This window comes from Apium graveolens, chromosome 10, assembly GCF_009905375.1.
Source record: "Apium graveolens cultivar Ventura chromosome 10, ASM990537v1, whole genome shotgun sequence".
Classification (NCBI taxonomy): domain Eukaryota; kingdom Viridiplantae; phylum Streptophyta; class Magnoliopsida; order Apiales; family Apiaceae; genus Apium; species Apium graveolens.
This window is the reverse complement of record NC_133656.1, coordinates 203,844,398-203,962,315: the sequence shown is the minus strand read 5'-3', so window position 1 is coordinate 203,962,315 and position 117,918 is coordinate 203,844,398. Positions and strand designations below refer to the sequence as shown.

General features: G+C 35.6%; 7 protein-coding genes and 1 long non-coding RNA gene across 15 annotated transcripts; 6 read left to right on the top strand and 2 right to left on the bottom strand.

The window, feature by feature from the left end:
- Nucleotides 1–37,692: 37,692 nt before the first annotated feature.
- LOC141689746 (autophagy-related protein 18a-like) lies at nucleotides 37,693–43,348 on the top strand. The gene is made up of 4 exons (XM_074494121.1): nucleotides 37,693–38,624; nucleotides 39,507–39,714; nucleotides 42,726–42,852; nucleotides 43,097–43,348. The coding sequence occupies exons 1-4, from the start codon at nucleotides 37,827–37,829 to the stop codon at nucleotides 43,185–43,187; spliced, it is 1,224 nt and encodes a 407-aa protein (XP_074350222.1). The 5' UTR covers nucleotides 37,693–37,826; the 3' UTR covers nucleotides 43,188–43,348.
- A 5,263-nt stretch (nucleotides 43,349–48,611) lies between these two features.
- LOC141691688 (uncharacterized) lies at nucleotides 48,612–49,505 on the top strand. The gene has a single exon (XM_074496450.1). The coding sequence runs from the start codon at nucleotides 48,612–48,614 to the stop codon at nucleotides 49,503–49,505; it is 894 nt and encodes a 297-aa protein (XP_074352551.1).
- A 13,476-nt stretch (nucleotides 49,506–62,981) lies between these two features.
- Nucleotides 62,982–66,785, top strand: LOC141691687 (uncharacterized). The gene has a single exon (XM_074496449.1). The coding sequence runs from the start codon at nucleotides 62,982–62,984 to the stop codon at nucleotides 66,783–66,785; it is 3,804 nt and encodes a 1,267-aa protein (XP_074352550.1).
- Nucleotides 66,786–73,749: 6,964 nt separating this feature from the next.
- Nucleotides 73,750–75,360, bottom strand: LOC141689392 (pentatricopeptide repeat-containing protein At5g66520-like). Its single transcript, XM_074493665.1, has one exon. It carries the CDS (start codon nucleotides 75,309–75,311, stop codon nucleotides 73,911–73,913), a length of 1,401 nt encoding a protein of 466 aa, XP_074349766.1. The 5' UTR covers nucleotides 75,312–75,360; the 3' UTR covers nucleotides 73,750–73,910.
- Nucleotides 75,361–76,142: 782 nt separating this feature from the next.
- LOC141693338 (peter Pan-like protein) lies at nucleotides 76,143–82,826 on the top strand. The gene is made up of 8 exons (XM_074498407.1): nucleotides 76,143–76,257; nucleotides 76,849–76,920; nucleotides 77,026–77,211; nucleotides 77,665–77,895; nucleotides 78,148–78,240; nucleotides 78,318–78,505; nucleotides 81,626–81,819; nucleotides 82,532–82,826. Exons 2-8 carry the CDS (start codon nucleotides 76,903–76,905, stop codon nucleotides 82,648–82,650), a joined length of 1,029 nt encoding a protein of 342 aa, XP_074354508.1. The 5' UTR covers nucleotides 76,143–76,257; nucleotides 76,849–76,902; the 3' UTR covers nucleotides 82,651–82,826.
- A 3,734-nt stretch (nucleotides 82,827–86,560) lies between these two features.
- Nucleotides 86,561–88,207, top strand: LOC141691686 (increased DNA methylation 1-like). Its single transcript, XM_074496448.1, has one exon. The coding sequence runs from the start codon at nucleotides 86,561–86,563 to the stop codon at nucleotides 88,205–88,207; it is 1,647 nt and encodes a 548-aa protein (XP_074352549.1).
- Nucleotides 88,208–109,141: 20,934 nt separating this feature from the next.
- On the top strand, nucleotides 109,142–115,708 carry LOC141689543 (serine/arginine-rich-splicing factor SR34-like). 8 transcript variants are annotated; one of them, XR_012562420.1, is made up of 15 exons: nucleotides 109,142–109,282; nucleotides 109,447–109,535; nucleotides 110,576–110,641; nucleotides 110,711–110,785; nucleotides 110,879–111,002; nucleotides 111,128–111,174; nucleotides 111,286–111,343; nucleotides 112,552–112,601; nucleotides 112,723–112,779; nucleotides 112,900–112,997; nucleotides 113,073–113,177; nucleotides 114,658–114,832; nucleotides 115,054–115,087; nucleotides 115,336–115,415; nucleotides 115,518–115,708. XR_012562420.1 is itself a non-coding variant. In XM_074493885.1 (14 exons), exons 2-14 carry the CDS (start codon nucleotides 109,452–109,454, stop codon nucleotides 115,519–115,521), a joined length of 870 nt encoding a protein of 289 aa, XP_074349986.1. In that variant the 5' UTR covers nucleotides 109,142–109,282; nucleotides 109,447–109,451; the 3' UTR covers nucleotides 115,522–115,708. The 8 variants fall into 8 exon arrangements, 4 of the variants coding, with proteins under 4 accessions (XP_074349986.1, XP_074349984.1, XP_074349985.1 ...); XR_012562419.1 differs by having other exon boundaries at nucleotides 114,494–114,832; nucleotides 115,342–115,415; XR_012562418.1 differs by having other exon boundaries at nucleotides 114,494–114,832; nucleotides 115,336–115,409.
- On the bottom strand, nucleotides 113,930–114,440 carry LOC141689544 (uncharacterized). The gene is made up of 2 exons (XR_012562421.1): nucleotides 114,254–114,440; nucleotides 113,930–114,142 (listed from the first exon to the last, which is right to left on the bottom strand). It is a non-coding gene; the product is annotated as an uncharacterized LOC141689544 (long non-coding RNA).
- Nucleotides 115,709–117,918: the final 2,210 nt, after the last annotated feature.

Genomic DNA, 117,918 nt, shown 5'->3' with positions numbered 1-117,918 from the left:
CCTCATCATCAAACTAAGGCAATATAAATCTTTCATAGCATTTCCTTGAGGTTTCGATGGTTAAATAAAATGATGAAAGTGATGACGAATAGTCTCAAATGATGACTTTTAGTATTTTCTTAATTTTTTCTTGGAAAGATCTAGGTTTATTAAGCACACCAAGGACTCACCAAGCATCATCCATCAAGAATATAACCTCCCAAGCTACCAAGAAAGGTAAAAAGTTTCATCCAAACTTTTTTTAAGCTTAAGTTTCAAGAAAAGTAAGGATCTTGGATGTAAGAATAGTTTTGATGGTTGTTTTCTTGATTTCTTGAATATTAGTTAGTTAAATGCTAAGGTTGATGTTGTGGCCTCAAGAACTTGATGTTATTGAGTTGATTAAGTATTTAAGATGTTGGTTGATGATTAGTAGTTTAGAGTTAAAACGAAACACGAATCGTAAAAATAACAACGATAAAACGACCAAATCACGATAATAACTTCTCTACAAAGATACAAAAATTATAAACTGTGTTTTTGTTACATATTGAATTCTCAATGATCAGAAGGAGCTCAGGATCTGGTTGTTTGGTGTCATCAGTATTTGATGTGTCATCAGGATTTAACACATCATCAGCATTTGGATGTCATCAGTATTTGAAGACAATCAGCTTAGAAGATTTGTTATGTTCCTTGTATTGTGGAGTAGATATCTTTTACGTCTGAGTTATAGGACTTTATCTATTTAGTTAAAGATATGTATCAGTTTCAGTTAGTTTTTGATAATGCATATTTTAAATTGATTTGTTATAGTTGTGTAGTATATAAACACAGTTTAGGTCATCACGTAGTGTATCGATCTCGAGTATCATTCGACCTAGCAGCTCTCAAGAACATTAGTATTTCTTGAGAGAGTTTTGTAACAGTTTTTATTAGATATATAAAAAGCTGTTATATTTTATTACTTATTCGAAACATTTACACAATTGTATCCAACCCCCCTTAAATAATTGTATCTTCACTTGGCAACAATTGGTATCAGAGCCCACTGATAAACTTACAATCAAAAACGATCTAAACATGTCTCTAAACAAGTATGAAAGTATTAAAATTCCCATTCTGAAAAAGACTGAATATCCTACATGAAATGTAAAGATGCTCATGCACCTCGAAGCTACAGATCCAGATTATCTCGACGTGATTAATGATGGACTATATATGCCAACAAAACTTGTGCCTGCAACTCCTACCGTTGCTGAATACTATTAGCTAATGGAGAAGAGTGAGTGGACACCAGAAGAGAAAGTAGTTGTGCTAAAAGATGCAAAGGTAAGAAACATTTTGTATAATAGTCTTGATTCTGTGATGTCAAACATGGTTATAGCCTACAAGACTGCCAAAGAGATCTGGGATGCTCTTGAAACTCTATGTCAAGGAACCATGGCCATCAAGAAGAACATAAGGGATGTTCTGATTCAAGAATATGAATACTTTGAGGCCAAGCCTAATGAAAGTCTCACTGACATATATGATAGATTTCTGACCCTGCTCAACAATCTGTCTTTGGTGGGAAAGGTGTATGATCGAGATGATTCAAACACCAAATTACTGAGAGCCTTAAGTGAATAATGGGAGACTCAGACTTCAATCATACGACATCAGTATGATTTGGAAATAATTACTCTGGATGAAGTCCGTGGCATGCTGAGAACTCATGATTTGGAAGTCCAACAAAGAAAGGAGAGGAAAATCAGCAAATGGAAATATGTTGCTTTGAAAGTAAATGATAAAGCTTCAAAAAAAAAGTCTGTTGGAGTTATAAGAATGAAGAACAATTTGCTAGAATCAGATACTGTTGATTCATCATCAAATCCTGATGATGATACTGATTCTGAAGCTGATGAGAACATGACAGATTCTGATGTCATGCAAATGGCTGCATTGCTGGTTAAGGGCTTCAGGAGGATGCAAGTCAGGAAGTCTAAGAACAATAGAAGCTTCAGGAAGAAGTTCACTGGAGGTGAAAGGAAGTCAACTGGAAGAAAAGATGGAAATGATTCTAAAGCTAGAAAGGTAGACATGACAAAGATCAAGTGCTACAACTGTGATGAACCTGGTCACTTTGCTACAGAGTGCAAGAAAACAAAGCATGATAAAGGAGGATTGATTTTGATTAGGTTGTTAGAAATAAAGTTTAAATATTTATTAGATAACTTAGTTTTTGAATTTTAGATAAGTGTTAGGGTTACCTATTTGTTAGGTGTATTGGTTGAATGTACACCTATATAAAGAGGAGGATTGCAGTGTATTTTAAAAAACTAAGTATGGCATCCGATAATAAAATTATGTTTTATTTTTAGTTTACTTTTTATACCTTTTTATCAGATCATTTATTTATACAAATCTAACATGGAATCTGTTAGGTAATGAATCACACACAAGGGGGGGGTTGAATGTGTTTTTCTGATTTTAGGCTTTTCTTGAAAGTTAATGGTTAAACAAAGTAAATTAAATCTTGTATAGAAAAGTGTTCATGCAGAATCTAAACTTCCAGAAAATAAAGAACACAAATATTCAAAACTCCCTTAATTTTTATATTAAAAATTAAGACTGTTTTGCTACAAAATTTCTAAGCTCTTTGATGTTAAAGAGCTCAGCTTCTTCTTAAGAGTGATACAAGAGATTTGATCTAAATTGTTACTTCTAATAGAGGACCAGTGTTAACTTTATAACTCAGTTAACTGCTGGTTTACATAGTGGATAATAAACATGCTATTAGCTTTTCTAAACTGTCACCTGTCATTTCTATTTATAGAAAAACAAATCTTCTATTTCTGGCTTATCATATCTTTAGCATCCCGTGTTTACTTTAATCTTCCTCTATCAGTTAATCTTTGCCATTGATCTTGCACACTCTTTAAGCTGCTTTTTGTAGACTTGTCAATCCAGTTGTTGGATTGTTTGTTGATTGTTTATCTTGGATATTGAACTGATATGCAATTCTGTACTTTGAGACTATACCTCAAGATCTCCAGTTTGAATTAATAGAACACTTGATATCTCGATAAGTACATAGGCTTATCGAGATCTCTAGCACTCCATATTGAGTTTGGCTTGTAGAGGTCTTCAGCTTGTCGAGATCTCTAGTCTTCACATCTTCACTTTGACTTGTAGATATCTCTGAGTTCTCGAATGAATGTAGGCTTGTCGACAACTCTGAGTTCTCTAGTGAAGGAATGACTTGTGGATATCTCCAATTTTCAGTTCTTCAAATTGGCTTTTTGATATCTTCTTGAGTTCTCAAGTAGCTTTCCTGACTTCTCTACTCCCGGTGGATGTTGCTCATCCGTCGAGTAGTGATTGCTCATCCATCGAGTAGATATTGCTCATCCGTCGAGTAGATATTGCTCATCCATCGAGTAGATATTGCTTATCCGTCGGCTAGCCAAACTACTATCCCGATGGATGTTCCTCATCCGTCGGTACTCTCTGGAGTTCTCGAATGACTTCTCTATAACATTAAATTTGTGACTTATAGAGATCTTGACTTAGAATATTTTTCTCCAAGCAGATTTATTAAACTCCAAGCTTCTTCAAAATTCTTCTAAGGCATGATCTTCTTGATCTTTTTCCAGATAGAATCCTTAGGCTTAATACTGTTTTAGGAAAAAGACTCCACTATGCTCCTTTGCATTTTTACAGACTTTAAGTGTTACAAGTACAAAAAACAAATTTAGATAACAATACAACTTACTCAGAGGTGACAAATTGTCTTAGTCTTGTTAAAGTACATGCATGTCTTTTACAACAATCTCCCCCAATTTGTGAGGAGATTGCTTAACACAAATTCATGCCTGTTGACAAGACTAACCCCAAGTTTAAAACTGATGGAGGATAAAATTAAAATAGAAAGCTTGATAAAATTTCAGTTTGTACAACATAAGATTCACCAGGTTCCTTGATTACAAGAGTCAGGTAAAACAGTTTTTACATCTGCTTATTCTCTAAGTTTTTTCTTCAAGTGATCAAGAATTTCAAATTCTTCTATGATGAGTGTTCCCCTTGAAGCTTCCACAAGTTTTTGCCTTGCTGCCTTAGTATAACCCTGGTCCAGATACTCTAAGCTGAATCTTGAGAATCCACCAACTTTGATGTTTAGAAATCTACCATCTTTAGAAATTCTGCTCATTCCTTTTGCTTTCAACTCTTCTGATATTTTTATAAACATCTATTTCTTCATCATGTATCCTTCTTCTTTCTTCAGCTTCAGCCTTATCTCTTTTCTTTATTTCCTCCCTTTCAATCAACCATTCAGCCAAAGATGATCTCCAAGTTCTTGTGACAGTGTCCTTGCCTTTTAACAAACTTAACACTCTCTTAATTTCTGCAGGAGTCAGAGAATCCATTAACTTTTTATCTAGAAGAGTGAATGTACCATCCTTAAAATAAACTCTAACTTCCCTCAGAGATACAGTCCGGATTTTAACAATTTCCTCAGCTGGATGTTGGAAATGGTCTTATCTGAGGTGCACCAATTTAGAGGTAGAAAGTCAGATTCCTTAAAGCAATTACAGATGGCCCTTTCAGTGACTTCCACTTCCTTTGCAGGCTTGACTTTCTTAGGCTTTCTCCCAACAGATTTGAGCTTGAATTTTAGTGAAGTTTTGGGTAAAGGTAGGATTGTCATTTTCTTGAGATTTGTGTGGCTTGAGGTGATAGGAATTTTTAGGAAGGAGTTGGCAGTTTGTCTATAAAGAAATTTTGGCTTAGGTGTTTGGGAAGGTTTGATGTTAGAGATAGTTAATGTTGTGGGCTGAGCTAAGGTTTGAGATGGTTGTATTTGGATTTTTAGGGTTGTTTGAGTTCCTGAATCATCATGAGGTTTTCTGCTTTTCCTCTCCCGTCTTCTCTTTTTATCTTCATCTTTCTTGTCATCCTCCTTCTTCTTCTCTCCACCCTTGCTACCAGATGGCTTACCAGTCTGACTCGGATTTGAGCCAGAAGGATTCTGATCACTCTTCTTGTGCTCATCATCATCCAAGTCATCATTGTTAACCTGAGTTTTGGGCAGGTTGACTTCTGCATTATCAGATATCTCCTTAGTAGCTTTATCATTTCCATATCATCATGGTTCTTGTTTTTCTTAGCTTTTAGTCTAGTTCCAAGGATCATGATAAGCTTCTCATTGCTCCTGACATATTGTTTAGGGATATTGAAAAATCTGAATTGTTTGGTGGTTGGACAGATGTATGCTATTCCCATGTTTGGCTGTAGATATGCTTCAGAAAAGGCATCTATATGAGCATCTTTCAGTGCAGTTAATAGCTTGGTATCTCTCTCTTCTACTTGTGCAGTGAGAGAGGAGTTAGAGTCTTGCAATGCTGTGACTTGACCCTGTAGAGACTGAATTTGTAGATTTGTTAAAGTGGATCCAGGCTGATAAGAGCTGCTAGATGTGCCAAAGTGTTCTTCTATAGCCTCTGTAATCCCTTCCATTAGCAAAGGTGTGGGCTTAAATCTGCTCTGGTGAAGTTGATCCAGCTGGACCTTGGTCTCATTTGAGTGGGTAATTTATTTTTGGATCATTTCATGGAGATTGGTGAAGGATAGTTTGAGGTTTTTGATTTCCTTCTCAATAGAGGCAAGATCTATTCTAGCCATTTGCTCAGAAAAATGGTTGAATTTAGAAGAGATCTTCTCTTGAGATGGTATGATCATGTCCATTTTCTCATTCACCAGTTTCCTGATTCTGTCTTCATGCCTAGTGAGTTTGATTTCAAGAGCCTTACCAAACAGATGACATGCTTTGAATTGAGCTTTGTATACATCTGTAATGGCATCATAGATAGCTTCTGGACTCAAGTCTTTTGCATTGCTTCCCAGAATAGTAATATACTCTTCTCTAAATCTGGCTATAACTTGATTCATCTCTAAGGCAAAGTCCTCAGACAGCCATGCATCCATATTCCCATTTGGCTCAGCATCATTGATAATTTTCTCCTTTTGTTCCTCAACCTCTTCATTATAAGCAAGTATGATGGCTTTAAAATCTTGGTTGCTCATGTTTGAAGTCAGAAGATGTTGTGAGATGTTGGCCAGTCCAGAGATCTGCTCTACTAGTAAATCATCTACGAAAGTTGGTTGAGAGACATATTCTTGTAGCCATTGAGAGAGTAAGTGAGGTTGTTGAGGTTGAGAGGTGGATGGTTCATCAGAAACTCCTGTGACCGAGATCACAGTTTGACTCACAGATTGCTCTATGGTTTTGACAGTGTGTTGTCCTCCACTTGTAGTGGGAACCTTCAATTGAATTGGAGGGGATTTGACTGGGTTACTATCATGTACACCAGCCTTAAACCCTTGTGTGTCTTGCAACACACTGGCACTTGAACGTGCTATGCTTGCCTCCCCTATGACAGGATCATGGGCAAGTGTACTCCTAGCTTCAACTCCAGAGGCAATTTCTGCTAGGGTTATGAGGGGAGTTGTTCCTTCATAAGGAACCTCCAATTGAATTGGAGAGGATTTAAATAGCTCCCCCTCAGGAGTACTACCCTCAAACCTTTCAGTCTGTGAAGACTATTTTGCACATGAAGGTGCATTAGAGGTATCCATGGGGTCTTCAGTAAAGACTGATGAACCCCTCATGTTTGTGATGGTGTCATTAAGGTCTACCCCAACATGTAGCCTCTCACCATCTGAATGAGGTATCTGGGTGGTGAGCAAAGCTTCTTGAGCTAAGTCACTTGATTTTTGGTGCACTTGAGAAATAGATTCAAGTGGAATTGAAATAGAAGAAATATTAGATAGAAGAGATTGATGCTCAATTATGAGTGTTGGAAGCTCCCTTGAATAGATGAGGGAGCTTCAAGGGATGTGCTCCCACAATGTGTGCCTTCCTTATTTCTCCTACCATACACTTGAATTGCTTCTTGTGCAGGCTGTGCAGACTCACTCCTGGTTGTTTTTACAACTGCATCCTGTTGAGAAGATGTAGAGGAGGATATAGTGGTCATCTTAGTTTGTTTACTCCATTTGGATCTTTTGACCAGAGATGGTTCTCTTTCAGCTCTCTCCTCACCACTCTCAGTTAACACAGCTAGGTTTATCCCCTTTCTCTTCCTTTTACTGACATCACCTTTTTGAGAAGATGAGGTAGTTGGTTTCCTAGATTCTAAAGGTTATGGAAGAATGGTTGCAGCTTGGGAAGATCCCTGTTGGTAATCCTGTGTTTGCACTTCCACAGATTCAGGAATCATAATTGTACTAAATAATGTGTATTAGATCTCATGTCAGGCATAGGATAAAGATAAGTCCTAAATCTCTCCAACATAAATGGAGTGATTTTCAGACTTACATTCACCTTATTCTTTGTAGTAAGTGAGCCAAATATTATTTTGGACACTTGCTTACAATTGCGTATTTTAGTACTATCTATACCATTCAGCAGGTGTATGTCAGCCACTTTATTATTTAAAGTGGACATAATAAATCTAGGAAAGAAAATTTCCTTACCTCTAGCTGTCATAGGCATAATCAGCCTGGTTCTAAGTTCTTCCAAGATCAGCAGATCAACATTCAAGTGTTTATTATGGACAATTGAATACACCAGCTTTTGCACAACACTTGAGATATTGTCATATCTTGTTTTTCTGCAAGTAAAGGCCCTTACTACAGAGTCAAAGATGAATGACCACTCCTTCATTAGATTGGTTCTGTTTAAGCTTGACATGTTGATTCTCCCACCATAATTTATAAAGTCCATGAACTCAATCAGCTCATCAGGAGTTGGTACCTCCACCAGATTCTCAGTTGGCAGCCCCAAAGCTCCATTCACATCTTGGTCATTGAATTCTATTCGTTGGCCTCCAATTGTGCATGTCACCACCAGAGAGAGAGAGAGAGTTGTTGTTAACATCAGTCCTCACTACAGTTGTAGTCTAGAATTCATGCAGCACATCTAGATACAGTGCTGGATTTGCTGTTAAAGCACCTACAAGATAGGATTCAGACAGCAGCTTCACAAACCCCTTGAAACTATCAGGAGCTTGGTTTGCATCAGTGAAAGCAAGATAGTTGGTTCCTTTCTCTGGGATAGATGTCCTAGCACCATTTTGGGCCATAGTTGATTGATGAGAATGAATGGGTAAGAAAAATTTCTGAGAAAGGATGAAAAATGAGAGAGAAAATGGTTTTGGATTGAGAGCTAGGTCACTTTAGATCTCGAAAGCTGTAAGTAAGAGTATGTATCGAGAAGTCTGGGTATTTATAGTAGAAGTAGATGACTTGTCGAGAACTCAAAAATAGATATTTGAAGTTTGTCCATCGAGAAGTCATTTTGAGAAGTGATGTACATGTCGAGAAGTCATTTTAAATTACTCTTATAGAGAACTCAAACTTGACTTATCAAAATGTCAAATAAATACCCAGTTTGTCCAAAAAGTGGACTGAACTAATTCTAACTTTTACTTGAATAAATTCAAAATAAAATTAGAATAAATTTTCCAAAAGTATTTTACCAAAATAATTTATCAATTTAAATTATCTCAGTTCTGAGTTATTGATAAGTCAAGAATTGTACTTGGAGAGATCTCTGTGAATGAACACGATTAGAGAAGTCTATAAGGACTTATCGATAAGTCATTTTAAACTTATTGAGAAGTCACTCAAGAACAGTAAATTGACTTATCGAGGACTCACTCGAGAAGTCCTAAAATGACTTGTCGAGAAGTCAATTTATACTTATCGAGAACTCAGTTTTCTAAATACTTTTGGTTATTGTAATTCTACCTTGTGTTAATTTTACATATTAAGAATGTTAATTAACAACTGAGCAGTTTACTTAGAATTTGAAAATTTCCAAGTTAATTGTATTTGAAAAACAAATATACAGAGATTTCTGAAATATTTATAATTCATATTTCAGTTAATTTCTAATTTAATCAAATTAATTTTGATTTACTGGAGATTAATCTGCTGCAAAACATTTGCTGAGTTCTTGCCTTAGGATGAAGAGTTTAGCAATCCAATTTCACTTACAAATCTAGTGAAAGTTGCTTCATCCAAAGGTTTAGTAAAAATGTCAGCTAATTGTTTTTCTATTGGTACAAAAATGAGCTTAATGCAATATCAGATACAAGTCTTTGAAAGACAAAGTTGACACCTTCAACTGGAACTCTTTTTGTCAGCCCTCCATCTAGCAAAATCTGTATATGTGAGACCAACAGCTCCAAAACTGATTCCCTTGGGATACCATAATCCCAAGTTGAGCTTCTTTTCAGTATCTGAAGACCCTCTTTCTCCCCCTGAGATTGTGCACTCAAACTCAGTTGTATGAGGTGAGTTTCCATTTTCATGATTCTCTTGTTGAGCAGTTTCTCTATTTCCTTAGTCTGACAGACTACACAAACGTCAACTTGAGCAAGCTCCATCTTAGGCATGTCTCTTACCAACTCCTTTTTGGCAAGGTGTTAATTTCATTGAAAATCAACTGACACAGATTTTTAAGCCAGAGCTTGTTTATTTCTCCCGATACCTTGGTGTAGAAGCAATAAATACCATCCTTATTTGTTGAGTCAAAATCTTCAACAAACAAACTTCTTTTCCTTGCTCCTTTCAGAACAACTTCAACAGTTTTCTTACTGATAACAGTGCATTCTCCTTGTCGAGTTGGACTTGAGACCATTGTCTATAATATGCTAATTCTGAAAAGACTCACTTCAAGATCAGCTACCAGTGCTACATTATTCAAAGACAACATTTTCAGAACAATCTTGCCATATCCCATTTTAAATCATTTGTTGTTGTCTCCAAAGTTCACCACTGAGCCAAATTTCTCCTCAAACTGTGATAGCCGGGATTTACCACCAGTTATATGCCTGGAACATCCATTGTCTATGATCCAGATGACTTTCTTTACTTTCCCTGCACATAATGAGTCTTAAGTGTGTTTGGAAACCCAAGCAGTGTTGGGTAGTTTCTTCTTGGTAACTTGTTCAGTAGAATTAGAATGAGTACTTTTAGAAGAAACAGAATTCAGTGATTGTTGTGCATGTTTTCCTTCTAATATGGACTCATTTCTTGATTCTTTAAGGTCTACTCTCAGTTTGTGGAAACTCTTCATTACCTTCATGTTGCAAGGAATGCAGTCAAACTTGTCACAGAATGAATAGGGATCATTAGAATTTGCTTCATTGTATTTGCAAGTTCCTTCAGCTGGCTTGCTAACAACCTTTTTACAAAGGTGAGTTAGATGATTTGAAGAGCTACATTTTTCATACTTCTTTCTAGGAGCATTTGCAACATAAGCAAAATTATTGCTTTTGTTTATCCCTATTTTCCCATTTCTATTTTTCTTTCTCTTTCTTGCATCTTCAGTTTTGGTTTCTTGAACAAGAGTCTTTGGACTTTGTTTGTTCATGAGCTTCTCTTCAGTATTGGAAGACAGAACTGATTTTTCAGTTTTCTTCTTTTTATCTTCATCAACAATTTCTTGCTTGATAATCAATTCTTCTTCACTGAAGTTAACTACACATGCTTTGAATATAGGTGCATTAACCTCTTTCAAAAAGGTTGGAGCATTCTCAGTCTTCTTTGCTTTCCCTTTATCACCTACAGTTTTCTTTTTGTCACTCATGTCATCATAGTCAAGGCCAATAGTAATGTTTGCACATGGCTTATTCTTCTCATGATACTATCCGACCAGTTCAGATGCATTTCTGAAAGATTTCATCTTTACTTCATTCTTTTCTAGCTTCTCCCTTAACACTACTTCAATTTCATTTGCACACTTGAGCTTGTTCTTGAGATAATCATTTTCTTATTTTAAAGCTTCAAGCTCAACTAACAACAATTCAATTTCTTACTTCTCACTCTCGAGCTTCTTATTTATCTTTGTTAATCTGCTAACTTCTTCATTAGCGGCAACCATGCTTGTGTGAATGTGAAACATTTCTGTGCTCATCTTTTCAACAGTTTTCTTGTATTGATTTACGTTTAAATCGATAGTGGTAATAATTGGTGTCTATGCTTTTGATGAGGATGATTCACCTTGACATTAGAGCATAGTTTTTAACTTCCTCATCTTCATCATTATCTGAATCACCCCAACTCTTTCCCTCCGCAATGTAAGCTTTGCTCTGTTGCTTTTTCAGAAGAGCTTATACTTTGCTTCCAGTTCAAGATAAGCTTTGTCTTTCTTTGCCTTCTTAGTTTCCTGCATTATGTAGTAAAGTGGCCTAGTTCATCACAATTGAAGCACCTTATATTAGATCTGTCAACAAATCCAGTTTTGTAACCACTCTTGCTGTCAGAATTGTACTTCTCTTTCTCTTTCCAGCAGTTGTATTTGTTGAAGGATTGTCCTTTATTTCTGAAGTACCTTGGCTTATTTACTCTAATGTTAGAGAATTTTCTAGCTAAATAGGCCATTGACTGATCTAGCTCATCCAGTTCTTCAAGAGTGTAGAACTCATCCTTTTTCCAACTCTAGTATGACTTACTCCTGTGAATCATTTGTTCTCTGCTCACTTGTTGAGGCAACTGAAGTTTAGGATCTTAGTTCATCATCGAAGGATCGGCTTTCATTTACAATTAAAGCACTTGAGCCATCCACAACATGTCATTGACCAGACCTCAACGATTGCCTTTGAATCATCTCTAGTTCATATATTTTGAGAATTCCATATAGAACTTCTAGAGTTATTCTGATCAAGTCTCTCCCTTCCCTGATTGCTGAGATTTTCTGTTCCAAATGGTCAGGGAGAGTAAGCAAGAACTTTAGATTCACCTCTTCAGCTTCATAGTGTTTGTCATGAAGCTACAAGTCATTTATCAGCTTATTGAATCTTTCAAACACATCAGTAATGCTTTCCTTAGGCTTAGCCATGAAACCCTCATACTGTGAAATCAGTATCCTTCTTTGATTAGATCTAACCTCCTTAGTTCCTTCACAGAGTATATCAATCTTCTCCCATATTTGTTTGGCAGTGTCACAGTTAACAATATTGTTGTATATCACATTGTCAAGTGACTCAATCAATATCAATTACAAGCTGCTATCCAGGGAGACTTTCTCCTTTTCAGGGTCAGAATACTCAGCTGGATCTTTAGGAGCATAATGAGCTGGTATGACCATGTCTCCATCTGCAGATTCCTCAACTCTTACCATAGGATTGAAGGGTCCATTCTTGAGGATCTGAATATGGAGTGGATTGGCCATCCTGATAAACAATATCATTTTATTTTTCCAAAGAGTGTAGTTAGCTTTGTCAAAGGTAGGAATTTTGATGCTACTGATTTTCTGTGTATTCATTCTTCCAAGATCTTGAATCTGTTTACTTTCAGATTTTTCTCTGATACCACTTGTTAGGTAATGAATCACACACAAGGGGGGGGGGGTGAATGTGTTTTTCTGATTTTAGGCTTTTCTTGAAAGTTAATGGTTGAACAAAGTAAATTAAATCTTGTATAGAAAAATGTGAAGGAATTTACGGATGAGCGGAAGCGTGATATAACAATTATTCCATAAAAACCATGGATCGCACATATAGAAAAACGTATAAATTAGAAAAATGGAGGAATCATAACCATACCTTGAAAATTGAAGCTTTATAATATGGTCGCTAGCAGTTGCTCCTCGGTGTGTGAAGCACTCTACCGGTATCCACCAAGAATAATTCTCTTTGATGAAGCTTTTTATAAAACCAAGCTTTTATAAAAATGGAGTTTTTGGGAGAGAGAGAGAGAGAGAGGAAGAAGATGGAGGCTAGCTCTTCTTAGGGGTTTCATAAAACCAAGTGTGTGATTAGAATGAGCCATCTCATTCTATTTATAGGGCTCTCCTAGGGTTTTATAATATATCATTATATATATTAGCCCCACATTTTATCTTTATAAAATGCTTTAATAATAATTAAAACTATTTTAATCATTATTTCTTTTTCTAAACTATTTAGAAAATAATACTCTCTCTCATTATTTCATCAAAGAAAATATTCTTTTATGGTGTGACCCTGTAGGTTCAATATTATGCCGGTACTAGAAATAAATAATAATAAACTTTTATTAATTATTTACATGAATACTAAAATTCACTAAATATAATTAACTGATTAATTATATTTATTCTACATCGTGAGTGATGCTTCTCAACATATCGCGACTATTCGGATAATATGAATTCACTGCTTAGAATACCAAGAACCTGTCAGTGACTAGTTACCGTACAATAAATTCCTTCTACCCTTACAATATCCCGATTAAATACAAGGCATGGATCTCGTGTCAGGCCTATCAAATTTAATCATATGATTTCTTATTCATAATGCAAAGTTCATATCAATGCAAATTAGAAACTCCTTTCTAATTTCATACACTCTAGCCAGAGATTCTAGAACTCGCATACTAAGAATAACATAGGATATTCTCTTCCTATACTGGAAGGGGTAGATCCTCTATTGACGTTAACTATCTCTATACACAAATCCCTATGCCCAGACTAGACCTAATGGATGTCCTTGAGAGGTATTATGGCCTTGTCATTGAGAATGACAATGAGTAGCATGGCTACAGATTTCAATGACAATTAGGTCTATTTCAGATTTCAGATTTCATGGCACTTCGCCATTTCTCTAAGTCAACACTACTCATAGCCTCATTATAGGTCATAGGGTCGTCATCATCAATGATTGACAACTCATTGTCATTCTCAATGACAAGGCCATAATACCTCTCAGGTTGGTGAGACACTCTCCCTGACTTACGAATGGGCTGTTCCACAGAAGGTTGTTCAGTCTGAACAGGTGTTTCCACTTGAACCGTAGTAGTTTGTGCTTCTTGAACTTCATCAAGTTCAATTTTGCTCCCACTATTTCCTTCAAGGATAAACTGCTTTTCCAAGAAGGTAGCATGTCTGGAGACAAACACCCTATGATCGGTGTAAAAGTAATACCCTAAAGTCTCTTTAGGATATCTCACAAAACTACATTTTACGGATCGAGATTCCAGCTTATCAGGGTCAACTTTCTTGACATAAGTTGGACATCCCCAAATCTTAACGTGTTTAAGACTTGGTTTCCTTTCTTTCCATATCTCATATGGAGTTTGAGGAACAGATTTGGAAGGCACCTTATTCAGTAAATATGCTGAGGTTTCCAATGCATAACCCCACAGGAATACTGGAAGATCCGCATAGCTCATCATGGACCGAACCATGTCTAACAAAGTTCGATTTCTCCTTTCAGATACCCCATTCAACTGTGGAGTATATGGAGGAGTCCACTAGGAGAGTATACCATTTTCTTTGAGATAATCTAGAAACTCTCCATTCAAGTATTCACCACCTCGATCTGATCGAAGAGTTATAATACTATGTTTGGTTTGTTTCTCCACTTCATGCTTATATTCTTTGAACTTTTCAAAGGCTTCAAACTTGTGTTTCATCAAATACACATATCTGAATCTAGATCGATCATCTATGAAAGTAATGAAGTATGAAAATCCACCCATGGCTTGCGTAGACATTGGTCCACATACATCTGCGTGTACCAATCCCAGCAAATCTGCAGCCCTCTCTCCATGTCCACTAAATGGAGATTTGGTCATTTTGTCCAATAGACAAGACTCGCATGTAGGATATGATTCAAAATCAAAGGGGTCAAGTAACCCTTCCTTATGCAATGTCCGTAGTCTATTTTCACTAATATGACCAAGTCTGCAGTGCCACAAAAAGGTGAGATTTTCATCATCCCTTTTTTTTATTAGTATGTTCAATTTGTAGTAAATTATGCTCTATGTCACATACATACAGATCATTATTTAAAATACCACTTCCATAAAGAACGTTATCTCTAAGAATTGAACATTTATTATTCTGAATAACAAACGAAAATCCAGCCAAGTCTAACAGGGAATAGAAATAATATTCCTCACAATTGAGGGAATAAAATAATAATTATTTAAAACAATAGTCTTGCCCGTAGGCATATGTAAATGAAATGATCTTATAGCTTCAGCAGCAACTCTTGCTCCATTTCCCATCCGTAGAATCACCTCCTCTTCCTCAAGAGTCCTACTTCTCCTTAGTCCCTGTTTGCAAGTTGTAATGCAGCCAGAAATTTAATTGATTTTTCAGTCATGGATGAAATTTTGGCTAAGTCAAAATTTACATCTCGACGGATGATCACTATCCATCGAGTTTGATCATCCGTCGGTATACTATTTGTTAATAAAATCAATTACTTTTCTGGAATATTTTATGACTCGATGGATAACTGATTTATCCTCATCCGTCGAATTATCTTATTCTTAGCCGTTGATTCTCTGAACATTATCCATCGAGTATACTTACAGTTTGTGAGCATAACACGGCGGATAATTGATAGAATTTTTACAGTTTATTTTTTTTAACGGCTACTTTGGGCAATTCTTATTGGTTACTTTATTTTACTTTATTATTTTTGACAGTTATTTTTGAAACAGTATAAAAGCTTAATTCATTTTTATTACTTTTCTTTTATCATTCTCAAATCATCTGCTCTAATTTCTTTCTTTCTCAAAATCACTTACTCTCTCTCTGCAAGTTTTTACTCTCTAACAATGACACCTGTCGTCAAGATAATGTCTCAAACTGGATTTATTTATGAGAAGAACAACTTCACTGCTCGTGTGAACAAGGGGATTCAACAGTCTGGTGACTACCACAAGATGATGGATTTTGTGAAGAACTGCAAACTTAACTATGCCATGCTGAATTCCTGATAATACTGTAACTGCTACATACAACTCAACTGATAAGACTATCACTTTCACTATTAAAGGTAAGGAATTTTGTGTTAATAGTGACATTATTAAAGCATGTTTCAAGATTCCTGATAATACTGTAACTTCACCACACAGAGACACTTACATTATTAACATGCTTAACTCAATGAACTATGCACTCTCTACTTCTAAATTAAGTGAAATTAGGAGGTTGGGTCTTAGAAAGGAATGGAATTATCTGTGTGATGTAGTTACCAAGGTCTTTTCTGGTAAAATCAGTAATTTTGATTCTGTCAATATCTCTATGCTTAACATGCTTTACATGCTTGTTACTGATAAATTTTTCAACTTTAGTGATCTTATCATAATTGAGTTGGGGTTTAATTTAGGGGAGTTAAATAAAAGGGGTAAAAATGTTTATTATACTAGATTTTTAATGATGATTGCTAACCACCTCTCTGAGGATATTGTGCTTGAGAACCCAACCAACAAATTACATTTTTGGGTTCAAGAGAGAAGGATTATTGCAGATTTGAACAGGGTAAACCATCACAAAGAGGTGACACTCTTCTATTTTTTTGTTATGGAGGCACCTCAGGTAAGTGAGGTAAGTTCAGCTGTCCCTACTCTTCCATCCTCACAAATTTCTTTGCCTTATAGTGTAGATCTGGCAACTGTGTCAATGACCCAACAGTTGCCTACCCAAGCTACCAAACCATTAAAAATTTCTAAATCCAAGTCAAAGAAAGCCCCCTCTGGTATCTCTCAAAAGATGCCGGTTGTAAAATCCACCAAACCAAAAGAGGGGAGTGTGAAGGTGGGTAAAAAAGGTGAGGGACAGGGTGAACATCAAAGAAACCCTAAGGATAAGGTTGGAGAGGTGAGTGTTTCCCAGCATAGCCACACTGCAGTTTCCCAACAAACTGCAGTGCTTAATAAGGACATAAGCTCATTGCTAGTTGCATCCTTCCAAAAGGATGTGACTATTGAACAAAGCTCTCAGCCAAGAGCACAGGCCAAAAGGGTAAGGGACACAAGCTCACCCCAAACCTATACTAGAAAGAAGAAACCAAAAACGCTTGGGGATGCACAGGGTTCACACACTGTGCAAACTGATGTTGAAGACACGGTCACTGCACCTTTTCAAAGTCAGTTTGATGTGGCTCCAATAAATGTGGAGTCACAGCCAAAATCTTTAGTTATAGAAACACCTCAAACACCAAATTCTCCCATAAACTCTCTGGATGTGGATATGATCAACACATCAATTCCTGATTCCCCTTCTTTAACTCTGTTGGGGAAGCCAAAATCTAGTGCAAGTGAGCATCATCTTTTGGATGATTTGTTGGCTCACTTACCAATTCTTTCAGGAACTGTTGAGACATTTATGCCAAAATTCTCATCAATCTGCACAGAGTCCACAATAGTTTCCACTCCAAACACATTCATTTCTACTCACTCGATAGATACTGCTCATTTATCGAGTAGTGATTGTATCCCGACGGATAAGGCTTAACAGCAGTTATCCGTCGGATAGTCAAACTGCTAACCCGATGGATATCCCTTATATGTCGAGTGTCTCTGCAAAGCTTCAAATTTCATCAATTATCTCAAGTGCAGAAGACTTAGTGGTAGTACAACCACTCCTAGGATTGAGGGAAGAGAGTGAACTGAGTGAGAGTCTGGGTTGCTCCTAGGAAAAAGGAGAGGAAAAGAGTGAAAATATGCAATCCAGTTCTTCAGGATTGGCAAAAGAGAGTGTGAGGAGTCCCACCTTAGATGGTGAAGGTGAGGGTGTGAGGGTGGTGAGCCAAGGTGAGACCTTGATGCAAGAAAAGAGAGAAAATGAGAGAAAAGCAGGTACCGAAGATATAAGAGTGGATGTTATTGTAAGTGAGTTAATGAATGTCCGGGATGCAGATAGGGAGGGACTATCTCAGTAAACTCAAGCTGTTATAGATTCCACCTCCTTAGATTCTGAGACATTTACTCACCCTGTTCCAGCCTACCAATTTCTAGCTGGACATGGCAATGACAATGCTAGAAAGATGCTAAACTTGGTGCACACCACACAGTCCATGCAAAGAGCTAAGGATGCCATAACAACTTTGCCTTCTATAGCTGGTGATGTTGATTATGAGACTGGTGGTTCGGAAGAATTCTTTGAAGGTGAAGGTGGAGATAGTGAAGAAGAGCCATTGGACATAGGGGGAGAAGTAGGCTCTAGTTCAAGATCAGGCATGCCATCTTGGGCATTTTTAAAGCAATGTGATGAACACTACTTCAAGACAACCCTGATTCAACTCATAAATCAGACAAATTCTGCTCTTCAAACTACCACAAATGCCAGCACCAAAAAGCTCCTTCAAGCCCATCTTGCTTCTCTGTAACTACAACAAATCCAAGGTTTTTAACATGCTCACGATGTCAACACTATCAAAGGTGATATTGATGAGATGAAAAAGGCCATTTCTGACAAAATGGACTCTAAACTTCCAGAAGCTACAATGCTTGACATTAAGAGACAACTCAGGAAAAATTCTGATCTTGCCACAAAGATAGATGCCTTGGATACAAGAATGACAGCAATGGAAGCATCTCTTACAACAATTCATCTCCACCAAGCTCAACAAACAGACTTGCTTCAGAAACTGGTGGTTGCACAAACCTCCTCCTCTACTGAGCTTGATGATAACAAAAAGGGGGAGAAAGAGAGTTCTAGGAGTGAGGGGGAGCAGAAAGTGCTCAACATTCAAGTTAGCAAAGTAATTGTGCCTACAATTACTATCTCAAAGCCACAGCTAAGGACAGTATTGATCTTATAAAGGAAGCAGCAGCTACTTTGAAAGCATCTCAACTGGGAGAAAATTGATAAGGATATTCAAAAGAAGTTTGGGCTAGCAAAGAAGCCAGAAAAGTCAGCCATTCATCACTCTCAAGTCAGGAAAATCTCTGTGAATGAAATGAGCATGAACTATCTGGAAAGAGGACAACCATCCTGCATCAGATCTCCAAAGGCTGAAGTACTTTTGAAGCCAAGGGTGAACTATCCAAAATCATCACTAAAAAACCCTTTGGATACAGTGTATGAGACACCAAAGCCTGATGAGAAGAAACTGTTATCAAGATCCATTGCCTTCTACAAGGATCCAGCTGATTCAGCTTTGAAAAGGAGAATTGCTAAAGTTTTCAGGAATGGTAAAGAAATTTGTGTGGTGGCTGGACATCCTCAATTTGCTGAAGTAAAGAGAGAAGAAAAGGCAAGATTGAAGCAAGAAAAGAAGCAAGCTGTACTAGATGCTAAAAAGGTTAAATAAAAGAAAGAGCAAGCTGCTATCTTGGCCAAGCTACAAGCAGTGAAACCAATACAAAAAATTCCTGCTCAGCCATCTGAAATCACTGAATCTCAAGATCCAAAGAAGCAAGTTGAACCATAACAGAAGAAATCTCACAGATAGAAGGAATTGGCCAAAAAACCAAAAGGAAATTGAACTTTGTTGGTAAAGAATTGGAGGATCAGTTTCCCAAGGAATCCATTCCAACTACAACTCAAGCATCAAAACCCTCAGTGGTATTTGAAGATATTAAGGTGGTGGATCCTTACAGGAACATTCATGGTGAACCTATTGTGCCTAAGGATGAACCAATAGACTGGAAAAGTCTACCAATTCCTGACTTCAATTTTCCAATCCTTAACAAGCCAAAGAGATCAAAGTCAAGAGCAGCCAAGAAAGTGAAGTTGTCACCTCTCAAATCCAAATCTCTAACCAAAGCTCAATCCAAAGTCAACAAAGGAGATTACATGTACTTATGTGACATCAAGGAATTCTCTTATCTAAACCTCTATCTAGATGGACTGGAAGAAGTTAGAGGGATTGATGCCGACAGGAATCTACCTGAAAGGTTAGTTTTCAAGTACAAGGGTGGAAAGGAGATTCAATGGCCACTTCACAGGATCCTTCAAGAAAGTCAATATGTGCTGATAAAGGTTTATTCATCATTCAAGAAGAACTTTGGATTCAATGTAACTGCAAGAACACTTGTTCTAAAGAAGATTGAAGAACTGAGGAGTATTAGAGCTAAAGATGCACTCTCAAAGACTCTAACTATTCCTTACACAGGGAGTAGAGTGCATCTAAGGCCCTACTGGCTGATGGAGTTCATGGATGACAAAGGGGTTAGAAGATTTTTGAGATTAGAAGACCAATTGAGCATCTCTAGCAATGAGACTCTTTTGAAAATGCAAGAAAAGCTAAATCTCTCAGAATCTGATGAACCGGAATTCCACAGACAGCTCCAAAATCAGATAGAAGAAAACAACAGATAGCTTGGAAAGAGATCCAGATCTTCAAGGAATTAGATTAATCTGCTCAGGCTAGAGGAGCACCTTGAAAATGACTGTGAGCTAATCTTTGTGTATTTTGTTATTTGAAGCACTTTACAGTTTTATCTACTTACTTTTAAAGTTGTATTTTTAGGGTGTTTTGTTGCCATCAAGTTTCTCTTAATTTATGGCTACAATTCCAGTAGACATAAATTGGAGAAGATTGTTGTGGATATGTTGTGAACTTGATGATTTCATTAACAAAACACCATAGTAGATTTTACTTAGTGAAAAATATAGCACTCGACGGATAAGGAATATAGTCCCGACGGATGACTCAATATAGTCTCGAAGGATGATGATTTATTATCCATCGAGTGAGTAGCTTGTGTAATAATGAGTGTGTAGCACATTTCTGCATACACCTTATTTAGATTCTGTAGTAGCACTCAAGTAATGTTGACTTTAATTAGATATGCAGAATAGGTTGATTAATTGTACATATATGATGTCTTGTAATTCTGCATAAATGAAATAAAGTCAAGTGCCAGATAGTTACCCGACGGATAAACAACAATGCTACTCGACAGATGATCAACAAGGTAACCCGACGGATGATCATGTACCCGACGGATAATTAATTCAAACATCTGTTGAGAGTGACAACACAGTCACATGTGTCGAGTGTATGCAAAAGGAATGTGGATGCCTATTCAACTGGGTTTTAGAGAACAAAGAAGCATTGCCATTTCCATGCTAATATGAAGATATTCAAAGATGCTGGAATAGAGTAATGAAGCAGCATAGTATTAGACTTGATAGGTTTTGTTTTATTATCTTGTCTTATTTATTTGTAACCTTGGTGATATATAAACCAAGAAGTAGTAAATAGAACAAGAACAAGACTAAGAACATTATCTCAGAGAAACAATTGTAAGCTGCATCCTTAGCATTTCTCTGTAAACTTAGTTGTTCATATTTGTAAGCAGCTGTGAGCTAATCTTGCTACACAGAGTTCTCTTGATATAATATATATCTCTGGTGGATACATTCAAATCCACCAGAAAGTTTTTAAAGACTTGTGTTTTTAATTACTTGTGTTTTGATTTTACTAACTTCTTATTCCGCACTTTGCAAATAAACACATATATATTATTAAGATAAAACATTATAATTGTTTTTTTTTTGAAAAAGGTTCAAGAATTCCATTCAACCCCCCTTCTGTAATTCTTGTTGCATTGTTAGGGACTAACAAATGATTCTTCAATGTTAGTACCATCAGCTGACCCTTGCTGTTTCTCCCCCTCAACATGTGCAGGTTCATTAGTACAATGATTATCTTCAGAATCTGAAGGAGTGTCAGGATTTGGATCATCAGGATTTTTAGTTCATTAGAGTTTGATCCAGATTCCAACAATGCATTTTCATTTACAAAGATTAGACTTTCATGAGTGTCTTCTTCAAAACCAGGAATCTTCTTATCATCAAAAGATACATTTAAGGAGAAAACTACAGTGTTTGTTCTCAGATTGAAAACTCTGTATGCTCTTGATGGTGAGTACCCAACAAAGATTCCTCCATCAGCTTTTGATTCAAACTTTCCTAGCTGATCAGTGGAGTTTTCAAAATAAAGCACTTACATCCAAATATATGAAGATGTTTGAGACTGGCTTCTTTTCCTTCAGCATCTGATAAGGAGTAACACCATGTCTGTTTATCAGAGTGATATTCAGAGTATAACATGTTGTGTTCACTGCTTCAGCCCAAAAGTAAGTGGGTAGTTTTGCTTCTTCTAGCAGAGTTCTTCCAGCTTCAATCAAAGTTCTGTTCTTCCTCTCAATAACACCATTTTGTTGAGGTGTTCTGGGAGCTGAGAATTGTTGTTCTATGCCTTTGTACTTGCAGAATTCCTCCATTTTTGAATTCTTGAATTCAGTGCCATTATCACTTCTCAGAGTTTTCACTTTATGGGTGGATCCATTTTCAATTTGCCTTATGTGGTCCAGAAGAATTTCTGGAGTTTCATTCTTCCTGTGTAGAAAATAAACCCTAGTATATCTAGTGAAATCATCAATAATTACGAGTGTGTACCTTTTCTTGTTGATGGACATTATGTTCACTGGTCCAAAAAGGTCCAAGTGTAGCATGTGATATGGCTCAGAAATAGAGAATTATGTTTTGTTTTTGAAAGATACTCTTCTTTGTTTAGACTTTTGGCAAGCATCACAAAGACCATCACTTGAGTATAGCATGTTTGGTAGTCCTCTTACAAGCTCCTTCTTAGCAAGTTCATTGATTGAATTGAAGTTGAGATGTGAGGGCTTCTTATGCCAGTTCCAGCTCTCATCTACTGATGCCTTAGAGATAAGGCAAGTAACTTTATGTTCAAGACTTTCATGTAGCCTTGCTTCATATATGTTACCATGTCTGTATCCTATCAAGACAATTTTCTTTGACTTGTTATGAACAACTTCACAGTGTGAGTCATAGAATACCACATGATAACCTCTGTCAGTGATTTGACTGATGCTCAGAAGATTATGCTTCAGTCCATCCACCAGAGCTACATTCTCTATTGCTACCTTTCGAATTATCAAGTTGCCATATCCCAGAGTGTGTCCTACATTTCCATCTTCATAAGATACATCTGGGCCAGCCTTCTTATCAAATTCTGACAGCAGGGATTTATTTCCAGTCATGTGTCCTGAACATCCACTATCCAAGACAAGTGTATTTTTCTTATTACCCTGAAATCAGAAGAATAATTAATTAGAAGGATTTTTAAGGACCCACACTTGTTGGGCCCTCTTTTTGGACAACTTAAGCCTTTGTGTGTCAGGAGTACTTCTGACAGTTTTTCCTTTGTCAGGATTTGTCTTGTCGGAAGCAGATTTAGTAGAACCAAGAGAATTAAACACACAAGTAACCTTATTAAATTTAGTCAAAGGTTCATAATAGTTTGTGATACAGCTTGTGATAAGAACTACAAGTATAAATTGAATTCCAACTACTACCATAATGAAAATAAGGAGCTTGTGGTTTATAAAATACTGATCTACCCCTAACATCAGACTCAGGAATAGCAATTTTCAATTTCTTACTCCTCCTGCAATCAATAGCAAGATCATTAGTATTTCCACAGTTAAAACAAGTTTTTATAGGAGCATTGGGAACAACCTTGTAATTTGAATCCTTAGAAATACCTTGCTTACCATTCCTGTTTCTTTTAGGACTTTTTACTTGAGGTTTGTCAGTAACCTCAGATAATTTCTTTTTTAATTGTCTTGCTGACAAAAGTCCTATGTTCTTTTATTTCTTAACAGTCTTAATGGTTTCCTTGCTCTCCTTTCTTTGAGATTTATTACCTACCAATTTTTCTTGTGATACTGATGTTGAACCCTTTTCAAAGATGGATTTGGGTTCATCAGCTTCTGAAGAGATGAACTTATCAGGAGTCTTAAGGAAAATTTTATTTTCAGTGTCAACATCTTTAACTCCATCTTTATAGCCTAGGCATTCTTTCCAGTTTTTCTTTCAGATCATCTCATGAACCTTTTTTCATGAATCAGTCCAGGCTTTAAGGGTTTTTCTCTCATTTTCTAGATCTTTTTCTAACATACTGTATCTAGTTTCAAGGATCGTTACTGTATGTTTAGCTCTCTCACATTCTTTCTTCAAATCAATCTGATTTATTAAGTCAGACTCTAACTGTACATTCCTAGATTTCAAGATCTCAATTTCAATTATAGTCTTATTCTTAAAATCACCGTGCAGAGATTTAAGAATAGATTTCAACTCAGATATATCTTCAGTATCAAAAGAGAAGAAGGAAGTTGGTACCTTTGACTCAGAAGAAGCAGGATCATCAAAGGTAGCCATCAGTGCATATCATGTGTCTTCATTTTCAAAATCAGAGGAGTCCATCCAATTCTTGCTTGATGAGATCAGGGCTTTGTTCTTCTGTTAGATTTGTATAAATAAATGATCTGATAAAAAAGTATAAAAAGTAAACTAAAAACAAAACATAATTTTATTATCTGATGCCATACTTAGTTTTTTAAAATACACTATAATCCTCCTCTTTATATAGGTGTACATTCAACCAATACACCTAACAAATAGGTAACCCTAACACTTATCTAAAATTCAAAAACTAAGTTATCTAATAAATATTTAAACTTTATTTCTAACAACCTAATCAAAATCAATCCAAGAAACAATTTAAATAATTTTGAATTATTATTTCCAACACTCCCTCTTAATTCAAATTTTTTTAAAAAAAATATTTAACCAGTGATGTACTTCCCATCACCACCATTGTAGTTGAGTACTTATCTCCACAATTTCTTCAAGGAGCACTTGTCTCCCTAATTTCTTCAAGGAGCACTTCTCTCCTATTGACCAGTGATGTACTTTCCATCACCATTGGAGCCCTTCTCTCCACTTTTCTTTAAGGAACACTTCTCTCCTATTGACCAGTGATGTACTTCCCATCACCATTAGAGCCCTTCTCTCCACTTTTCTTCAAGGAGCACTTCTCTCCTATTGACCAGTGATGTACTTCCAATCACCATTGGAGCCCTTCTCTCCACTTTTCATCATGGTGCACATAATCACCAATAACTCAAAATAAATATGTATTTTTTTTACGCCTTGAGACGCATTCTTCATGAATCTCTAGCAGCACTACCATCATCTGATGTCTTCCATTTCTTCATTTATTCACAGCAATTTTTGACGCTCAGTCACTCAATCGAACATAGCTCGGATACTATTGTAAAAGACATGCCTGTACTTTAACAAGACTAAGACAATTTATCAACCCTGATTAAGTTGTATTGTTATCTAAATTTGTATTTTGTACTTGTAACACTTAAAGACTGTAAAAATGTAAAGGAGCAGACTGGAGTCTTTTTCCTAAAACAGTATCAAGCCTAAGGATTCTATCTGGAAGAAGATCAAGAAGATCATGCCTCAGAATAATTTTGAAGAAGCTTGGAGTTGAATAAATATGTTTGGAGAAAAATATTCTAAGTCAAGATCTCTACAAGTCACAGATTTAATGTTATAGAGAAGTCATTCGAGAACTCCAGAGAGTACCGACGGATGAGGAACATTCATCAGGATAGTAGTTTGGCTAGCCGACGGATGAGCAATATCTACTCGACGGATGAGCAATATCTACTCGATGGATGAGCAATACCTACTCGACGAATGAGTAATATCTACTCGATGGATGAGCAATCACTACTCGACGGATGAGCATCTTCCACCGGGAGTAGAGAAGCCAGGAAAGCTACTCGAGAACTCAAGAAGATATCAAAAAGCCAATTTAAAGAACTGAAAATTGGAGATATCGACAAGTCATTCCTTCACTAGAGAACTCAAAGTTATCGACAAGCCTACATTCATTCGAGAACTCGGAGATATCTACAAGTCAAAGTGAAGATGTGAAGACTAGAGATCTCGACAAGCTGAAGATCTCTACAAGCCAAACTCAATATGGAGTGCTAGAGATCTCGACAAGCCTATGTACTTATCAAGTTGTCAAGTGTTCTATTAATTCAAACTGGAGATCTCGAGGTACAATCTCAAAGTATAGAATTGCAGATCAGTTCAATATCCAAGATAAACAATCAACAAACAATCCAACAGCTGGATTGACAAGTCTACAAAAAGCAGCTTGAAGAGTGTGCAAGATCAATGGCAAAGATTAACTGACAGAGGAAGATTAAAGTAAACACGGGATGCTAAAGATATGCTAAGCCAGAAATGAAAGATTTGTTTTTCTATAAATAGAAATGACAAGTGACAGTTTAGAAAAGCTAATAGCATGTTTATTATCCATTGTGTAAACCAGCAGTTAACTGAGTTATAAAGTTAACACTGGTCCTCTAGTTAGAAGTAACATTTTAGATCAAATCTCTTGTATCACTCTTAAGAAGAAGCTGAGCTCTTTAACATCAAAGAGCTTAGAATTTTTTTAGCAAAATGGTCTTAATTTTTAATATAAAAATAAAGTGAGTTTTGAAGATTTGTGTTCTTTATTTTCTGCAAGTTTAGATTCCGCATGAACACTTTGAAAGTGTTTGTCCTAAATCCAATCATGTCTGATGAGTTAGGAAGAACTTTCTTGTATTCCTATTTGATTTCATTGATATTAATAAAAGACTTATTTTGGTTTTATTATGGGCTTTATCTATTTAAAGTGTTTTAAATAAGATGCTCCATAGTTTAGAGTAAAGCTTCTAGAATTATAATGAGATTATAATAGTGAGATCTAGAAGATGATAACTCTAGACTTAAACAGTTCCTGATCATAGGATAACTAATCGGATGTTAGTGGATCCGCAAAGATTGGTACATACTATGCTTGCTCCCTTCAGGAGGATGTCTATTCTCATAGGCATTTGTGTGGTGACACTATAGCTAGTATGTAGGTGCTTATTAGGGAATAAGTTCACTGAACATGACTCGATAAGTTGAACAACTAATGGAGATTACTCACATGTCAATAGTTATTCACTGAGTGATAGTTGTACAAGTGTCCTTAGACTTGAGATCGTTAAAGTTATCTTGTATATAATGAACTGTGCTTTGGTTTAGTCCTTAGTCTCAAGGATATCCATTAGGTCTATTCTGGGCATAGGGATTCGTGTATAGAGATAGTTAACGTCAATAGAGGATCTACCCCTTCTAGTATAGGAAGAGAATATCCTATGATATTCTTAGTATGCGAGTTCTGGATCTCTGGCCAGAGTGTATGAAATTAGAAAGGAGTTTCTAATTTGCATTGATATGAACTTTGCATTATGAATAAGAAATTATATGATTAAATTTGATAGGCCTGACACGAGATCCATGTCTTGTATTTAATCGGGATATTGTAAGGGTAGAAGGAATTCATTGTACGGTAACTAGTCACTGACAGGTTCTTGGTATTCTAAGCAGTGAATTCATATTATCCGGATAGTCGCGATATGTTGAGAAGCATCACTCACGATGTAGAATAAATATAATTAATCAGTTAATTATATTTAGTGAATTTTAGTATTCATGTAAATAATTAATAAAATTTTATTATTATTTATTTCTACTACCGGCATAATATTGAACCTACAGGGTCACACCATAAAAGAATATTTTCTTTGATGAAATAATGAGAGAGAGAATTATTTTCTAAATAGTTTAGAAAAAGAAATAATGATTAAAATAGTTTTAATTATTATTAAAGTATTTTATAAAGATAAAATGTGGGGCAAATATATATATAATGATATATTATAAAATACTAGGAGAGCCCTATAAATAGAATGAGATGGCTCATTCTAATCACACACTTGGTTTTGTGAAAACCCTAAGAAGAGTTAGCCTCCATCTTCTTGCTCTCTCTCTCTCTCCCAAAAACTCCATTTTTATAAAAGTTTATTTTATAAAAGCTTCATCGAAGAGGATTATTCTTGGTGGATACCGGTAGAGTGCTTCACACACTGAGGAGCAACTGCTAGTGACCATATTATAAAGCTTCGATGTTCAAGGTATGGTTACGATTCCTCCTTTTTTCTGATTTATACATTTTTCTATATGTGCGATACATGATTTTTACGGAATAATTGTTATATCACGCTTTCGATCATCCGTAAATTCCTTCATTGGTATCAGAGCTAGGTTCTGCATATAGAGATTCATATAAAAAATTTCAGATTTTTTATGCATGTATGGATTTATTATGATTTTTGCAAGTTTATTTAGATTTAATTATGAATTAATTCGAAATAATTTTTGCAAAAGATCTTGACTACTGATCTGGGTTCTACAAGTGTTGTAGATCATCTAGGTATTTTTTTCATAATTTTGTGATGTGTAGATTATTTGTTATGAATTTTTAAAAATTGTTTTAATTAAAATTCATGAAATAATTATGCATGTGAATAAAAATATGATTAAAATTTGCTCAAGGACCCCTAGCTGATTTGATAATTTTCTGCTACTGCCTGATTTAAGAAATTATATTATTTTGATTTTTTATTAATTTATTAATTAAATGTTAATTAATTTATTAATAGTAAAATTAAAATAATAACATTTTAATAAAAGTTATTAAGTGAGGGAATAAAGGAAAGGGGGGTTACCTTTTTTTGTTGTAACGGCAGAAAACTGACACAAGCTGACAAACGGCTGGATCGCAGAGAAAGAAACAAAAAAAAAAAAAATTTGCAACGGTCAGGTGCCAGGCGCGTGTAGCGCACGCGCGGGAGGGGGTGGTTGGCTGGTCGCGCATTCCGTGAATGCGTTACACACTGTTGCGCATTTACGGAATGCGTTACACACGTAAATGGCTCAACAGTGTTGTAACGCATTACCGGAATGCGTTACAGCCCTTGTAACGCGTTCCTGTAATGCGTTACAGCTCGTCTGTCCACATTAAATTTAATTTTTTGGGAGTTTCGTAACTCCGTTTTGGGCGTGCAATATATCGTTGGATTCGTTTTTCCGAAACGGATCTAATGGAGTGGTCAAATATTTGTTATATAAAATTTTTGAACTGTTTATATTCCCGAAAGTGTTTTAAAGCATGTTTTAATTATTTTATTTGCTTTTAAATGCTATAATAAATCCATACATCATTATATCAATGTGTGACATGATATTAATTGCATGCTTACTTGTTTATTTATTTTTATATATGAGATATATGCCTATGTTTACCATGCGATGATAGATATAGGTGAACTTAAATCAAAATAAGGCGTGCTCTAGAAAATCTAGAATAGGAATCGTTTCTTACCTTAACAATAATATTATGAATACAATCATGAGATTCTTGTGTTTATGAAACATATAATTAAATATGAATTTTCAATTTTGAGGGAAAGGATGATTCTGTCAAAAACAGATTTCGATCCGTAAGAAAAGGGTATTAAGTGACGCCTCTTGACAATGCTCCCCCCGATCTGGGAATCATCTGATTATCGATTATTGATTTGAAATATAATTTAAAAGGAAGAATATCTTTATAATATGATTATGATTGTAACATAATATAATCCCTCTAAAATTAAATAATATCAAGTAGTAATTGGCCAATGACACAACGAGCTTGTGTCGGTCATAGCCTTCCAACATGGTAGAAAGTAGTTCTTATTTTTAAATCATTATCATTTTGTGCTACAGCCGAGGGCTTTGATTTCGAAATAAGAAATACTTGTCCATTACATAGAGAAGTGTACATTGAATTAGAATCTAAATGTCGTTACGTGCTGCAGCCGTGGGCCGTTGGAGACTGATTCAATTGTACGAAATATTGGGTTAGACTTGACTTAGAATATTGAGTCTGTCGTGCTACAGCCGTGACTCAATTATTCAAGAGGCTAAAGTTTTATTAGGGAATAACATAAGATGCAATTGACAAGAGTTATCTTCCTATTGAACATCACATGACGTTTCGTGATACATCCGAGGTTGTGTGATGTAATGTAGGATCCTTATTCCCACTAGCATTATGAATGCTTAATTTTTCACTTAAGGGGGTTGTATAAATTAGATAAACTAGTGGGAGCCACTTATGAATAAAGACTCGATTCATATAGTATTTTGAAATTAAATTAAATATTTGCTAAGTGTTGTTACGTGTTCATCATTTACAGATTTACTATATACGTTATGTCTTCTGCACTATCACTCCGGAGTATACTAGATGCTCACAAGTTGACTGGTCCTAATTTTGCTGACTGGCTTCGAAACTTGAGAATTGTTCTCAGGGTTGAGAAGCTGGAATATGTGCTTGACTCACCTAAGCCTGCTGAACCTGCTGATGATGCACATAATGATGAACATGTTGTGTATCGTAAATGGATAGATGATGCAAATGTTGCTCAATGTATCATGCTAGCTTCCATGAACATTGAGCTATAGAAGCAGCATGAGCATATGGATGCTCATACTATCCTAGCGCATCTACAAGAGTTGTATGATGTGGCAGGGAGGACAGCTCGATATGAGATATCGAAGGAGATTTTCAGTTGTAGGATGTCTGAGGGATCATCTGTGAATGACCATGTACTTAAGATGATCAATTTGATTGAACGTCTTGGATAACTTGGTTTTGCCATGGATGGGGAGCTGAGCCAAGACTTGGTTTCGCAATCACTTCCGGGTTCGTTTTTGCAGTTTGTTGTGAACTTTCACATGAATAAGTTGGATGTCAGCCTGGCTGAACTCCACAACATGTTGAAGACTGCGGAATCGAATTTTCCCTCTAAGAAGAGCTTTGTTCTTCTAATTGGTGAAGGTTCCAATCCTAAGAAAAGGAAGAAGAACCCTTCCAAGAAGAAGAAAGTAGGTGAGAAAAAGCCGGTTCCACCAAAAGCTGAAGACCCCAAGAGCAAAGTTGTTTACTTCCACTGTAACAAGGTGGGGCACTGAAAAAGGAACTGCAAGGTTTACCTTGCAGAATTGAAGAAGAAGAAGAAGGGTAGTGAGACTACCGCTTCTGTTTCAGGTATGTTCATGATTGAAGTGAATATGTCATTAAATCAAATTTCTACTTGGGTATTAGATACCGCCTGTGGTTCTCACATTTGATGCTTACAGGAATCTACCTGAAAGGATAGTATTCAAGTACAAGGAAGGAAAAGAGATTACATGGCCACTTCACATGATTCTTCAAGAGAGCCAATCTATACTGATAAAAGTATATTCATCTTTCAATAAGAACTTTGGATTCAATGTGACAACTAGAAGACTAGTTCCAAAATCAGATAGAAGATCTATCAGAAGCTGATGAACTTGAATTCCACAGACAGCTCCAAAATCAGATAGAAGAAAACAACAGGAAGCTTGGAAAGAAATCCAGACCATCAAGGAAATAGATCAATCTGCTCAGACTAGTGGAGCACCTTGAAAATGACTGTGAGCAAATCTTTGTACACTTTGTCTTGTAAATTCTTCAGTAAATAATGCCTTACTTTTTAGTTTTATCTACTACCTTTTAAATTTGTATTTTTAGGGTGTTTTGTTATCATCAAATTTCTCTTAATTTATGACTACAATTCTAGTAGGCATAAATTGGGGGAGATTGTTAAGAATATGTTGTGAACTTGATGATTACATTAACAAAACACCTTAGTAGATTTAACTTAATGAAAAATGTAGCACCCGAAGGATGATCAATTATAGTCCCGACAGATGATTCAATATAGTCCCGACGAATGACTAATTGATATCCATCGGGTGAGTAGCTTATGTAACAATAAGTCATGTAGCACATTTCTGCAAACATCTTTGTATAGATTCTGTAGTAGCATATAAGTCATGTTGACTTTAATTAGATATGCAGAATAGGTTGATTAATTATAAATATAAGATGTCTTATAATTCTGCATAAGTGAAATGAAGTCAAGTATCAAATAACTACCCGACGGATGATCAACAAAGCTACCCGACAGATGATCAACAAGGCAACCCGACGGATAACAAGCATGTACCCGAAGATGATCAATATAAACATCTGTTCACAGTGACAACACAGTCACATGCATTGGGTATTTGTAAAAGGAATGTGGTAGCCTGTTTAACAGGAAATGAAGAACAACGGAGCATTACCATTTCCATGCAAGATTAAGAAGATTTTCAAAGATGCTGGAATATGGAGTTTGACTTGATAGTTTTGTTTTATTTTCCTGTCTTATTACCATGTAAACTTGGTGGTATATAAACCAAGTGTGGCTAGTAGAACAAACAACTAAGCAAACACTTTTAGAAGAGAAATAGAAAAAATTGTAACTGTTAAGAATTTCTCTGTAGTTTGTTTGTTCACTTGTAAAGCAGGCTTGCGACAATTTGTTCTTCACACAGATCTTAATTTGATATATATATATATATATATATGGTAGATACTTTCAAATTCACCAGAAAGTTTTAAAGACTTGTATTTTTATTACTTTGTGTTTTTGATTTATTTAACTTGTGATTCTGCACCTTGCAAATCAAAACACTTATATATATATAGTTTGAGTTAGAACATTTTATAGTTCAAGAAAAAGTTTACTAGAATTACATTTAAACCCCCTTCTGTAATTCTTGTTGCATTGTTAGAGACTAACAGTATCCTTCTTTGATTATATCTAACTTCCTCAGTTCACTCACATAGTATTTCAATCTTTTCCCATATTTGCTTGGCAGTGTCACAGTTGACAAGGTTGTTGTACATTACATTGTCAAGTGACTCAATCAAAATTAATTGTAAGCTGCTATCCAGGGAAACTTTCTCTTTTTTAGGATCAATATACTCAGCAGGATCTTTTAGAGCATAAAGAGTTGGGATAATCCTGTCTCCGTCTGTAGATTCCTCAATTCTAAATGTAGGGATGAAGGGTCCGTCCTTGAGGATCTGAATGTAGAGTGGATTTGTCATCCTGATAAACAACATCATTTTCTTTTTCCAAATAGTGTAGTTAGCTTTGTCAAAGGTAGGAATTTTGATGCTACTGATTTTCTGTGTATTCATTCTTCCAAGATCTTGAATTTGTTTACTTTCAGATTTTGCTCTGATACCACTTGTTAGTAAATGAATAACACATAGAGGGGGGGGGGTGAATGTGTTTTTACTATTTTTGAGTTTTTCTTGAATGTTTATGGTTGAATAAAGTAAATTAATTCTTATAGTGAAATGTGTTCATGCAGAATTTAAACTTGCAGAAAAATAAAGAACACATATTTTCAAAACTCACTTAATTTTATATTAAAATTAAGACTGTTTTGCTACAAAATTTCTAGGCTCTTTGTTGATAAAGAGCTTAGCTTCTCCTTGAGAGTGTTACAAGAAATTTGATCTAAATTGTTACAACTAACTAAGGACCAGTGTTAATTTATAACTCACTTAACTGCTGATTTACACAGTGTGTAATAAGACATGCTATTAGTTTTTCTAAACTGTCACTTGTCATTTCTATTTATAGAAAATCAAATCTTCCATTTCTGGATTATCATATCTTTAGCATCCCGTGTTCACTTTAATCTTCCTTTGTCAGTTAATCTTTACCATTGATCTTGCACATTCTTCAAGCTGTTTTTTGTAGACTTGTCATTCTAGGTGTTGGATTGTTTGTTGATTGTTTATCTTGGATATTGAACTGATCTGCAACCTTGTACTTTGAGATTGTACATCGAGATCTCCAGTTTAGGTCTATAGAACACTTGACATCTCGATAAGTATATTGGCCTATCGAGATCTCTAGTACTCTATATTTAGTTTGACTTGTAGAGGTCTTCAGTTCTCTATAAGAGAATTTTGGCTTGTCGAGATCTCTAGTCTTCACATCTTCACTTTGACTTATCGATAACTCTTAGTCCTCTAGTGGCTTCTTGACTTGTCGATTTCTCAGAGTTCTCTAGTCAAATTAACTTGTCGAAATCTCAGAGTCCTCTAGTGAATTTTAACTTGTCGATATCTCTGAGTTATCTAGTAAATTTTGACTTATCGATATCTCTGAGTTCTCTAGTGAAACTTGACTTATCGATAACTCAGAGCTCTCTAATAAATGTAGTCTTGTCGATAACTCTAAGTTCTCTAGTGAAGAAATGACTTGTCGATATCTCCAATCTTCATGTCTTCAATTTGGCTTATCGATATCTTTTTGAGTTCTCTAGTAGCTTTACTGACTTCTCGATAAGCCATTATGGAGTTCTCGAATGACTTCTCTATAACATTAAATATGTGATTTGTAGAGATCTTGACTTAGAGTATTTTTCTCCAAACATATTTATTCAACTCCAAGCTTCTTCAAAATTCTTCTGAGGCATGATCTTCTTGATCTTCTTCCAGATAGAATCATTAGGCTTGATACTGTTTTAGGAAAAAGACTTCGGTATGCTCCTTTGCATTTTTACAGACTTTAAGTGTTATAAGTACAAAATTCAAATTAAGATAACAAGACAACTTCCTTAGGATTGGCCTCAGGCTTAGCTGATTACCAAAAATAACAGTTCATTAATCTCCTCCTTAGATCAGATATCCATTTGTCTTGCATCATACTTTGATCAGGGACACTAATGATATTGTTATCTTCAGCGATCTTTGAAATCATCACTTATATATTACAATAATAACAATAATTTTTTTTTAAAAAAATTAATAATAATAAAAACGAGGAATAAATATAATACTAATACTACTACTACTACTAATAATAATAATAATTTCTTTCAAATAATAATAATAATAATAAAATTATTATAAAATTTAAAATTGAAATACAAATCTAATAAAATATATTATATACTATATGTATTTCATATATCTCAATATTCCATTCTAATACTTAATAATCTGTATGACAAACACAATATGTAATTAATTAAGAAATTAACCTATAATTACACATTCTTAAATGATATAAAATAATATTAAAAATATTTTACATAAAATCCAAGTAACAACTATCTTTATAAAAATAAATTTAAGTAGAAATTAACAAATTATTTATTAATTGGGTTAAAGTAGATCATTTATTTTATTAAAAATGGAATGTATAAGTTTCATTAAAAATATTTATAAAATGATAATTTTAATTTTTATCATATAGAATAAGAAACACATTTATAATATTTAGGTACAAATATCACAAGCGTTTTGTTTCAATTTGTAAAAAGGGAAAGTTACGAATTATATTTTAAAAGATTTATGGTATATGAATTTTTATAAAACATAAAAACTAGAAAGAAATATTATAATAATCATAAAAAAACTATTATAATTCAAAAATGAAAAAAAACTAATAAAATAAATTTAAAAGTACTATAATAATTTTTTTTTCAAAATCATTACTAGAACCGAAAAATTATGAAATATTGGTAAGATACAAACAACAAACAACAATGCAATTTTTGATCAAACTCCACAATATTAAAAAAGAAAATATGTAAATAAAAAAATAACTACGCAAACATATTATGTGAACTATAATTATATATTTTTAAATGATGTGAAATTATATTAAAAGTATTATATTATATCTATAATATAAGAAACAATTTGATTTAAAATATTTGTGAATAGATAGTTTTTATTTTTATTTTCATAAAATATGGAACTCATTTAAATTTTATTTAGGTATAACTATTACATTTGTTTCGTTTTGTTTTGTAACAAGAAAAATTACAATTTGTCTTAAAAAAAATTTAAGAGTGCATGAATCTTATAAAATTCAAGGGAAAATTATAGTTAATCTTTTAAAAAAATAAGAGCTCATGGATCTTATAAAACATGAAAATTAGGAAGAAATATAATAATAATAATAAAATTATTATAATTCAAAATTTAAGTAACAATCTAATAAATTATAGAGTTAATTGCACTTTGCAACCCTCACATTTCATTTAAAATCAAAACAGTATACCTACTTTGCAAAATACAGTTTACAACCCTTAACTTTCAATATCAACTACAACATGCATCCTTATAAAATTGAAATTGAGATATTAATATTAATAACTAAAATTTCAAATTAATAAAATATTTATTTTAATACATTTTTTACATGAAAAAAATTATAGCTATTTTCAATTAGTAATATTCTAAATTAATCATATTGCTAAATACTTAAAATATATTTATTAAGCAAAATATATTTATATATAACCATAAAGTTTCTAAATATATCTATATTTTAAAATTTTAAAAATTACACTAAGTAATAAAATAATTGACATTAATATTATTTTTATAATTTAAAATTCTAAATTTTAGTTTAATTTAAAAAAAATTAAAATTATTATTTAAATATTTTGCTAAACAATTTTACCCTCCATAATATAAATATTTTTAACAAAATGGCTAAAGGGATGCATATTGTATTTGATGCCTAAAGTTAGGGGTTGCAAACTGTATTTTTGAAAGTAAATATATAGTTTTGTTATTCAATGAAAGGTAGGGGTCGCAAAATGCAATTAACTCTAAATTATATTTTAAAGTACTATGACAATTAAGTGTAAAGTATTTTTTTCAAAATCATTACTAGAAACGAAAAATTATAAAATATTATTATAAACGCCGCAAGATGTAAATTAAAACAATTTTCTAATTTTTGATTAAACTCCACAATATTAAGAAAATAATATATATAAATAAAAAAAAATAATTACTTAAACATATTATATGATATGGTTAAAATATTCTATTTATAAATTTATAATATGAAAAAAATAGACAATAAAATAAATAGAACATATATGTTATATTTAGGTTATCAATGTAAATTATAATAATACAATAATAACTAAATATATAAATATAAAAAGTATAATTTTTTGAAAAATTCAATATTCACGAAGAAAATAGTATTTATTTATGAAATAATTTTTTTAATTAAAATTTAGTTAAGTAGATAATAAATATTCAAAAAATATTATATAAAAAATGATAATCATCCTTTGCGGCACATGAAAAATATACACTAAGACAATAACTAAGGCGTAAATTTCCTACTTCAGCACCTAAATCAAGGTTGCCAAGAGTAGTCAGTGATATTTTATAAATTTATAAATTCAGAGAGTAAAGTATGTGATATTTTATATATATAAATTCAATCTCAGCTAGGTTTAGCGATGGACAATGTTTATCGAGCCGTAATGGCATGAGGACAATGTTTATCCGTAATGGCATGAAAATCAGAGTCTCACATGTTTATCTTTACAACATCTTTTTGAGTATGTAAGAAAGTCCTAAACGAATCTAACTGAGACAAATTTTTAACAAATTTGGATGAAATTTTAAAGAACCAAACAATGTTTCATAATTTTTTTTTATTGTAACTAATATTTACGGGGCTCACGTAATAACTTACAAATCACGTGAATAAATATAATTAAAAAAATTCCTCACGTAGGATTCGAATCTGTAATATAGATAATAGTTTTTCCCTCTTTAATCAACTGAGCCGATCCTTCCAGGCCAATGTTCCATAATTTTACTAAACAAATGTTTATCTTATTTCAAAAAAAAGACAAATGTTTATCTTTTTATCATCTTATAAGTACGTAAGAGTCAGACAAATTTATAATAAACTTGGATGAAATTTTAAAAAACCAAACAATGTTCCATAATTTTATTAAACAAATATTTATCTTTTCATCATCTTATGAGTATTTAAGAGAGTCCTAAACGAATCCAATTCAGACAACTTAATGATAAACTTGGATGAAATTTTAAAGAACCAAATAATGTTCCATAATTTTATTAAACAAAATTTCTTATCCGAATTCGAGTATGATTATGAACCAAATCGAACACAAAAGGTTTGTAAACATAATGAATCAAACACGAATAAATATAAGTATTCGTGAATAATATATTGTACACATATTTTTCTAAAAGGTAAATTCTAACTTTATTTAATATAAAAAATTGGAGATAACTATTAATTAATTAAAATATTTTTCCCAACACAACATTTATTTAAATAATATTAAAATATAATTTATGGGTAATATATATTGATCATTAAAAATTTAAATTTAAAACTCAATAGATTTACTGCAGTTAGTTTAAAAAGGAAATAACCTTCAACATAAGAACATCAATATCAATATCAATATCATCATTATATTAACGTCCACCTACCATATTCTCTTCCCCAAGGGCAAAACAGTCAATATAACAAGCACCACCAAAACACTCATCCCCTCTCCGCCCTCTCTCTCAATCTCTCCCAAATCCCCCCCTTTCTCTCTCTCCCTCCCTCTCTCAAATCTCTCCCATATGACTACTCTCTCCCCGTCTCCCTGGCCCAACCAACCCGACATCACCGATTCCCCTCTTAACCCTCCTCCCCCAATTCCAAACCCTAACCCTAATTCAACTCCCCCAACAGACGTCGTCGACACTCCAAACCCTAATTCCACCAATTCCGATCAAATTCCACCTCCAAATCTCCTCCACGTCACCTTCAACCAAGACTACGGCTGTTTCTCAAGCGGGACAGACCGCGGCTTCCGTATTTACAATTGCGACCCATTTCGCGAGCTTTTTCGACGCGATTTCGATACCGGAGGCGGTATAGGTATCGTAGAAATGCTATTCCGGTGTAATATTCTCGCGTTAGTCGGTGGAGGTACTGATCCTCAGTATCCAGTTAATAAAGTGATGATTTGGGATGATCATCAAAGTCGATGTATCGGAGAGTTAACATTTAGGTCTGAAGTACGTGGCGTGAGATTACGAAGAGATAGTATTGTGGTGGTTCTTGAGAAGAAGGTTTTGGTGTACAATTTCGCGGATTTGAAGTTGTTACATCAGGTTGAGACTTTCGAGAATCCAAAAGGGTTGTGTGAGGTTTCACAAGGGAGTGGTTCGTTTGTGATGGTATGTTTTGGGTTACGGAAAGGGGAGGTGAGGGTGGAGCATTATGTGACGAAAAGGACTAAGTTTATTTTGGCTCATGATTCGAGGATTGCGTGTTTGAAGCTTTCGCAGGACGGGGTGTTGTTAGCTACTGCTAGTACTAAAGGGACGTTGGTGCGGATTTTTAATACTTATGATGGGACTTTGTTGCAGGAGGTGAGTTGTAGAGTTTTGTTCAGTCTAGTTTATGCCGGGCTAGTTTGTGTAGGATGTGAATGTTATTTGTTTAGTTGGGTGGTTTGAATTGAATGAACTCGGAATATGCTAGTTTAATAGCTGTGAATACTTTAGGAATTAGGATGCTGAGCAGCAGGTAGAAGTTTGAAAAAGCCGAAGCTCTTAACAGAGAAGGTTGTTAAGAATTGAGATAAATCAGGCAGAAGTTGATATAGTTTAAGTATAGTGATTACTGAATCTCCTGTATAATGGAATGGAATTGAGGAAAATATATTGGAATATAAGTATAGATAAATGGCAAGAATTTGTTGGTGAGAATAATATTAAAACTTTTCTACTGGATGTAAAAAGTTAGACTACAAAAATAATTTGGATTAAATTGTAGAAAAAAAATTGGGCGATTCTCAATGTTAATTTACTAATAATTTTTTTATATATTCGAGACCCTGAGCCGTTGTACTGTTATAATATCCAGGGTTGTTATTATTATTTATGTCGGAGGAAAGTAATTTAGTGGCCATTCATGGACTATGTCATAAGTTTGATTTCTGCAGATATTTATATGGTATTTTAACTTTTAGGATCACTAGTCTTTATTTTTGAAGGTATCAGTAGATCAGGTCTTTTACTATTCTTAATTTAATTAGGAGTTTTGCAAAATTTGGTTATGTAGCCTTGAATGTGTGTATGTTTCATTGTCTCATCTGGTTAGGAAGGAGTGCGTATAGTAGGTACTCAGAGATATTAGATCTTCTGATCAAATGGTTATAGTTTGCATTTTTAAGCTATTTTCAGTTTTAAACTGCATTTTTAAACATTCAATAGTACACGTAGTTTTATTTAGTGGTTAATTAACAACAGGTGAGGAGGGGAGTAGACAGAGCAGAGATATATAGTTTGGCATTCTCCTCAACTGCACAATGGCTGGCAGTTTCAAGTGACAAGGGCACTGTACATGTCTTCAGCTTGAAAACACATTCACAAAATGAAGGGACTGATAATTTAGACAACAATTCCAATCCCAAACTTGCCGTTACCTCGCCGGGCTCGCCTTTATCTTTCATTAAAGGTTTGACGTCTTCTTAAAATTTGGTGTGCTTATACTTGTTTTGCCTTTTATGTAATCCTATATTAGTTTCTTTCTTAGTTGCAGTTTGCCATTTTAACACATTGCTTTACCTAATAAATGTCCTTACTCCTTAATTCATAATTTTTTAAAGTCACCAGAAATTTGCCTCCGTAGCAGTTCTCTGTATTTTTTCTTGTTGTAAGCATCATCTAATAGTATCTGAAGCTATGAACTGAATTTTCCGTGGTGGAGACCGAAGCTAGTTACAAGTCTACAACCTTTCTTAATAATGTTGGATCGTGAAGCTGGTAACAGTTCTGCAATTTTATTAGCTTTTGGTCAAAAACTAGATATATTAAGAATGTTGTGGAAGTTAAAGGTGCAAAGGGTTCACGTAATTTGTTTTTCATCAGAGAATACATGCTAGTATTAAGATGGTATAAAAGAGAGGAGACGTCAGTCACAATAAAAATGATCTAATTCGATTGGTTGGGAATCTTCATTTCATCTATGTGTGTTAACAGACAACCGGCATGTACTTGACTGATATACTAAAAGACACAGTGGGGATGTCACTATTGGATGAAGTGTTTTTAACCCGACGTAAATTAAGTGATCTAAGAAGTCAGGAGAACAGAAGGGGACCTGATTAGTTCTCTATAGTTTTTTCACCAGTTCATATAGCCGCTTAGGTAGAAAGGAAGTTGTATTTAGAGGGTTTTAGGTTCTAGTAGGTAATCTGGTCTACTAGTACATATTATTTAGTTCCAAGCTAATAGACAATTTCGAACCCTCACGGTACCAATATTAAAATTAAGTTTGGGGAATGCATTAGTATTGATTACAGATTTATTAATCAGAACATGACTAATGATTTGTTGTACATTTTAAAGCATCTGTCTGTATTACTCCAATTTAAAAGGAACGGAATGGACGGAATGGAATGAAAAATAAAAATTTACAAAGAAAAATAGACCGGTGGGACTGTGGGAGGTAAAGATTTAGGTTGTGCTGTGAGAATGTAAAGTTAATTACATTGTAAATGTAAGTGGGGCCTTATTATAAGCCAAGCCACTCACGAGTTGACTTGAGTTTTCTTTTCATGCATACAAATTCGTCTGGGCTTGAATCTGTAAGTGATCCAAGCTTGAACATGTTTTATTAATTGTGTTAAGTTTGGGTGTATTTGTTGGGTTTGGAATTTTTTGACTAGCTGATTTCAAAGAAACTGTTAGACTGGATAATGATTACGTAGGTTGGCTGAGTTTTGACCTCGACCTTACCTGAAACTCTTAAAGAAGCTCAAGTTTGTTTGGGCCCATTGCAGGTTGAGTATCAAAACTATGTCTTGACCTGTGCAGGTTTAGCCATGTAAAAATTGTTTTTAAAATTTTAGGCCGGCTTGAGCTGCAGTGTGCGAAGAACTTGTTTGATATTTCTTTTGTATACCCAACTGCTGTTTTTCCAGCTAAAACAACTTCCCACTGTGGCTTTTCTTACGCAAAAGCTTCAAACTTACTCTCCTTACAGTCTGAGAACATGTTGGAAGAACAAAGCTTCATAATAAATGTCCGACATAATTTAATTTATTTTGGATGAAACCAATCTGAACCATTAAACTTAATATTAAGTACCCCTTAAATACAACATAAAAGCTATATTATCTATCTACCAAACACTTATCATTTTTCCTCCACTTTTTTCGTAGCACTTTCACCACAACAGGACTCCAAATAAACCCTTTGTAGCTGGATGAAGGAACAAGTATCCAGTTATAAATTGGTTGTTATATGCCTTAGTTTGAAATGGTAATTGAATGGACGGTTTAATGAAAGGTAGGCATAAATGTTAATAAGTAGTTCAAATTGCAACCTGTACTCTTCTCGGTTCTTTCCTTACAACAGATTGTCAAGCCCAAGTCCTTCGTATAGAATTCAGGTCGACTTGAGTTCCCTATCTAGCCAGACTGATTCGATCTCGAAGTCGAAAACGAGTTCCATTCAAGTTTGAGCCAGTTGGTTAAACTAAACCCCCTATTCCTTCCAGCCAAACAGGGTTGGTTGTGCCTTATCTACGTACTGTTATTTTTAAGTGCCTAGCTTTGTTGACATTTTGGTACACTGACAACATTATAGAAGTAGCTGGAAGTGGAAGAATCGGAATTAAATGCACAGCTGAGAGTAATCTCATATATGTATTTAGATGACTGTACGACAATGCTTCACGAATTTAGTTGACCTACCTCCTGTGGACTGATAGATGTCCACACATTCTCTTCTGGTTTATGTGCTGCGTGCCTACGCCACTTCATTATTGGTGTTAGATTGCTATTTAATTTTTATTGTAACTACTGTTGATGGCTGCTTTGATGATGCACTATGCTTACAATATCCAATGAAGTTGGGGAGACCATTTCTGCTATATAAGTGGGTAGTTAGTTTGTTGGTTAAGTTATATAGTTAATTAAAATCAATTATTTTATCCGAATACAATTGCCTTACTTTCATTCGTAAGTTCTGCTCAAGTCACGACTGGCTTATAGCTTAGGTGTAAGAGATACAGTTTAGGTTAAATTATTATTATATACTTTGTATATTTTTTTGATGTAAGATGATGTTTTAATTGTTTTCCGTAGTATTCTGTAATAATAATGTTAAACAGCTATATTTTACCCAGAATGAGATGTAAGTTATAAAATTTTGGCTTCTTTCGAACCAGAATTAGTTTAGGTTAAATATAATTATGGCGGTGAACTCTTTATCTGAAATCATTCCGGATTTATGAAATTATGAGTCAATTAGTTGATAATGTCGGTTTGAAATTTCTGCCTTGCTATCTCATTTAAAATCTTTAAACCCCTTATTCTATCTCCTGTTCCTTTATTTACTGGCATTTCTAAGACCTATAATGCATTTTATTATGGTATTAGATATGTAAGTAAATTGTGACCCGGCATGTCCCTTCAACGTGTCTCCATCAAGTTCATGTCTGATTAATGTTTAATTTGATAGGGGTATTGCCCAAGTACTTCAACTCAGAGTGGTCAGTGGCTCAATATCGATTGATTGAGGGATCCCAGTACATTGTTGCATTTGGTCACCAGAAGAATACGGTTGTTATTCTTGGCTTGGATGGAAGGTGAGTCCATCACTCTATGCCTAAATTTTATGAATCTGGTATTAGCGTAGAACATATCCCCGCTAATGCTATTCCTCAAACGGGCCTTTACAAGTGCGAGTATATATTATGTACACGGTACACTGATTATTTTTTGAAAGTTCTCTCACCCTCTACAGTTATATGTAGATTAAATCAACCATCTTTTAGTTTTGTACTCCCTGCTAGTAGCAAATCCTTTTACAATTGATAAAAATTTCTGCAGTTTCTACCGCTGCAAGTTTGATCCAGCAACTAGTGGAGAGATGACTCAATTGGAATATCATAACTTTTTGAAGCCCGAAGAAGCTTTCTGAAGGATTCCTATTATGTTTGTATTTTGTTGCTGCAAGATAATAGACGACAATAGATAATAATTTTATCTATGAATTTGCTGTAAATTGCTGTAAATAGTTCCTGTATATGTAAGATTGTAAGTTACCTGTTGTAATCAGAAAAAAATAAATAATAATTATAACGAGCAGGTGTAAGAAGTTTATGTTGTTGCATTGGTCAGTCATCAAAATTAGAAATTGAATATTGTAATTAATAAGATCTCGATTTGATCGTGAGATCACTCACATTTTCATAGAGTATCGATGTCTTAATATTGAGTAGGATAACATTTCAAACATCTAGGTCCAAATATTTAGTCAAACTTATATAAATGTAAAATCATTAGTTATAATTAATATTTTATTATTTATCCAACTATTATAGCCAAGAATTATGGGAGATGCTCCAAGAGGAGATTAGTGACAAGAAGTGTTGTTTCAGTGAATGAGCAGTGACCTGTGTTTGGAAGAATTGGGCTTGGGCTAGTTCAAAATAAAATTCTTCTGCGCCGACTTACTTCAAAAATTAAAATTATACAGGGCCGAACTCCCGAAAGGTCTCAGCAGACGGATAGCCCCGACTGCAAACTTCCAATTCAGAATTTTCGAAAATAATATCGCTAACTCCCAAAAACAAAACAATGAGCAATACTACGTGCCCCGTTTAAAAAATATTTCCAAATAATAGGTGTCATTATTTTATTTGTATGACTTATATTGATGTATCAGGAGTTCATTTCGTTAACGAGGAAATAATAAATAGGCAATGTTACAACTCCCCATTTGGGAATGCTTTTTCAAGGACCGAGTATTCGGTCGGTTCGGTCCAAATCGAATAGACCGAAAAAATGAATAGTCATTTTTTTTTTACCAAATCAGACCGAAGTTATATTCCGGACCGGATCGAAATAATTCGGTTCGGTCCAATTTTAAACCGAACAGACCGATTTTTTTTCAAAAAGAAAATTACATTAAAAATTAAACCACAAATTATAAAATGTAAAATATAATTAAAATAATGTGATATGTAGAGTTTTAATAGTGTATTAATACAATTACAAATTAAGAATTAGGATTATAATTTTTAAGATATATTTAAAATGTATATAATATGAAATTATATTATTTATGATTTGGTATATTCGGTCAAGACCGAAATATTTTTTAAAAAACCGAACTGAACTGAATTTTATCTCGGTCTCTTCGGTCCGAACCAAATAGATCAAATATTTGAAAAAGGGACCGAACCGAATTAACACGGTTCGGTTCAATTTTTCGATTTTGATTTCAGTTATACTCAGTCCTAACCATTTCTCATAAACAATTAAGGAAAGTGTTGGGCAAATAAAAGTATATGAAGGTTAATTTAAGTATAAATAAAATTGTTTTGCTAGTAGAAATTCCGAATACAAACATAAATATAAATGTAAATATGCGAGAGTATTTTTAGTTGTGTGAATTGCCAAAAATAAATAATACAAATGATAAGCTTCAATCAACTTAATAATTAAGGGTCGTTTGATTGAATATGTGATATCGAGTTGAAATCAGTAATCGGGTTAGAGTGTTATAATTATCAGGTATCATATATGATATTACGTGTTTGGTTGAGTACTGCAATTAATATTTTTAATTTAAAATATATAAAGTCAATAATTTTATTTTATTAAATTTTTTATTTTTACTATTATTTTAATAGTATTAAAAACTCTCGTTACGATGTTGTGGAGTAAGATTTTGCATGTATACATAGATATCTAATTTCAAGATGCATGGTGAGGACACTTGAAACACTTTTCTAGTATCTGGAGCTTTGGATCCCAAATTATTGCATAAGGTGTTGGGGAAGACCGCCAAAACATCACACTTGTTGGTGTTCAATCAGGAGGATGCTCTCAGAATTTATATATGCCCAAATTCGAACAACGTCAAAGATATAAACAATATCTAAAAGATGCTGCTGAGATGCAAGCTTATTACAATTATTCGCAACTAGAGGTGGCCAGACGGGCGGTTCAAACCGGCCGAACTCGCCCCGGCTCGCCAACAAAACCGTATAAATTCAATCCGTCGCGGGGCGACTTAAACTCGGCACGACCCGGGAATAGTAACGAGGCGAGTACGGGTTGAATATTTGTTAACCGCAGACCGGCACGGCACGACTCGCATCACCGGCACGGCACGACAACTCGTAGACCCGCCTGTACAGCACGGCACGCCAGCCCGTGTGAACCGCCTACCCGCGTGAACTTTCTGAACATGTAACATGCATATACTATCTGTATCTGGTTTTAATAGTTAAGTGATTATAACTTATGTTAATGTGTTGGTTCTTGTAATTGTTTGTATTTGCTACGACAAAAACGTGGTCGACTCCCTCCAAATTATGGCAACAACGCCACTAATTACATCTAAAATTTAACTCATTTTATCAACTAATTTATTTTTGAGATGAATATTTAATATAATTTTGGAAAAAAATTAAATCAAGATAATTATCGATATAGTTGTTAGTTGTTTACAGTTTAATTGTTATAATATTATAACTAAAATAATTGCAACTTGCACAAATAGATGATAAACAAGCTGCTTGATTTTTGTAATATATTATAACTAAATGAATATTATAAGCCTTCTTGCACAAACAGATTGATGAACAAGCCTTCTTGTTTGATTCTGCAACTCGTCCCAACCCGTGTCGCCCCGCAAACCGCCGACTCGCCCCGCCAACCGCAGACACGCACCGTTTATAGCCTTAAATTCTTGCAGTTCTGTCTTACATCTACCTAACCCGTGTAGCTCGTATAAACCGCGAGTTGCATGCGACTTCAACTTCCCTGACTCGGCACGAACCCGGCACGAATTGTACGGTTAAACGTGCCGTCTACGAGTCCTGAGTGAGGAGACTCGGCCCGCCAAAAACCCGGCACGGCACGTCCGGCACACTCGTTTGGCCACCACTATTCGCAACAAGCTTATTACAAAGATTTTTACAATGGTGGCTATGGGCCTATGGCTATGGAGGTCGCAATTATGGCTACAACTATGGGAATGATTATGTAAGAAACTGTTATGCCAAAAAAATTGGTATAAATAATATTCAGATCAAGATTGATAAAATAGGTAAAATTGAAGCAGAAACGCCTGGGAGAAGATAAGAATGTCTTTCCATGAAAGAAAAGAAGGCGCACCCTTTGCGTAATGAGGACGCGCCCCATTGACTGAATAGTTGATTGATAGTTGTGGTTGGCCATATCTTAAAGGCGCGCCCTCAAGCATAGTGAGGAGGCGCGCCCAATTGTTGAAGAAAGGATGAGGAATTCCTATGGCGAGCCTTAGGGTGCGCCCTAAGTGAGAGATATGGCTTGGATGAGACTTCAACAGGATTACTTGGATGGGTTCTGTGGAGGATTCAAGGAATATGGAGATTATTATTACTAAATTATTTGATGCAGGTACTCTATTGAATAACTCCTTCTTGTAGCACATCTACAGGAAAGGCGGTGTCCGTGGTCAGATACCTCCAGGGGTATGCCTGGACTGTAGGCCTCCTCCTGTAGTCAATGGGTGTCCTCATTGGGGATGTGGGGTGAAATCTGGTGTGTGCTTTGGGAGCTCTGTCTCTGTAGTCAACGGGTGTCCTCGTTGGGAGACTTTGAAGTATCCTGCACTCTGCACCGAAAATCTTGGGATCACTTGTCCTGCAATCTGGTGGGGGCTCCTTATCGGGGGACAAGGATGCGTCCAACATTTGGGGTGAACCACGGCTATACCTGCGTCCGTGGACTAGAGAAACAGCTGGTAGCGGAGGGTTATCCTTGGCTAGGGAGATGCCTTATCCGTGAAGTCTCGAAGCCGCGGACGAGCTTTGGGCCTTTGTGGTTGGGCCTCATCGGCGGACATTCCTAAAGCTAGTAGAAGACGGTTTCCAGTGGGTTTCCTACTGGGTCTCGGGATAAGAAATCTAAGCCCATTAGGTTTCTTGTTCCAAGAACTACGTGGGCTTGATCCCCTATAAATAGGGGTACGTAGGCAAATTGTAAGGGGTCAGAAGTGAGAGCGCAAAGGAGCCACCACTAACCCTAAGCAATCTCAGCCCCCAATAATCACCATCACCAAACACTGTTCATCTTTTCCGACGAATACTGTTCATCGGATCCACCGATTACTGTTCACATTTCCAACGGAGAACCGCCATCACAGATCTTGTTTCCGGCTGCGAACCTCAAACTTTGTTGCTCCCAAATTCCTCCGTCAACAAATTGGCGCTATAAGGAGGGGTAATCAAGATCTGCATCTAGGAGGAAGGATGTCTCAATATCGTGATGGAAGTTTTTATGATGGAAGTTCTGAGGAAGATTCTGATCACGGCTATGAACATGAACCCTACGTTCCACCAATGACTGATCGTCCCACTCCGGACGTTGGGGGACAGCCGCCTGTGCTCATGAGCAACGCCGACTTGTTGGAACAACTGTATCGCATGGGCGATGCTTTGAATGGTTTCGATTCAAGGTTGAGCACCGTGGAGCGACGCAAGACCAGGAGGGGCCTTCGCCGCAGCCGTGCAACTCATGCACCTGAAAAAACACCTATGACTGATAAGGACGCCTCAGCCGGCCACGGCCGCAGTGGAGGAGGGCGTGTGCCGATAACCCCGCGGCGCCTAGACTATTCCAATGACACGTCCCCAATCATCGAGCTAGTGGAGGAAGATGTTGATGGTCGAGAAATCCTGCGGGCGGATAACCAGGGGGCCACCCATCCGCACCGGTCTGGACGTAGTCTTGAGGAACGCCGACAGGCGGAGTCAATGCCGGAGAATCAACAACGGGGTTTCGCGGCTTTGAAAGATCGCTTGGGGATCCGCCTGGACGATGATGATTTAAGAATGTTGCTGCTTGAATGGAAAAAAGAAGCTGATCGTGGAGATGTGAAGCCCCATGATACAACGCGTGTGCCCCTGAATTCCCAGGAAAATTGGGAGTTGCACCGCGATCATGAGAGAGCTCCTCCCCGCAGATCGCTGGATCGATATGATCGTGGGTATGGAAGCGATCGTTGGAGAAGGCTTCAATGGAGGGGAAGAGGTGGAGGCCGAGGTAGGTATTTAGATGGATACCGTCGCGACAATTACCGTGGCCACATTGATTCGCGCTGGCATAATCGAGCAGGCAACGATAACTATGCGGAACATAATGATCACAGAGATGTGGAAAACTATGATCGCGGGACGGCTCGAGGCCGTGGTCGGGGTCAAGGAGAATATCAGGGGGAGATCAAGGTCGGAACCCCGAAGTAATTGTGATACCCGAAGACGCCCAGAACACGAACCAGCAGCAAGCCCCTCTAGGGGGGAACCAAGTAGAGGTACCTCCGCTGCAACCCCAAGGTCCGCAACCTCAGATGCAGACTATTCCGGGTGTGGGGACTTTCAATGTGGGAGATCTAAAAAGGCTGTTTAACCATCTGGAAGGCAGAGTGACGACCACAGTTGAAATCCCTTCCCCGTTCTCGGTGGCGGTGAGAGAGGCACAGTTGTCGGCCGGGTATCGCAACACTACTAGCGATCTCCGTTTCCACGGAAACTCTGATCCTGTGGAATTCCTGGGTCATTTTAATATAGAGATGGATGTGTACCAAGTCCCGGACTTGGCTCGATGCCGGCTCTTGGTGGCAACCTTTAAAGAAAGCGCCCAACAGTGGTTTCAAAAGCTCGGACCAGGAGTGATCACTTCCTGGGATCAGATGAAAACTCCGTTCTTGACCAAGTTCCAAGTTGCGGTAAGATATGCGCCCTCAGTCACAACCCTTTCCAATGTTAGGCAAAGGGAAAATGAAAGCTTGACGTCGTACTTCAAAAGGTTCAACGCTGAATCTACCAGCGTGAGGGGGGCATCAGACGAAGCCCTGAAAAGCTTTTTGATCGCAGGATTAAGGGTTAGTTCGGATTTTTGGAAGCACTTACAAGGAAAAGACCTAGCTACTCTAGCAGATATATTTGCTTTGGCAGAATCATTTAAAGCCATAGAACAATCTCTGGCAGAGGTACAACCGACTTTGCATGCAAGTCAGAGAAACAAAGCAAGGAAGAGAGATAGGTCTCCAAACCCAAGGTACAGAAGGGGTAGTCTGAGCCCAGACCGGGTGAATACCGCGAACACGAGGAGGGTATGGAGCCCTCCCTCAAACTATGACTACAGAACAAGCCGGTACACGCCTTTGGTCGCATCTATCGAGCATATCTTCGAGGTAAACAAAAACAAAGGGCTATTTAGAAAACCTGAAGCTTTATCATGATGGCAAAACAAAGACAAGAAAAAGTATTGTGAATACCATTAATCATCTGGACATAACACGCATGAGTGTCGACATTTAAAAGATGAGATCGAAGCGCTTATCAAAGAAGGATACCTTGGCGAATGGGTAGTCAAGAAAGTAAGGAAGCACAAGGATGACAGAGCAAAGGAAGAAGAAAGGTGAGCCTCACGGGGGTCGAACAATGATACTCTGGAGGAAAATAAATTTGTCAGGGATGGCAGCATCCGAACAATCTACGGGGGAGATCCCGGGATGGAATGCAGTAACCGAGCCTTGGAAAAATATGCTAGGGAAGCTCGGTTCAGACCTCTCACGGACATTCATAGGGTGGAAACTAGACCGCCCAAAGTATTTAAGGGCGAGTCCATGGATATTACCTTCAGAGAAGCAGATGCCCGATGGGTGCATCACCCCCACAATGATGCGCTGGTTATTTCCATCCAGATCGGAACCAAAATCGTCCATAGGGCCTTTGTGGATAATGAAAGCTCGGTAAATATCCTCTACTACAGCACCTTTAAGAAGATGGGGCTACCTGATCAGGATATGTCGGGGGAAGATTCGTGGGTCTATGGCTTTTCCGGCGCGGGAGTTAGAGTCATGGGATCGATTCGGCTGCCATGTACTTTGGGGGAAAGCCCGTTGTTGGTAACAAAGATGCTCGAGTTTAAGGTCCTGAATCAGGAATCGTCCCATAATGTGTTGTTGGGATGACCTTTTCTGCGGGAAATGAGGGTTATTACTTCAATCCGCCACCTGACCATCAAGTTTCCAACGCCAAATGGGGTGGGGAGTATAAAGGGCTCTCAGTATGACTCTTGGGAATGCTACAGGCAAGCTATGAGAGGCTTCAGAAAAGACTCCCACGCCGAAGATACATCAGACGATGATCGAGAAAAGAGCATTGAGCAACCGATCGAGGAAATCCGAGTCCATTATTATGTCGAGCAAGAAGATGAGCGTCCCTCTGGGCTGGCCCCAACAACGTTGTTCTTGGAAGATACAATCAGAATTGAGATGTTGGAAGAAGAGGAGGCCTCAAAAACCATAGTCCAAGCAGACCTCAATGGGGAACGGTTAGAAGGAAGATTCGACATCTTGCAAAGCCTCGAACAGGATGAGCATAAGGTAGATGCCCTTCGTCCTAAAGGAGAGCCCTTGCCCGCAAAACATATCAAGGAAGTTGATTCCCCTGCGATACAGGGCGCGCCTTCTAAAGAAGTCGATGCTCTTCCTAAAGGGGATGCGCCTTCTCTACAGGACAATGAAAACCATGATTCGCCCGACCTGGATCCCCGGATACCAATGCCAATGGAGAAGATGGGGCCAGCAGAAGATACAATTGAAATCCCTGTCGATGAAAAAGATCCAAGTAAAGTTTTAAGAATAGGATATCAGTTGGCACCAAGGTTGAAGGAGGGTCTCTCGATATTTCTCTTAGCGAACCTTGACGTATTTGCATGGAACCATTCTGAATGGTAGGGATTGACCCAGAGGTAATGTGCCACCGTTTGAATATCGATCCCAAACATAAAGGGGTTCGACAAAAGCGTAGGGCCGTAAGCGGAGAGAGAGCTATAGCCTTAGCAGAGGAAGTAGATAGGCTCCTGGACGTCGGACTAATTCGGGAATCCTTCTACCTGGAGTGGCTAGCAAACCCGGTGTTGGTAAAAAAGCCCAACGGTAAATGGAGAACATGTGTGGATTTCACCGATCTGAATAAAGCGTGTCAAAAGGATAGTTTTCCCTTACCAAGAATTGATCAGTTGGTCGACACCACGACAGGACATGTCTTGCTCAGCTTCATGGATGCATACTCCGGGTATAATCAAATTCTCATGTATGGGCCCGACCAGGAGCATACCTCTTTTATTACTGATAGGGGACTCTATTGCTATATTGGAATGTCATTTGGTCTGATCAACGCCGGTACCACTTATCAAAGATTGGTAAACAAAATGTACAAGAGGCAGATTGGAAAGACGATGGAAGTGTATGTGGATGATATGTTCGTAAAGTCTAGGAAGGCAGAAGATCACATCGCCGACTTAGCTGAGATGTTCCATATTCTGAGAAAGTATAAGATGAAGCTAAACCCTCAGAAGTGTGTATTCGGTGTGGAATCAGGGAAATCCTTGGGATTCATGGTCATTCACCGGGGAATTGAGGCCAACCCGGCAAAAATCAAGGCTCTGTTGGACATAAAATCTCCCACCAGCGTCAAACAAGTACAGAGCCTGACAGGAAGGATTGCGGCCCTAAATCGATTTGTCTCAAAGTCATCAGATAGGTGCAAGGAATTCTTCAAGGTAGTCAAAGGAATGGGGAAGGATTTTGTGTGGACCCCTGAGTGTGAAGAGGATTTTCTGAAAATCAAAGAGCGGTTGAGAAATCCTCCAATGTTGGCCAAGCCGGAAGATGAAGAAACATTGATTCTTTACTTGGCGGTATCTGAATACCCTGTCAGCGCGGTGTTGATGAAGGAAGAAGCAAGCCACCAGTGGCTCGTATACTATTTGAGCAAAAGGTTGCTAGATGCGGAAACCAGGTATACCAACATGGAAAAACTTGTGTACACTCTTATTCTTGCGGCACGAAAGTTAAGACCATACTTTTAGGCTCACCGAATAGAAGTTCGCACCGCATATCCGCTTCGGCATATTCTACACAAAACCGAATCATCGGGTAGAATGTTAAAATGGGTTGTAGAACTAGGACAATTTGATATGGAGTAATGTCCTCACACGACAATCAAGGGACATGCACTGGCTAATTTCATACTTGAGTTTAATTCTGAAGTTGATGACAAGGCCATAGTATTGGCAGAACCTTCCTCGCAAGGAAATTCGCATGATGGTAAAATGGAGGAACTCCCACACCCTTGGTGGATATTACATGTCGATGGGGCCGTGAACAATAATAGATCAGGTGCCGGGATTGTCTTGGTCACTCCGGAGGGGCACCGCTTGATGAGTGTTATCCATTTCAAGTTTTATGTCACTAACAATGATGCTGAGTACGAAGCTTTGATCAACGGTCTGAAATTAGCTCTGAAGGCGGGGGCCGTGAATCTGATAGTTCGGAGTGACTCCGAATTAGTTGTGAACCAGGTCAACGGAGGTTTCCAGGCCCGGGACCGCGGACGGAGTTATATATGAGATGTGCGCAACGCCTATTAGAAAGATCTGAAAATGCCAGGCTAGAAAGCATTCCGCGAGAAGAAAATAGTAATGCAGATGCTTTGGCCAAGATGGGGTCACAGATGGACAGCGTCTAACTTGGACAAATCCCTTCGGAATCTAGGAAATCCCGAGTATTCCAGAGGTATAGGTATTTCAGACGCAAGAAATACCGCGAGAAAATTGGATGACCCCCGTTCATAACTATATTCAAATATGAGCTATACCAGAAGACAAACTACAGGCTCGACACCTTTGGTACCAGGCTGCAAACAATGTTGAATATGACGGGATATTATACAAGAGAGGATTTAATCAGCCACTGTTGCGTTGTGTGGATATAGAAGAGGGAAATTATATTCTCAGAGAGGTGCACGAAGGGATTTGTGGCAATCGCTCGGGGGGTGGTTCGTTGGCATTAAAAGTACTCAGACAAGGATACTACTGGCCAACTATGAGAGAAGATGCCTTCAAGTTTGTCCGGGCTTGTGATCGTTGCCAGCGATTCACCAACTATTCCAACGCCCCGACATCTACCATTACCTCATTGGCAAGTCCTTGGCCTTTTGCCATGTAAGGAATCGATCTCATTGGAGAGTTTCCCAAAGCAAAAGGGAGTGTGAAATACGCCGTGGTGGCTGTGGACTACTTTACCAAATGGGCGGAGGCTATGCCTCTGGCCACGATCACAACAAAGAAGATAAGGGACTTTGTTTTCAATTCCATAGCATGCAGGTTCGGTATCCCCTACAAACTCATCTCGGATAATGGGAAGCAGTTTGATAGTAAAGAGTTAAGGAAGCTTTGTGAGGACTTGAACATCAAAAAGGACTTTGCTGCAGTTTATCATCCGCAAAGTAATGGTCAGACGAAGGCTATAAACAAAATCATAAAACATACCTTGAAGGCAAAGTTGGAAGAGAAAAAAGGAGATTGGCCAGAGGAGATGCCCATGGTCCTCTGGTCTTACAATACAACTCCCAGATCGACTACAGGAGAAACCCCATTTCTGCTGACTTATGGGTATAAGGCCATGGTTCCCTTAGAGGTAGGAGCTGAATCCCTCCGGAGAGACGTGTTTGTTGAGGAAGATGCAGAAGTTAACCAGAGGCTTCACTTGGATTTGTTAGATGAAGCCCGAACAAACTCTCAATTAAAGCTTGCTGCATATCAGCAGAGAATCGTAGGGTATTTTAATAAAAAGGTAAAATCCGTGCCGTTCAAGGTTGGGGAACTTGTGTTGCGAAAGGTTATGCCTAACACTAAGATAGCTCAGCACGGGGTGCTTGGAGCTAATTGGGAAGGACCGTACAAGGATAAAGCTATACTCTGGAAGGGAACCTATCGCTTGGAAGATCTGGATGGTAAACCTATTCCTCGAGCGTGGAATGCGAAATATTTACGGAAGTATTATCAATAGGGTGTGGCTGTGTCCCCCTCATTTTCATGCTTAATTCCTGTGTAATAGACTAGTAGCAAATAAATTCCTCCTAGCCTAGGGGGTAGTACAGTGACTGCGAACCTTAGAACTAGCAGAAGGAAGAAAATTTTCAAATAATTTCCCCATAGAGCATAGTAGCCATGGGACTGGTGTAATTTGTACACTAGAGCGCATTATCAATAAAAAAAAGAAGTTACTTCAAATTGTTTTATCTGCTTGGCATGAAATTTTTTTCATTTGAGGATAACCAGAGGCGCGCCCTATGTTAAGGCGCGCCCTATCAAATAATTGTTATTTCATAATCAAGATAACATAGTATGCATACATGAAAGGACGCGCCTAAAAAACTGACGACGAAGAAATAAAAGTATATGGCTAGTCAAATAAACTAAGGTAAAAGTCCTCCAGATTAAGGCACACCATTGGGATGGCACTTAAGTAAATTATCGCAAGGGAATCGCTGATAAGAAAAAGTACTTATTATTTGCAAAAGAAATAAGGCGCGCCCTCATGCTCCGGGAAAGGAGTCTATAGATCTCAATGACATGAAAACACACACAAATGTGCTAAATAAATATTCTATAAATGTCAAAGGGGGCGCCCTGTAGTGACATAAGTCATAACAAACTTATTAAAGATTTATAGAAACATGATATAAGGGCGCGCCGTCATGAAAGTATAAGTCTCATGTTTTTGGAAATATAAAATGGCCAAGAAAAAGTCGAAGTGCCTTAACAAATTTTTATGCATAATGAAAAAGATAAAATCATATTAAGCCATACGAAATGTCATAACGCAAAGGAAAAAGAGTAGCAAAAAATAAGTCATACAACTTTGTACAACATCAAAAGAGGGCTGGCTCCTCAGAAGTATTTGAAACTTAAGTACGAATGAAGGATAAACATAAATCAGGGCGTGCCCTGAGACTCGTCTGTTGGGGGAATGGTTTGAAGACGAACATTAGGATCAGCTTCAGGCGCGTCCTTAGAGGTTTCCTCTCTTGGCGCACCCTCATCTTCTTACCCTCAGCAGCGTGCTCTTTCTTGAATTTTATCATCTCAGCAACCGTTTCCTCCCCAAACTTCTCAAAAGTGTAATCAGGGACATTGGCCATAAAACCAATCCTGTAGAAGTGGAAACCACTGGAAAATGCTTCATCAGTCATTTCCCTCTTTTCATCAGGCCAACCCATTTTCTGTTGCTCCTCAAGATACTCAATCCTCAAGTTGGCTCCACCAAGTTCAGTGTGGAGAGAGCTAGCCTTTTTGTTGGCAATCTCCATCTGAGAAGTAAGATTGGCCACATCATCCTTGAGGGAAGAGATTTCAGAGTCCTTGGCTTTGATATCTTTGGCATGCAGAAAATTCTTGTCTTTAAGGGTGTTCTTCAAAATGTTATTGTCACCCTGCAGCCTATCGAGGCGCGCCATCTCTTCAAGAAGCTTTTCCACCACCCGGGTGGAGTGGACGAATAACTGGCAGGATGCTTTTATAGAACACGAGTGGCCTCTTCCAAGTCCATGGCTTGCCACTGTTCCACTTCTTCGTCTGAAATATGAAGTGAACCTATAGGGCCGAGGGAATTTAAAGCAGCAGATGAGCCCGAAGGCGCGCCTCCCTCTGTTCTATGCCTTTTAGGCGCGCCCTGTTTATGCGTGAGGTCAATTACGGGCCTTTTCAGGACATGAGTTGTTTGAGGAATAGGAGTTGGATTTGGGATGGATGCCTGTGCTGCAGGAGCATCTTTCTTTGGCTTAGACTTAGGTTTGTCACCAGGGCGCGCCCCGAAGGATTTGGGGATTCTTGGAGGAGCCATTTCTGCATAAAACATAGAACATGTTAATTAAATGTGACAATTAGGTGTGCTAAACAAATCAATAAATAAAGGCAATTGATAAAGATAACATTGATAAATATGTATAAAGTGTTACGCCTAGAGTGAAAGGGCGCGTCCTAAGGGGCGGAAAGATTAACAATATTAACAGGAATTTATATCTAGTTTGCTAATACAAAAGCTAACAGAAAGGAAGCTAGGACGTGCCAATTATAGAAAGGCGCGCCTTTAGACTTTGCAATGATTGAACCTGAAGGATCTTGGCCTTGAAAAGAGCTGTCTTCTACTTCATCTTCTTCTTCTTCAGCCTCTTCTTCACTATCTAGGACAATATCACGGGAAACAAGGGCACCTTTCCTAAATTTTACGTATTTACATTTCGTTCCTACTTGGTCAGAAAGAATTCCGACTCGCGTCAAATTGATCCGGGTGACTAAGTTCTTTAAGTTCCACTTGTCAGCAGCCACTCTGAGAAGGGCTTCAGCTAGTTTTTTGGGCTCGCCCTTAAGTGGTTTGGCCACTAGTCTGTCTGAAAAAAGTATAAGGATGTAAAAAAGGAAAAAGGAACATAGAAATAATGTAGGGAAAAGAGAAAGAAAGGGTGCGCCCTTACTTGGTGACTTGTTGAATCTTATCCTTAATCTGGGAATATCATACAAGTAAAAGAAGTTTTCCTTCCAGCCTTTTTCATGTCTGAGCTTGCCAAAGGAGAAACCTTTCTTATTATGCTGCTTGTCTACAACTAAGTAGTAGTACCCGTGGTCAGACTTTCTCAGATTAAAAAAATAAGTTAATTCAGCCATTGAAGGTTGAGGAAAATCCAGGTCCGGTTAGAGAATGAACAGGGCCAGAATAAATTTGTAACTATTGGGAGAGAGTTGGAGTGGAGCCACGTCATAGAGTTCTATAACTTCCCTAATATAGGGATGTAAGGGCGCGCCTAAACCCAAAGATACCAGCTTAGGGCTGGTTACCATTCTAGGGATTTTAAAGTTCCTCTCATAGTTGAAAATATGGGGACGCATCATGCTTAAAGGGCGCGCCCATATTCCTTCCATATCATAAAACTCCATGAGCCATTCTAGTTGCTCATCTGAACAGGGTGAGGACAGGCCCACGCAAAAAAGCTTTTCATGCTCCTTCCTAAAGCGTTTCTTCACTGCTTTATTGCATGGTTCAAATTCGTTCAAGTCAAAGACTAGTTCACTGTCAGAAACTTCCCAATAATGGAAGGGGATAGGAGAAGGTTCAGGAGAGGTGGAAAACTTGAAGGAGTCCTCATCAAAGAAATTTAGTTCATCGCGAAGGGGCGATATATTTCCTTCAGGCGCACCCTCAGAGATAGGAGAGGTAGGCGCACCCTGTGGTTCTTGTGGTGATAGGCTTGGAGAAGCAGCCCTATAAGAAACTTTGGAAGGCCTTGCATCTACATTAACGCCTCTTTCGACACCTCTATATCTGTCAGCATTCAAGCTCTCGAACCAGTCTTCATCGTCTAATTCTGTGTTAATAGGAGCTGGGGATCTTTCTTTTTGAATTAGTTTTTATTTCCCATGTCTACGAGACAAAGGAATGTTGTCTGTGGAAGAACTGTTTGAAGATTCCGCCATCAGGGTACCTCTTTTGGAATCTTGAAGAAGGTGCGCTACCCGGCTAAGAAATTCAGAAGTATGGTGGGCGTTTGGAGGTTGAGGGTCGAAGTAGGTGCTTGGAGCGAGTAGATTCCCAAATTGGTAAGGAAATCCTTGAATGGATGAAAAGGAGAAGACGCGCCCTCGTTTTCCAGCTGTCAAGAAAATTAAGAAAGATTGAAGGCGCGCCCAGTTCAGAAAGTAAGAAGAAGGAAAAATAAAGAGCAATGAAAGGTGTGCATTGAAAAGATATCATGCCCCAATAATATGGGTGGGCTTAAAAATATCCTATTGTAATAGAAGACGGGCCCTATCAGGAGGAGGCGTGCCATAAAAATCCTAGTCTAAGGGGATGTTTTTAACTAAAATAAGGTGCGCCCTGTTCAAGGACAAGGCGTATCCAAGGGTACATATCTAACTAAAGTTTGACTTCATTTTGGTGAGAGAAGCCTACGAGGGCGCGCCCTGAGCTGCTGGCAGAATCTAAAAACAAATATGGTGATGTGCAGGTTATAAGTGATGATTTTCTAAGGCATAAAGATACTAACGGTTGAAATTCCCAAAAACACAAATTTGAAATTGATTACCTGTGATTTAGGATCTAAATGAGTAAACACATATATATACATTTATATATACACAGATACATACAAGAACTTGTTCATTCGATAAATGGAAGATGAAAAGGTAACATGGCATGCAATGTGATTTACTCAACGGAATTCAAAAATTCAAGAAGTTTTTCATACCTTTTCGAATGGAGAAGGAGTTGACCGGAAAAGATTTGGAGAATGGTAACGGAGAAAGCTGATTCCGAGCAAAAGTTCGTCGCTGGAGTTGAAGCTTTTAGTAAGGAAAGAGAAAATGAAAAGAAAGGGGAAAGTAAAAGTGAAAATAAAAATGACTGATGGTGACCTGTATTTATAGGTAAAAAGGACAACTGTCAAATCTGTCGCGTCAATCACGATTCCCGAAGAATAAGGAAAACCGTTTCGAATCATTTCAAAATTTCAGGACGCACCCTCTTGAAGGCGCACCTCATAAGTTTAACAGCGGTTTGAAATTCAGAATGCACGAAAATAAGAATTTTATACAAGATCAAGCCCTGTTTAGGGCGCGCCCAGTAGGTAGTACCGGGGAGTTTGTTTATACAGATTTTATTAAAGATAAAGTGAAATTCCAATCCCATTTTTAATGACATATGAAATTTGGGGGTAGTTGTTATGCCCAAAAATTGGTATAAACAATATTCAGATCAAGATTGATAAAATAGGCAAAATCGAAGGAGAAATGCCTAAAATTTAGGAGCATATAAGAATGTCTTTCCATGAAAGGAAAGAAGGCGCGCCCTTTGCGTAATAAAGACACGCCCTATTGATTGAATAGTTGATTGACAGTTGTGGTTGACCATGTCTTAAAGGCGCGCCCTCAAGCATAGTGAGGAGGCACGCTCAAATCTTGAAGAAAGGATGAGGAATTCCTATGGTGAGCCTTAGGGCGCGCCCTAAGTGAGAGAGGTGGCTTGGATGGGACTTCAACAGGATTACTTGGATGGGTTCTGTGGAATATTCAAGGAATATGGAGATTATTATTACTAACTTATTTGATGCAGGTACTCTATTGAAGAACTTCTTCCTGTAGCACATCTACAGGAATGGCGGTGTCCGTGGTCAGAGACCTCCAGGGGTATGCCTGGACTGAAGGCCTCCTCTTGTAGTCAATGGGTGTCCTCATTGGGGATGTGGGGTGAAATCTGGTGTGTGCTTTGGGAGCTCTGTCTCTGTAGTCAACGGGTATCCTCGTTGGGAGACTTTGGAGTATCCTGCACTTTGCACCCAAAAGCTTGGGATCACTTGTCCTGCAATCAGGTAGGGGCTCCTTATCGGGGGACAAAGATGCGTCAAACATTTGGGGAGAACCACGGCTAAACCTGTGTCCGTGGACTATAGAAACGGCTGGTAGCAGAGGGTTATTCTTGGCCAGGGAGATGCCTTATCTGTGAAGTCTCGAAGCCGCAGATGAGACTTGGGCCTTTGTGGTTGGGCCTCATCGGCGGATATTCCTAAAGCTAGTAGAAGACGGTTTCCAGTGGGTTTTCTACTAGGTCTCGGGATAAGAAATCTAAACCCATTAGATTTCTTGTTCCCCAAGAACTACGTGGGCTTGATCCCCTATAAATAGGGGTACGTAGGCAAATTGTAAGGGGTCAGAAGCGAGAGCGCAAAGGAGCCACCACTAACCCTAAGCAATCTCAGCCCCCAATAATCACCATCACCAAACACTGTTCATCTTTTCCAACTAATACTGTTCATCGGATCCACCGATTACTGTTCACGTTTCCGGCGGAGAACCGCCATCACAGATCTTGTTTCCGGCTGCGAACCTCAAACTTTGTTGCTCCCAAATTCCACCGTCAACAGAAACTATGGTAATGCTCAATATCTTTATGGGTAGGTGATGCTATACGAAGAAAAAATCAGCTTTTAGTATGCCTTTTGTAATGTTTATGTCCTAGCCATTATATAGGAATTTCGAGACAATGGACTCTCTATATAATGACTTATTTCTGATGTTTATTGAGGGACAAGTAGTTTATTTGTGTAATTATAGCCTATTTATAATTGGTGTAAGGTTGTTAATGTGGTACGTTACTATGGTATGGTCGTCGGGTTTATATTGTCAAAATAAAAAAAATATGACCATGACTCTGCCTCAACCTCAGGTGATCAGGTCTCCCTAAGGCAAATAAACAAGTATAAAAGGAAGTTTAAAATTGTTATCATAATCATTTACAATGTCATAAATTACAAATAAAGATATAAAATATTATTTAATAAAAATATGACCACGACTCTGCCTCAACCTTAGGTGATCAGGTCTGTTAACAAGTATAAAATGAAATTTCAAATTGTTATCATAATCATTTACAATGTCATAATTTACAAATAGAGATATAAAATATTATTTAATAAATTACTAACAATAAAAATAGATATTTTTAGATACTCACTTTTAAGTAGTCTTTTTAATGAAATTAATTTCTACTATATAATTGTTCTATAGAAATTAATTTAACATGAGACCAAAATAAATTTATATAACCCCACAAAACAAATAATAAATGAATACTAATTAAACACACAACATATATATGTTTCCTTAGAAATATAAAAGTGGAAGTAAAAAATTTAAAAGTACTTTTACAATGTCATAATTTATAAATAAATTTAAAAGTATATTTACAATGTCATAATTTATAAATAAAGATATAACATGTTGTTTAATAAATTACAAAAAATAAAAATAGATATATCTAACTATTCACTTTTATACAAAATAAATAAACAGGACTTAACAAAAAAGGAGTTTTTATAATCAAATTAATTTCTACTATATCATTGTTCTAAAGATATTAATTTAACACAAGACCAAAATAAATCATATTATCTAAAAACATAAAAATTGAACCAAAAAATTATAAAAGTACATTTAGGAGACAAAAGTATAGTTTCTTTGAAAATAAAAAAAATGTGAAATAAAACTAATTATGTGTCTATATATTACTATAAAAGAAAGTTTCAAATTGTTATCATAATCATTTACAATTTCATAATTTACTAATAAAGATATAAAATATTATTTAATTAATTACTAAAAATAAAAATAGTTATTTCTAGATACTCACTTTTAATTAGTCTTTTTAATGAAATTAATTTCTACTATATAATTGTTCTAAAGATATTAATTTAACATAAGATCAAAATAAATTTATATAACCCCACAAAAAAATATAAATAATAACTTAATAATAACTAAACACACAACATATTTACAATTATCTCTCCGTAGTTTACGTGGGAGGTTGATTTTTCTCTCCAGTTCTATGTGAATTGTGAGAGGCTCTCTTGAGCATGGCTTCTATTGAAGAAATTAACGATCGAATGGCAGAGTTGGATATTGATACAGAGGAGAATGAAGAGTTGTGCTTTGATGTGGGAGGAGAGGAGGAATCGAATAAGTTTGATCTCTGCTTAGTGGGGAGGTTTTTAACAGAGAAGAACATTAATGTTAAAGCTATGAGATCCAAAATGGCGGATATATGGCGACCTGCTATGGGAGTGAACATTAAAGAATTGCGGATGGGATTGTTTATCTTTCAGTTTTATCATAAGGATGACATGCTGTGGGTTCAGAAAGGAGGTCCTTGGTCTTTTGATGGTGCTGTTCTGGTGATGAATTCGATAGCAGCTGGAGAGGATCCGTTGAAAGTCTCGTTGACAGAAGTTAATTTCTGGATTCAGATACATGATTTACCATCAGGATTTATGACAGAAGCGGTTGGAATGCAGCTGGGCAATTTTTTTGGTACGTTCTTGGAGTATGATCCTAAAAATGACTCAAGCATCTGGAGAGAATGTATGAGAATTAGGATCAAGGTGGATGTCAGAAAACCTTTGAAGCGCAAAAAGAAAATTAAGGGGAGGAGTGGATCTGAGTTCATTGTACAGTGCAAGTACGAAAGATTAGGGGATTTTTGTTTCAGTTGTGGCATGCTTTCACATACTGAAAGGTTCTGTCAAAGAAAGTTTGCATCCCAAGGTGGTGAGGTATCAAATGAGTGGGGTGCTTGGCTCAGGGCACCACCACGAAGGGCGGGGGGAAGCGGTGGCAGTAAGTGGTTACGGGAGGAGAACGATGTTGAATGGGCTAGCAGATATGGCAAGGATAACAGAATGCAGGATTTTTCGGAAATTCAAAATCGGGGTTTGGTGCAAGTGGGGGATCAAAGACGGATTTTTAGGGGGAGAGAAACAGGAAATCCTACATTACAGGAGGGTTTAAGGAAATCATCTGATAAGGCTATCTTGAAGGAGGGAAAGTCAAATTCTATTTTACTTAATGGGCCTAGAGAGGAGGAGTTAGATGGGCTAGATATTGAAGAAAGGAAACGTAAAAGACTTGGGCCAGTGACATCTGATAATATGGAAACTGAGGGTGGGGTGTTACCTCTTAACGATTCTGTTCTTTCTAAATTGGATTGTGCAGAGTCTTCGAACACTACTTTGGCTAAGCTTGCGATGCAAGCTAGCCGAACATTATGAATTGTTTAAGTTGGAACTGTCGAGGGTTGGGGAACCCTCGTACAGTTCGGGTGCTTGGCGATCTTTTAAAGGATCGTAAACCTGATATCTTGTTCCTTTCTTAGACTATTTCAGTAGCTAGTAAAATAGAAGATATTCGTATTAAGTTTGGTTTTGCTCAGTGCTTTTCAGTAGATAGAGTTGGTCGTAGTGGAGGCTTGGCTATTTTTTGGAAGAACCATGTTCAATGTCAGATCGTTGGCTACTCTATAAATCATATAGATGTTCACATGTTGGAGAATAATGTGGTGACTTGGAGACTCACCTGCTTCTACGGTTTCCCGGAGAGAAGTCGTAGGAAAAATTCGTGGGATTTAATAAGACAACTAGCTGGTATGTCTCAATTGCCTTGGTTGATGGTGGGTGATTTTAATGATTTACTTTATAGTTCGGATAAATGGGGTCTTGTTAATCATCCCCAAAGTCTTATGGATGGATTTAGACAAGCGATTGAGGATAGTATGTTAATTGAGCTTGAGCTTAAAGGTGGGAAATTTACATGGGAAAAGAGCAGAGGGAAGAAAGAGTGGGTTAAAGAGAGGTTGGATAGGTCTTTTGCTACGGCTGCTTGGTGGGATAAATTCCCATTATGCAATCTTACTGTTTATCATACAACCTGTTCAGACCATGATCCCATTCAGGTTGATTTTATTAGTTCTTTTATATCGAAGAAGCAGTTTCGATTCAGGTTCGAAAATACTTGGCTGAAGGATCCTCATTTTCATAGTGAAATATCGGAATTTTGGTCCAAGATTCCTAAGATGCACCTGTTGTCAAAGTTGTTGAATGTTACTGCGTTTATGGCTAAGTGGGGGAAAAAATTCTTCAATAAATTCAGGGAGAAAGTAAGGGTGCGGAAAGAGGTAATTGCAGGGCTGGTAAATAGTACAGATGAGAGAGGAGTGGCCTCTTATTTAGCAGAAAAGGAAAAGTTGAATGAGCTTCTGTTTCACGAGGAGGTATATTGGAAACAACGAGCTAAAATCTTCTGGCTGGAAGAGGGTGATTCTAACACGAAGTTCTTTCATGCTTTAGCTACGGCTAGGAAGAAAACCAATCACATCGCTTGGCTTCTAACAGAGACAGGTGACAGAGTGGAGGATAAAGAGGGTATGTGCAGAGTGGTGAAAGAGTATTACACGAACATTTTTTCAGACTCAATGGAGGTGGATTTGAGTCAAGGTAATAGTGTCACTGTAGTATCGAGCGAGCAGAATGATAGGCTGATTGAGGAAGTATCTTATGAGGAATTTTCTGTAGCGGTTAAACAGATGCATCCGGACAAGGCGGCTGGGCCGGATGGTCTCAACCCTGCCTTCTTTCAACATTTTTGGGATAGAATGGGCAAGGAGGTGTATGATTGTTGTAAGAGTTGGCTTGATCAGTGTTCGTTTCCGGCTGATCTCAATAACACTAATATAGTGTTGATTCCCAAGAAGACAGATGCGAGCAGTATGAAGGATTTTCGACCAATAGCCCTTTGTAATGTTCTTTATAAGATATTGGCAAAGGTTTTAGCCAATAGACTTAAGATTATTTTGCCTGGTTTAATATCGGAAAATCAATCAGCCTTTGTGCCAGGGCGAAGCATTACTGATAATGTGCTTATAGCTTTCGAGATCATTAACCATATGAGAAGGAAAACAGGTGGAAATGAAGGCGAAGTTGCTCTAAAGCTAGATATAAGCAAGGCTTATGATAGGGTGGACTGGAATTTTCTGAAGTATCGGATGAGGAGTATGGGTTTTTGTAGTAAATGGGTAAAGTGGATGATGATGTGTGTCACATCGCTTTCTTATGATGTTTGCTTGAATGGTGATATGGTAGGCCCTATTGTTCCTAAAAGGGGACTTCGACAGGGAGATCCCTTGTCCCCGTACCTATTTCTGCTTTGTGTGGAGGGACTCTCTAATTTACTAGATCAAGCAGCTGCAAGAGGAACGATTAAGGGGTGTCAAATAAGTCCTACAGCTCCTTCTATCACCCACCTCTTGTTTGCGGATGATAGTTTCCTGTTTTTCAAGGCTAGCAATGAGGAGGCAGTGGCAGTTAAGACTCTCTTGAATGCATATGAGAGAAATTCTGGACAGTCTATTAATTTCCAGAAATCAGGTGTCTTTTTTAGCTCGAATGTTCGTAGGGATAAGCAAGGAGAGTTGACTACGATTCTTGGGGTGCATAATGATCTGAGCGAGAGTAATTACCTGGGTCTTCCTTCGCTAATAGGTCGGTCGAAGAAAAGGGTTTTTGGGTTTATAAAGGATAAGGTGGGACAACGTATTCAAAGCTGGAAGAAGAAGCCTCTGTCGAAAGCAGGTAAGTTAGTCCTGATTAAGAACGTTGCACAATCTATTCCGGCTTACTGTATGTCTTGCTTCCTTCTCCCCAAGTCTTTATGTCAGGAGATAGAAAGAATGTTAAATAGTTTTTGGTGGGGTTCGAGTAATGGTAATAACAAGGGTATTAAGTGGTTATCTTGGGATGCTATGAGTTTTGCAAAGTGTAAAGGGGGTCTGGGATTTAGAAATTTTCATGGCTTCAATTTATCACTGTTGGGAAAACATTGCTGGAAGTTCATTAATCAGCCTCAGGCATTAGTCTCTCGAGTGTACAAAGCACGTTACTTTGCTGACCGTCATCTATTGAAGGCGGTTAAAGGTACAGGTGCTAGCTTTATTTGGTCGGGGTTGTTTGAGGCAAAAGAAGTTCTGGCTAAGGGATATAGATGGGTTCTAGGTAATGGTGAAGACATTGTAGCTACGAAGGATCCATGGCTTCGAAAGAAAGAGGATTTTAAGGTGGAGGACAGTCACAGGTATGTGGGTAGGAATGAAACAGTGAATAGCCTCTTCATGCCAGGAACGAAACAATGGGATGTCAACAAGGTTAAGGAATTATTTACGGAGGAGGATGCAGCTGCAATTTTATCTATTCCTGTTCCTCAAAGAAATGTTAGAGATCGGGTGGCTTGGACGCAATCTGTTGATGGGCACTATGATGTGAAAACAGGTTACAGAGTCTGGCAGAATCAGGGATTGAGAGTTAATAGAGCAATTCAGAGTGAGGGATGGGGCAAAATCTGGAGGCTTAATATTCCTCACAAGATAAAAGTATTTTTGTGGAGGTTTGGCCGTAATAATCTTCCAGTCAAGACTAGGCTTAGAGAAAAAGGGGTGAGTTTAGCAACTGTGTGCTCGATGTGTGATAGGGATGAAGAGCATATGGTGCATGTGTTTTTCATGTGCTCGTTTGCTTCTCAATATTGGCTCTATGCAGGGTTAAGTCTGGATATGCAGCAAATTAATTCAGCCTCAGAATGGTTACTGGAAAAGATTAATGGTGGCACATGTTATGAAGTGTGCAAAATTGCAAAAGTCCTCTGGGGGATATGGCATTGGAGGAATAAAAAGGTTTGGGATGACAAAACAGTTTCGCCAGGTGTGGCAATGGACTGGAGTTCTAAGATGATTAACGAATGGACCGATGCTATGAAAAATAAAAAGAAGAGCAGTAGTCAAAGCAGCACCTGTGGTTTAGCTAAAGTGCAACGTTGGAAACCTCCAGAGGTAGGTAATATGAAGGTTAACGTTGATGCATCTTTGTCTTCGGAGAACGCGACATTTTCGGTGGGTATGGTCCTTAGAGATCACACGGGGAAGTTTATAGAAGGTAGAGTCGGGTGTATGCCAGAGGTAGGATCGATTTTTGAGGCAGAAGCGATTGGTATTAGGGAGGCATTGTCATGGATTGCAGGGAAAGGTTTGACACAGGTTTCGTTTGAGTCGGATTCTTTGCTGTCAATTAGAGCTCTTCGTGGTGATGGTGGGAATCAGCTCGAGGTGGGTCATGTTATTCAGCATTGTTTGGAGTTGTTACAATCGAACCCGACATTTTCATTAGATTTTATTTCAAGGCAAGCAAACAAGGTGGCTCATGAGTTAGCTCGTTGTCCTTGTTTACTTTCTTGCTTTTATGTGTTTTCGTCTCCTCCTGAATCACTGTTGGAAACTTTATTGTATGACGTTTCTAGTTAATGAAATTCATTTTCCTTCAAAAAAAAAAAAAAAAAAAAAAAAAAAAACTAAACACACAACATATATATATTTCCTTAGAAATATAAAAGTTGAACCAAAAAATATAAAAGTACTTTTACAATGTCATAATTTACAAATAAATTTAAAAGTACTTTTACAATGTAATAATTTACAAATAAAGATATAACATGTTATTTAATAAATTACAAAAAATAAAAATAGATATTTCTATCTACTCACTTTTATACAAAATAAATAAACAGGACTTACGCTGTCGTTGCTTACTGCAGAAAAGGAGTTTTTATAATCAAATTAATTTCTACTATATCATTGTTCTAAAGATATTAATTTAACACAAGACCAAAATAAATCATATTATCTAAAAATATAAAAATTGAACCAAAAAAGTTTAAAAGTATATTTAGGAGACAAAAGTATAGTTTCTTTGAAAACAAAAAAAAAGTGAAATAAAACTAATTATGTGTCTATATATTACTATAAAAGAAAGTTTCAAATTGTTATCATAATCATTTATCATATCATAATTTAAAAATAAAGATATAAAATATTATTTAATAAATTACTAACAATAAAAATAGATATTTCTAGATACTTGCTTTTGAGTAGTCTTTTTAATGAAATTAATTTCTACTATATAATTGTCCTAAAGAAATTAATTTAACATGAGATCAAAAAAAAATTATATAACCTCACAAAACAAATAATAAATAATAAATGAATAATAACTAAACACACAACATATATGTATTTCCTTAGAAATATAAAAGTTGAATAAAAAAATTTAAAAGTACTTTTATAATGTCATAATTTATAAATAAATTTAAAAGTACTTTTACAATATCATGATTTACAAATAAAGATATAACATTTTATTTAATAAATTATAAAAATTAAAAATAGATATTTCTAGCTACTCACTTTTATCCAAAATAAATAAATTTTTTATAATCAAATTAATATTTACTATATCATTATTCTAAAGATATTAATTTAACAGAAGACCAAAATAAATCATATTATCTAAAAACATAAAAATTAAACCAAAAAATTTTAAAAGTACATTTAGGAGACACAAGTATAGTTTCTTTGAAAAGAAAAAAAAAAGTGAAATAAAACTAATTATGTGTCTATATATTACTATAAAAAAAGTTTCAAATTGTTATCATAATAATTTACAATGTCATAATTTATAAATAAAGATATAAAATATTATTTAATAAATTACTAACAATAAAAATAAATATTTCTAGATACTCACTTTTAATTAGTCTTTTGAATGAAATTTATTTCTCCTATATAATTGTTCTAAAGAAATTAATTTAACATAAGATCAAAATAAATTTATATAACCCCACAAAATAAATAATAAATAATAAATGAATAATAACTAACCACACAACATATACATATTTCCTTAGAAATATAAAAGTTGAACCAAAAAAACTTATAAGTACTTTTACAATGTCATAATTTACAAATAAAGATATTGCATATTATTTAATAAATTACAAAAAAATAAACATAGATATTTCTAGCTACTCACTTTTTTACAAAATAAATAAATATGACTTGATAGAAAAAGAGTTTTTATAATCAAATTAGTAACGACTATATCATTGTTCTAAAAATATTAATTTAACACAAGATCAAAATAAATCATATTGCCTAAAAATATAAAAATTGAACCAAAAACTTTTAGAAGTACATTTAGGAGACAAAAGTATTGTTTCTTTGAAAACAAAAAAAAAATATGAAATAAAACTAATTATGTGTCTATATATTGATATATGTAATTTATCTCACAAGTCAAGTTAAAGTTAATTGAAATTAATATTTTTAAAAATATAAAAAGTAGTCAAAATAGTAAAAGGATAGTAATTAACGATGTAAAGTAAATAGTATGAGTATAATAATAAATAACAATATACAATTTAAAAAATCTAAAATTTTACAAAATAATGTGGTTTGAAATAAATAAAGATTAATGTATTCACAAATATTATTAACATCGTTATTACCCAAGTCTAAAAAGTTGATTTATTATACCTATTACTTTCAAGAAAAAGAAAAAATGATTAAATTAAAAATAAGAGGTAAATTTTTTGTAAACATGTTATAATTAAATCTTTTAAAAATAACATGTCGAAGTTTCCTCTCTGAAATTATTAATATTACAAATATCTATATTCGAAGTTTCCATTTTTTGATTTAGAAAAATAATGAAAAAAATTAATAACCATAAAAAATAAATGAATTTGAAAGAAATCGCCAATATATTAAAATAAAATTATTATAAAACTCTAATAACATATATATATAATAAATATATTATCCATTGTATTTATTATTACAATTAAAATTCAATTAAATTTGATTAACAAATTTGAAAAAAAAATTAAAGCATACCTGCATTTCATGGGTATAAGGCTAGTATTATATATGTATGAATGATGTCTAATGATGTTTACATGACCTATAGACTCTGTAAGTTTGCAGAACTAATATTGTTATTACTAGAACAAAATGTCACGGCAAGTCCAACTCTAATATCTGGGACATAGCATTTAATTATTTTATTGATAAATAATTATTATGTGATTATATTGTAATTTTTGATGAATTATTTGATGATTCGTGTTGTTATGTGGATGTTTATATGTGGTAAAGTATAACTATGTTAATTTTATTATGTCCAGAATAAAATATTGATAAGCAAGGTATTTTTCTTAAAATTTTTGGAGTATTATATGATTTTATATTGATTTATGAATTTATTAATTATTTTATGAATAATTACAAGATTATTTTATAAAGTCGAGAATCGTCTAACCTCAACCGTTTTTACATTTTTACAACCCGAAACTCTTCCGAAATCTCCTTCCAAACCTAATCTGGTAATTCCGGACATTTTTCGTATTTTGACTTTTTCGATCCGAATTACGGTTTGACCCCTGTGCGGTCCGTCACAATATTTTCGATACGCTAACCATTTTCGATAACATTATCTTCGTACAAATCGTTTTATAAAAGTTCGGTTTTGATAATTATCCAAAACAGGATAATGTTTATCTAAAACAGGATAGTGTTTATCCAAAACAGAATAATATTTATCCAAAACGATCGTTTTATAGTTGCTCAGCGGCTAAGAAACGTATTTATCGATCCAACACAATCCAGAACGTACTAATATTCCGTAAATATAAATAGCCATTTTCCTATTTCATTTTACTCGTAAAATCATATTCAGACAGTACAAACCAGAGAAACCCCTAATAAAATATCGCGTTCTTGAAAATCAATCGCTCAAACGAAGGCGTTATCGAACTCCGATTCGGGCGTGCAATATATCAAAACGAAACTCTCGAAAAACTCTTTCTGAATCAACTATCTATTTTTGTGCAGAATCAAGGTATTTTCCCTATTTAATTGTTTTAATTCAAATTATTTAAAGGTTAAATTATGAAATTTTGTTATTGATGTTTTTGATGTGATTTTATTGCATAATTATGTGGATCTTTTCTTCCTGGTCATTTTGTTATATTATATGACTAATTTGAAGTTTAATAACATATTGAAATTGAGGTTTGATTCTTGAAATTCTGAAATTATGGTTTTTAATTATTTGAATATTTTTTATTCGATCTGGGGTTTTCATTTCTGTTAATTTTGGGTTCGGTTGATCAATACCAGCCTATAAATCGTGTTAAAAAGAAGTGATTTATGCGTTTAATTGCTATGTCGGATTCCTGTGTTGCCTCACCGGAAAAGCTCGAACCCGACATGTTTTAATGGCATTTTCGCCGGAAAACTCGACCCCGGGGTTACGAGCAAGAACAGAGCACGATCACGGGTTGCTGGGTAGATCAGGAGTGTATTGATGTAAAGAACATAATCAAACGATTCATGGAATTGCTCGAATTAGACTCGCCGGATTTTGTATTTTCCGACGAGTTCTTTAACAGTTGGGTGACCCAATCGGGTCAATTTTGACCCGGGGTTTGACCCGGTTTTGATCCAGAAAATTTCAGAAATCAATTCATAAAATCTGTTTTTACAAATTAGTCACTGAGGTTTTAGTATTTTTGCAAATACCAAACTTCTCTTTATAAAATTTATAAAAGTAATATTTTGTTTATATTTATTTTCAGAAATTGATTTTTTATTCCAAAATTCATTATTTAATTTTTGGAAATTATTTTAAATTATAAAAATAAATATTAATTAATTAGTTAATTAATTTTAGTTGATAATTAATTATTTAATTAATAAATTAATTTAAATATTAATTGATTAATTAATTTCATTAGTTATTAATTAATTTTAATTGATTATTTAATTAGATTTAATTATTTATTTGAATTTAAAATTTTCTGAAAAATAGTTTCGAGTTTCAAAATATTATTTTAAATTATTTTTAAGGCTCGATAATTATTATAAAATTATTTTAAAGTCAGATTCGGGCGTTCGAACCCTATTATTTAATTATAAAATTATTCAGAGGCCCATTTTAATTCCGAAAAATGTTCAAAAATTCGTATTAAATACCTGGAAAATCATTTTGACCCCGAATCTTCTTTGAAAAAAAATATTTTAATCAAATATCTTGCGTGCTATGCGTTATGTGCTATCTGATTGATGTGTTATACGCCTATGTGGTTATTGTTTGAAGATTTTTGTTGTAACTTTCAATCCGTAAATCGGATTTGGGTAGAAAGAAGGGTAGATAAAAGCTTATGACGTTTATGTGACGATTAGAATGATATGAGATTGAATATTGATAGATACTTGTGATACTTAGCAGAGTAAGCGAGGCATAGAAAAAGAAAGTCAGTGATCCGTAAATAAAATTGAAGCGTAAAAAGAGAAGGCAAGTGATTGACGAACAGAAGTAAGACATAGAAAAAGAAGGAAAGTGATTGAAAAGTAAAACTGTTAGATGTGTACAAGTAAAGTTGGAAATCATCTGTAATAAAGCAAGTCCTTCTGAACCTTTCCTCGAGATATATTGCAAATATTTATGAACTTTCTCATAACATGTTGCTAGTATTCAAAATAAATCTTATTTTAAATTGCAAGCGCTTTAAACTAGTCAACCTTGAACCCTGATCATATCATTGAACTTGAGTTATAAGCTTTATTTCTTGTAAACCACCAACGATTGATTTCCCATATATTAAACCCTACCAATACAATATTACTCCACAAATAAATACACACCATAAACTAAGTATTTCAACAAAATTTCTTGAGCATACGGAAACTTATACACCCTGGAATACCCTATCACATCAAAGATCAATACCCTGTATTATCATTGAACCATTGTTCTTCAGTTACTTGATTCTTCATCAGGCTTGAAGCTGTTCTTCATATTTACACCTTGATACACCCCGATGATACTTGTGAAATGTTTTATGCTCTGAGATAAATGTTTTATCATTGTTAATCATGATTCTGTTTTTATTGAATTGCAATGGTTATCATATTGAATTGTTTTAGAATTGGATGATTTTATAAATGTGGACCAGATTCGTGGTCAGACCAGATTAATGGTTATATTAGGCCAATGTGTGCCTTGGATCCAGTATATAGAACAAAGTTGGGAGCTTTACTCGGGGTTATTGCATGACTTATCAGCAGTCTAACCTTGGTTTTTTAAAAATGAAAAGAATATCCAATTCTATTCATTGCTTATCTAGAAACTTGATTCTTATGAATCATTTCAACTGATCATTGTTGAACCTCAGTTATTGTTATTATGACTTGCTGAGCTAGTTAGCTCACTCTTGCAAATCTGTTATGCTATTTTACAGTTAAAAAGGAAATTGTTGGTAATGAGGATTCCCAGTCGAGTGTGCGAGCTAGGATTCCAGGTTAAGATGGACCGAGTTAGCAGGAGCTTTATAATGTAGATGAGTTATTAAGATTGTAAGAATGATATCATTATCAGTTGTAAGCGGAACTAGTTGGGTTTTGGTACGATGTAATAAAAGTTAAGGTTGTGGCTTGTTTTCATTCTTTAACCTGTTGCGATCCCTGGTTATGGTAAGTAGGGTCTTTGCATATATTTCTTTCATAAGCAGGTAATTATATATTGAGTGTATGTGTGTATTGTGAACCCAAATTTCTGACCCGGTTTTGGAGGACGTCACACCAACCGTGCCGGCGTGTAGCGCTTGTCGCCGTTCAAATGATCTACTAGACCAGCCTTCCCCAAGTGTTGCCCTAACACTTATGCGCCGAATATAAAAGAAATGTAATATTAGACACACACTTACTAACAAAGACCCTCTTTATTAGTAACCCAATATTACAAAGTTGGATCCCCTTGGGACTAGCCCCTTGCTAGTATTACAAAGTTTAGCACTCACCCTAACTAGACAAGCCCTCTTGTCTTCCTCTTGAATGCTCTTACTTTGCTCTCAATTTCTCACAATCACTTATATTCTCCTCTATCTTCTTCTATGTCTCTCCAAATGAGGGGTCTCACCTATTTATAGGCTCCTCCACTACTTGGAGAGAATTATAGAACATATACATCCCACATGCTTCTAGATTATTCCTCTAAGTATCTATAGATGATTATTCTAGAACTTACTTATCTAGAATATACGTAAGTACATTTAGGAAATCTCTAGAAATCTCCCAAGCTTTTGAAGGTTCCGGAAGATTTCACAAAACTCTACCATGTTCCGCCATCTTTTAGATCATTCTTCAATCTCCAAGCGCCTTCTAAAGACTTCTACAATATTCCGCTATATTCTAGAGTCGTCCGGACCCATTTAAAGAGGTAGATATTTGTTGGGGCGTGACAAGAAGCTTAGGTTCTTCGAACAATTGACATCATTTTAACAAGATGATATGATAGGGCAATGGATGTCAATAATCCTTAACTACCTGCTACACTTCTTGATAGATATACTTTATAATAATACCTCTGACGCTTATGAACGTGATCCATTCGATATATTGTTTCAAAACCCGATCTGATACAAAGTTCTTTCACTAAATAAAAGTTTTATCTTATCTAATCCTGTATTGCAAATTTGCAATCTAATATGCCAGAAACATGAGACATCTCTTATGAGCTACAAATGCTACATGTTATGCTAATAAATCTTGTACTAGCTGGGGATTAAGTTCCAGGGAGCTAGAACCCAAGTCCTTCTTAAGCCCCCTTTCTTTCATCAACATTCTCACTTTTTCGACATCACTCCACCTGGACGTCTCTGCATAAATATTAGACAAAACAACGTAATAAGCACTATTATCCGGTTCTAACTCCACAAGTTTCCAAGCAGCAAGCTCACTTAGTTCTACTCTACCATGCGTTCTACATCCAGCTAAGAATGCACCCCACATACTAACAGTTGGCTCTATCGGCAATGCTTCTATGACCTTCAACGCATGTTCCAAAGACCCTGACCGTGCTAAAAGATCAATCAAACAAGCATAATGTTTCACAGTTGGCGAAAATCCATACTTCCCAACTATAACAGAAGAAAATATACATTTGCCCATCTGCTCCAGTCCAGAATGTACACACGCACAAAGCACCGAGATCAATGTTATTACATCAGGTTTTACACCCGATTCTTGCATCCTACAAAACCACCAAACTGCTTGCTGTCCACTTTTCGCAACAGCTAGCCCCTTCAACAATGCATTCCAAGTGAACACATTTTTCTCCACCATACTCTCGAAAACCCTTAAACCCTTCTCAATCTTCCCACATTTCCCATACATATCAACCAAACAAGTCCCCAACTTCACATCCAACTCCCACTCATTCCTCCGTATAAAATCATGTATCCACACCCCCATATCAACAGCCCCAAAACTAGCACAAGCACTCAAAGCATTCACCATCGTAACCCGATTCGGTTCGACACCAGCATACTGCATTTGCTCAAAAACAACCAATGCATCATCAAATCTCTTAGCCTCTCTATACCCACTTATCATCGCAGTCCACGACACAACATCTCTCTCAGACATTTCATCAAACACTTTCTCACACAACCCCATCTCCCAACAAGAACCATACAAATTCAACAAAGAATTCATCACATAAACATCACAAAAATAACCCGATTTCACAATCTGTCCATGCACACATTGCCCTTTTAAAACATCCCTAACATCACTAATTGCCTTTAAAACAAATGGGTAAGTATAATTATTAGGCAAAACAGAGTTCTTGATCATATAACTATACATAAAGATTGAGTCTTTAGGTGATTTATGGTTACAAAATGCTTGTATAAGTGTGTTACAAATGAATACATGGGGTTTTTCTACATGAGTATAAAAATTAAGGGCTGTGTTTAAAAGGCCTAAAGATTGACAAGTGGTGATAAAATGAGGGCCAATATTGGTATTTGATGAAAGATTTTGTGTAATAATTTGAGCTTGGATTTGGTGGAGTTGAGTTGGGGTTTTGCAGTTCTGTAAGAAATTGAGGATTAGTGTGACAGTGTTGTGTAATTTTGAGTATGGATTCATTGATATGGTGATGCTTACAAAGGTTGTACTTGTGTCCGGCAAAACTCATAGAATATGACAAGTTTTTTTTTGTGTGTGTTATGTTGCACTTGCATTTGTCATTTGTGCCTCTAATTTCTAGGTTTTTTTTAATTTTTTAAACACTTTAAAAAACTTTGGAATTACCGGTTATTTAATTTTTATTTTTACTTATCATCATTTTTGAGATTTTGGATTAAAATTTTATTATGTTTCATGAAAAATGTCTGCAATATATTTAATTTGTAGTTTATTTTTTTGGAATTTCCAAGAATGAAAAAAAAGTTGAAAAATGTTAAGTATCCCGAATTTATTCTCAACATATTTTTCAAATAATTTTGTGTAATTTTGTTAGTAGTTAGTGGTTACGGTAATAAGAATGGATAACACGTGCATGTGTACACTTCTACAAAATTATGGCATGATAAATTTTGTGACAAGTCATTTTTGAAAAATATTTCTTGAATTATTTCGGTAAAAGTTATTGCTATTACAAGAAAATAATCTGCATCCTTTTTTTTACGACTTCTTCTTGTGTTAAAATGTCCGTTCTTCCGAAATTTCTCGCAATGCATACCAAAAACTATATTTTTCTCAACTTCATAAATTAAACAATTTTTTTTAAATAGATGTTTTCTTTTTATTACTTAATTTTTCACATAAACTTCAATATTCCATGATATGTATTTTCTACAAATTTGGGCCTTGTAAATCAGATTTTAAATTTGAAACCATTGGCCCGGTCCATTACTCTTAATTATCAAAAATTTGGGCCCTATATTAATATTAAGGGTTCATGTTTTAAGCCCACTTACATAGTTCTTCTTTCTCATGTATCGTTTCAAAACCCTGATAAAAATAAAAACAGGGTTTTATAAAAACACACACAAATACACACAGCTGCTTTCACCTAGCTCACGCAACTCAGGTAACCACTAATTCTTTCTTATATATATACATGTATGAGTGTTTAATTTTGTTAATCTTGGTTTTATTGAAGTTTATTAAACTTTTTTTTAAGTATTTTAACTCATTTTATGTGTTAATTAGTATACATGTATGTGTATGTAAATTGGTTTTTTTTTTGGGTTTTTGAAATAAAGATGGCCCATATTGTTCTTTTTGAGTGTTTGATGGGTTTTAAGCATGTTTTTGATTCATGGTGTTTAGTGTTTGATGAAAGTCCTGTGAGAATTATTTTGAGAATTTTTGTTGAAGAAGTTCTTGAACTGATTGGTTTGTTGTTTCGAAGAAAAAATTGAAACTTTTGAGCATATAAGAGGAATTTGTGTAAGAAATTAGCCGGTTTTGTAATGTGAACTGAATTTTGAAGTGACTTTAATTGTTGGTGAAGTTTGATTTTGTTGTGAATTTTTCTTGAAGAAGTTTTTGAACTGAGTGTTATGTTGTTACGACGAAAAAAGCGAAACTTTAGAGCATGTAAGAAAAATTTGGGTTAGAAATTAGTCGGTTTTGTAATGTAGGTTGAATTTTTAAGTGAGTATGAATGTTGGTGCAGTTTGATTGTTTAAAGCAAGAACTCGTAGCTGGGGAGGTCATTGAGGAGATTTCTATGGCTAGATTTCGAAATGTAAGCAATTGTTTTTTATAGTTATTTTCCTATTCTTGATTTCATTTTAGGGGTCAAACTTATAGGGTGTGATTATCTTATGTTTAATCGTGTGAACTGAAACAGAAAAAGAAGGTTGCTTTTGTGAAGCCTGTTGCGAAACAGCAGCAGCAGCAGAATGTGGATCACATAACAGGTGACAGGATACCAAGGAGCTTTGTGTTTTCGAGAGGGAAGTTGCCTGGCTCACTTAAACAGTTGCAGGCAGACTTGAGAAAACTTATGCTTCCGTATACGGCGCTTAAGCTTAAGGTAAATTGTTTATGTAATCTTAGTTTATAATTAGTAAATGAAAGGAAGGGGACGGGGTGTGGGGGATATACTACCCATGTACCTGTTTGCGTGCATCTCTAGTATCGTCTTACTCGGGTGAAAAACGGAGATTAGAAAATTAAATGTATCTGTGTGATATCTGTAGATTTCACCATGTGATTCCGTTCTTGTAATTTCTGGTTAGGCTATCAAGTTGAAACTAGCAACCTCTATTACTCACTTCTGATTGACTGTATCTCATCTCATATACTTGAACCTTTTAATTGTTTCCATGGGGGGTGATATTCTTGCTAATTGTGCTTATTATCGTAAGGAAAGAAATTACTTTAAGTAACTTTTCTTGTTGACCATCTATTCTTTGTTACTTCTGTATTAATGCATGCGATCAAAACAAGATTACGAGGTTATTATGACTGATTTCACGAATTGCAGGAAAAGAAGCGTAATAATCTCAAAGACTTCTTGAACGTTGCAGGACCAATGGGGGTTACACACTTTCTTATGTTATCAAAAACTGCAACTGCCCCCTACTTGAGGGTTGCTAAGACACCACAAGGCCCAACACTTACATTTAAGATAGATGAGTATTCATTGGCCATTGATGTTGCTCGATCCCAGTTGCGTCCGAGATGTCCAAAAGATCTATTCTCAACTTCACCACTGGTAATGTTTTGGTCAACTTATAAGAAAGATGCATATATATTCACACAAATCTAAAAGGAACATGCTTGTATAAATGTACAAACACACACAACTATTCTTTTGCTTGTCTATCACATTTGTCAATCTAGCTCGTATTCAAAACTTAAGTCTCTTTTTGAGATCCAATATCACTGATCACTAAGAAAGCTAAAACTTGTAGATTCTGCTCATAATGTACTCTGTTTATTTGAACCTTTTGACTAAATGTTGCAGATTGTGCTTTCTGGATTTGGCAAAGAAGAGCGACATCTGAGCCTTGTAACCACTGTGTTTCAGAATATATTTCCAGCCATTGATATTAACACTGTGAGTAAAGAGTTACTTTCGTGATCAGGTTGTTATGAAGTCGAATATTGGTTCTCTCTTATGGTACTCATTTGCAGGTCAAGCTTTCTTCCTGTCAGAGGATAGTGTTACTTAATTATAACAAGGATACAAAGCTTATTGATTTTCGGCATTACTCAATCAGATTACAGCCGGTCGGTGTCTCGCGCAGAATCAGAAAATTTGTGCAGAATCATCAGGTTCCTAATCTTAGGGATCTTCAGGACGTGAGTGATTTTGTGACAAAGTATGATCTCTCTCTCCCCCCCCCCCTCTCTCTCTCTCTCTCTCTCTCTCTTTCTCTCTCTCTCTCTCTCTCCCTCCCTCCCTCTTTCCACAAACACACATAAAACATTTGTGAGGACATAATACTTATACATGTGTAAATGAACTTGCCTTTCTAGATAAGTCAGATTTTAATATCTTTTACAGTATATGGATGGAGGGAGGCTATCAAGATTTTCTTCATATCATTGCCATTACAGAGAATAAAGTTTATTATTGGCATGCCTAATAATAAAAATGATTTTTTTGAAGAATGCATGTAAATGTAATTCTTACATGGTTGTGTATTCTGCCAGTTCAGAATAGAATCTGGAGGATTAGTTAAATGGAAGACATATATTGTGTGGCAGTCTTTTCCTAATATTTGGCAAAAGCTCAAGTAGAATGTCGTATACAGACTATAGTTAAGAAGCTTCGTATAAGAGATGCTGGATGCACTTATAGTGAGTGATGATAGTATTAATTTTTTTATATATTGGGTGCTTTAGTATGTTTTGGCTCTATATAATAAGTACCTATTTAGTGAACCCCTAAACTTGTTTTCATTATCATGATACAAGGTGCTTGAATATGGTTTTGGCTCTCTTTAATAAATTATAATAGCAAAGTTTGATGCCCGGTTCTTTATAAACGTTGCTCTTTCTCCTAGCTCCCAAAGTACTAGGCATAATCCACAGCATCCCATGGGCCCATGGGGAAAACTCTATGGCTACGAGTTCAGAAAACATTAGTGTAGATTTAGAAAGAAAGTGGTTAGTTGGCCTCCAGCCCTTGCACATGTAGAACTTAACTACAAACCTTTGCCCTTCAGAGCAATGCTGTTCACTATTTTGATGATTAGAAAATGCAATAATTTTTACCTTGCTAATTAAAATCCGTAAACACTGCTAATTTGTTGAAGAGACTTGCTCAGTGGGGGTGTTACTAAAATATTTATCAGCATATAACATGATCATTATTGCAAACAATCTCTATTCAAGGTTTTGGCATTTGTGTTCATTCGGGGATTGATGCAGGATGAATTTTAGATTTAAATATATTCTTAAGGGAAATCATTATATAATATACATTAAGGGGATCCACCTCTGGAAGTACAGATATAAATTGGGTCGTATCAGACCCGATACAACCATATGCAAAAGTACCCAAAATTATTTGATAAACTAATTTAATCATTATCAATATTAACAATGGCATTATTATGACCAGAATTGACCGAAAATTGGAGAATATTCAGTCTTTATAAACAAACAGGTATTTAAATAAACATAATGTTTTTAAACAAAATACTGTAATATATAATATATTAAATTTTATATAATAATAATAACCTTGTGAGACGATATGTATTGAAATGATACGTCGATATGTCACACACTTGTATATTCTTGTAATGTAAATGTATGTATTATTATATTATATAAATTTTTGGTCGGGTGTATCTATTTCGAGACAACCAGAAACTGACCTGAATGTTTCTAGCAAGTTTTAACCCAACCAGAAGCTAATCAGAGCTCAAGAACCCCTGACCTAAACTTGTGTTTGTTCATCTCGGGTTTAAATTATGCAGTAGTAGTAGTTATTGGTCTTGGCATACATCTATCATTTAAAATTGAAGGTTCTTTTGTTATGTAAATCATTAGTTCTCATTATGGTGAGAAATTGTGATAATACATGTTCTTCGTCACATGTGTTACTCATCATTAAATCCTTTTTTTATACGGGTGACTTAATATTGTTTATCCTTATCCATCTCATTTGAACTATAAGCTTTTGAGTATCGGAGTAATAGATTGGTAGAGTTGGAGTATTAAGTAATTCTTCTATAGTTGTGCCAGTATTTTATTATTTTTGTTACAGTCCTTTCCTATGCTCGATTTTGTGCTGCTTTCCTTGTTTCTACTATTTTTGATTCTTTAATCTCTACCTGAGAGTACTTTTATCTTTACCAAGTGTGTGTGTTTCTTGTTCTTTTCTCGTTTATTAAAATCCTGTACTCCATTTCGGCTTTTGAACTGTACTCGCTCAATATCTTTGGGTTCGCTACTCCTTGTCAATCTTTATTATGGACTATGGAGCATGATAGTATTTTCTTATGTGTATTTAAACTTTGGACAGAGGGTCTTGCATTATTTTACATGTAAGAACTTAGAAATATGTGATCAGGATTTTGAAAGGTGTTGTACATTTGTAAAGAAATCTGCAAAATTAGAAGTATAAAATATTATGCATCTACTGAAAGTTGTTAGCATGCTAAACAAAAATGCTAAAGCACTCAGTCACTCACTGGCTTTGCAAGTAGGAGAGGTCGTTATTTAGCCAAAAAAGAGAGTAGGAGAGGTCCTTTATATATGTACTTGTAGGTATTTTTAGATTTTCCTTCACTTCATACTCTAAAGTTAGTATTTGTCACTTTTTATTTTAATATTATAACCTAAATTAAAAATTGTAGTTAAACTATTTTTTGTAAGCAACTCCTGACTATTTTCGTAAGCAACTGTAAAGTTGCCTCAGAGTTGCTATACAGATACATGAATACAAAGCGACTTAGATCAAGGTTTGACATGTATAGTAGATAATTTAACTAGAAACGCTAGTTTAGTGACTTTAGTAAATGTGCGTTATATTTAATTTGCTTTTTATTATCAAGCTTCAAGGCATTAATTGAAATGTGTAGTCCTATGATTTTGAGCTAGCTTTATAAACAAGGGAAACTAGCGGATAAGACCAACAATGTTGGAAGTTGCCAAATATAAAATGCACAAGTGCACAACCTTTTTGGTATGCATATTTGGTAGAAGTGCTTCCTTTTTTCAAGAATAGTTGAGCGTAGTGGGGAAAGTGCACTGGTCAGTGGCATGTTATTGTGTTTCCATTCGTTGTTTGGTCCATCATTTTCATCTACCGACTTTTCAAATTATGCAATTTATATCTCTGGGATAGTTGTTTTTGTGAAGTTTAGGCATCGAATTACGTACATTTACATGCATTCTTCAAAAAATTCCATTTTTTTTCTGAATAAAGTGCAGGTACATGGCTAATTCATTCTTTTTTCTGTTGTGTTCCTTTATCTATCTTGAAGAGCGGGCTATGGATCTGAAAGTGAAGCAGATGATGAAGCAGCACACGTAAGTCTACCAAGTGATTTAGGCAGAGTTAACCGGTCTACTAATAAAAGTGCAGTTAAACTTCAGGAGTTGGGGCCTAGAATGTCTCTGCAACTTATTAAAATCGAGGAAGGATTGTGCACCGGTGGTGTGATGTTTAGTGAATATGGTACGTTAATTTCAGCTCTTCAAGAAATAATGACATCGCACTCTGTAGTTTTAAAGCAAAATAAATTAAGTTTTAAGATTCTGTCATTCCTTTCTTTTGGTTCTAGTCCTGTAGAACAAATATTGTGTATCAGACTTTTAATAAGTCACAGATAATGTGAAGCTTGTCCAATATAAAGGTGTGTTAGTTCCATTTTCAACTTCTTGAATTTTGACTAGGCATCAACGGGCATTCTGATTTTACTTCGAGTACCAATTTTTGTGCGAGTTTTCATTATTCTGAGTAGCACGCTAAATCAACTGTGAACCTTAGGCTTTTCTTTTTGCTTAGTGGAAATGCGGCTGCTTAATCTGCTGCTGCAAGACAAGTATTTATTCATATAGTTTGGTAGGAACCTCTTTTAAATATAGTATCAATCGTAATTTATCAAACAATACATAAATATATGCTTATTTACAGTTCAAAATCCTTTATTTGCGTGTAGAAAATACTTAGGTTGATTGTTAGCTTGAAAGTAAGTATAGCTGTACTGAATTATAATGTAAAGTGTTGGCGATCGTAATAACTAACTCTTTAAAATCCTGAAACCTGTTCAGATCCACTAAATATATGTGTTCCTCTCAATGCCACATTTGTTTATTTTTCGTGTTCGTCTTCTAAAGCCTATCATCAGTACCCTTTGTTCTCTAACATCTTTTTTCTTTCCCTTCAGAAAACAGCAAAGGAGGTAAAAGACATGAATCTGTAGAAGAACAGAATGGAAGCGATGAGGATATGGAGGACGAACAGAGTGAAAGCGAGGAAGATGTGCCGAATGGCCCTTTGCCCTGAATTTATGTTAAAAACGAGGAAGCCAGGAAGATGTAGAACGACATGATTTACCGAGTTAATGAGGAAAACTATTTACTTCTTGAAATGTCATTGTCATTTTTTTGGCATGGTACTAGTGAATATTGAGATAAAAAATTTGTCAGTTATGAGTAATGAAGAAAATTATAATTTCGATCTGACGATGGCATATTTTTTTGTAATTTTTAACGTCTTGATGTATCGTTCATTACCTAGTTAAGAAACTGCCGTTGCATATTAAAAAAATTCAGTTTTACGTTGTGCCCACAAGAATTTGAGCTTTGACTTTGCTGGACAAAAACTTCATTAAAATTCTTGTGTAGAATAATTTGGGCTCTATTTATTATGTAATCCTGTTTTTTTTTTTTTTTTTACACTTTCAATTTTGGTATATATTTTTAGATGATTTGATTGTATGATTTTTTAAGAGTTGAGTTCTTAATCAAAACTCAATGAGTACACTAATTTTTTGTTGCCTCAAATATTAAAATAAGAGGGAGTACTATTACTATTCTCTTCTTTCTTTTTTCTTTTTGATGGCCGGACAATGATGGGTAAAAGAAAAGAGTGCAAGTATTTTTGTGAAATATAAGCTGTATTTTTGTGAAATTGGGATGAGCTTAAAAGAAAATGAGGGTAAGTATTTTTTTGAAATATGGATATTTTGTAAATATAGGGGGTTTGTGTTTTTATTTACAGATTTATTAATAAAATTTTAAATTGAAAAAAGGCTTAACCTGAGTAATTTTTCTGATAACATCCTGGTACCCACTTTGTCTCTTTATTAAATCACACATACTATCCTTTTAAAATTAATATCAATTTTAATTAATTTTTGTAACTAGTACAAATGTGATCGTTTGTGAGAAGAAAGAATTTAGCAAAAAAAAGATTGTTTACGAATGATACAATATAAATTATTAAATGTTTTATTTACTGAACCATATAGTTTTTGCATTTTGCATAAATAGCTGATTCCAATTGTTTTAAATTGTATAAATTTAATTTCTTTTCTTAAAAACGTATACTAATATAAGTGCCTAATATAAATTTAAACAGCACTAGCTTACATGCGGGTTCTCATAAATATTTATATATTTTTAGTTATATTATATATAATTTCAACAAATATATAAAGTAGGATATTGAGTAAGAATAAGAAAAAGAAAATTAATTTGTGTTTACACATTCACTATTTTAGAGCTTAAATCATAAATTCTTCTTAACTTACATTCAAATTAATGCACGATTTAACATTTAGAAATTTTATTTATATAATTATATAACAAATTTAATATATTTATATAAATATATATTAAATATAGATTGAAAATAAAAATGATAAAATAATTAAGAAGAAATGTGGTAAGAGGTGTCATGGTCGTTAACAAGAGTTTAGCGGTTAGCGCAATTTAGTTTAGTAATTTCGAGTATATAAGGTGATTTCTATATTATACTATGGGAATGATTTCATATACTTTTTTCTGTTGATTTTGTTATTTTCATTATGATCGTCTATCTTTTTAATCAACTAATTAGAACAGTTAAATTTAAATACTAAAAAACTATACACTATTCAAGCCTTTAAATCATGCCAATAACAAATATCTATATATTATTTATATACTATTAAACCTCCCAGATACGAACCCCGCCAACAACAAATATTTATATATATTTTTTGAATAAAATAACAAATATTTATATTATTTATAAATATACTAATAAGGTAATTATCCAAAAAAAATTTTATTATAATTTTAAATAATATAAAAATAGTAATGAAGACCTGTGCATCGCACGGGTTGTAAAACTAGTATTTAATTAATAAAATAATAAAAATAAGGGAATACCAATTGAACCGAATTATACTTATTTCTTGTAACAAAATAAATAAATACTTATTTCGATTATTATAATTTAGTTAATATAAATTAATTGTTTTATTATTAGTCCCTACATATCTCCATAGCTGGCATTAAAAATAAGTTAAACTCTTGTTTTAATAAAATACAAGACCAATTTAATTGGGGTGGTAATTTTTTTTAGAACTTATTTACTGGATTAGTTTATAAACCTATTTATTTTAAAACCTAATTATTATAAATATCTATTATAATTTAATGAAAAATATATTCGACAATACTTATTCACATATTTACTTTTTAAGCAAATATAATTAGTAAAATAAAATAATAAAAATAATAATATCACAATTATTTAAAAATCAAAATGATAAAATAATTAGGAAGAAACGTCGGAGAAGGAGTTATGGTATTTAACGAGAGTTTAACAGTTAGCGGAAATTAGTTTAGTAATTTAGAGGTGCATAACATTATAAATCAAACCAAAAATATCCAGTATATCCTGCTTTCGCAGTCTGGGAAGGGTAAGATGTACACGATCTTCTCCCTATTCATAAAACAATGAAGAAACTGTTTCCTGAAAGACCCCGGCTTGTGTGTGTATTTGCACAATATATAAAAAGTGTAAAAGTTTTAGCTAAAAAAATAAAAATAAAATTTGAGACAAACCTGAGTCTATGACATTATTTACATAGAACTTATCTAATTCCAAATGCATTTAACATTTCAGGGATACCTGGACATAACTGTTCTCGTCAAGACGGGCTAAAAATGAGGTTCATGAATAATACTGTTTTCGTCAACACGGGCTGAAATTCACGCTCAGCAATGCGTCGCTATTTCCATGATCCCTTAGAAGATGATGACCATCGAAAGAAAACAGTCGTCAAACAAATTCAGTAATCGCGCGTCCAAAATCAAATCATTAGTTTTTTTCGCGCTCACATTCCAAAATCTTATGCAAATTTTTGGTGAAGTCCAATATTTGCAAACGGAAGCTCATATCCACGCCGAATATTTCATCATCAACCTAGTCCTTGTTTCACGTGGTGTGTATTTTGAAGATGTTATCTATCTCTTTTATCGTATAAAATGATTTTGTAGTTGCTCCATTAATGGCTGATACATAGAGATATGAGAATATGGCCAATTCATAAAGATATGAATTGAGATAAGAAATAGAATTAATAATCTATTATGTGCATAACATTATCTATTTAATTAATAAAATAATTAAAAGAAGGGGATATTAATTGAACTAAATTAGGGATAGTTTCTTTCACCAAATTATGAAATTGAGTTTCAGCAATTCCAACCTTATACTACGGGTTAGTTTAGAAAAATACAATTTGATACCTGTTACACAGAACTCTTTCCATACCCAAGTTGTTGGGAGGTGGGTACGAGGGACGAGCATGAATATCAACATTAATTTTACTATTTTAAAATTTATTTAAGCAATTAAATATAAATATTTAATACTAAAACAAATTTATGAATCAAAAATATATTAAAATAATAATTTAATTAATATATATATAAATAAAATTTATTGATTAACATATTTTAAATTAAAAATATTTATTACAACAGTCAACCAATTAATTTTTGATTCCCATATCACTCTAACCTGATTTTCGATTCAATCCGATATCATATTTTGAATCAAACTACCTCTTATACGATTATTAGTTTATAATTTCCTCTATTATTAATCCTACATATCTCCATCGTTGGCATTAAAAATAAGTTAATTTTTTTTTTGTCTCGAAAAATAAATTATGGTAATACAATTCTTTCCTCTATATCCCTGCTGATTTCCAAATTTACCTTGAATTCACGTTGTCAAAACTATAAATTTAAATTAATAATTCCTAATCCTACACAAAAACCAGTATAAATTATACAGAAATTTTAATATCCTAATCGAATTTTAATAACATTAACCATATATAAAATCAGGATTCGATGGTAAATCAATTCACACACCATTATACAGCGATCCTCCGAACCCGGCTACTAATGCCATGGGCAAAAACTCAGAAACTCAACGCATAATACCTAAATTCAACCCTCAAGCTATAGTTGATTATTGTAACAGCGCAAATGGATTAGGAGGCAAAAGAAAAGAACAGGAAGATTTGATATTGAAAGCTAAACAACATCTGTTAGCAGAAGGCTGGTGTTTTTCTTATGCAGCCAGACACCGTGGTAACGAAGAACTTCGTTACTCCCCTGGTATTGGTCAGAAAAAGTATTTTTCACTTCGAACAGCATGCATGGCCTATTTACATAACAAGGCTCAACTCGACAAGTTGACTAATCGTATTTCACGAATAAAGTTTGTGAGAGAAGATGTTAAAGCCTGTTTAGATAAGCAACCTCAACTCGAAGAATTTAGTGAAAATCGTGTTATTGAGAATCATGTTGTGGAGGACGTTGATGTTTGTTTTGGGAGTTTTTCGTCCATGCAGCGTGAGAAAAGAAAGTTCTGGATTGATTTGTTTGGGGATAGTGAATATAATGATGTTGTCACTCAGTCGAAAAATAGTAGTTTTGATGATATGGGAAGTTTTGATGCTAGAAGGGAAGATTTTAAGTTGGATGAAGGGGTTAAAAGAAGAAGGCTTGGTGGTAAGAATATGAATGACTTGATAAAATTAAGGGATGCGAAGAGAAAGATTAATGGCAGGGGTCGAGTAAGAGGCGTGAACAATCAATTGAAAGACGTCAACAATGAAATATTGACTCAAAATTTAGAAGAACATAGTAATGATGATGTTTGCTCAATATGTAGGGAAGGTGGAGACTTGATGTTATGTGATAAATGTCCATCTGCCTTTCATGCAGGTTGTCATGGTTTGTCGGAGATTCCTCCTAGTGAATTTTGGTATTGTCTATCATGTTGTTGCGGAATTTGTGGTGACAATTTATGTAGAGATGATTCATATGTGCATGATAAACAATGTGATCAATGTGAGCGGTGCTACCATGGAAAGTGCATAGGTGGTTATTATGGTGCAGAGCTGGAAAGGGAGGAGTGGTTTTGTAGTAGGAATTGTGAGGCCATATCTTTTGGTCTTAATGACTTGTTGGGGAAACCGATTATTGTGGGAGGAAATAATTTAACTTGGACTCTTTTGAAGAAAAATTACAATGTGAATGATCCTTGGACAAACAAAAGGCTGAAGGGTGCACTTTCCATAATGCATGAATGTTTTAAATCTGTAAAAGAACCTTGGGGTGGGAGGGATGTTGGAGAAGATGTAATTTTTAGCAGAAAATCAGATTTGAAACAACTAGATTTTCGAGGATTTTATACTGTGATCTTGCAAAAAGGTGCTAGAGTCGCTGCATTTGCAACAGTACGAGTATTTGGAGACAGAGTCGCAGAATTGCCCTTCATTGCTACACGATTAAAGTACAGAAGCCAAGGTATGTGCAAGACACTAATGAATGTGCTCGAAGAGAAGCTCTTTAATTTGGGTGTTCAGAAGTTAGTTTTGCCTTCAATGCTTTCTGTTTTAGACATCTGGACTAGCCCCTCATTTGCTTTTAAGCAAATGACAGCAAGCGATAGATCCATGTTGATGGGTCATGCTTTTCTTGAATTTTCGGGTACTGTGGCTTGCCAAAAAGTACTGCAAGAATCTAGACGACAATCCGTAAGATGATTTTAGAACGAGGCTGCAGAACTTCATAGCTGCATTATTATAATATTATCTATCTTGAAGAGCGGGCTAAGGATCTGAAAGTGAAGCAGATGATGAAGCAAAGCAGCACACTTGAGTCTACCAAGTGATTTAGGCAGAGTTGAACGGTCTACTAAGAGAAGTGCTGTTAAGCTTCAGGAGTTGGGCCTAGATTGTCTCTGCAACTTGAGTTTTGCCCTGGTGGTGTGATGTTTAGTGAATATGGTAAGCTAATTTCAGCTCTTCAAGAAATAATGACATCCCACTCTGTAGTTTTAAAGCAAAATAAATAAGTTTTAAGATTCCATCGTTCCTTTCTTTTGGTTCTAGTCTTGTAGAACAAATATTGTGTAACAAACTATATAAAAGTTATAGATAATGTTTAGCTTGTCTAATTTCATGATCACCTCTTAAAATTTTTAATTTTCTGACTCTAGTGCCATTTTTTGTGTATGTTTTCATATTTTTGAGGAGCATGATAAATCAGCTATGAACCTTAGGCTCTTCTCTTTTCTTTATGGGAATGCGGCTACTTAATCTGCTGCTGCAAGCCAAGTAATTTGGTAGGAACAAAATAGATCAGACAATACAAAATATGCTCATTCACAGTCCAAAATCCTTCATTTGTGTGTAGAAAATGCTTAGGTTGATTGTTAGCTTCAAAGTAAACAGTTACTTGAAAGTCTTACAACTTGAAAGAACAGACTTGGTGCAGTGGGATGCTTCCTCTCATCACTTTCCTAGGCTTGAACGGGTTGTTCTCAAGCACTGTGAAAAATTACAAGCAGTCCCTTATGTTCTAGGTGGGGGTGTCTGCATTAAAAATGCTTGAATTGTATTGGCCCATCCTTCCTGCTGCAGACTCTGCCCGGCCTCAACTCAGACGCGATTTCCAATTTATTAAGAGAAAACCGAATGTGATACGAAAATGACGTTGTCAACCAGAGTAACCTGTTATTAGAATTTCATTTATTTATACTTTTTTTTTATTGAAATTGAACCACCATCTCCGTCTGAAATAGAGAACTAATGGAATGATAAGTTTAAGAGAATGTATGGGAATCATTTATTTTACATCGGCTTCTGAAGAAGGGCATAAATTAAAAGAGAAAAGAAATGGGAACTGAGTTTTTTTTTTGAAAAGGGAACTGAGTTAATAATCGATAAACTTCTAAAACCCGAAAATCACCGGCAGACTCCCATCACTGCGAGAGGTCAGAGGAGAAAATGATCATCTCCGTCCTAAATAAACCACCACCTGATAATTCTATTTCTTTCCGGGTCTTCTTCTCTTCACGTAAGCTAGAGCCCTGTCCACGTGGTTGATAGTGTATGGTTAACTTGCTAGATAGAGGACTCTGCAAAATAAAACCGGAGGGGGTTGTGTCCCCGCGGAAACTTCGATGTGAGAATAAGAATGAGACTTCTTGAAGAAGAAGAATAGGGAAGAAAGAGCTATTCAAAATATATGTATAATGGTATGTGTATAGGTGTGTAGCAGTCAAATATTTTCTAACTCCCAAAACCCTTTTCTTGGGTCCTTTTATAGGATCCCACATTTAGGGTTTTAGGGGTTTGTACCTCTTCATCCTAACCCTTGATCATTCTTGGTTGGTGAGTGATTGAACAGTTTGGATGGACTGTGGGGCCTGAATGTCTTTCTTCCACCAGTGTTGTCTTGGGATCCTTACATATGGGTGACTGTAATGCAATTGTTCCATTTTTGGTAACATGAGACAATTAACATTTTTGTCTTGTGTTACGTGGCCCAGGGACCACCCCGGTTTGGGCCTGAGGTGTTTTCTATCTGGGCTCTTGCTTCACTTTATTTGGGCTTGATTATTTATGACATATCATTTGTCTCCCACTCCCTTATGGGGGTTTTCCTGGATGAGGGAGTAGTCTTCTTTTTCGGAGTTTGTGTAATGGCCTGCGTGACTCTTAGAATTTTTTTTGCATTTCTTCTTTGATTTGTGGCCCCTTAGCCCCGGGGTGTTGTTGGGTACAAGTCCCCGGGGTTGTGTTTAGTTAGGCCTTTTGAATTCTTTAACTTGGAAAATTTTTGCATTTCTTCTTTGATTAGTGGCCCCTAGCCCCGGGGTGTTGTTGGGTACAAGTCCCCGGGTTGTTTGGTTAGGCCCTTTGAATTATGTAACTTGAATTTTTTTTTGCATTTCTTCTTTGATTTGTGGCCCCTTAGCCCTGGGATGTTGTTGGGTACAAGTCCCCGGGGTTGTGTTTGGTTGGGCCTTTTGAATTCTGTAACTTGGAATTTTTTTTGCATTTCTTCTTTGATTTGTGGCCCCTTAGCCCCGAGGTGTTGTTGGGTATAAGTCCCCGGGGTTGTGTTTGGTTGGGCCTTTTGAATTATGTAACTTGGAAATTTTTTTGCATTTCTTCTTTGATTTGTGGCCCCTTAGCCCCGGGGTGTTGTTGGGTACAAGTCCCCGGGGTTGTGTTTGGTTAGGCCTTTTGTTGGGCTGCTGGGTTACCGATGTGACAGGTGCACAGTGTTTTGTCATTTTCTCCGGGGTGTCAGGCGGCGGTTGAGCTTCCTGTAGGAGTATATGTATACGTATATACATATATACGAAATATTACAGTTTCCCCCCTTTTTCTCCTCAAAATCCGCGCCTGTTAAATAATTACAGCGATGTAATCATTTACTGCAGCGGTTACTCTTTGGACGCAAAGATCGCGCCACGTGTTCTGGAATAACGGACAGGATTGTGCAACAGTTGAGTGGGTTTCTACTTCCCTCGCTCCTATAAATACCTCTCCACCCCTTCTTCTTAATTTTTTACGCTAACACGAAAATCAAATAAACTTCTATTTTCTTCGAAGAGCCTTGTGGAGTTTTCATGGCCTTTACTCGAAGCCGTACTTTTTCTGCTACTTTTTTGTAAGTCCTCCCTCTCTTCTTATCCTTTCGATTCGCCATACTTATTTTTGATTTGATGAATCGAGTAACTAGTTTCTCAGATGCATGTAACTCATTTGGTATATGATTGCTGACTTAACTTTGTAGTTCTGGGTTTTGATATTTCGATATGCGAAACTATTGTTTATGTTTGGGGTTAATGTTCGTGTATTTTGGTTTTGTTTCTCAAAACGAGTGTGTTTTTTGATTTTTGTGTGTATAAGAAAGGGGGTTTGGTTTATGCAAGAAACTGGGTTTGTTCTTGTTGTTCATGACTGTTCATGGCTTTTATTTGTAAGCACATATGTGTATGTATAGACTATATGATATATCTTGGTGTTTCGATTCTAAGGTTAACTATTTCTGAGTAGCTTTCTATTTTTTCTCCTTTTTCTTTTCTTCCCGAAATGGCATAGACTCCGGGGTTATATGGTTAGGAGAGCAAGAGTGAAACAACAAGCTAACCTTAAGCGTAGGCCCGATCGTCCCCACTTCGGACTTCCTGAACATTCTTCTAGTGACTCTTCCGCGGAACCTGATAATATGCCTCCCCCACGACAACCCGTAGTTGAAGAATTGCCCACCTTCCTTCTGAATACTGGGCAGACCTTGGGTAGGAGAGATGGGTCTTGGGTAGACATAGACCACTACTTCGTCCAGACTCGGGAGAATAGCCCCCCACGTGATTATTACTTCAGGGACCTATATGACGCTTATTGGCCCGGGGGCAAAGAACCTTATGATGGGGCACGTATGGATGAGTTGTTTTATAACGCTCCCGGGACCGGCTATGTTCCAGCCCCCCGTCACCCTGACCTTGCCTCCTATACCTTCGAACAGATAGATGACCTAGTTAAAGCAGTTTTTCACTTCGGGGAAGGTATGGAGTGGAGGTGGCCCGCACCTCACGAAAGGGTTTATCACCTTCCTGTGGGTGGTTGAATAGCTATTCCATTAGAGCATCTTCATAGTATGAGACCAAATTTTCACTAGTTCACTAAGTCTTTATGCCGCGATGTCTACGGAATACCTTTTACCCAGTTGGCCCCGAACTCTATTATGTGGGTTTCCTGGTTCCTTGCTTGCTGTCACGTGAAGAAGTATTTGCCTACCTTCAAGCTTTTCCTCTACCTCTTTAAGATTAAGAAGTCCACCCTGCCTCCCCTATTTGAGTTCACATTTAACATAGATGGCTGCGGGTTTCCTGCTGATATCAAGAGTGCACCTGTCTTTATGTTAAATTCGCTCCGGGGCTGGCACCAAGAGTTCATCTTCGTCCGGGGTGGGGACCTGAAGTTTATGCCTGTGTATAAAAATGTTTTAAAAAATAACAGGTTCCCAACCGAGTGGCTCGGTGGAACTGCCGTGGAGAATATGTACGACTTTGTGGTGGCTTTGGGTGCTCAGTGGACACGGGATACTTTTTTAGATAACCAAACGTTGTATAATGTTGGTTGTAAGTGTTTTACTCTATAGTGTTTTCCTTGTCTTTTTTCTTGACATATATCTGTGCCCCGATGTCTCCTCCCTAAACTTTTGTTCACTTGCGCAGGTCTCCCGTTGCTCAATCCTTTCCATCACGCCATGTCGCAGCAGTTCAAGGATTTGGCTGGCAGGTTCAAGAAAATCGACGGTACTGTGCAACTGGAATCGAGGAAGAAGAAGGTTGGTGGTGGTAGTGGCTCGCAGGTCCGGGATGCTGGTTCCTCGGGGAACAGCGTTAGGCAGAGTGTGCCGGAGGTTACTACACCTGTTGTTCTGGGCCCCGATGAGGTGGAGGTGCTGGAGTTGGAGGAAGAGGAAGTGGGCGCTCTGAACCCTCACAAGAGGAAGGCGGAGGATGATATGGTTGGTGGCTCTGGGACCCCCCAGCGGAGGAGGGTGGCCACCTCGGGCCCTATTGAAGAGGAAAGCGAGAAGCTAGTAGAGGAGGATGCCCTGAAGAACCTCTTGGCCCGGATGACTCTTGACGATCGCTGGAGCGAGATGTTTGACAACTATGCCTCCCCCGCTGATTTCGAGTGCTATGCCAAGGATGATTTGGTTACTCTCCTAAATCATCTCGTTCGGGATGTTTCAGAGGTATGAGTACTCCCTTATCGTCTCCTCTCTTTTTTCTTTTGTATCAGCACTAAGTCTTTTTATTTCTTTTCAGGATAACACCCGGATCAGCGGCTGCTCTACCATCCTTCACAATTACCGTGTGAGGGAGGCTAAAAATAAGACTGCGGTAAAGGAGTTGGTTGGCGAGAAGGAAAGGTTCGCTAAGTACAGGGAGGTGAAGGAGAGGGAATCCCGGGAGCATAAGTAGGCCGTTGTTGAGGCGGTGAAAGCCCGGGAGGGTGCTGAGCAGGTAGTTGGGTCCCTTCGGGGGAAGGTGGAGAACTTACAGAAAGAGCTTGCTGCCAGGCCCCGGGCAGAGGAGGTCCTTGAAGCCTTCCGGGGTACTCCCGCCTACTATGAGGAGCTCAACAACAAGATCTTCGAGAAGGTTAACATCTGCTGGGACATCGCTTCTGCTTATCTGGCTGAGAATCCGGGCGGTGACATGGACGGGTTCATAGAGCTGTACCTTGCAGAAGAGCTCCGCCGTGAGGAAGCCAAAGCTGCTGGAGAGGGCACCTCCGGGGCGTAGCCACCTCCACCCCCTGAAGAGGTCCGTGAGAAGACTCCTCCTCCTCCCGAGAACTGATGGATGAAGACCCAGGCTTCGCGCCTTGTAATTATTTTCTTAGTTTGTTTACGTTCAGAGACTTAACCCTTGTGGCTTTTAAACTTATTTCTTAAATTCTGTATGACTTTGGTTTGAATTTGGTCCGGGGCTGGTTTGCCCTGGATAAACATGTAAATATATTTTCCTTTCTGTATTTGGTTTCTGCTGCTTTTTGTTAAGAATTTTCTAAGTACACATGATTTGTGTGTTAGTCCCCGGGATGGGGTTAAAATTTTTTAACTGAAATAAAAATTCTCTAAGTACACATGGTTTGTGTATTGGTCCCCGGGGTGGGGTTTAAAGTTTTTAACTGAAATAGAAATTATCTAAGTACACATGGTTTGTGTAATAGTCCCCGGGATGGGGTTAAAAAATTTTCACTGAAATAAAAATTATCTAAGTAAACATGATTTGTGTATTAGTCCCCGAGATGGGGTTAAATTTTTTTAACTAAAATAAAAATTCTCTAAATACGCATGGTTTGTGTATTGGTCCCCGGGGTGAGGTTTAAATTTTTTAACTGAAATAGAAATTATTTAAGTACACATGGTTTGTGTATTAGTCCCCGGGACGGGGTTAAAAAATTTTCACTGAAATAAAAATTATCTAAGTACATATGGTTTGTGTATTAGTCCCCGGGATGGTGTTAAAAAAATTTCACTGAAATAAAAATTATGTAAGTACACATGGTTTGTGTATTAGTCCCTGGGATGGGGTTAAAAAAATTTCACTGAAATAAAAATTATCCAAGTACACGTGGTTTGTGTATTAGTCCCCAGGATGGGGTTGATTTCTGACTTGCAGAAATTTTTATAAGTTATATGGCGATGGTAAACAAGAAACATAATAAAATTACCTTAAGCTATGGGATGCTCAAAGTGAAGATTTTCATTCAACTCAAAATAAAGTGAAAATTACATTTGGGGGTGAATGAGAATGGTGTTTACATCAAGTTATAGTATAAAAGTAGAGATGATCCCAGAAAGTGCACCTTTCCCTTACTGGTAGAACTTCCTTAGGCGGGCTCCGTGCCAGGTATTTGGGATTTCGGTTCCGTTGAGATAGTTTAGCTTGTAGGTTCCTGGATGGAGCACTTCTTTAACTATGTAGGGCCCTTCCCAGTTGGGTTGCAGCTTCTCTTGATTGGTTGGGTCCGAAGCCTCGGTGTGCCGAAGTACCAAATCTCCCGTTTTATACTCTCTGATCTTTGCTTTCTTTGCGAAATATAGCCTTTTCTTTTCTTTATAGCTTTCCATCTTTTCTACAGCTCAGTCTCTTACTTCGTCCAGGAGCTCCAGGTTGGTTTTGAGGCCTCCGATGTTTGAGACTTCGTCAAAGTTGGTAACCCTGTGGGAGGGGGACTCGATTTCGATCGGTATTCGGGCTTCAGTGCCATAGGCAAGCTTAAAGGGGGGTCTCTCCGGTTCCTGTCCTAGAGGTGGTCCTGTAGGACCACATCACTTTCGGGAGCTCATCTGACCAAGTTTTCTTGGATTCTTCCAACCTTTTCTCTAGGCCCCGGAGTATGGTTCTGTTGGTCACTTCGACTTGTCCGTTTCCTTGAGGATGTGCCACATATGCCCTTTTGTGCTTGATTCCGAGTTCTTTCGGATGCAACGAACTATGGGCCATTGTCGGAGACTAAAACTACTGGGATCCCGAATCGCATCACGATTGAATCCATGAATTTGATACAATCTTGTTGATTGATTGTCCTCATGGCTTTGGCTTCTGCCCATTTCGTCATGTAGTCAATGGCTACCATCACGTAGCGGAGGTCACCTTTTACCCGGGGAAAAGGGCCCATGATATCTATGCCTCAAACGGCAAATGGGATTGGAGATAACACCGACGCTGGCAGGCTCAGGCTTTGCTTGGGAACATTACTAAATTTCTGGCACTGAGGGCATTTCTTGACATAGGCTATGGAATCGGAGTGGAATGTGGGTCAGTGATATCCTTGCCTGATGACTTTGTAGGCCATAGCTTTGGCTGCCAGGTGATCTCCACAGATGCCTTCATGAACTTCTCGAAGACTGTAGTTAGCTTCCTCCGGGTCTACACACTTAGGGTAGGTGCTGAAAAGGTTCTTCTGTACAACTGACCATTTTTTAGGAAGAAATGGGCAGCCTTGTGTTTTAGGTATTTGGTTTTGTTCTGATCTTCCAGAAGCGTTCCGTCCCGTAGGTAGGCTATGTATGGGGTCATCCAGTTGTCTGGACTGCCGATGCACAAGATCTCGGCCCACTCCGTGCTAGGTGTCCCGAGTTCTTCAAAATAGACTTAACTACTGAGGTCCAAAGCGTTCTGCACGAGCTTGGATAGCTCATCTGCCTTGGCATTTTCTTCTCTACTTATCTGGAGGATGGTGGTATCGGGGGTGGTTTTGAGGATACTCCGTACCATTTCTTGATACTGTGCCAACTTGGGATCCTTCGCAATATACTCTCCACTGGTTTGCTTGACTACGATATGAGAATCACTATAAACAACCATCTTGGTTACCCCGACGGATTTTGCTAACCTGAGCCCGGAGAGGAGTGCCTCATATCCATCTTGATTGTTTGTTGCTTTGAAGACAAAGGTTATTGCTTGTTGAATGGTGAATCCTTCTGGGCTAATCAGAATGAGGCCAGCCCCGGACCTTTCGGTCGTTGATGAACCGTCCACATAGAGCTTCTAGGAGTCTGTGCCTGGGTTGGCGTCTTCATGGGCTATCCCGCTGGGGGTAGATGGTTGTTGCTCCGGGAAGGTGCATTCCATGACGAACTCTGCCAGGGCCTGGGCCGTTATCACCGTCCGTGGCACAAATTTGATGTTGAACTGGCTTAACTCGATGGCCCAGTTGACCAGCCTTCTAGACACGTCCGACTAGTGAATGATTCTCTTGAGTTGTTGATCTGTGACCACTCTAATATCTCGGCCTTGGAAATATTGCCTTAATTTCCTGCTGGAGTTCACGAGGGCCAAGGCAAATTTTTCCAAGTTTGGGTACCGTGTCTCAGCATCTTTGAGGACTTGGAAAACATAGTAGACGGGGCTCTGGATTCCTCCTTCTTCCCGGATGAGAGCCGAAGAGACGGCTTTGGGGCCAGCGGTAATATAAAGAAACAAAGGTTCCCCGGGCTTGGCTTTTGATAGCACCGGGGGGTTCATTAAATGTTGTTTAACCTCCTCAAAAGCGGTGTGGTATTCCGGGGTCCAATCTACCAACTTCTTGTTCCGGGCGCCTTTTAGGAGTTCGAAGAATAGGAGACATCTTTCTGCAAGCTTTGGGATAAACATCTTTCTGCAAGCTTTGGGATAAACCTGCGTAGAGCCGTAGGCATCCTTCCAACTTCTGGATGTCTTTTTGAGTGCGGGGTATCTTCATTTCCATTATGGCATTGATTTTTTCTGGGTTTGCTTTGATCCCCCTTTCGCTGACTAGGAAGCCCAAGAATTTGCCTGAAGGTACTCCGAATACGCATTTCTCTGGGTTCAGCTTCATGTTGTACCTCCTCAAGTTGTCAAACACTCCTTGAGGTCTTTGATGTGATCCGGGATCGTGATTGACTTGGAGATCATGTCGTCTACATAGGATTCCATGTTCCTCCCTTGTTGGCTCTTGAAGATGGTGTTCATCATTTTCTGGTAGGTGCCCCCGATATTGATGAGCCTGAAGGGCATCATGATAAAAGCGTAGACTGCCCGATGGGTAATGAAGGATGTTTTAGTGATATCTTCGGGATTCATGCGGACTTGGTTATACCCTAAGAAGGCATCCATAAAGATGAGCATAGTGTGACCCGAAGTTGCGTCGATTAGTTGATCGATGTTGGGGAGGGGATAAGAATCTTTTGGGCATGCAGCGTTGAGGCTTGTGTAATCGACACACATTCTCCATTTCCCATTCGGCTTCTTGACTAACACCATATTGGCGAGCCAATCGGGGTACTTGATTTCGCAGATGATGTCGACCTTGAACAACTTTTCTACTTCTTCGTCTATAGCCAATTACCGCTCCGAGGTGAAGTTTCTCCTTTTCTGTTTGATCAGCCACTTCCGCGGATCTACATCCAGACTATGCATCGCCGCAGACTGGTCTATCCCGGGCATGTCCTCCGGTGTCCATATAAACACGTCCGCGTATTCTTTTAGCAGCCGGATGAGTTCTTGTTGGAAGGATGTCTCTAAGCCTTTTCCAATCTTCAGTTTCCGGGTGGGGTTCCCGTGCTCCAACTCTATCTCTGCAGTTTGTGCAGCAGGTTCTACTTTGGTCTTTTCTTATACTTCCACAAATTTCTGTATTCGGGCACCAGCGTTGGTTACACCGTACCCCGAATCCTCTATCATGTTGATGTCCAACCTTGGCCTTTTGTTGAGATATTCACGATGTTTCTTGCGGCTTTGGCCTTTGGGTGAGGCCATTGCCTTCTTCCTCTTTCCAGGTTCAGTTTCTGCCATCACTAGAGCCTGCCCATAGCATCTTCCGGACACCTCCCGATCCCTTTTAAGTTCTCCGATGCCTCCCGGGGTGGGAAATTTTAGTTTCAGGTAAATTGTTGAAGGGATGGCCCGGAGCTTGGTGATGGTGGGCCTCCCCAAAATCATGTTGTAGGAGGATGTAGCACTTATCACATAGAATTTCATGACATGAGAGACTTGCTGGGGTGCAGTGCCAAAGACCGTGTGGAGCTATATTACCCCGCGGATTAGGATCATATTATTTCTGAACCCGTAGAGGGGGTCTTCAATGCATAGGTCCATACGAAGGTGTCCCAACTTTATCCTATTAAGTGTGTGCTCAAAAATAATGTTAGCCGAGGAGCCGTTATCAACCAAAATTCTTTTTACCTCATTGTCGGCGATGTTGAGAGTCATGACTAGGGCTTGGTTGTGTTCGGGATCTAGGCCCTCGTAATCAGCGTTAGAGAAATATATGGGTTCATCTTCAAAGGGCTGGATCATCATGACGTCACTGTCCATGTCTGGGCTCCGGGGTGGAGAGGAGGTTCCCCCGAAGATCACGTTGACCACGTGCTTGCCGCTGTTAGAGGCTTATCTTTGTCACTAAGTCTCCTTTGTAGGTACTGGTGCATGTTTCCCTTTTTGATCTGGTCTTCAATAAATATTTTGAAAGAGAAGCAGTTTTCCGTGGCATGACCATGATCCTCATGATACCCACAATGTTTATCTCTTGCCCTGTTCTCCGGAGGTGCAAGTAACGACTTTGAAGGATTGTAGAAAGGTTTTCTTTTGACCTCTCTTAAGATATTAGCCCGGGTTCGGTTGAGTGGTGTCCACTCGGGCTCCGACTTGGGCTCTCTCTTGGGTTTGGGTTTCCTTTCAACCCTCTGAAGCCTGGAGCAGTTGTCTCGGGGTGGGTCTGCCTGTCTGCCTTGTACCTCTTTTCTTTTCTGTAGGAGGAGTGACGTTTCGGAGACTCATCATCATCCCGGATTCGCGTGTTCATCTTCATGGAGGTGAGGAAGTCATTTTCCTTGATAAACTTTGAAGCCATTACATAAGCAGAAGCGAGGCTTTGGAGCTCCCTATGGATTAGGTCTTTGACGTAGCCCTCGCATGAAACCGGGTGGAGGTTTCGCCGGAAAATATTGACGGCTTCCTTCTCCTCAAGGTTGGAGAGCTGGTTGACCACTTCTTGAAACCTCTTGATGAATTCGGGCAGAGTCTCTCTGCTTCTTTATTGAATGGTTTCTAAGTGGCACATCTGGAGCTCGTTCATGCGGTTCGCCCAAAATCTCTTTAAAAACATTTCCTGAAAGTCTTTCCAAGAGTCGATGCTCCAGGAGGAGATTCCACTGAACCATTTCTGCGCCCCTCCCTTTAATGTTGAAGCAAAAAAAACACTTGGTGAGGTCATTGTAATCGTAAATATTTGAGATCTGTTTAAAATAGTTTAGATGCTCTTCGGGATCGGCAAGTCCGTCAAAAGAAATAAAGTTGAAGTGTTTAAGGCTGGGTTCCCTAGGGGTGGACTCCAGTTTCCTGGTAAAGGGCGTGGCCGCCGCCCCGACTTCCACGTCTCCCTCAACTTTTCTTTTGAGATCCCGGAGAGCCCGGGCCATATTCTCCCGTTTAGACTCTTTCTCCTGCTTGGAGTATGAGGAGACATGAACTCTGCGTGTCCTCTTCTTTTGCGTCACCTCCTCCTCTTGGATCCTTTTTTCAGTATTGGCCTTGGCCTTGGCCTCCCCTTCCTTCCGGATGCGGTCCCGGAGTGCAGCTCTCTTGATTTCATCCCGGACGTCTTCCGATGGGCTCTTGGTTTTGCCAATCTGGTCCAAGACTGAGCCCCGAGATTCTACGGAGTGTTCCTCCTGGTCTTCGAGACGGGTTTCAGGAGTCTTGTGATTCTTTTCCTTCCATAAGTCCATAGCCGCTTGGATTTGCTCCGGGGCCATGTTTCCCCAAGGGTTTGTAGAAGTTTTCGCGTACTTGTGCGCCTCTTTCTCTATAGTTAGTCTCTAGTCTCCGGGCTGGAGTTGAGATGAAGCAAGAGTTATGGGGGGCTCCTCTTCTATCTCTTCCATCTCGCCGTCCCTGGGTGGGACAACGGTGGGATGAATAGTTCCTGAGACCGAAGTCTTACTATTTCTTGTGGCCATTTTTTTTATTTTAAACAGAGTATGGGAAAAGGTACCATACGTGCAACAAGGTGTGTGACTGTATTGGAAAAAAAGATACGAAGAACGGGTTGTAAAGAGAGTGATGGTACTGTCCTTACTTGGGGGGGGGGGTTTCTTGATTCTTAGAGCCGTGTAACGTAACTGGAGACGACACCACACCACCGGAGGTTGGACCCCTAATTCTAGCGCCAATGATAACTCTATTTCTTCCTGGGTCTTCTCCTCTCTCACGTAAGCTAGAGCCCTGTCCACGTGGCTGATGGTGTATGGTTAACCTGCTAGGTAGAGGACTCTGCAAAACAGAACCGGAGGGGGGGCTGTGTCCCCGTGGCAACTCCGGTGTGAGAATAAGAATGAGGCTTCATGAAGAAGAAGAAGAAGAGGGAAGAAGGATCTATTCAAAATATATGTATAATGGTGTGTGTATAGGTGTGTAGCAGTCAAATATTTTCTAACCCCCAAAACCCTTTTCTTGGGTCCTTTTATAGGCTCCCACATTTAGGGTTTTAGGGGTTTGTACCTCTTCATCCCGGCCCTTGATCATTCTTGGTTGGTGAGTGATTGGACGGTTTGGATGGACTGTGGGGCCCGGATGTCCTTCTTCCACCAGTGTTGTCTTGGGATCCTTACATATGGATGGCTGGGATGCAATTGTTCCATTTTTGGTAACATGAGACAGTTGACATTTTTGTCTTGTGCTATGTGGCCCAGGGACCACACCGGTTTGGGCCTGGGGTGTTTTCTATCTGGGCTCTTGCTTCACTTTATTTGGGCTTGATTATTTATGGCCTATCACCACCAATCAAAATAACCCTTCTCAATAGGTTATTATCGTTTCTAAATATGAAAAACAACACCTTGAGCCTCATCTTTTCAACGTTCAACTGAACTTTTCCTACTTCACCATGTCCAATTTTCATAACAAGCTTGCTCTCGGGGTTATCGTTTACAGGACCTAAAAGTGCAGCAACAATTGCGTCCTCACAATCCTTATTATCAGGTAATGCCAACTCTTTCCACTTGCCATCTTTTGGAGAATTAGGTTGACTTTTAGTCTCTATTATAGGAGGCTTCCATGATTGTCCAAACTTGTTCCCTACAGTCAAGTTCAAGTCAGCTTTGCCACCTTGTTCTCTTAAGCCAATCCGATCCATCATTAATTGGTTAGTAGCAGGTGGTTGGGGAGCCACACATTTGGAAGAAAACAATGGTTCTGCTGCAAAGTTAAGTGAATTCCCTAAAGGAACAATTAATTGACCAAGCCCTAGAAGATTTGGCTGACTTGGTATGTGGTTCGAATTCACAATCAGCAAAATCATCTTTGAGCGGTTTAAAAAGGAGCAACAGATGGATTTAGAATAACATTGAGTTCTCTAAAAGGCTGAGGCTGCCAATTGCCAAATAGTAAAAGAAATTGATTCATTTGGAAACACGAACACTACCCAAAATCTAATGCTTACCCATATTATAATCTGCAGTTTCATGTTTACAAAAACAAAAAATGGAAAATACAATGAACCACTTCTCCAAAAGCATTCCAGGGCCTTAAAAACTTTTATGTTACTTCGAATATCTTACAATACTTATCTCTCTGAAGGAACTTCACAGTAAACTACTTATATTTACAGTTTCAAAACTTCTGTTGCTTTCGCCTCCGATCACCAAAACTCTGAAGCATTTATAGCAATTCACAACACTTTGTGCGAAAAAGTAATGTGATAAATTATTGAAGTAAGATTTTTAGTACATCGTAAATTCTCCGCAAGCAAACATCATATGCCAATGAGGGTGCAAAAATCTCTTCCCCACAGAGAAACAGACCTAATTAATGTCTGCAAAGGACTGGGAAGATATATTCTCCAGAATTCTTTGATGAAATATTAACACAGATCCTACAATCATCTATCATCATAGGAACATAATATAAGATAAACTGAGGTCACTCTTATGTTAGTAATACAATCATGAGTATGTCATTACTTGTCTAACCTCCATTTAAAGGTCTTCTTAATTAAAAAAGGTATAGAGTCTTGTTCAATATACATATTATCCTACTATTACCCATATGACTTTTACCCACTAATTTATCCATCACCCATGATTTATGACTCATTTAATTTTTTTATACATAAAACTTTATGTTATAAACATATTCATGGATCTTTCACATTCAAAACCATTTAACCCATATACAAACTAACCTAACATATCAATCTATACACCTAAACCCCTTCCTAACATATCAATCTATACACCTAAACCCCTTCCTAATTATAACAACTGAATATTTTGAATTTTTTATAAACATGGTAATGTTGTTAAAACTTGATAACCCACTAATTGATAATGAAATCAATACATTCATGATTCATCATCTCTCACAATCAATTTTTTAAAATTCAAAATCTTATGTATCCTCTTGATTTTTAAATACTCATCCACCCCATATATGAATTCACTATCTTTTTTCTGATTTGTTTCTGTTTTGATTTTTGTATTGTTTGTATATTTTTGTATATACTCAGATTTGGTTGATATGTGCATATAGGAAACGATGATGAACCATAAACCAATTATTTCGAAAAGTGTTAATTCAGGTATGTATGTATATGTGTATATGTGTATATATATATTACTTCCTCCGTCCCAATTTATCTGTCTTGTTTGACTTTTTACGGTCAAATTGACCCAACTTTGACCGAAAATTTCATATAGTATAATATCAAAAATACTTATAACAATTATATCATTAGAAAGTATGTTTAATCTACTTTTATATGTATATTTTAATTTTTCAAAATAATGAAAGAATGAGTTTTTATTTACGGTCAAAGTTGAGTCAATTTGACCATCAAAAGTCAAACAAGACATATAAATTGGGACGAAGGGAGTATGTGTTACTTTGGAAAAGATCTTCAAATTATTTGTTTACATATATCTTTTATTTATTTTTGTTTGATTTGTGTAGAAAGTAAATAAATAAATACAACAAGTGAATAATTTGATAACATGGAGGATGTATGTATATGTTTTTACGTTTATCATGATATGTACCTACCATAGAGGAGGTATTTTAAAATGATTATGAGAATTAGTGATTTTTCCTAAGATATTGTTTTGATTAATTGTGTCATGTAATCAAGATATGTTCATCAACTGTTTGATCTCGTATCTCAATGAAGAGCTTATAATTTGATAACATATATATAATTTTGTGTGGAAAGTGAATAAATTTATACCAGTGGTGAATAATTTGATACCATGGAGGAGGTATGTGTATATATACATTTACGTTTATCTTGATTTGTACATGTTATATATGATTGATACCATGGAGGAGGTATGCGTATATATACATTTACTTTGCCAACTTTATCAATCTCGGAGAATAATTGATTTTTTGTAAAGTCACTATGAGCTCAAGAACACTAAGACATTTACATAACAAAGTCTATTTTATTCTTTCATAACAAACATTCATAACATAGTATAAAAATAAGCACAACAATAAACACAGAAACATGCAATCTAACTTGAAAAACCATAAGTAATTTAATATAGGTAATAATTCTATACAACAATATTAACATTAAGTGGTAGGACATTGAGTATTTTTGATCATTTTTTCTTTATTGTAAACAACATTTAGAATAATAAATGCTCTTTTAAGACCTCTTCCATGTTGATTTCTCCATTTATTTCCTTCTAACTATTTTCGCAAATGATAATCATATCAGGGACCAATTTTGGAGAGCAGTTTACCTCGTAATGATGATTAGCTCGATCATGTGGGGATTCATCTATGAATTAATTCATTTGAAACAACTCTTTTCAAATGGCTAAACGTAGTCCATTTTTTTGTACAATACTTGTGCATTTACATAATATGTTCTTCTAATTGATTTATAATCTGATTTGTTTATCCTACTTTGAAACATACAACTCCAATTATATATCCGAAAAATAATTCCAATGAAATTGTTGTCTTTGACGATGATTTATGTATTTCGATTCTTTGTGTTATAATTTAAATTAATTGTAAAGTTTCAGCCTCTTGCTAATACTTGTTTCCATTTAACTGCTATCTTTATATTTATTTGCAGAGTTCAGAAACAAATTGAGTCGTAGTCCACTTTTTATGGCGGTCAGCCTGCCCTAAACTTTTGGTAATTTTGTACTAGTTTTCACTAATAATTGTTATTCTTTTTCTTTATAAAGTTGTTTGAGCACCTTGGTAAAAAAAATCAAAACAAAATAATTTGGAGAATACATCCATCTTCTCTTTTTATTTGAGTTTAATTCGTGTATCATCATGAAGTACTGAATTATATGTTTACTGTTGTAAAAAGATTTAAAAAGCTCAACATCACTTGTAAGGCTATAAGTTAAATTTGTCAAAAAAAAAATCTCATCTTCCACAATATTCTTAAGTGCTAACAAAGAAAAAAAATTGACACAAAATCTGAAACTGAGAGGCAGTCAATGACGAAAAATGTTTGTTGTAAGAGATAAATTATTCACTTACGTGAGTTATATTTCTTACTATCTATTTCACACCCCTTTTCTAATCAACCATTTTGTCTCATCTTTATTCAAGGTGGAAAAATGAGAAAAATAATATTATTTTTTAGATTAAGCAACAAATTATCCAATTTCAATATCTTGGCCATTTATACCAACATATACTCATTCCCAAACTGGTTATTTTATTTTATTTCTCTTATGTCAATATCAATTTTACATAAAAATTAAAAAAAATAGGAGCAATACTCAGTCTAAAAATGAGTATTCGAGCATATACCTGGTTTCAAAAAGTATATCTCATATACCCAGTTTCTGAAAGTATATATCACTTTTAAAATTAAAATATAAGTCAAATACATAATTGTAAATTACGTATTTCAAATATCCAATTTGAGAAAGTATATTTCAGTGATAGATTTGACCATAAATCTCAAATTTGGTATTTAGGTTAAGAATATATTAAAAAATGTGATAATTTTATTATCATTCGTTGAAGGCAGTATGCACATGTTTGAACATCGTAGGGATTTTTGGATTTCTAACGGTAACATGCTATGAAATAACGAAATCGCTAGAAATTACTAAGTAGTCCTTTTTTTAAATAACGCGTTTCTTGATATTCATGCATAACAAATTACCCAATTGAAACAATATATGAATATATGTGGACACAATCATAACCAAAAATCAAACATACATTAACATTCAAAAATCAATCATCAATATCTTTATGATCTTCATATATATAAAGAAAACCCCCAAAAACTCCAGAATCATCTGAAAATTATTTATCTATTTTTCTAGAGCTCCTCTATTTTAATTCAATAAAATTAAATTTCATTTTATACATTCGAATTAATAGGGAAGATAATAAATATTTAGAAGTCAATCATATTTAAAATTTGTTTATTCGAATTGGTAAGAAATATAATAAATATTTAGAAGTCAATCCTATTTAGATATAGTTTATTCGAATTATTTATAAGCCAATCCTATTTAGAATTTGTTTATTCGAATCAATAAGGAATATAATAAATATTTAGAAGTCAATCTTATTTAATATTTAGAAGTCAATCATAATATTTAGAATTTATTTAAACAAATTTTACTTTTTTCTCAACTAACTTAAATCGTAATTTTTTGTTTAAATTTGAAGTTCAAACCTATTATATAAAGAAATATATACATTCGAATTAAAAGAAAAGAAAATAAATATTTACAATCAATTCTATTTAAAATAGGTTTATACATATTTTAATTTTTCCAACTATCTTAAATCTTAAAACCATATTTAAATTTGAAATTCAAACATATCATATGAAAGATTATTTTAGATATATCTAAAGTAAACTTCTGGGAGTTGTAATACGAATCCTATTTATCTTTTTTTTAGAACTTCTCTATTTCTTAATCTTAAAAATTAAATTTTCCGTTTAATGGTCTTAATCTTTAGTTACTTATAAAAGGCAAGTGCTCTAAAAATTATAAATATTATCAAATTCTCTCTCTCTCTCTATATAGATAAATGATCAAATAGAAACCAAACTTAAAATATTCTCCATGTATTTCTTTATCATGCGACAAATTTCTTAAATCCACTTACTATCATAATATTTTCCTTAAACTTCACATTTTTCTTTAAATCAACTTACCATCTTAGCATAATCCTAAAATATTTTTTACACATTCTTTCTAAATTACTTTACCAAATTTGTCTTTTCACTATAAATCAACTTACTATTTAAATACAGGCAAAAAAATACTATCTAAATATTCTCCTAATTTTATTTTAAAACACATCCTCCTAACATTTCTCTCATTTTCCTTGTGAAATCAACTTACGATTCTTTCCATTTATTTTTTTTAATATATTTGAATAAGATAAAGGCACTATTTCGAGTTAAAAATTGAATTCAATCCCAAAAAATTGTTTATTCGATAAAATCTAATTGAACTCAAATGAATCGTATCAATTATCAATTGAATCAGATTATTCTCTCGATTTTAAACAATTATTATTCTCTCGATATTAAACAATTTCTAAAATAAAGGCCAAGAAAAGAAAAATTAAATTTTAGTACTTATGTATTTCTTATTGCGTATTTTTAAAGTTTTTATATATACATTTTTTATTCAAAAATATATAAATATTGATTTATTACGACGAGTGCCGATCCAAAAAAGCGTGACACCAATTAGTTTAATTAAAATATACAAATTATTTATTTACTATTTACATTTATTCAACTTTTATAATTTTATAATATATTTTTTTTTATAAAAAATAATATATATGGCCATTGTGAAGCGCGACTAAGTTAATTAACTAGTACTTATATAAAGGGGAAAATGAGGGCGTTTAAGTGACGCATCTCAAATCGACTCATATTATTTTTCTAACTTTGTTATTTTTTTGAGTTAATAAATATCAATAATTATAATTAATTTATATTCTTCTAATTGTATTATCATCGTTCATAGTATTCTCCTAAAGTTTCTACAAAATATTCCATTAAGATTTTTGAAATCAAATTACGAGCATATTATTCTAAAACTTCACATTTTTTTAAAAATAAACTTACCATCTTGATATTCCTTTGAATTTCATTTTTAATGTAATTTATTCTCTTTCTCCTAAAATCAAATTACTAATTTATATTTTTCTAATTTTTTTTAATATTTTAACCTATAAAATATTAGGGAGAAGTAACTATAAATATGTTTTTTTTAATATTTTTTAAAATCATCATATAATTATATTATATTATACTTATGTAAATGAGAAGACGGGGGCAGTGAGGTATCGCCTCTCGTATCGGTTCAATCTATTTTTTGTAATTTTCTCAAAATTTTATATTATTAAATAGAAAAATATTACACTGATTAGTGACTAATAAATAATATAATTTTATGATATTAGATTTGTGAATAATGAGAGAGTCGCTCATTGGAGTAAACATGTTTAACGAGAGAATAATTTTTTAAACTTCTTGATTTATTATATTTATTTATTACCCATGTTATAGAATGACCAAGATCACATGAGAAATTCAAAACGAATAAATGGAACATTTTAGGAAGCTGTTGCGAAGCACAGTTTTGTAAACTAGTTACTTTTAAAATATATATCTTATATTTTAGTATTCGTATAAATAAATATCATAGTCATAATTCTCAAAATCGCCATATATCAATTGATACACATGTTTGAAATCATTAAATTATTAGATTACTCAAAAATTACTCAAAATGATTCATCAAATAATAATTAGAAATATTTAGAAAATTATTAAAAATACTACTTTTTTGAAGTTTTTTTTTGCAAATATACTGTATTCTGAATTTTTATTTTTGCAAAAATATGGCGAAACCTAAATAGACCAGGTATACAACTAGTTACCCCGAGTTTTTTTTGGAGGTTTCTTTTGTTGAGATTCGAGGTTGGATTTAGTTGAATTGAGTTGCACAAACCCGTCGAGATTGCATTTGGTTGCAGAAAAATTGTATTTTTGTAAATATTTAAAAATTTGAATTTTTTAAATAAAAATTTAAAAAACATATATTTGCAATTTTTTTTATAAAATGATTATATTTTTAGAAAAAATCCTATAAAGGTTGAGTATTTTACAAAAACAAAATCCCAAATACTTACTAATATTGTAATATTTGTTATATTAATCTATTGAGTTTTTTTGAAAAATACCAAAGTCTAAAAATATTTTTTTAAACATATTATTAATTTTTTTTGTAAAAATACTTTTTAATTTGCAAAAAATACTATTTTCAATTTTTTCTTTGTAAAAATACGGTTTTGACAACTAAAATCAATTGGATGTAATATTTGACGAGTTTGTGCAATTTCATGCAACCTAATGCAAACTCAAATGTAATAAAAAAACTCCATTCAACTAGGTGCATATCTGTTTGATTTTGGTTGATTCCGCATTTTTGCAAAGAAATTCAGAGTAAAATCACAATTTTTTTTAAAGAAATTAGTATTTTGATAATTTCTCTAATATATTTTTAATAATAAAATACATCATTAAGTTCTTTTAAAACAATTAATTGGATTTTAACAAAAGTTATTTTTTTAACAATCTAATCGATCAAATATTTCAGAGGATTAATTGGGGACAAGAACAGGGTGATCTCCGCCGTTAAAATTACATCAAGAGAACGACACCCAACATCCAAATCCCCTATCATAAATCACACTCTTCATTCTAAAATTCAAAACCCTAATTTTAATTCTCCACCAATCGTATCAGGTAAAAGCTCTCACTTCTCTGGTTCTTTCAATGTAATCATAACATGTATTTGAATCTACACGTGTATCTATCTATCTATCTATCGATTCATTTACCTTTTTGTTTAATTTTATTTAGTTCAATTTACATCTAATTGTGTTTATATTTATGTTGAATTTGATCAGAAACAATGAGTAGATCAAGTAAAGTGCTGTATGTTGGCAATCTCCCTGGCGATGTTCGCGAGCGCGAAGTCGAAGATATCTTTTACAAGGTCTTGTTCATTTTTCGTATTGAGATTTGTTAAATTTTGCGTTAAAATTATAATTATGTATCTTAATTCACGAGTTCGAGCACGTAGTTGTGTGGAGGTTATACCGTGTGTATAAGTTGAAATTATCTATGTGTAAAAGTTAAAATTATGCATGTAAATATACGAGTTTAAGCACGTAGTTGCCTGGAGGTTATATCGCGTGTTAACTTAGAATTATGTATGTTAATGTACGAGTTTAAGCACGTAATTGCATGGAGGTTATATCGTGTGTTAACTTAGAATTATGTATGTTAGTGTACGAGTTTAAGCATGTATTGATGTGGAGGTTGTATGTGTTAATTTTGGTTATCGACTTATTTGTTCATAATGTGGATGTTTTTTAGTGATGTGAATGGTTTGGTAGCGGTAGTTGGATAGCGGATGTGAGCTTGATGTCTTGGAATTTGGAAATGGTGAAGAATTGGATGGAATTAAAAATGGTTGATTAAAATTTAAAGTAATAAAGAGGAGGAATTTGTTGATTAAAGTGGATAATTATTTCTGTTTTGCTCTAGATTTAGAAACTCACGAGAAAAAGTGAAAAGTTAGTAGGGTGTGATCAAGTTATTTGTTAGTAACTGCATGTCGACATATGAGTGGCTGAAAGAGCATATCTTGGTTTTAGCAAATAATTGAACATTGACTTCGCAGAAACACAACAAAAAGACAGTGTTCCTCTATTAATGAAATGACACAGTTTAGTAGGTTGTATGGTTGGAAAATTGGAATTAGATACTAGCCTATTGAGTTGTTAAAAAATGCCTTAATATGGGCTATTAACTTAACTTTTGAATACTATGGATGGCTGGATGCTATTTGCACATCCAAAATTTGCTTTAAACATCTGATTTGATAGAGCTTTGAGTAGTGACTACAAAGTTGGCTATTCTACCTTGCAAGTAAATCTTATATATTGACGTTGATGGTAACTCCAAAATTTGGCGAGACGTGTTAATGAAATACCTGATTTTATGTGTTTGTGCCATAAATTGACATTGCAGTATGGACGAATTGCTCATATTGACTTAAAAATTCCACCAAGACCCCCTGGCTATGCATTTGTTGAGGTAAGATTTTGCTTAAAAGTTTTATTTATTAGTTTTTAAGATTTAATATGGTGTCAATATATTCTTCAGTTTGAAGAGGCTCGTGATGCTGCTGATGCTATGAGGGGACGTGATGGCTATGACTTTGATGGGCATCGCTTACGGGTAGGTCATTCATAAAATGCGAGATGAGCTTATCAGACATTTACTATTGTAAGTTGTTATAGCAATTTGTTCTATTCTACATTGATTGAGTAGGTCGAGCTTGCACATGGTGGGCGTGGTAATGGCAATTTATCTTCAACAGATCGACACAGTAATCATGGCGGTGGTCGTGGTGGTGGACGTGGTGGAGGCGTGTCGAGGCGGTCAGATTATCGTGGTAAGTAGTTCAATTTCTCCTGGAAATGGATATTATTAAGTAGTTCAATTTCTCCTGGAAATGGATATTATGCATCGTTTATTTTTTGTTTGAGCCTTGATCTGATCACTGAATGTATCATTCAGTCATGGTGAGCGGATTACCCTCTTCTGCATCATGGCAAGACCTTAAGGTAAGATGGAATCTTAGATGTTTCTCTGTTGTGTATACATAGACAAAAAGAGATGCCTATGTGGATCCTTTACAACCTTATATTCGATTAATTTCATTCAAATCTGTTTAGGATCATATGCGGCGAGCAGGAGATGTATGCTTCGCACAAGTTTTCCGCGAGGGTGGCGGTAAGCTGTTTATTTAAATTAAATAGTGAAGTGCCATCTTTTAATCACAAATATGTAAATATATGTGTTTAAAGTATTATTTATATTTATAGTAAATGTGAATTTATAAATATATATAAGAAAATATATTAGAATAATCAGAATATAACCGGGCTTTTAACCTGGCCGGGCCGGGCCGAAGCCCGGGCTTTTAACCGGGCCGGGCCGGGCTTTGCCTAAAAATATAGGGCCCGTCGAGGCCCGAAGCCCGGGCTGGGGCCGGGCCAGATTTTCGGGCCGGGCTTTTTGTGCATCTCTAGTCTCAGGCCTTAGCTTTTTGCATAAAGCTTGTTTTACCTTTTGATAATAAGTCCAAATGACTTTTTAAAACCTCTTATAACTATATATTTATAGTTTTTCAGTTGTATAAACTCATGAAAAATGTTAAATCAACCAATAGGTCTACGGTTTAAAATTTAATTCACTATATGTCAATATAATTGTTTCTAACCAATACATGTAATATATATTAAACCTAATATTTAGTAATGGTGATGAAAAATCTATCTTACATGTCCTCGTGGAAGAGGCTTGAAAGTATTGTTGCCAAGTCTTCTGATGATGTTTATGTAGACTTATATAAACCGATATTACCAATATTATGTATGTAGTCTTCTTACAAATAGTTATTGCCTTGTCATGAGATTAAAAAGTGAAATTCTAGTGCTAAAATAGAATTTAAAGTCCAATACATTGTTTTAAATAAGAATGAGGGAGTTCTTAATATAACTAACTTTGCATCTATCAGTGTTTAAAATAATTAAATATGCTTGCTAACTTGTAATTTTCTATTTCATCACTTTCCCTACTAGCATGCTTTATGTGGCAAATATATGCTTAGATGCCAAGTATTGAATCAGGCTATTTTTCGTTCATGTTTAGCATTGCATTGGAGAGCTGTTTCCTATTTTTGATTTGAATTTAAAGTTATAGCATTAATTGTAGTTGCATTGAACATGATCTTAGAATAACATAACATACAATACCATATGTGCCTCAGGGACTCTATGTATAGTTCAAATTATTCTCACTGCACATATCTGGCACCAGTTTCCTGCAGTACTGGTAGATTTATATTCCAAGCATCTTTGGTCATAGAGTGTAAGACAGAATATAATGATTTATATTTTATGTGATTTCGTGGTGGATGTATTTTGATTCTCACACAGGCACAACCGGTGTTGTTGATTACACAAACTATGACGATATGAAATATGCTGTAAGTTATCTTTAGTTCGTTTCGTAAATTAACTGTTCTTTTTAATGATCTTTATCTTTTGATTGAAGAAAAGTTTGCTTTAGAGTTTAGATAGGTATGATCAAGTGCATTATCATTTCAGGTCAGGAAGTTGGATGACTCCGAATTTAAAAATGCATTCTCTCGCGGTGTAATTCGAGTATGATATGAGCAGACCTTCATTAGTGTTTCTATTCTTCATTAGTGTTTCTATTCTTTTACTTGTCGTTTACTCATATATGTAAATATTTATAGTCTCGTAACACTGTTCTTGACATAGGTGAAGGTTTACGATTCAAGCCGCAGTCCAGGTCCCTCTAGAGGCCGGAGTTGCAGCCGCAGTCGTAGTCGGAGTAAGAGTCGGAGTAGGAGTAAGAGGTACAATTGAATAGCATAATAAAGGATTTCTTGTGTTTCTTTATCCTTTGGTTAAATTTGGTATTTAATCTACAGCAAATCCCCAAAACCCAAATCTTCACGTCGTTCAAGATCTCGTTCGAGGTCCGTATCTTCTCGCTCCAGGTCTCGCTCCAGATCGAATCCGCGTGCTCTGTCAAGGTATAGTAATCAGATTTTCGTGATTTGATTATCAGCTGATATACCAGTGTGTTTCTTAAACATGTTGGTAATTTAATTTGTCACTGTTTTTTTCCATATTTCTACGACTGATTATTAGGTTTGCTTTACATGCTCAGCTCCTTTACTCATATATAGAGAAAGGTGTATATGTGTTTGGCTGTGAATTATGTTAGTTCTTGATAATTTGACATGCCCATTGTTAAGTGGGTTAGAAGACTGTTATTTTCTAAAACTACAGTTGCAAATGTCCAGATCAAAGTAAGAAATATTTTTTTAGGTACTTGAAGACATCGTTAAGTGCATAATGGTCTTGAAAGTTATCTATTTTATTATGTAAATATAATATGAAGAGCGATTTAGTAAATCTCGTCGATTTATATTAGTCTTTTATATGTTGAATGGTACTGCAACTAGGATTAGGTAATACAATCACAGATTACTTGGAGCCCGTTTGGCTTAACTTAAAAATAGTTACTTATCACTTGATGTGTAACTTATTCACTTAAAGTGAAAAGTGATATTTGTAACTTTAAGTTTGATGTATGTGTTTGGATAAATTAGCTTATAGTGAAATTAGTGTTTGTTAATTTTTTTTTAAAATTATATTTAAATTGAATAAATAAAATTTATATCACGGATTAATCAAAAAATCGTGGGAACGATCGGTTTATTAATCAGAATAAAAATTGGATATATATATATTAATATTTTAATAATATTAACCTTATTCATTATAAAATATTCAATTTAACAATAATTTGTTAAAAAATAATCGGCTTTTAAAAAATAGAATTGGTTTTTGAAGGACTAATTGGATTTTTTCAAAAAATCCAAGAAACTATTGTTTCCACGAAATCGCTGCAACTTTTGAGGGTGAGATATTTAAAAGAAAGTGAAATTAATTTAGGGAAAAAAGTACCTCCAACGTACTTTTAATTTTAAGCCTATGATTCACTAAAAGCTGAAAAAAGTAAGGCAATCCAAACACATGTGGACTGACTTTAAGCGGGCTGGAAAAAAATAAGTGAGCCCAAACAGGCTTTAGGTTAGAGCACCTATTTCTCATTGTCAAATGTAGAGGATATTTTTTTTTACCTCTCGGAGGGAAGTCCCTCAAGCCTTGACGGACACAAAGATGTATTGTATGCATCTAGAAAGCTAGCCTCTCTGTCACTTGCTTTAGTTCATGATGTCTAAAAGCAGAGGATGTACCGAGTAAACCCAATGGATTTTCAAACTATCATCGTGTCAATTTTATCTTTTTTAAAGATGAAATCACTTTTTTTGTTTTTTAGATATTGGCTATTTGCGGCATCTCTGGGGATTGCATGTAAAAATCTTGATGAGACTTGGTTCAAATGCATAATACATATTTGGTTATGGAGGTCTGAGTTCTGTTGACCGAAGCTTTGAAAGCCTTCGGGTGTCTCTATTTTGATAAGCATCTTGAATGTCCAAGGGTGCTATTTTGGGAACAAAGCAGATCTTGGATTTTGATGCTAAAGCTGGTTCTTGAACTTGGCTCTTTTTGAATTTGGAACAACCATCCTTTGCAGTAGAAACATTTAAAATTGTCCCAATGAAATGCTGTCAAGCTAATGGAGCATGCTATCCAAACTTAAGTGGACTTTCGGGTATCCTGTTTACTAGAGTCTTGATTATGATATTATATGGTTTTATAGGTTTCGACTTTTTTATTTCATTGTAGTTGACTCTTTTGCTAGTGATGCTATAATATTTCTGGTTTTTTCTCTTTATATTGTAACTCTCACGTGGAAGTCGCATCAAGGCTCTTGGATCTCTGTTAAAAGGAACATTTGGATATTAAAATGGGTTGTTTCTGGAACTTTTGCAGATCTCAGTCAAGATCCAGGTCTCCAGTACCACCTGTAAGTCGGTTCTTTTTAGGTTAAGTAATTGTTTTTTTTTTATATTTGTATGAGACTTTCTTGTATACACCCCAACTAACTTGTCTGATACTAGCTTGTTAGATGGATATTTGGAACAGTTTTAATTGGTAAAATCTTTATGTTACAGCATATTCATCAAAAATTATTAATCATTGTTGCAAATGTTTTAGAATTATGTATAAACTTTGGAGTCTGCCGTTTTCATGTTTTAATCTTGTCATTTTTAGCGGCAGAAACATGTTAGTAAAAGCCCAAGAAAGAGCAAGAGCCCAAGTCGTAGCCGTAGCTGTAGCAATAGCAGGTCCAGGTACAACTCCTGTAAAACAGGACTCTGTAAATGTATTTATTCTTTTTCACCATGTATCCTAATTTTGCATGATTCAAATTGATTGCTGTTGTAACTTTGTAGGTGATATCTGAGTGCTGTGGGTGAGACGGAGGCGTGTTGCAGATTGATGTTACTGCATGTGCTTACCAGTACCAATCTATCATTATTTACAAACTTTTATTGGTGTACTGGTGAATTTGAATGGATTTAAAACCAGCTTGTGGCTTTAATTTGATTGTTGATTTTATATATTGTTACTAATATTCATACCATGACTCCAGACTTCGGGAACGGCTGATGGTTTTAACGACTGCTATTGATAAATGAATAATTGTGATATATTTGTGGATTTCAAGATGAAAGACTCATCGTATGTTGATTTCAGTATTAATTTGAGGTGGTGCATATATTGTATGGTCTTTCCTACAAAAGATGCACTGAAAGAAATATAATCGAGAATATTTTTTTTAAGTTGAATTGTACAATGATTTGTTTCAAGAATGGGGCACCTTGTTGGTTGGTTAGATCAAATATTTTTTCAAAAATTAAAAGAAAAGTTAATATAGCAAAGTTTACATATTTTTATCTACTAGGTCTTATTACTCAAATTGATATGCAAAAAATTTGTTACGATTTAGATCTTTAACTTTTAAGGTGAACAAATTAATTAATTAATTTAACTTTGATATTTTTAACATGAACCTTTGATTCTTATTCGGTTAATAAAATATTGCCAAAAAGGAACCAAAACTACTTTTACTTTGATATTGATATTTCCAAAGGAAACCAAAACTATTGCCCGATTAAAATTTTTACCCTCTTTCTATTTTCAGTTTTTATTACCTTACTTGAATATATTGATAGGCAAAAGTGTTCGGTAGAATCCGTTTTTTATTTGAACCGTTGGATGGGTAGAAATGGAGTTCTCAGATTACATTATATGTGTTTAAAATAAAATCTAAAATTAAGGGCACGTAATACTTCACATACATGATAAATCTAACTAGTTTTTTCTTCCTTATTCCACATAAATTTAGGCTAAATTATGTATTGAAATTTTATTTTTGAATATAATTTTCATATATTATTTGTTTATTTTAGATGATACATTTTAATTTATATTTTAAAGTACTACACTATATTATGTTATGCACTCTATTTTTTAAATGTATTTTATTCACATAATATTTTATTTTATAAGTTGCATTATATTTATTTATTTAGGTTTAAAAGTAATACATTTTATAATTTTAAATACACTCTATTTATAAAGTTTTACGATAAATTTTGCACTCTATTTTTTTAATATTTTTTTTTCACATAATATTTTATTCAGCAAGTTGTATTATATTTTTTATTTAGATTTAAAAGTACTACATTTTTATTTATGCACAAATACTTTTTTTTTCATTTAATCCACATCAAGCATATTACACTATAATTTATATTAGACTAAGTTATGCTCTACAAATCTATTTTTGAATATATTTTTCACATAATATGTATTTTGCATTTAAATCATATTTTTTATTTAGATTTTAAATTACTACACTTTATTTATTAAAAAAATCTACAATATGTTCTTCACTCTATTTTTTCTAATATATTTTTCAGATAATATTTGATTTGAAAGTTGCATTATATTTTTTATTTAGGTTTGAAAGTACTACACTTTATAATTTTAAGTACTTCATTTTATTTATAAAATTCTACAATATGTTCTGACTTTCATTTTTTTTAATTTATTTTTTCACATAATATTTTATTCTGCAAGTTAAATTATAATTTTTATTTAGGTATAAAAGTATTATATTTTATAATTTTAAGTACTACATTCTATTTATCAAGTTTTATAATATGTTTTGCATTTTTTTAATATATTTTTTTACGTAATATTTTATTTTACATGTCACATTATATTTTTTTTTGTTTAGATTTAAAGGTACTACATTTTATAATTTGAAATACTCACTCTATGCATAAATAAATATTTAGTATTTCTAAACCTAAATAAAAATATAATGTAACTTGCAGAATAAAATATTATGTGAAAAAATATATTAAAATAATAGAGTGCAGAACTTTATAAATAGAGTGTAGTATTTCAAATATAAAATGTAATACTTTTAGACCTAAATAAAAAAATATAATGCAACATGCAAAATAAAATATTATATAAAAAAATATATTAAAAAAAATGGAGAACATATTGTAGAATTTTATGAATAGAATGTAGTACTTAAAATTTTAAATATAATACTTTTAAACCTAAATAAAAAATATAATACAATTTGCAGAATAAAATATTATTTGAAAAAATAAAATTTTATAAATCGAGTGTAGTACTTAAAATTATTATGAAGTGTACTACTTTTAAACCTAAATAAAAAGATATAATACAACTTGCAAATCAAATATTCATATATTTTTTCACATAATATTTTATTTTACATGTTACATTATATTTTTTATTTATATTTAA

Excerpts from the sequence above, each read along its gene's own strand:
- LOC141689746 (XM_074494121.1), top strand. The coding sequence starts at position 37,827 with ATGACTACTCTCTCCCCGTCTCCCTGGCCCAACCAACCCGACATCACC. Across the intron at positions 38,625-39,506 it reads ATGGGACTTTGTTGCAGGAG|GTGAGGAGGGGAGTAGACAG; the intron begins GTGAGTTGTAGA and ends AATTAACAACAG. Across the intron at positions 42,853-43,096 it reads ATTCTTGGCTTGGATGGAAG|TTTCTACCGCTGCAAGTTTG; the intron begins GTGAGTCCATCA and ends AAATTTCTGCAG.
- LOC141691688 (XM_074496450.1), top strand. The coding sequence starts at position 48,612 with ATGCAGACTATTCCGGGTGTGGGGACTTTCAATGTGGGAGATCTAAAA.
- LOC141691687 (XM_074496449.1), top strand. The coding sequence starts at position 62,982 with ATGTTGGAGAATAATGTGGTGACTTGGAGACTCACCTGCTTCTACGGT.
- LOC141689392 (XM_074493665.1), bottom strand. The coding sequence starts at position 75,311 with ATGAATCCATACTCAAAATTACACAACACTGTCACACTAATCCTCAAT.
- LOC141693338 (XM_074498407.1), top strand. Across the intron at positions 77,212-77,664 it reads ATACGGCGCTTAAGCTTAAG|GAAAAGAAGCGTAATAATCT; the intron begins GTAAATTGTTTA and ends CACGAATTGCAG. Across the intron at positions 78,241-78,317 it reads CAGCCATTGATATTAACACT|GTCAAGCTTTCTTCCTGTCA; the intron begins GTGAGTAAAGAG and ends ACTCATTTGCAG.
- LOC141691686 (XM_074496448.1), top strand. The coding sequence starts at position 86,561 with ATGGGCAAAAACTCAGAAACTCAACGCATAATACCTAAATTCAACCCT.
- LOC141689543 (XM_074493882.1), top strand. The coding sequence starts at position 109,452 with ATGAGTAGATCAAGTAAAGTGCTGTATGTTGGCAATCTCCCTGGCGAT. Across the intron at positions 112,998-113,072 it reads AGTCGGAGTAGGAGTAAGAG|CAAATCCCCAAAACCCAAAT; the intron begins GTACAATTGAAT and ends TTTAATCTACAG. Across the intron at positions 113,178-115,053 it reads AATCCGCGTGCTCTGTCAAG|ATCTCAGTCAAGATCCAGGT; the intron begins GTATAGTAATCA and ends GAACTTTTGCAG.